Source organism: Aquarana catesbeiana, linkage group LG01 (assembly GCF_042186555.1).
Source record: "Aquarana catesbeiana isolate 2022-GZ linkage group LG01, ASM4218655v1, whole genome shotgun sequence".
Lineage (NCBI taxonomy): Eukaryota > Metazoa > Chordata > Amphibia > Anura > Ranidae > Aquarana > Aquarana catesbeiana.
The window spans coordinates 721686229-721830407 of NC_133324.1; the positions used below are offsets into that span (position 1 = coordinate 721686229).

The 144179-nt window shown below is 43.5% G+C and overlaps 1 protein-coding gene across 2 annotated transcripts; it reads left to right on the plus strand.

The window, feature by feature from the left end:
• The first annotated feature begins 7196 nt into the window (after positions 1-7196).
• Positions 7197-96711, plus strand: ZNF330 (zinc finger protein 330). Of its 2 annotated transcripts, none has more exons than XM_073604187.1 (10): positions 7197-7334; positions 20153-20286; positions 28785-28804; positions 28922-28992; positions 45119-45198; positions 62185-62311; positions 94591-94695; positions 95075-95121; positions 95214-95331; positions 96269-96711. In XM_073604187.1, exons 2-10 carry the CDS (start codon positions 20167-20169, stop codon positions 96547-96549), a joined length of 969 nt encoding a protein of 322 aa, XP_073460288.1. In that variant the 5' UTR covers positions 7197-7334; positions 20153-20166; the 3' UTR covers positions 96550-96711. The 2 variants fall into 2 exon arrangements, with proteins under 2 accessions (XP_073460288.1, XP_073460296.1); XM_073604195.1 differs by lacking the exon at positions 7197-7334 and adding an exon at positions 19039-19228.
• The last annotated feature ends 47468 nt before the right edge of the window (positions 96712-144179 follow it).

Consider the following 144179-nt stretch of genomic DNA (forward strand, 5'->3'; position numbering starts at 1 on the left):
AGATGGGTCTTCCAGCATGATAATGACCCAAAACATACCACCAAGACAACAAAGGAGTGGCTCAAGAAGAAGCACAGCAAAGGTCATGGAATGGCCTAGCCAGTCTCCAGACCGTAATCCTATAATTTTATGGAGGGAGTTAAAACTGCATTGCCAAGCGACAGCCAAGAAACCTTAAGGATTTAGAGAAGATCTTTAAAGAAGAGTGCACCAAAATCCCTCCTGAGATGTGTGCAAACCTGGTAACCAATTACAAGAAATGTCTTACCTTTGTGCTTGCCAACAAGGGTTTCTCCACCAAGTACTAAGTCATGTTTTGCTTGGGGATCAAATACTGAACTGCAACTCAATTTATAGCATTTGTATTATGTGTTTTTTTTCTAGATTTTTGGTTGATAGTCTGTCTCTATTATTAAAAATACACCTATAATAGAAATTATAGACCCTTAATTTCTTTGTAAGTGGGCAAATTTACAAAATCTGCAGGGGATCAAACATTTTTTCCCCCACTGTATGTAGGGGAAATCCCATCCATACTATAGAACTACGTACATTCTTGTTCTCTTTCCCTTGGGGCAGATATATGTCACAATCCCCTGAGCACAGGCTAGTCCCCAGTTCTGTGCCACTAACCTGGTTGGTCAAACCAGAATCCAATGATATTACAAGCACAGCCACAAAAGTTAGAGGAGGAGTGGGAACCTCTCATCCATTCAGGGCCAACAATCTGTTTGCAGCATTGTATCTAAAGTATATTATAACATTTGTAAAAGGTTGCTGTGAAAATTTGTAAAAGGTTGCTGTGAAAAATCATCTCCACGATTAAGCCTCGAGGGCGGGGCGAAACATGTTGGAGACATGGTCTGGATGAATTGAGCTGATGCTGCTTTAACCTGCTAACCACTCTGGCTGGTCGAGGTGTGCGGCAGCCGGGCTACCTTTTTCTATTTTTGCAGCATAGTGTGAAAGAGAACCTTCTAGATATAGATGAACAATCAACAAAACCAGTTCCTTGAGAATTTTCCTCTGTGTGTTCCCATTGGATGAAGTAAGGTCTTCCATTTGTTCTGGTTTAATTTATCCATAATGTAATGGATGGTGCCTGTTATTTGTTTTCATAGCTCAGGTATTCAGCTTCTGGTTGCATTGATCAAGTGTGGGAGGACAAATCTTTTATAGTTTTTTCTTTTTCTTCTTTTAGGCTGTTGGAGCCTTTGAGGGAGCTCCCCAGTCTGGAGAGTTTGGCAGGTGTTGACGCTTTGCAACTGCCTCCATTCACTTCTATTGAAACGCAAAACAATCGCACCTTAAACGCACTGTAAAGACACCTATGGCGTGATTATTTCCCATTTTAGCATTGTAAAAAAAATAAAACAAACAACACACAGGGCATTTGAGAAGTGTTGCCTGATGCGACATGAATGCCTGTACAACAGATCCTAAATGCTCATAACGTTATAGGTGTGTTAATGCACTTTTAGGCTGCTTTAGAATTTAATGCAAGTGTGAAAGATCCCTTACACAGAAATTGCCATGGTTTCGAATATCAGGACAGTGTATTTCTACTTTATAGCAATACATTTTTTTGCTAGGACAGCAACTCAGCACCGAAAAGTGACTGCTGACCTCAAATCAACCATAAAATAAAGGACAAACATGCCCCCAATAATAGGGAAAACAGTCACCAAAGGGGTTCATTACCTCAAGCTCGTAATAAGAAATAAAAGTTTCCAAACTGACCCTAATCTCTTCCTATGCGATTTGTCAACTTTCCCTACAACAGCTTCCAATTCATTGACACGATGGCTGCTCTGTGCAGCTCCCTTTTATAGTGAGGGGGCTAGCTTATCCAAAAGCTAATGACCATTCAAAGCCTGCTTGCTATACAGTAGTTTAAAGATCATGCATTGCATTATGTGGTCAGAAAATCTCCCCAGGATGGCAAATCTTGAACCCACAGGATTCACCGTGGACCTATGATAGCAAAAAACCTGACGCGCATTGCTACCAAAAGCTAATGTAAAAAGTTTTGTGTATTCTGAAAAGAAATGTTATTATTATTATTCACGATTTATATAGCACCAACAGTTTACACAGCGCTTTACAATGTGAAATTTTTCTGTGCTATAAATGAATGACGTACATAATAATAGAACCTCACATATTCAGATATTTCAGTATTTAATTAAGTTTATAACATGACTACACCCTACTGGAAATATGAAAATGAGTTTTCTTGGTAATTAAGCAGGCCATCCTAGAGAAGGATGATGTTTCTGCAATGAGCACCTTCATGGTTTAGTTGTGACAGTTTGGCGCCATCTCCTGGCTTTTTGTTTCACTTACAGGTAAAGTAAAGGCAAAATGCAAATAATAAAAAATGGAGGGAGAAAATTGTAGCTACTCAAATGCTAACCCGCTAGTTTTAAACGAGTGGTCTAGGTATTAGGTTCCCTTTACTGTAGGGACCCAAACTTAAGGTTTGCCTGACGAAGGGATCCCGTGTAACGAAACGTTGCTCTCTCTTGTTTGTGATGTGATCATACTTCAAAAAAATCAGTTTGAGCTCAATTTGAAGATCCGTGGTGTGCTGGCAAATATTTACACAAAATTAAAGTTTAACTCCATGTTTACCATAACTTTAATATACACGCGCTCATCAATGCCTGGGACGAGGCAGGGCTTGGTTCATGTGAAAGTCAGACATTATGGCGGCACCTCGGCTTAGAGATGAGCCGTGCCTTATGTGCAGAGTTCCCCTGTAAAAGGGATTGTACTGTGTTACTGCACACCTTTCTTGATGAATGTTGCATTTAGGAGGGACACTGCTGAGCCCATGCCCTCTCCACCAGTCCAGTGTACCTTTGCTACCTTACTTCCAGTGACAGAATGGGGTCCACCGAGAACTAGAGTGGACCTCATGCGTACTCTCACTCCTTCGTTCTTTTGTACCATGCTGCTAGGTACATAGGGTTTCTGTACCGCGGGTTCAGTCCCAGATATTTTTGGAGGAACTGATCGCTATGGAGGAAGCCAGATTACTGACCCCCTCAGTACCGGAAGACCTGTCACCTGTACCAGGTACGACGCTTCATGACTGGCTGCTATTCACTGCCCACCAGTTCATGATTACCTGTAGCAACTGTTCTCCAACTTCAACTTTCCAGCCCAGTTAACCCTTCACAGTGACCTTGCTTCATACACCATATGTGCTTTACAGGCCCAGTTCTTCTAATAACCCATGTGCCACCATGCAACCCTTGAATAGTTTCAGACCAGGCTTAAAACAGTTAACAGCTTTACAGAAAATTCAGCAACACAAGTCAACAGAACAGCACACATGAAACATAAAACGTTGCTTCTCTGGAAGGTATGAGCCTGGGCAGCCTGCATTAGTTAGTTCGGGTTGGCCCTAATTAACTAATGCAGGCTGCTCAGGCTCATACCTTCCAGAGAAGCAAAGACAGAGTAGAGGCTCCCATCATCTCATATAGAGCATGGTGGCCCCATCCCTTTTGATAGAAATGGAAATGATTACCCCCTTTTTGTTGGGACTTTAAATGGACCACCGACTCAAAAATAATGTGTAAAACGTTCTTTAATATAACATAGTTGCCAACATTGTAAAAAAAAAATGTGGGACACTTTTGTGGCTGTAGGCGGAGCTGTCCAATAATTAGGGGGCAGGGCATTCGTCAGCAGGCGTGGCCCATCAAAAAAAGACAAGTGCGGCGCGCGAAGCATGGGCGTGGTTTACGCGAAATTGTGGGCATGGCTTAAATGGGCGTGGCTCTAGAGGGTGTGGTTAGAGTCTGAAATGAATGAGGGATGGAGAGGGGGAGAGAGAGGGAAATGACGGGACAGCAGCCCCAGATCCTACACAATAGAAATATGTGTATTCTAGAAAGTTTAACAATCAGCAGATAAAGATACTCCAAACACCTGGTGTTAGCACTTCAATCATCCCGGCACCATGGTTGTTATGGTGTCAGAAGATTGAAGCGCATTATTTCTATTATTATATTGTAATATAAAATGAAATCATTCAACTCACCATAATGCAGAATCAGTGGGATCCCTGAGCGTGTCACCAGCCACGTCGCCTGCCAACAGCCGTCCGTCCTTGCTTCAGATGTCCGAGCAGAGTCCGTCCTTGCATCAGATGTCCCCAGCGGAGCCCCCCCTCACACCAGGAGTCCCCGGCGGACCCCCCCCTCACGCCAGGAGTCCCCGGCGGAGCTCCCCCTCACATCAGGTGTCCCCGGCGGAGCCCCCTCTCACACCAGGAGTCCCCGGCGGAGCTCCCCCTCACATCAGGAGTCCCCGGCGGAGCCCCCCCTCACAATCAGGAGTCCCCGGCGGAGCTCCCCCTCACATCAGGTGTCCCCGGCGGAGCCCCCCCTCACATCAGGAGTCCCCGGCGGAGCCCCCCCTCACATCAGGAGTCCCCGGCGGAGCCCCCCCTCACATCAGGAGTCCCCGGCGGAGCCCCCCCTCACATCAGGAGTCCCCGGCGGAGCCCCCCCTCACATCAGGAGTCCCCGGCGGAGCTCCCCCTCACATCAGGTGTCCCCGGCGGAGCCCCCCCTCACACCAGGAGTCCCCGGCGGAGCTCCCCCTCACATCAGGAGTCCCCGGCGGAGCCCCCCCTCACAATCAGGAGTCCCCGGCGGAGCTCCCCCTCACATCAGGTGTCCCCGGCGGAGCCCCCCCTCACATCAGGTGTCCCCGGCGGAGCCCCCCCTCACATCAGGAGTCCCCGGCGGAGCCCCCCCTCACATCAGGAGTCCCCGGCGGAGCCCCCCCTCACATCAGGAGTCCCCGGCGGAGCTCCCCCTCACATCAGGTGTCCCCGGCGGAGCCCCCCCTCACACCAGGAGTCCCCGGCGGAGCTCCCCCTCACATCAGGAGTCCCCGGCGGAGCCCCCCCTCACAATCAGGAGTCCCCGGCGGAGCTCCCCCTCACATCAGGTGTCCCCGGCGGAGCCCCCCCTCACATCAGGTGTCCCCGGCGGAGCCCCCCCTCACATCAGGAGTCCCCGGCGGAGCCCCCCCTCACATCAGGAGTCCCCGGCGGAGCCCCCCCTCACATCAGGAGTCCCCGGCGGAACCCCCCCTCACAATCAGGAGTCCCCGGCGGAGCTCCCCCTCACATCAGGAGTCCCCGGCGGAGCCCCCCCTCACATCAGGAGTCCCCGGCGGAGCCCCCCCTCACAATCAGGAGTCCCCGGCGGAGCTCCCCCTCACATCAGGAGTTCCCGGCGGAGCTCCCCCTCACATCAGGAGTCCCCGGCGGAGCCCCCCCTCACATCAGGAGTCCCCGGCGGAGCCCCCCCCTCACAATCAGGAGTCCCCGGCGGAGCTCCCCCTCACATCAGGTGTCCCCGGCGGAGCTCCCCCTCACATCAGGTGTCCCCGGCGGAGCCCCCCCTCACATCAGGTGTCCCCAGTGCCCCCCCCTCACATCAGGTGTCCCCAGTGCCCCCCCCTCACATCAGGTGTCCCCAGTGCCCCCCCACTCACATCAGGTGTCCCCAGTGCCCCCCCCTCACATCAGGTGTCCCCAGTGCCCCCCCCTCACATCAGGTGTCCCCAGTGCCCCCCCCTCACATCAGGTGTCCCCAGTGCCCCCCCCTACATCAGGTGTCTCTAGTGCCCCCCCCACTCACATCAGGTGTCCCCAGTGCCCCCCCCCACTCACATCAGGTGTCCCCAGTGCCCCCCCCACTCACCTCAGGTGTCCCACAGCGGTGCGCGCGCTCCCCCCCACCTAGAACCCCCTTTCCATATCAGACTGGCAGCGGGGCGGGGGGTAGGCGGGCCGAGGCGGAGCGGGGCGGGCCGAGGCGGAGCGGGGTGAGGCGGAGCGGGGCGGGCCGAGGCGGAGTGGGGCGGGCCGAGGCGGAGCGGGGCGAGGCGGGCCAAGGCGGAGCGGGGCAGGGGGTGGGCGGCGACGCAGAAGCTTCGTCTAGCCCCCCCCAGCCGTCTTCCTGAACTTCCACAAAATGGCGGCTGGTGGAGACAATGTCTCCGCCGGCCGCCGACCTCTAGCGGCGGTGGCGGATTCAAAAACGGGAACCGGATTTTTCGGGACATTTCCCGGGACACCACAAATCCGGGAATGAAGTCCAAGTCCCGGGAATGTCCCGGGAAATCCGGGACAGTTGGCAGCTATGATATAATAGATTAAAATACAAAAGATAACGTATATGATAAGGATGCACTACATGTGCTACATGAAACAAATCAACCATAATACGTAAAAGAGCATACAAAGTGAATGCCCAAACGACTGACGCGTTTCCGGTATAAAAGTGTTCCAATACCTTTCTCAGGGACCAGGGGTTCAGAGAGTTTAACATTAAAAATAAATTCCAATATGGTGATTCAATGTTAAAGGTGAGCATTAGGGACCAGTAAGTCCATATTGGCACTGCACGCCTTGCCACTCGTAGATATCATAGATATTAAGTACGTTCTCTGGGTGCATAACACTTGCACAATCTGTCGGGACGTGCTCATAATATTTACTCCCATTGGGTGGAACAGAACAGCTGGTTAGGAATATTGCTGTTGGGCTGAATAGCCCAGGGAAGGGACATACTGAAAGGAATGACAGAATGGAATGCCCATAGACTTTAACAGGGAGATGGAATGCCATTCCATTCTGTCATTCCTTTTAGTATGTCCCCCAGGGAACAATGTCCCAGTGATCCACCTCTCGTGAGACAAGTAGGTCCGTCAGGCCTGGGGTGTAGAGTCACTGGCATTCATCCTCTACTTTGGGGGATTTCCTATAACTTCCTGTTGTGTCTCTGAGACGGGAAGTGAAGGAAAATTTCCCCACACAGCAACAACAACCAGGAAGGGGTTTTAACCCTTCCCTACTCTATCAGACTCTAGAAAGAAATATTTTGTCTAAAGATACATTCTAAATAGTTTACAAATAAGTGTATACGTCTACAACTCCTATGTCTGAAAGATCTAATCCCTACCACATCACTCAGCAGCATAATCTCCGACAGCTCAGCGCTGCTTTGAGGAAACATCTCTATGGCTACTACACTGGAGACACTAAAACAAAGACAGTCTTTCCTCTAGTGCTTGCTGCTTGTCATTTGACTCGCTAGGAAGAACTAAGTTTAGCCTATCAGAGTTCTCTATATATACTTAGTGGGGCGGAGTAAACTGAGAGCGACCCAGCCATTGGCTGGCTATACTGAAGTAACGTGATGCGTGACCTAGGGATCTGTGCACAGGTGTCTGTCAGCAGTGTGCGGTGTGGCGTTTCCGGTTCGTGCTGGAGCTGACATTACTAGTACATAGGGCATCAGGTATGTCACGGCCGATAGTACCATATTGTGCGGTACAGGTTTTATTAGGTGCTACTAAAGCTTAGTAGAGTGCCACGTATACGAGTAGTGTTCGTCATTCTGCCTCATTCCCATGTCATAGACCCCTTCCCTGCAGCTGCCCACAGGCCTCCATTTCTAGGGACACTCACAAGTTTTCTACCTTTATCCCTGTACATGTATACTCCTAATCTCCAGTATACAGAATGCTCTCAGATATCCCTTTGCTATTTTATGGGGTTTCAGCTCTTAACACATATTTATTGTATATTTTATTAAGTAATTCTGGTTATTTTGTGTCACAGGACCCCTTTAAAGTGGTATTGTTCACTGTATGCTAAAGTTTGCACCCCTATTACAATGGCTTTTAGATTGACTAACAGCTATATATGGCAAGGGCCCGTCTGATCGGTTGCCAGTGGCAAGGGCCCGTCTGATCGGTTGCCAGTGGCAAGGGCCCGTCTGATCGGTTGCCAGTGGCAAGGGCCTGTCTGATCGGTTGCCAATGGCAAGGGCCCGTCTGATCGGTTGCCAATGGCAAGGGTACGTCCGATTGGTTGCCAGTGGCAAGGGCTCGTCCGATTGGGTATAGGTAGGTGCATGATCATTTAGCTGTTAAAGTAGAACTTAAACAAATGGCCCCTGCGCCCCACCTATAACTGGCCTTCACAGCGAGGAGCACATGGAAGGGCAAACGCTAGAGTTGCCACCTCATCCCTTTAAACCTGAATTAATTAATTACATGGTAATGAGGCTAATTAAATGCAGATAAGGCACCAAGTGAGTTTAATTACCATCTTAATCTGCCACAGAACCTGTGTAATTTAATATGTGTTCGGGTTTAAAGGGATGAGGTGGCAACCATAGCAAATGCATAAAAGACAAAAACAGAACATTCCATAGCTCAACTCGCCAACCAGTCTGCTGACCAACCAAATTAACCTGCCCAACAATCTGCATTAAAAACAGGGGTTTAGTTAGCATGCATAAGCTGCAAGGCTTCGGCTCAGCACGGCACCCTGTGTATTCTTGCAGTCCTAAACGCTACTGAATTTATGAGCGTCTCCACAGTGGGAGCACATGCATTAAATAGATAGATGAGGGGCAGGTGGGCCTGGAGGCAGCCCAATCCCCCTTAAAGGAACAGGAGCACACTGGACACCCAGCAAATAGCACTGTTGGACAGGTTAATTTGGTTGGTCAGCAGACTGGTTGGTGAGTTGAGCTTTTGAAAGTTCTGTTTTTGTCTTTTACCCACCTCAATACAGGGCACCCCCTTCCTGCCCAGGCCATTTTTCAGCTTTCAGCGCTGTCAGACTTTGAATGACAACTCCGCGGTCATGTTACACTGTAACCAAAAAAAACCCAAAGAATTTTAAGAAGAAAAAAAAAAGTTTTTCTTTAGTTTCTGTCAGTAAATTTTGTAAATAAGTAATCTTTCTCCTTCACTGATAGGCGCTGATGAGGCAGCACTGATTAGGTGGCACTGATGAGGAGGAACGAATATGCTGCACTTATGGGAATTGATAGGTGGCACAGATAGGCATCACTGATGGCCACTGATTGCTGGCACTTGTGGGCACTGATTGCTGGCACTAAATTGTTATCAGGGCACTCATGATCAATGCCCTGATTACATCTCTAGATGTCCTCTGTGAGGAGATGTCGCTGATCTGCTCTCCCCTCCTCACACTCTGTCAGTGTTTACATGTAACCGGCTGTAATTGGACACAGCCGATCACATGGTTAAAGAGCCGCGGCTCTTTACACAGATTGGGGTCACTCCATGTCCTAGCAACATGGCGTAGGGGGGCGCGCGTGCGAGAGTGGTACGTTCTGGGAGGCCGTCATATGACGTCCACCCAGAACGAGAGCTGCGTCACCCAGCCATCATTTGACGGTGGGTGGGCGGGCGGGAAGTGGTTAAAGTGGAACTTTAGTCAGAGAATTAAGTCCTGCTAGATCACTTCAGTCTGACCTCTTTTGCAGGTATAGCTATGTAAAACATTAAAAAAAATTAAATTAAAAATTAAAAAGTGTCTATGCTGTTTAAAATCTATACTGTCTCGCCCTGCTCTGCACATGCTCAGTTGCTCTCTTTTTTTTTTTTTTTTTTAAGGGACGGCTGAATTTGTAGAGGCCAAAATGCTGACAGCCTTAAAGTGGAGTGAAACCCTCCTATTCTTTACAGCAGGGGTAGGCAACCTTGGCACTCCAGCTGTGGTAAAACTACAAATCCCATCATGCCTCTGCCTCTAGGAGTCATGCCTGTGATTTTCAGGGTCTTGCAATGTCTCATGGGAATTGTAGTTGCAAAACAGCTGGATGGCCGAAGTTGGCTACCCCTGCTTTACAGCCAAGGAAGCTGCACATGTGATCAGTTATGACACTGGCCATTTGATGGTTTGACAGTTTGGTCGAGGAAACAAGCAGATGTGAGAGTTATTCCTAGCATTCCAGGAATATAACTGTTTTTTGAAATTGTTAAATTGATGGGTTTAGTTCCGCTTTTTGGTTTACTGCTGTTCAGGGGCTTTGGGCTTCAGCAAAATGGCAGCAAGAAGAAACAGGAGAAATGCTGGATGTAATTTACACCACACACTAATGTTGGTTATTATTAATGTATGTTCCTTGCTAAAAAAAAAATATTAATTTGTTATGGGTAAAGCTCAGCTTGAAAGTGAAACTAAAATCTAATATTTAAAAACTGTAAGGGGGTTATAGGATCACTCCTCCCCCCCCCCCCCCCTGCTAAACTGTTTTCCACAACAAGTGACCTGTGCTGGAGATATGGGGCCCACATAGGCACACTCCTGCACATCTTCTGGGAATGTCCTATCTAGGGGTCAACTGATATTGTTTTTTCGGGGCTGATACCGATTTTTCGGCTGCCTTTCAGGCCGCTAGCTGATATCATGTCCCAATATTCTATATATTTAAACTTCTTTTTTTTTTTACACTGTCCTTTTTTGAATGTTGTGTTTTTGTTTATTTTTTTAACACTTTTATTGCTGTCACAAGGAATGTAAACATCCCTTGCGTCAGTAATAGGTAGTGACAGGTACTCTTTATGGAGGAATCGGGGGTCTATAAGACCACAAGCCCCTCCTCTGCACTTGAAAGTATTCAGAATGTCAAGATCAGCGTTTTTTTTTTTTTTTTTTAAATACTTTCTATTTTTTAAAACTGACGCCTTTTAGGATGCCAGTAATCCAAAAATGTCATGACATCGCTTCCGGGTTACTAGATCCTCAGCTTTGTCAGGGTCTTTGACCAGCCGGCAGAAGTGCCAGCCGGTTGCTCGGGCCTCCCAGATGCAGGGGGGTACGTCCCCTCCTGCTGCTTGTAATAACAGCCGAGCAGCTGCTGAGACACATCAGTTCTTATTAAAAGAAAGCTGACTGTCCGCTCTAAAGAATGGTACCGGTGTGATGCCTGCATGAATCGCCCCAGGACAAACCCCTTGAAGCAATATTGGCAACATCGGTAAGTTTGTGACCGATGCTTCAAAAAAAGTGAATATTGGCCACCGATAATCGGTCAAACCCCTAGTCCTATCATACGCCCCTTTTGACAGCAAGTCCTGCACTTAATCCAATACTTCAGACTTCTCTCTTTTTCCACAATCCGGCAGCTGTCTTATTAAACCTGACCAGAAAATTTTATCATAAATCCCTGCTCAAGGAGAAGTCCAACCTGAGCTCGTTTGGCTGGACCTCTCCTATGGGTCACAGGAGTGCCGTTCGTTTTGCTCTCCTGTTACCCATTTTCAGCAGAGAGCAGGCTGAAGCTTGCTCTGTGCCGACATCACAGATATCAGTCCAGGCACCACGTTATCCCAGCAATAAAGTCTGGATCCACTACGTGCCTGGACTGACACCCCTCTCAGCGAGCCTGAGATGACTGTTCCTCCCCTCCACAGCTCAGCGCTCCAATGAGTGAGGAGGGAGAAAAGCAGAGAGCTGTGACCGACAATCTACAGCTCTCTGTTCACAGAGCTCTGAAAACCGAGTGATCAGTGGTGTTCGAGAGCTCGGTTCTCGGTGTAGAAGCGCCGGGGGACAGATGCAGCATGGGACTGATAAGTATGATTGGGGGAAAAAAAATCCTTTACTTCTCTTTTTAGCATTCACTAAATACTGCTAGAGCCTGTGTCTCTAACCTGTGGAAACAGCAGTCCCCCCACCTACTGTAGCACAACAGTTTGCCAGGGTGAACGATACACAATGCATGGAGCAACTTACCTCTGTCCTGCATCATAAAACTGGTAACATAAGACCAGGTGGTTCTACTCGGACCTATTTGGATTCTCTGTTGAATATCTCCATGCATATGTTCTATAGCTGCACGATTCTGGCTAAAATGAGAATCACGATTTTTTTTTTTTTTTTCTTAAAATAAAGATTTCGATTCTCGTGGCGTAACATCATCTTTCACAATATACAAAAAATTAGGCTAACTGTACTGTTTAGTTTTATTTTAATTAATTGAAGTGTAAAAGACCACTGCGCAAATACAATGACATAAAATATTGGAGCAATCGCCATTTTATTCTATGCTAAAATAAAATATATATGTTTGGGGGTTCCAAGTAATTTTCTAGTAAAAAATACAGATTTTAACTTTGTAAGAAACTAATCTACACAAGGAAGTTCATTCCTTTGATCTAAGAACAAAAAGTTACAATGTTTTTATAGTTATCTACTAGAGTGGACAATGTTGTGAAACACTTGGCAGGCTGCCCGTGGTGTTTTTTTTTTTTTTTTGTTTTTTGTTTTTTTTTTTGACAGCTGAGTGAGCAGAGAACTCTCTCTACACTTGTTACATGAATGAATCGAAAATTCTGCATACTGATTGTGAGGGGGGGGGGGGTTGAATCGAGATCATGATTTTTTAACGATTAATTGTGCAGCTCTAATACTTTCGTAGCCACATTTCTTTTTCGCATGGTGGGAAGTATCCCCCACCCTCAGCCCCCCTCTCTGGCTCTTTTCTACCCCACTTGTGTTGTTCCCTCTCCTGGTGGGAATCCCCCTGACTCTTTCCCTACCCTCCTTCCTAAGACAGTTCCTCATCCTCTCCTACTTTATATATTGACAAAATTGGTGTACACCAGCATAGTATATGTGACGACGGACCATCCTTTTTGAGTGATGTTGACTTAAAAACTTCCAGTTCAAGTTTCTCAACACGATGCAAGTTTACCTTAGACTTTTTGCTAATGTGCAATCGTGTATATCACTGCTGATTCCAGGATATAAAATATCCTTTTTAAAAGATGTTGAAAATACTGTGAGCAGGCAGGTCCTTCATTGCATCACAGATGATCAATGTCTTTTCTGCAACAAAATAAACCTACCTGTCTGCTCACAGGTTTTTGTAGTATGTACATGGAGCTGTGCATGCACGGTAGAGGATGCTGGTGAGGGATGTCAGGGGCATTGTTACACTTGGTAACATGTGGGGATTCTCTGCTTTGTGGCTAAGATCAAATGTAGTATCTGTCTTTGCAAACAGAACACTATTATTCTGGGGGGGGGGGGGGGTTTGGAATGCCTGCTGTAATAGAGTAAGTACCGTGGGAGGGAAACATTCCTCCTGGGTTAATTCGGGCTGGGTGCACCAAGCTTGTCCCGGTATAGGCTGGCAGGTGTTGTGTTGCCTGGTACTGTACAGCCTTTTCTTACCTGAACCCGATCGCTCCAGCGATGGGGACGAGCACAGCAGTTCCAGTCAGTGTCTTCGGTCCTCATTGGATAGATTGATAGGAGCTGCTGTCAGTCAAATCCAGTGTTACAGGGGGGTGTGGCCGGCCAGAGATGAAGATGGCCGCTTGATTGCTCAGCTCGTCAGCCAGGGGAACACCCTGAACAACACAGGCCGTCATACCATTGCAGTCCGGAGCCATCCTCGACTCAGACACACCGGAGACCATGGCAAGCACATCCAGAAAGAGATTACCGGAGTATATACCTAAAAAAAAAACTGACCGAATTCTCCTACAAGCCGGCGGAGCAGGTCAGTGTGTTTCAAGATGGCGCCGGCCCAGCCGCGCCGCGGGACTCCTAAACGGATCTCCTGGACGAAATCCCGGCAGATCCATCCGCCCCAGGCACCCCAGCATTGCCCCCTCACCCCCCGGAGTGTGACCCCCTACCTAACAGCCCCGCAAAGGCTAAAATGCGCCTCGATTCGCGGCCGCTGCCAGCACAAATTGAGGCCCAGGCTTTCAACCCCCTCCTCTGCAACCAGGCCTTACACACATCAATGGCATCCTTCCCTACCTCGGGACAACCAGTCCTTGATTCCACTCTAAAGGACATGCTGCTATCACTGCAGACATCCCTCATGTCAGATCTCTCCTCACTATTTACAAAAATATCCTCAGACATCCACTCACTGGATGATAGGGTGACATGTATTGAGAAAGGCATGAGTGAATGCACCACCACAGTGAATGAGGTCATAGAAATTTATGATGATTTGAGAGAGGAACAGAAGTGGATGCGCGCCAAACTGGCCGATTTGGAAGACAGGTCTCGCAGGAACAACGTTAAGTTGAGAGGTATTCCTGAATCCATGTTGCCTGCGGACCTACTTCGCTACGCGAAAGAAATGATGCATATCATTATCCCAGAAGCCGCTCCACGAGACATAATAGTGGACAGAATTCACAGAATTGCTAAACCGTCCCACCTTGCCACCTCAGTTCCCAGGGATGTTCTAATGAGAGTCCACTTCTTTCATATTAAAGAAAAACTCCTGCTGGGGGTTAAAAATAAGTTGCCATTGCCCGCTCCGTACACGGGAATACAATTCTTCCCGGACCTCTCAAAACACACGCTCCAACTAAGACGCCAGATGAATCCAGTCACCAAGGGGCTCCAAAATCACAAAATACCATACAAATGGAGATACCCAGAAACTCTCCTAATCACAAGAAATGGCCAATCCCACACCATAAGTGATCTTGAAAAAGAACTGAGACTCCTCCATACCTGGGGAATAACCCCCCCCCCCCCCGAGAAGTCCCCACAGCTCAGCGCTTCATTCCCATCTCGCAGACACCTGGACCACTACCGTAGATAAATGGCTCTTACTACCATCTCCAAAATGGGCCTAACTACACCATCTCAATTCCCCTGGAACCTGACGAATTGATTCCTTAAATTTTCTACTCCCCTCATTACTAACTGTTTTTACCCCCACCTAGAGGTTGAAGCGGTGTGTTACACCACCTCTATAAACCCTTTTACGGTTGCTCAGAGTTAGAGGTATCAACGGTTTGTTTATCCAGTATTAATAACATATGTGATTTATCATATTGCTCTATCCGCAGCACCATTAACCACCTTGCTGACAGGTCCTTAGACTTCCACTCCTCATCAACTTCATCTCTATCTCAGCACTTCCATACTTGAGAACACAGCGTCAAACTGTAAGTGTTATCTTACCCAACCCGCCAACCCTATTCCCACACGATGCCGATCACTATTCTTTCACTAAATGTCAATGGGCTGAATCACCCGGCTAAGAGACACTCATTATGGAAAACCGCCAAGGCTCTCCAAAGTGACATTCTCTGCGCTCAAGAGACCCACCTAATCCCAACGGAGTCACATCTTTGCAACAACCGCCAGTTTCCACACATCTTCCAAGCATTCCACTCTACCAAATCTAAAGGGGTCATGATAGCAATCAGATACTGTGGACTTCTAACAGTCTAATACATTACTGGACCCTGACGGTCGATATATCATTCTGACGTGTACCATCAACAGAGTACCATATACTCTTATTAATGTCTATGTCCCGAATACCCACCAAATGCAATTCCTACACAAAGTCATGTGGATCGCCAAAACAATTCAGAAAGGTCATCTGATAATATGTGGTGACCTCAACATGGCCCCTGACACCACCATGGATACCACATCAACAGCGAATAGGCAAGACTCGCCACTGAAAAAGTTCTTCTCATCACAAGATTTGTTCGATGTTTGGCGCTGCCACCATGGAGCTGAAAGAGACTTTACCTTTTATTCCACCAGGCACAATTCTTATTCAAGAATTGATCTATTTTTAACAGACAAATGGCTGTTACAGAAAATATGCAAATCTACGATACACACCACAACATGGTCAGACCATGCCCCAATCTCAATTTCGATAGAAGATTCCAATCTACAACGTAATACGTTTCTCTGGCGAGCTAACAATTATATACTCCAACACAAAAATTACTCACCAGAGATTTCAGATCAACTTACAGAATTTTTCTCTTTAAATAAAGGCTCAGTGTCTGACCCTGGAGTGGTGTGGAGCACACATAAAGCTAATATAAGAGGTTTCTTGATAAAACTAAGCTCTCTCCACAAAAAGAAGAGGACGCAGCGTATAGATGACTTAATATCCCAAATAGCAACCCTAGAACTACAACATAAAGCCAACCCTCAGACTCCACAAACTAACCAATTACTGTCCCTTAGGCAAGAACTGAAGACCCTGCTCCTTCACTGTTTTGAATTTCTCCAACGCAAACGGAAAGCTTCCTCATACGCCACCTCTAACAAGGCAGGGAAAAGACTAGCACAGAGACTCAAAGGCAGAAGGTCCAAAACCAAAATACACCAGATATTTCACCCCCACACAAAAATCCCTCAGACAAATCCACAAGACATAGCCAACGCATTTAGCGACTACTATAGCGACTTATACAACCTAAAACAAGTCCCCCCAGACCCCACAACCCTCCCCAGACGAGATTAACCAATTCCTTCAAACTATTAGCTTACCATCCCTGACTGCGCAACAATTAGACATTCTCAATTCCCCGTTCACAGAACAGGAAATCAAAACTTCTATTGACTCACTCCCCAATGGGAAGGCCCCAGGCCCTGATGGCCTCACGGGAATATTATAGGCAGTACTCCACACAACTAATCCCACATATCACGGAACTTTTCAATAACGCTGCCTCCTCTTCTACATTCGCTAATGAATTCCTAAATGCATTGATCATTACGATACCGAAGCCAGAGAAGGAGCCAAACATCCCACAAAATTTTCGCCCAATATCCCTGCTCAACCTCGATCTGAAGATTTATGCTAAAACTATTGCAACACGATTAATAGACATCATACCCACTCTCATACATAGAGATCAGACAGGGTTCACTAAGGGCAGACAGGCACCATATGCCACTAGAAGAATGATTAACGTGATACATCATGCTGAAACCAACGGAACGCCTTCTCTGCTCCTGTCTCTGGATGCAGAGAAGGCGTTCGATAGGGTGCACTGGACGTATCTTAACAGGGTGCTCCAGAAATTTGGCTTTGTGACCACATCCTTCGAGCCATTATGGCAATGTACACTACCCCTTCTGCCCAAGTTTTCATGGAAGGCATGATTTCCAAACCATTCCCCATTACAAATGGCACGCGCCAGGGATGCCCGCTCATTTTCAACTTGCTTATGGAACCTTTGGCACAACACATTCGTTCCAGTGCCGCGATATCTGGCTTTCAGATTGGCAACGTTTCCCACAAAATTAGTCTCTTTGTGGATGATGTCATCCTGATCCTCACTAACCCAATTTCCTCCCTGGCTGAGGTACTAAACGCATTTAAGCTGGCTTAGTAGCGTTTCGTATTATAAAGTAAACATGACCAAATTATTTATTCTTGACGTAAAACTCGATGCCACAACAAAAAAATCTACTCCAAATGCGCCACACCTTCGCATGGGCAGATAAAGACATTTCTTATCTAGGTATCCAACTGCCAAGATCAGTCAAACAACTTTACTCATCTAATTTTCTGCCACTCCTTCACAAAATCCAAATGGACACACAACAAATCACGAAACATGAACTCTCCTGGTCAGGTAGGCTAGCAGCATTCAAAATGACATGTCTTCCCCCAAATTTTGTACTTTTTTCGAACTATCTCCATACCTATACCCTCCTCCTTCCTTTTTTTTTTTTTTTTTTTTTTTTTTTTTAGTCCCTTCAAACAATCTTCAACAAGTTTCTTTGGAACGTCAAAAAACCCAGATGTGCCCATACAAAACTGATCAAACATAAATTGGTGGGAGGTACGGGATCCATAGACTTTGAGGACTACTATTTAGCGGCCTTACTTGCTCAGCTACTTGCATGGTTCCAACCCCTTCCGCAATCTCTATGGGCCCAAATTGAAATGAGCTCACTCATGCGTCCTAACTTAAAAAACTAGCTACTAAGTATCCCTCTAGGTTCCCTCATCTCATCCTACATCTCCCCGACCATGAAGGCTACAGTCCACGCTTAGAAAAAAAATGATCACCCTTTCTGACTATACTCCTTCAGTGGAGTGCTACATTATACCCTTAGAGACCCTTCACCACATGACACCAGATCTAAAGCTCTCCCAATGGACCCTCAAAGGGATCCAATCCCTACAACACCTTATACAGGGTAACAAACTAAAATCATTCTCCCAACTACAGGCAGAATATGACTTACCCTCCTCAGAACACTTCACGTTCTTGCGAATCCAACATTGTCTGGGGAAAATACCCCTCCCTCTCTACAGTATCCCCCCCAAAGACCTGGAATTATCTCACAAATACTATCCACAAAACCAAAGGCATATCCTACTTCTATAACCTTCTACACAAAAAAGCGACCTTTCTTAAAATGACTCCACATCATCTATGGGAATCAGATCTTACATGTACCTATTCTGACACACAATGGCTAGATGCTCTTAAGTCCATTTATAAGGCCACTAACTGCTCAACACTTTTGGAACTTGCTCAGAAAATATCTGTACGATGGTACCTGACACCAGACAAATTAGCATCCTTCAGCCCCCTAAATCCCAATACATGCTGCCGATGTAAAACTGCCAAAGGCGACATGCTCCACGTTTTCTGGACTTGTCCCCTCATCCAGAGATATTGGGATGATACATTTAAACTCATCTCCACCATCACCAAAGTCTCGATTTTCCCCCCCCCCCCCCCCCTCTCTCCAGACCTAGCACTGCTGAACCTCAGCATAGAAACCATACCCTACCCTCTGAGACACACAACAACCCATGTTCTCTTGGCCGCCAGGCTTAATATAACAAGACAATGGAAGTCCGACAAATCGTCAACTATAGCACAAATAATAGATCTAGTCTCACTTCACTTCAATTACGAGACAATCACGGCCGCCAGCAATGGTCAGGCCATGAAATCCCGCACACAATGGCAACCCTGGGCGAATTGGTCTAATGCTGCAACTGACACTTAAAATGTTATTCTCACATGTATACCTTTCTTGACCGAGCAATATGTTCATCCTACTCCAGTTATGTTCATCACAAAAGAAATTAAAACAATACCTACTGATGGAGGTAACTACCTGAACTCAACATGCATACATTGGGCTCTGTCTCCCCTTGTGGCATAAAAGTGCTCCCAATAGGGGTGCTGTGACGGGAGAGAGTGCCCTTAAATTATACCTTTACCTCCTCAATTGATATTTCTGACAAACTGTTGGTTGTTAATGAAGAGTTAATAAGTTACTCATGTTTCATATGTAATCACAATGTCGTTGCACGACGTACTATTTCTAAATTGTATCTTGTATTTACATGCTTAAAATCAATAAACTATTTTGAAAGAAATCCAGTGTTACAGGAGCTGGGGGACTGGGCAGAGCCCTGCTGTCTGTGTCAATGGATGCAGCTGCAGGACTCGGGAGCATGCCTGCAAGAGTGCCCCCATGGAATGCGGCTTTCCATGGGGGCACTCAATGAAGTGGAGGAGCTAGCAGCGCCGCTGGGGGACCCCAGAAAAGGAGGATCGGGGCCGCTCTGTGCAAAACCCTTGCACAGGACAGGTAAGTATAACATGTTTGTTTAAAAAAAAAAAAAAACCTTTTACTATAAGTTTAGGATTTTAGTTTTTACTTACATTTAATGCAAATTGTCCCTTGTGCTAGTGACGGTTTTTACAGTGGAAATCTGAAGTCCTCTTCCATACCCTACAGCTGTAATCTTCTTATGCTGTGGGGGTTAATACCACTGCTGGACCTGTGGCAGGCACTAATCAAGAGTGTTGCCTATGCTCGTCCTTTCTGCCTCCCCCCTCTTCCCTATTAATTGAATCTGTACTGTAGCTTCTATTGATAAAAGAGATCCATGAATTGAGATCGAACAGACAAATGAAAAGTTTGCTTCCTTCGTTCATAGAGCACTTTTCTTTCATAGAATCCTATAGTATACCTCTATTATAGCTTCTAGTACAATTGCCTGTTGAATCAGCTTAAATTAAAGTAATGGGTGGCACTGTCAGCACCACCTGGCTCCACAAAAATCGTATGAAAAGTCGAAAGGTGCCAGTGAAAACTGAATGCAGTCACTGTTCAGCTGACAATCAGATACAGTCACTGTTCAGGTATTCAGAAACCTGTGGGTGCTGTGGCTGTCCCAGTACAATAACTGGCAGGGGAAGTTCCTCAGTTGATCAAGAAATGTAAACATGTATGGCTATCTTTAGTGTTTGAGAAGCACTCTTTATTGAATTTCCTGTGTTTTGGGGACTGTTTTAGAAAATGATTAGATCATTTTTTTTATTTTATTTTTTCAGCTGATGAGTGGTGAGCCCTATGTTCTGTTTAAATTCAAAATATGAAGAAGACATCGCTTAAATGTTTAATGGCTACAGAAAAAAATGATACCCCCCCTTTTTTTTTTTTTTTTTTTTTATTTATTTGATTAGATTTTGGTCAATAAAATAACAGTAGCTTATTTTCTTTTGACAGACAGTGCTTAAAAAATGCCCAAAAAGAAGACCGGTGCCCGTAAGAAGGCAGAGAGTCGCAAAGAAAGGGAAAAACAGATGAAAGCTGCTCGAGGCACTGTAGACCTCGCCAAACACCCTTGTAATGCTTCTATGGTAAGTATTTGTGTTTATATGAGCTTATCATTAAAATAAAGACTGCATCAGCAACTTATACAACTGTTTTGTATTCTTATCAGTCATATAAAGCAACCTTATCATGACGCATCACCAAAAATCCCAATCCACCACCCTAGCTTCCTAAGCACCTTCTCGTGTTTTGTACTTTTACTGTCACTCCCTTACCACTCAGTTCATTACCACTGTGTGAAAATCCCTGCTAATGAAACATCACCTGCCTTTTTTTAATGCAATAAATCAACAATGAACAATGCTATTACGTTGAAGAGTGCCAAATACAGTTGTTAACAATACTAGGAAGTCTTGACAACGACCAGTGATTTTGAGGGCCTGATGACATGGATATTGCCCCGTACACACGATGAGATTATCGGACAAATGATCGTCCCTTTTTTTTATTGCATGCTAATCTCAGATCAAATCTGATGAGTTTACTAAAGTCACGAAAATTCCCACACGACAGAAATAAAAATCGGAAGTGATGTCATTTGTTGTAATGCATTTGTATTGCATTTTCGAACGATGGCTGTACTGATTAAATGAAAATTGTACGATCTGGCATCGTACAAAAAATTTTTCGTGCATGTCCAATAGAAAAATATTGGATGAACTGTCCTGATCGGCTCTCGAAAGCTCTGTATGAACGATCCAATTATCGTACGATCGCTTCGAAAGCGGTATTTTCTGTACGATTTTCTGATCGTGTGTACAGGGCTTAAGAGAGGGAAAGGAAGTTAGTATAGGCACTATAAAGTGCCAAAAATCGGGTGGGGTAGTACGTTTTCATTAAGACTGAAGCAGTGAATGTGAAGAAAATAGGGGCCTAATGTGGCTGTCAAAGTGTAGAAATGTCATCAGCACACCAAGGATTCCTCAAAAGGGTCCAAAGCTCTATTCAAATGGTCACACAGTACACATATGGCAATGTTTCGGAGCCACGCAGGGCCCCTTCATCAGGCAATTGGCTTTTCAGACACTTGAGTAAAAGAATTTAAGAAAATCTGCATGGATATCGTAACTGTCAGTGGTGGAACATGCAAAGATATACCATGGTTCCACTGACCTTCCCACCTGCAATATGATTATTGGCTTTCCTAGCACAATGTTCCTTAGCGAGGATAATAATAAATGTCCTCCCCTTTGAGAACCGCTTTGTGCAGCTGCCTTCTCTCAAAATCCTGGCTGTTGTCCCTACTGATGAGTCGTTCCCACGCTATCACGTACAGGCTGGAGGTTTTGTTGACAGAAATTTAGGCCCTCAGCTTCCAGATGAATATTGTTACCCTAAGGCTACATTCGCACCGGTGCGAATTGAAGCGCTGGCTCCTTCTGCAGCTCTCAGCGTTTGTTGCGGCCGCATTCACTATAATGACAGATTACCAGTGGCCGCAGCTGTTCCCTGCTTTTCTGCGCCTTGTGCGTGTCCAGCAGCGGTCGCCACGGGCAGTTTTCTTTTTTGTAGTCTGCTTGCCTCAGGGCGGCAGTTACAGCCTCTAACAGTGTGGTACCCTGTCTGCTACTGTGCATGCACAAGGACACCATTGTAGAAATAAATTAAATACCTTGCAGATGAGGAGTATTCCCTTTTTTTTTTTTTTTTTTTTTTTTTTTTTTCCCGACTGTTAAAGCATATGCACATTAGCTCACGGATTGCCACTCCAACAGAGGCTGTAAGCGATACATGGAGGTGGGTGGACTGCAGCAAGGTGAAGTCATGATCTGAGGCATGTACTTTTATAAAGTGTTTGATCTTTACCAAAAATGGCTTCATTCTATTACCACCTCCACATATACCCCATAGAAACTCAAACATAACAGCACTGTAATCCAGTGGTATTTTAAAGAATAATGACCTGTGTAATACATTTTATGAATTGATATTTATTTACAAAATACTGCAAAAATTTGTACCATAAGGTGAATGTATAAAACCATTAAAAGTGTGGGCAGTACAGTGAGTTTAGGACTTCTGCCTTGCAGCACTGAGGGTTAAATCCATGGCCAGGACACTATCTGCATGGAGTTTGTATGTACTCTCCATGCTTGTGTGGGCTTCCTCAGAGTACTCTGGTTTCCACCCACACTCCAGACATGCTGCTAGGTTAAAGGGGTTGTAAACCCTCCTTTTTTTTAATTAATTTTAAATAACAAACATGTCATACTTACCTCCACTCTGCAGTTAGTTTTGCACAGATTGGTCCTAAACCTCCTCTTCTGGGGTCCCACAGCGTCTCTGGTGGTTCCTCCCCCGCATCGAGTGTCCACGTTGGAGAAACGCTCTCCTTGGCGCGCTCCATTCACACAGAATGCAGGATACGGGGCCCCAACACCCAGCCAATGGCTGCGCTGCTATCAATCTATCCAGTCGGGACACGAGACACCAGCTACAGATGGTGTGCTCGTTTTCAGACGGAGGATGACAGCGTCCAGGTAAGTAAAACGGGGGGGCTGCAGCACTAGAATGCATTAAGGTAAAAAACCATGAGGGTTTACAACCCCTTTAATTGGCCCTAGTATGTGTGTGTGTGTGTATATATATATATATATATATATATATATATATATATATATATATGAGATGGGGAACTTAGATTGTAAATTTTGTGGTGCCATATAATAAATAAATGTCCAAAGAAAGCAATTTGATTCCTTGGTCTAGGAGGCAGTTATAGTTAATACAGTATCACTTTGTCCTCTGCGGTCAGCAGCATTAGTTCCCTTCCTCACGGGGTGGACTTCGCTAGGAGTCCGTCTGCTCAGCAGGGGTCAGTGGACCAATTCCCTGCTGAGCAGGCAGGTGGCTGATCCGTGTCCACTCCGCGCATGCAGAACAGACACAACCCGTGCTCTATAAAAGGACCGCCTGTGCCGTTATCCCATCTGGTCAGGAATGGATCCCCATCCATCTGTTTTTAGTGGCTCAGGTTAGATGTTGGCATAGAGGACAATGGAGGGTCCGATCAGGTCTGCTTGAAAAACTGACAGACGAATCTGATCGATCCACTCGTTTGAATGGGGCCTAAGGGCTTTTTCACATGAGCATAAATAAAACAATGCTTGCAGCATATTGTTTTGTATGGAGCTCTATGAAAGGCTATGGGCCCATTCAGGCAGCTGTACTGGGCAGTGTCGTGTTCCACTGTGCACAGTAATTTAAATAGAAATAGAAGCAACTATACCCAGGGCCATAATTTGGTCAGTCTTTAGCTCCCGTTTTTATAGTTCCAAATTGCATGACAAGTCACACCCCATTGCCGGCAATTAAACCGTTCATATTGCAGTGATTATGAAAAAGGATCCTGCACTATTTTTGCCGATTTCAAGTGTTATTTGCATTGACATCTGTGCATGAAATCGCACAGATGTCAGCATGCTGCACATGAAATCACACTGACCGCCGGCTTTGAAATCGCAATTTAAAACCCGCATTAAGTGTGAGCAGGGGCTCGACTTTGTACACATGTAAAGGTTCATGGTAATGTTAACGTAAGTACATGAATCCTGCTCAGGGCCAACATGTGCATTTTTAACAATGTATAGCCAGTGGTGTCGCTGCGTTTGATTACACACTGTTGACATTTACACATCAGCCCAGAATGAGTTATACGCAGCATATGTGCAGATTGACCTTAGCTTTCAGTCACTTAGAGTTGCTCGAGGTCATTTTGCTCATTTTGCTCATGCACCACTGCATACATGACTCATCCAAGGCCAATAAACGATAGATATCCATCTTCCTCAATAAATGCATATGCAGCGTCCCCAAGTGCAAAAATAATCCACGTTGTCACTAACAGTGCACCATCCCACCACCTCTGCAATGCACTTACCAGATAGATGAAATGTATAAGGAAATACACATCCAATCCATATATCACCCGATATTCATCAGACTCCAACAGCTCAGGTGCCGTGATCCTTTCTCTGCATATAAAGCTCGCACTATGGAGCCCACACTGAAAAAGGATATAGTGTAGTATTTTAGTACATGAAATAAGCAATCCAGGTGGAAAGTGTATAAAAATGCAATAAACTCCTTCCAGAGGTCGCCGATCTGACTCTGTGGCGTGACGTCAGCAAGTACAGGCCCCATCCAGCGCGTATCGTGCGGACATATGTCCTCAGAGGATCTGCCTACAGCTGACATCAATGTGTGTCCCTATAAATAGCCTGCTAGTGCGGGAAAGATGCGATATGGATGGGTGCCATTTGTTTTGCACTCCTGTGACTTGTTTTTAACGTAGGGTGATCTGAAGTCCGAACTCTTCTGGCGTCACTGGAATCAGTCCAGGCACCACGTCATCCCAACTTAGGAGGTCTGGATCTGCCAGGTGCCTGATGCAGTGGATGCATTTGTTTTTTTCTTTTTTAGATTTGTTCTCTCTTTTTTCACCTGGTGATCTGGCCAGTAACACACGTCCTGTATTAGAGTGTTCCCATTCTGGATAAAGGAGCATAGGGGCCACTTTGGACAGCAGCATTGTCCATCTGGGGTGGGGTGAGGGGAGTGTTATGCCCCGTACACACGGTCGGATTTTCCGACTGAAAATGTGTGATAGGACCTTGTTGTGGGAAATTCCGATCGTGTGTGGGCTCCATCACACATTTTCCATCGGATTTTCCGACACACAAAGTTTGAGAGCAGGATATAACATTTTCCGACAACAAAATCCGTTGTCGGAAATTCCGATCGTGTGTACACAAATCCGACGGACAAAGTGCCACGAATGCTTAGAATAAATAAAGAGATGAAAGCTATTGGCCACTGCCCCGTTTATAGTCCCGACTTACGTGTTTTACGTCACCGCGTTTAGAACGATCGGATTTTCCGACCACTTTGTGTGACCGTGTGTATGCAAGACAAGTTTGAGCCAACATCCGTCGGAAAAAATCCTAGGATTTTGTTGTCGGAATGTCCGAACAAAGTCCGACCGTGTGTACGGGGCATTAGATGTACTAGCAGATTTGGATACACTAACAAATTGAAGCTGAGCTCCAGCTCACACTAATACAGTTACAGCAACAGTTATTTTTCCTTTTGGGATAAAAGAAAAAAAGATTTTACATAAATACAGCAGGGAAAATAAGTATTAAACACATCACCATTTTTTTAGGTAAATATATTTCTAAAGGTGCTATTGACATGAAATTTTTGCCACATGCCGGTAACAATCCATGCAATCCATACATACAAAGAAATCAAAACAAATACTTTAAGAAATGAAGTTATGTGTAATAAAATTAAATGACACAGGGAAAAAGTATTATACATTTTAACTGAAATGTATTTAATACTTTGTACAAAATCCCTTGTTGGTAATGACAGCTTCAAGATGCCTCCTGTATGGAGAAATTAGTCGCATGCATAGCTCAGGTGTGATTTTTGACCCATTCTTCCACACAAACTGTCTTCAATTCTTGAAGGTTCCGTGGGCCTCTTCTATGAACTCTGATCTATAGTTCTTTCCACAGATTTTCTATTGTATTTAAGTCAGGTGATTGGCTGGGCCATTCTAGCAGCTTGATTTTCTTTCTTTGAAACCAATGGAAGGTTTCCTTGTGTTTTTATCAAGAATGTCTTGGTACGTTTTTCCATTCATTCTTCCTTCAATGATATGAATTTTGCCAGCACCATATGCTGAAAAAACAGCCGAGGTCGCCATGATGACAAGAAATTGCGTCCTGGTGCCTGGGCTGCTGGCTAAATGCTCCACGCACCCCGTGTTGGGCCCCCTCGCTATGTATTTCCGGCTCCACTTGCCCATCTGTGGGCTTGGGACCGGCATAGCAGTTGCTGCCGGGTCTTGTTGCTGACCCGACAGTGATGTTGGATGTCACTTCCGGGTCCCAGTTGACAGTTTTACTGGCCATCAAGGCCAGGAAAGAATTAATGTGCATTGCATTACATTAAGTGAAGCATAAGGGAGACATGCAGGGTCTTTTAGACCCTGCATATCTTATTAAAGAGAACCTGTCACCAAAATAATCATCACATAAAAAACAAAAAATTGTTAAACCCAAACACATAAAATTCCTGCCCAAATTCCCCCCATATACGCACGTACAAATGTAAACGCACGTGGCAGTGCATCTGCACCTGAAAATGTTGATTGCAATACACGTTGCATATCCCCACGCAACCCGGAATGAGAGCAATAATTCTAGCACCGAACCTGTTTCGTAACGCTAAACTGATGACCTATATGGGGCTTTTAAAGCGTTGCCTATGGAAAATATAGGGTGCTGAAGTTTGCTGCCATTTCACGGGCGCACGCAAATTTAAGGTTTGACATGTTGGGTATCTTTTTACTTGGTGCAACCTAAGCTTTTATAGTTTACCAAACAATTTTGAAATTGTATTGAGTTTTTGTGCTCCCTAAAATGAACCTTTTTAATGTGTTTTTTTACTGAAATTTTGTGTTTCTTAGACCTTTATCATGTGACATAAAAAATTGGAACTACCACTGTTTTGATCTCTAGGGTGTCTGCTTTCAGAAAATATATAATATTTGGGGGTTTTATGTAATCTTCAGGTCTAAAATAATTTTTTAAACGTGTGCAAAAGAAGCAAAAAACTGCTCACCTTCGGGAACACGTTACATGGTCCACCTGTAAGCTTTGTTCGTTAAAAAAAACCTGGCTCTTAATTTTTTGGGCTGGCTCCTAGATTTAATCAAAACACAAACAGTCAGCGCAAAAACTATTAAAAAAGCAAAGCTGCTGAACACTAAAGGCAAATATATAAGTCCTTTCACGTAATGCAATAAAAAATAAATAGTGCAGCGCTGAAAATACTAATCATTAAACGTCCATAAATGGAGAAACATAGAGAGTGTCAGCGGTGATGCAGGGTGCTTCATGCAAATCCACAGTGCTCTTAAGATCTGTGCTCCCCCTCTTGTCAGTCAAACCGCTCACCTTATTGCAGGGACCCCTGAACTAACAGGAAGGTCTCATAAGCGTTTACCACTAATTAGTGGTCAGGATGGTATCTTGACTGGAAAGACCGGTAACCTCTTCCTTTTTAGGGTTCAACAGTATTCATCCAAATAGGCATGAAATAAAATAAAGAAAAATACATAGTGCTCTCAGCGTAGCTAAAAAAACGAATCCTTTTATTAAAGACAGGTACTCACAAATATAGCACTATACCCAGTGCTGGGAGTTAAGGCACGTATTAGTTACAGATGACAAAGAATGATAAGGTGGCTGCAGCGACGTCTAAACCGGGATAAAACCAATCCGCACGCGTATCGTCCAGCAGGACTTCCTCAGCGGTCTTAGGGTCCCCTAGGTCTAGTCTGTAATTTATATGAACCCCCTTAATTTGATCATCTGTTGTTAATTAGCTCCCGAGCGGTGACCTTCCAATCAGAACGCACCGCTCAGGAATAGGAAGTGATGAGAGCTTAAATTCGTTTACAGGTTACCATAGTGATCGGCGTCATGATGACTCGACGCCGAATCACATGCCTTCCTGTATGGTACAGCCCCTCCCTCCGGAGTATGCTGGCAGGGTAGATTTAGCGTGGGTTCACACTGATGCGATGGATACCGCATGTGATTTGCACAGGAATCGCAGCACATTCCTGTGCGAATTACATTCTGTGTCTCTAGGGTGTGATTTAAGCCATGGATTTGTATGGCTCAAATCGCACCAAACTTGTACAGGACCCCCCTTTTTTTTTTTTTTTCCCCACACCAGTACCAGAATCGAATGGATTCTGCAGATCGCACTGTGGTATTTGGTTGCAGTGTGAAATCCACAGCGAATTTGCGCCACATCTAGTGTGAACCAAGGCTCAAAGCTGATTTGTCAAGCCCTACATTATAATACCCTGCTTAAAATGTATAGTAAAATCATGGCACTTTTATTTTTAAAAGTGGAGTTACAAAGATGCCTCAAATGTGTTTTTCTTTAAACTGACCTCAGGATGTCAGTGGTTTGCTATGGCTGGCTCTGCCATTGTTCTACCATTGCACTCTCATAAAGGAAAGCAAAGCACTTGATTAAAAAAAAATGCAGCTGTGGCATTTAGAAAAATAATAACGGTGGTCCATGGAGAAAGAACAAGTTATGTTTTCTAGACAGGCCGAATCGATCCAAGTTACCGTCGCCTTTTTTTTTTTTTTTTCCCCTTTAGGAAGCATCCATAATATATAATTGATGCTTTTGCAGTCGTCATACCTATTGCTCCCCTGACTGCTGTAATGTGTCATGGGTCCTTTGGGTACTTGTTATAAGCAGGTGTAAAAAGATATAACTCTGTGAGACTAGGAATAATTTACATTTCCTTCTACTGACAGGGGCATAGACTTGCCTGGTAAGCGTGTATGTTAGAGTACTATAATCTTCACCACGGGAGTCATTATTTTTTCTGGAACATAAAGTGCAGCTTAAGTAAACACTGTTGGGAAATTGTCATGTAAATACTTGTTTGTGTTCTGATGTACTTCTCTCTTTATTTTTATAGGAATGTGACAAATGCCAAAGGTAGGTTGTGTGTTTTTATTAGCCTTTTCTTTCCCGTTGCTGTTTTCCTAACAGCTTGTCGATGATCTGTTAAAGCTGGGTTATGTTTGTTTTTTTTTCTTTATGTGTCCAATGAAGGAGGCAGAAGAACCGTGCTTTCTGCTATTTCTGCAGTTCTGTACAGAAGTTGCCCATGTGTGCCCACTGCGGTAAGTGCTACATCAACATTCTACTGCTTGGTTTTAAGGAAATGGCTTAATAAATGACAGACACACAAATATTACTCTTCAGCTTATTTAAAGGGTCACTCCACTTTGGTGGGAAGAAAAAAGAATTAAAAAAATAATATGGCCTATACAATTGTAACACAAGTCATATTTTAATCGAATGTTATTGAAAATGACCTTTCCTTTTTAATCTGCAGCCACTATAATTTTCTACACAGTACAATGCAATATGACAACCTGGAGACATCCTGTACACAAATGGTGTACAGAATGTCCCTCAAATGATATTTCCTGCTTGTGTGATTGGCTTAAATATTTTCCCAGAAATCTGCACTAAGATGCAAATCAGATTTTGGGCATCCCCTGAAACAAACATGGAATTTTTGGTGAGTTACACCCAAAGGCAAATCGCTTCTAAAGGGATGCAGACCCTGCCACTTTTCTCACTCCTGCAAACTCAGCAGCTGATTGATAATTAAAGTATATCTAAAGCTTTTTTTTATTTTTTTTTATTTTGTTATTTTAAAATAAGAAACATATCTATACTTGCATGCTCTGTGCAATGCTTTTGCTCAGAGCAGCACCAATCCTCTTCTTCTGGAGTTCCCAGCCGACGCTCCAGGCCCCTACTCTTCGTCGGGTACCCCCACGGAAAGCCACTTTCCATGGGGGGCACCCATGTGGGTGCGCTCCCAAGTCCTGCTGCTGCATCCAGTGCCACAGACAGCGGGACTCGGGCCCCTATCCTGTGTCACAGGATTTGATTGACGGTAATGGGAGCCAATGGATCACGCTGCTATCAATCTGCCTAATGAGGAGAGACTCATGCACATCGTTGAATCAGATCGGGCTCGGTTAAAAATAAAAGGGGGTTTTTCACCTTAATGCATAGAGTGCATTAAGGTGAAAAACCTTAAGGCACATGTGTCAAACACCAGGCCCGTGGGCCCGCCAGGCCATTTCATGTGGCCCTCACACCTTTCCTGCAGCACCCCCCTTGTCTCCACCCCCACCTCTGTTTCAGCAGTCAGCAGCAAAGAGGAGGACAGAACTCCTCCATCAGATTCTGCGCTTCTCCATGCAGCCACAGCACCCCCTCGTCTCCACCTCCCCTGGTCTCAGCATTGATCATGCTCTGGCAGCTGACTTCAGCTCTCCTCCAGACCCTGCACTTTCTGGTTCCCAGCTCTACCCCCAGCTACTTCCTGGTGGCAGCAGCACAAGGTAAGGGGGGTGCACTGTCATATAAGGGATGGTGGTGGGGGGACAGGGCTTTTGTCATCTGATGTAAGGGGGAGTGGGGTGTTCTGGACATCTAGTCTTACAGATACAACCGGCCCTTTGAGAGCAACCATAATGCTGATGCGGCTCACAATGAAATTGAGTTTGATACCCCTGCCTTAAAGTGGTTGTAAAGGCAGAATGTTTTCCATCTTAATGCAGCCCCCCTCAGCCCTCTCTAATACCTGAGCCCCATCTCTATCCAGCGATGTGCACGAGTGCTTTGGCTGCCTGGGACTCCTGAGACAAAGCCCCTATGGGGGCACTCAACATGGGGGAGGGACGAGGGACCAGAGAAGAGGTGGATCCAGGCTGCTCTGTGCAAAACCATTTCACAGAGCAGGTAAGTATGACATGTTTGTTATTTAAAAAAAAAAAAAAAAAAAAGAACAGACTTTTGTATCACTTTAGAACCACTTTAAAGTCACTCCTATTCACTTTGCAAATGACACAAAGAGCTAATAACAAAAGGTAGAAATCTGCTACAAAGTTTAAAATTCTTGCATTGTACATAGATCACCCACAAAAGTGGAGTTGTTCTTCAATAAACATCTGCAGTCTGCTCATTTATTTTTTTTTATAGGGTGGTGTAGGGTTGGAACCCCTGTCAGTTTTTTTATTGTGGTCTGTGTCAGTTTGGGAGATTCATCCTCCTTGTTGGTCTCAATGACCTTTTTTACTTGGTCAGGAAGTGGTAGGAAATACAAAATGTCGAGCTGTCACCACAACATAAAGTAATGGGAGATCTTAGAAAGTGGATTATCCTTTTATGACTAACGGTGTCAGAGGAAATTTCCTCCATTCTTCTGGTTGTGTCTCAGAAACAGGAAAGCTTCTCAAAGGAGCTCAGTAAAAAGGAAATCTAAGGGATTTGAATTTTCCCCTGTTTTGGCTAGAGATGCAACTTAATGACTAAAAGTGAATACAGCCAGGGGTAGGTACTGCCTTTACTGAAGGCTTATAAGAAGCTGCATGTACTAAAGAAGCTTACATAGGGGGGCGTGGCCAAGATGGCGCTGACGCCTCGGGCCTACCACGGTTGTATAGGCTGAAGCCACGGCCTTTCCTGGCGGATCGCGCCACAGACCGGGAGCCCTTTTTCATGAACGGCTCTGCTGTGAGGTCCCATCGGCTGCCAGGGATCACAGCTGGGGGCGGGAGAGGCGATCCTGGACTGACCTTAGGCTGGGCTTGGGGCCTGAAGTCTCTTCCCCCCCCCCCCCTACGTTTTACTAGGCCGAGACCGCGGCCTTTCCTAGATAATCGGAGCCGTCAGACCGGCTGGAGGGGGGCTTGAACCCGTGGCCTGGAGGAAGTGACCCTGTAAAGGCTGAGGACAGCTGCCTGGGCAGTAGGGGAACTCCTGGACACCTCCACCCCTGACATCTCGCTTGTGGAGGAAGGTGGCTCGACTGAATATCACCTGCAAACCGGTGGAGGCCTGTGCTGGATGGATCCTGCTCTACACAATTCCAGGTGAGAGGGAGGACTGTTGAGGGGCCACACGCTGCACCATACCTATTGCCTAACTACCCCTGACCCAGCAGGGAGGCTCCCACGGCCAGTTATTGACCACTATCCGGATCTAGGCCCCAAACACCTGAATGAGGCGCAGGAACTCCAGCGCAAAATACAGTAAAGGGGGGGGCTGAGTACCACTGAAGACACCATTGCGGAACATGGAGCATCGCTCCGTACACTTCAAACCAAGGTAAAGGCCCTTGAATACAGAGCCGAAGACGCGGAAAATAGGAACCGGCGCAATAATCTTCGCATCGTTGGTTTGCCGGAGGGGGCGGAGGGGACTAATCCTACCTCCTTCATAGAGGGTCTGTTGCGTGACCTACCTGATGCCCGTTGGTCACCTTACTACACAGTTGAGAGGGCTCACCGCATCCCGCCTAGGCCGGGGCCTCCTGGATCCCCTCCCCGCACCTTCATTCTTCGTCTCCTCAACTTCAGAGACAGAGATGAAGTTCTCCGTGCCTCTTGAACTGTTGGGGACCTCAGATTCCAGAATACCAAGTTGATGTTCTTCCCCGACTATTCAGTCGAGACCCAGAAACTCAGGAAATCTTTTGACCAAGTTAAAGCGACTTTGCGATCACGCAACATTCGTTACAGTGTACTCTTCCCTGCTCGCCTGAGAGTCCAAGATGGCGAGACCGTTCGCTTCTTTACCACACCGAGAGAGGCCTCTGCCTGGCTGGACACGCTGCAACAGAATCGCTGATGGTCTTTCTGGTATGTGTTGCATGACCCTTTTCATTGGTTCCTCACCATAGTTTAGACCTATCACACGAACTACCACATGGATGACTTTATGTTGCACAGGTTATGCCCAGTTCAATCCGTGGTGTGTTTGTGGATTTGTGGGGGGAACACTGGTTATCCTTATCAGGGATATTTTAAGTTAGCGTCCCTACCAAAGAACTTGGTCAGGAGACTGTTGAGAGACTGTTGAGATATGAGGCTCGCCTCTTCCATGGACCTCCTGTTGCAGCCAGCGAGCTGAATAAGTTTGGGATTGAAACCTGCCTCAGTTTTGGGGGGTTGGGTGGGGTGGGTGGTGGGGAAAGTTCCCCTAACGGGGCTAGTTCCATTTACTTTAGATACTGGTATCCTTTATCTGTTTTTAGTTTGGTTTATTTGTTTTTGTTTGATGTTTGTACCAAAAAAATTAACTCATCAGCATTGCACTGTTTTCAGATGTGTCCGTTTTGGGTCCTGGGGTCCAGTCCAAGAGCCGTGATCTGCACTGATCCTAACATTATTATTATTTTTGGCAGACATGCCCTCCCTTAACATCATTTCCTGGAACACCAGGGGACTGAACTCTCCGGTCAAGCGTTCCCTGGTGTTCCAATTTATTAAAACTTATAACCCACATATATGTGTACTCCAAGAAACACACTTAACAGGACGTAGGGTTCTGGCCCTAAAAAAGCCTTGAGTGGGCCACCACTACCACTCTACACATTCCACTTTCTCTAGGGGTGTTACTATTCTGGTATTGAAGTCACTCCCCTTTCGGCTCTTGTATTTGGCCCTCGACCCTGATGGTCGCTATGTCATTCATGCCAAAATATACTCTTTAACGTGGACCATTGTGGGTTTGTATCTGCCTCCCCCGGCTTCCTTGGTGGTGCTTAACCAGATCACTAGCGAGATGGCCGACTTTGCATCTGACAATACTGTTATACTCGGTGATTTTAATCTGGACCCTGACCTGGATTTTGACAGGCTAACTCCTGCGGGTTATCATTGCTCTGGGTTGGCTGAGTGGGCAGATACTTATGGCTTGACTGATGTCTGGAGGTGGCGTCACCCCCAGACCAGGGCATACACATGCCACTCGGCCTCTCACAGAACGTTTTCTCGTATAGACTTGGTCTTTGCAGGGAGCCCGGTCCTCTCACAGGTCACTGACATACAAATACTCCCTAGGGGAATTTCCGATCACGCACCCTTGCTGTTGTCATTGGATCTCTCCCAAGGCCCAGTGGGGGGGTATGGAGGCTCTCCAGATTTTGGATCTCAGACACTGCAGTAGATACCCAATTTAGAACGGAATTGCTTGATTTCTGGGCAGTAAACGTGGACTCGGCAGACCCCACAGTAGTGTGGGACGCCTTTAAGGCCACAACACGGGGCCAGTACCAGACCATCATTGCCAGAGTCCGGTGAGAGCGTAGGGCAGACTTGACTAAGGCTGAGAGGGATGCGGGCAGTGCGGAGGCTCTTTTTGTTCGTACCCGAGACCCTGTGCACTATTCGCATCTACAACTTATGACGAAGGAGGTGGTGCGTCTTCGTACCTCTCTCACCCAGAAGAAAATGTTGGCTCAGTCTCAGCGGATTTTTGAGCAGGGAGAGAGGTCAGGCCGTCTGTTGGCCTGGCTCTCCAGGGAACAGGCAGGTGGGATGAGTATCTCATGTATTAAAGACCTGTCGGGACAGCTGATCCATACACCGGAGGGGATAAATGGCTGTTTTGCGGAATTCTATGACTCCCTCTACAGTTCGAGGGTAGACTATAGAAGAGAAGATCTAGTAGCATTAGATGATATTGATATCCCAACCCTTACAGCTACGTATCGTGATAGGCTCGACGCCCCAATTACGTCTTTGGAGATACTCCAGGCACTTAAATCCATGCAGACAGGGAAAACACCGGGTCCTGATGGCATCCCTGTGGAGTTTTACAAACAATACGCAACAGAACTAGTCAATAAATTACAGGACCTCTTTTCTGCATTGGGGCGTCTTGAAAAACTCCCAGATACAATGAGTGAAGCGATTATAGTGGTGATCCCTAAGCCAGGGAAGGACCCCACGCTATGCTCCTCGTATCGCCCCATATCCCTTCTAAATGTCGATGCAAAGGTACTGGCGAAAGTGTTGGCCAGTAGGCTTAATTTGGTCATTACTGCCCTCGTCCACAGGGATCAAACAGGCTTCATGCCCGGGAGGGGAACCGACATTAATATCAGACGCCTTTATACCCACATAGACAGAGTAGATGAGGCGACTAAAGGAATGGTGGCCTCACTCGACGCGGAGAAAGCTTTTGACTCCGTCGAGTGGGGTTACCTATGGGAGGTGCTCTCGCGATTCGGGTTTGGCCCGGGTTTTACGAAATGGCTCTGCATGTTATATCATGGCCCCTCAGCTAGAATACGTACCAACGGATGCCTATCGGGGAAGTTCAGATTGTTTCCTGGTACGCGACAGGGATGTCCTCTCTCTCCCCGGGTCTATTTGCTCTGGCGATGGAGCCCCTGGCTATATTGCTGAGGGATGATCCGGGTGTGAAGGGTCTCCAAGTAGGTCCAATTGAGGAGAAGGTGTCGTTGTATGCGGACGACGCTCTGCTCTATTTAGTGGATGCGTTGTCCTCTTTACGGACTGCACTGGATCTGATTAATCGATTCGGTGGGTACTCGGGGATTCGCATTAATTGGGACAAGTCGGTTCTTTTCCCGCTCCACCCCTCGACCCCCAGGGTGTCACACCCGCAGCTCAAATGGGTAGATGACTTCAAATATTTGGGGATCCAAGTTAGCGGCAAAGTCCAAGACTACATGGATAACAATTTGCGACCACTCATGACACAGCTTACGGCTAGATGTGCTGCTTGGCGCTCCCTTCCATTGACCCCTGTTAGCAGAGTCAATTTGCTAAAAATGATCTTTCTTCCCAAGTATCTCTACTTCTTCCGTAATACACCCATACACATCCCTAGGACTTTCTTCCGAAGATTGGAGAGTCTGATGATACACTTTGTCTGGGCTGGGAGGCCACCTAGGGTGGCCAAGCAGATTTTATATCTCCCACTTTCGGGAGGAGGATTGGCGCTACCGAATTTTCAAATCTACTACTGGGCAGCTGTTCTGGTCACGATTCGGTGGTGGTTCTCCCAGCCCATACAAAATCTGGCGGTTACTCTGGAGGCAGCTATTCTGGTTTCCTATGCGGACCAGAGCAATCTCCCGTTTCGTGGACTTAGAGCCAGTCCGTCCATGACAACGCTGATGCGAAGTACCGTGAAGGTATGGCAGGAGGCTAGGAAAATATATGGGAAGCCCAATCTCATCTCACCTCACATGCCCCTATGGGGTAACCCTATGCTCCCTCACTTTTACAGCATACCGGACCCCTCGCTCTGGGCAAATAAGGGACTCCTCACATTAAAACATATAGTCAAAGGTAGACTTTTATGTCCTTCCAAGCCCTAAAACAGTCCTTCGCTATCCCGCCCTCCTTTCAATTCAGGTACTGGCAGCTGAAACACGCCTTTTGAAGCTCCGTTCCCTGCCCCCCTCATTCTGGAACCGGATTCCATTGAATGGCTCTTGACTTCCAGTGTGATGGGGAAGCCCCTCTCAACATATCTGTACCTTACAGTGGAGTATGATGCCAAATTAACTAAAACCTGGGAAAAGTGGAGGGTTGATATTCCCTCTTTGAACGAGGAGGAGTGGAAGGAGTGTTTTAATCTCCTACATTCCTTCCATGATAGCTGCAAAGGATAGGTTTATACAATTTACGTTCCTACACAGAGCGTATTTCACCCCACAGAGACTGGCGTGCATTTACCATCAAAGAGATCCCAACTGTCAGAGGTAGGCAGGAGGAGGGTACTTTCTGGCACATGGTCTGGTCCTGTCCCAAACTTCGCCCCTTCTGGTCAACAGTGGCCTCCACATTGAGCAATGTCATAGGCTCACACTTGCCGGTGGATCCCCAGATACTACTGCTTAGTCATTTGGAGGAAGTGGAGGGAGATAGATAGATATAGTAAACTGTGTCTAACCTTTGCATTATACTATGCCAGGCGTGAGATCTTATTGCGATGGAAACTAGTGGAGCCTCCTACCCTGGCCTCATGGAGAAGGTCGGTGAATACGGCACTCCCCCTTTATAGACTGACGTATGAAAGTAGGCAATGCCCAGGAAAGTTTGATAAAATCTGGTCCTCTTGGGTGGACGCCTCCAGGGATCCTGAACCCCCATCCCCATAATCAAGATGTGAAACATATTGGAGGACATCCTACATCTCATGTCCATTTTTCTGATGCTCGTCCCCCCTCATCCCCTTCCTCTCCCTCGATTCTCCCCCCCCCCCCCCCGCCATCCCTACTAGCTTTGACTGTATATTGGTTACCTACTTTATACTACCTAAGAGTTTATAACGCTTTAATGCCATAAGGAGTATTGTTAGGTGAAACTTCTGACGTTTGCATGACTGGCATATCTGCTAAATAGTTGCTTTTGACTGAAAGTATATCTTGTTGTCATTTTTCTCATTGCATTGACTGTACTAATTTATTGTATTGTAATGCTGATTTGTTCAATAAAATCTTCTGTTAAAAAAAAAAAGAAGGTTACATAGTAGGTGAAATTAAAAAAAGAAACAAGTCCATCAAGTCCAACCTATGTGTGTGATTATATGTCAGTATTACCTTTTATGTCCCTGTATGTTGTGGTCGTTCAGGTGCTTATCTATCTAATAGTTTCTTTTTAAACTAACAATGCTCCCCGCTGAGACCCTACGTAGTTTAAGGTTAAACCTCTTTTCTTCTAATTTTAATGAGAGTCTTGTTAAACTCCCTATTGTGGGGTCATTAGTACGGTATTTGTAAATTGAAATCATATCCTCTCTCAAGCGTCTCTTCTCCAGAGAAAATAATTTCAGTGCTCGCAACCTTTCCTCATAATTGATATCCTCCAAATCCTTTATTAGCTTTGTTGCCCTTCTTTGTACTCGCTCCATTTCCAGTACATCCTCCTGAGGACTGGTGCCCAGAACTGGACAGCATACTCCAGGTGCGGCTGGACCAGAGTCTTGTAGAGTGGGAGAATTATCGTTTTATCACTGGAGTTAATCCCTTTTTTAATGCATGCCAATATTCTGTTTGCTTTGTTAGCAGTAGCTTGGCATTGCATGCTATTGCTGAACCTATCATCTACTAGGACCCCCAGGTCCTTTTCCATTCTAGATTCCCGTAGAGGTTCACCCCCCAGTGTATAGATTGCATTCATATTTTTGCCAACCAAATCCATTATTTTATATTTTTTCTACATTAAACCTCATTTGCCATGTAGGTGCCCACCCCATTTATTTTGTTCAGATCTTGCAAGGTTTCCACATCCTGCGGAGAAGTTATTTCCCTGCTTAGCTTCGTATCGTCCACAAATACAGAGATTGAACTGTTTACCCCATCCTCCATGTCGTTTACTCAATAAGATTGGTCCCAGCACAGAACCCTGGGAAACCCCACTACCCACCCCTGACCATTCCGAGTATTCCCCAATTATCACTACCCTCTGAACTCGCCCTTGTAGCCAGTTTTCAATCCATGTACTCGCCCTATGGCCCATGCCAAAGGACCTTACTTTGTACAGTAAACGTTTATGGGGAACTGTGTCAAATGCTTTTGCAAAATCCAGATACTCCACGTCTTCCTTTATCTAGATGGCAGCTCACCTCCCCATAGAAGGTTAATAGATTGGTTTGGCAAGAACGATTCTTCATGAATCCATGCTGATTACCGTTAATGATACCGTTTTCATTACTAAAATCTTGTATATTGTCCCTTATCTCCTCCAAGAGCTTGCATACTATTGATGTTAGGCTAACTGGTCTGTAATTCCCAGGGATGTATTTTGGGCCCTTTTTAAATATTGGTGCTACACTGGCTTTTCTGCAATCCGCTGGTACCATTCCAGTCAGTAGACTGTCAGTAAAAAATAGGAAAAATGGTCTGGCAATTACTTGACTAAGTTCCCTAAGTACCCTCGGGTACAAGCCATCCGGTCCCAGTGATTTATTAATGTTACATTTCCCAAGTCTGCATTCCCAAGGTGCATTCAGTGAACCCAGTGCATCCAGTTTGGGCAAAGGTTTGTATCACTGTTGTATCGCCATGCTTTGAAGCCAGATTATACCTTGAAGAAGTACCCCTCCTACCCACAGATGAAAAAAAGCTGACTAGATTCATGCATCTGCATTTTAGTACAGTGCGTTAAAAGAAATACTACTTCACCTTCAGCTCAATAATGAAAATGTACCTTTTGTGGGATTGAATGGCAACATTTGTAAAACGCACTGCAAAAAACTGCAGAGGTGTAGGTGTAGCCTTAAAGTACCACTCCACTTTTAGTGAAGTTGTTCTTCTAATTCATGTCTCCAATTCACTGATTGTAGCCCATTTGGGATAAGACTTCAATTCTGACCAAGCAATATTTCCACTGAGAATTTTCTGGCAAGCTCCTCTTTATACTATGCATGTGTGCCAAAGCCCCATTCGTTTCCATAGGTAATGTGTTCTGTCACCTTGTAACGGTCGGTCCCCCAAAATACAGCTTTCCCATAGGACCGAATAAAGCTGTGGAGCTTGCCAGGACCTTTTTCAGAGGAAACATTGCTGGATCTGAGATTAAAGAAAGTATTATACCAAGTGGGCTGTGCTCAGTGCGGTGGGTGGATTTATCAACAGACAACATCACTAAAAGTAATGATGTAAAGTTGTCTGTGTTCCATTAGGAGATATTTTCATACAGTGAGGGTGAAAAAGTATTTGATCCCCTGCTGATTTTGTACGTTTGCCCACTGACAAAGAAATGATCAGTCTATAATTTTAATGGTAGGTTTATTTTACCAGTGAGAGATAGAACAACAAAAAATCCAGAAAAACGCATTTCAAAAAAGTTATAAGTTGATTTGCATTTGAATGAGCGAAATAAATATTTGACCCCTTCACAAGACTTAGTACTTGGTGGCAAAACCCTTGTTGGCAATCACAGAGGTCAGACCTTTCTTGTAATTGGCCAACAGGTTTGCACACATCTCAGGAGGGATTTTGTCCCACCCCTCTTTGAGAGGATCTGCAAAGTCCATTAAGGCTGCTTTCACACTGGGGTGTCAGCGGTAAAGCGCCGCTATTTTTAGTGGCGCTTTACCGTCGTTTTTGCAGAGGCTTTCGGCTGCTAGCGGGGTACCTTTAACCTCCGCTAGCGGCCGAAAAAGGGTTAAAACGACTCACAAAGCACCGCTGCCTATTCATTTCAATGGGCAGGAGCAGTTTAGGAGCTGCTGCTTGCAGGAGTTTTTTTTTTAACGTCCTGCCAGCGCATCGCCGCAGTGTGAAAGCACTCAGGCTTTCACACTGAGACTGCAGGTGAGATGTTTTTCAGGCGCTATTTTTAGCCCAAAAGTGCCTGAAAAACGCCTCAGTGTGAAAGGGGTCTAAGGTTTCGAGGCTGACGTTTGGTAACTCGCACCTTCAGCTCCCTTTACATATTTTCTATAGGATTAGGGTCTGGAGACTGGCTAGGCCACTCCAGGACCTTAATGTGCTTCTTCTTAAACCACTCTTTTGTTGCCTTGGCCTTGTGTTTTGGGTCATTGTCATGCTGGAATTCCCATCCACGACCCATTTTCAATGCCCTGGCTGAGGGAAGGAGATTCCCACCCAAGATTTGACAGTAAATGGCGTCGTCGTCCCTTTGATGCGATGAAGTTGCCCTGTCCCCTTAGCAGAAAAACATCCCCAAAGCATAATGTTTCTACCTCCATGTTTGACAGTACGGCCCATCCATTAAGGGTGCACGGGCACCGCCTTCCCATTTCATGCGTCCAGCCCCTTTTCAGAATCACAGCGCGTGTCTGCTACCCGTTTCCCGATTGGCTGAAAGGACAGACGATCCTATCAGACACCTTATCAGTAGTAGGCAGATGGAGATGCATGGCAGAAGCTGCCGTGATCCACAGGAAGAGGAAGAAAGAAAGCTGCCACTTGCCGGACACGCTGCCCTCCTTCTTCCTAGATGGGGTAAGTGCAGGGCTTTGATGTCCCAACAACCATACTCCCGGGGGGGGGGGGGGTGCTGTTTGCTGCCCCCCCATAAAAGAAAAAAACACCAGCCGCCACTGGTGGGGATGGAGTTCTTGGAGTCATAGGCAGCATTCCTCCACCTCCAAACGCGATGAGTTGATGGCAAACGGCTCAATTTTGGTTTCATCTGACCACAACACTTTCACCCAGTTCTCCTCTAAATCATTCAGACGTTCATTATTAGCAACAGGCCTGTACATGTGCTTTCTTGAATAGGGGGACCTTGCAGGCGCTGCAGAATTTTAGTCCTTCGAAGCGTAGTGTGTTACCAATTGTTTTCTTGGTTATTATGGTCCCAGCTGCCTTGAGATAATTTACAAGATTCTCCCGTGTAGTTCTGGACTGATTGCTCACCGTTCTCATGATCATTGAAACTCCACGAGGTGAGGTCCTTTGTGTTTCTTCCACTTGCGAATAATCGCACAAACTGATGTCGCCCTCTCTCTAAGCTGCTTGGTGATGGTCTTGTATCTCAGTCACGGATCTGTGTTTGAATGGTACATGGAGCTGCAGCTCCGCTCGCTTGCCCCCACAGCAAGATGATTGCTGTGGGGGCACTCAGTGGGAGGGAAGGGCCAGAAGCACCAAAGAGGGACCCGAGAAGAGGAGGATCCGGGCTGCTCTGTGCAAAATCACTACACAGAGCAAGAAAGTATAACATGTTTGTTATTTTCGTGCAAAAATAAACAAAACTTTAGTACACTTTAACCCCTTGGTGCCAGCCATACGCAAATATGTGGCCTCTCGGTGCCTGGTCCTTAGCGCAGAGGGGCCGCATATTTGCGTTAATTGCTGCCTATGCACCTGTGCCAAGTGCGCTCCCAGGACAGTTACTGTGGACTAACCGAAAGCTTCTGTTCACTCGTTGCGATCGGGAGTTTTAGGACCATGTGACTGATCACGGCACCCCCGGTGTCCTAAATCTCTTAAAGGGCCTGGAGGCGCTGGTGCCAATAGGTTAAAGAAATTGGAAAATAAATATATGTGTGTGTGTATATATACAGTGGAGACGGAAAGTATTCAGACCCCCTTAAATTTTTCACTCTTTGTTATATTGCAGCCATTTGCTAAAATCATTTAAGTTCATTTTTTTTTCCTCATTAATGTACACACAGCACCCTATATTGACAGAAAAACACAGAATTGTTGACATTTTTGCAGATTTATTAAAAAAGAAAAACTGAAATATCACATGGTCCTAAGTATTCAGACCCTTTGCTCAGTATTTAGTAGAAGCATCCTTTTGATCTAATGCAGCCATGAAGATGCAACGTTGGTGGAACGTTGGTGGACAGCCACTTTTAGGTCTCTCCAGAGATGCTGAATTGGGTTTAAGTCAGGCTCTGGCTGGGCCATTCAAGAACAGTCACGGAGTTGTTGTGAAGCCACTCCTTCGTTATTTTAGCTGTGTGCTTAGAGTCATTGTCTTGTTGGAAGGTAAACCTTCGACCCAATCTGAGGTCCTGAGCACTCTGGAGAAGGTTTTCGTCCAGGATATCCCTGTACTTGGCCGCATGAATCTTTCCCTGGATTGCAACCAGTTGTCCTGTCCCTACAGCTGAAAAACACCCCCACAGCACGATGCTGCCACCACCATGCTTCACTGTTGGGACTGTATTGGACAGGTGATGAGCAGTGCCTGGTTTTCTCCACACATACCACTTAGAATTAAGGCCAAAAAGTTCTATCTTGGTTGCATCAGACCAGAGAATCTTATTTCTCACCATCTTGGAGTCCTTCAGGTGTTTTTTTTTTTTTTTTTTTTAGCAAACTCCATGCGGACTTTCATGTCTTGCACTGACGAGAGGCTTCTGTCGGGCCACTCTGCCATAAAGCCCTGACTGGTAGAGGGCTGCAGTGATGGTTGACTTTCTACCACTTTGTCCCATCTCCCGACTGCATCTCTGGAGATCAGCCACAGTGAACTTTGGGTTCTTCTTTACCTCTCTCACCAAGGCTCTTCTCCCACGATAGCTCAGTTTGGCCGGACAGCCAGCTGTAGGAAATGTTCTGGTCGTCCCCAACGTCTTCCATTTAAGGATTATGGAGGCCAGTGTGCTCTTGCCACAATTCTGTCTCTGAGCTCTTCAGGCAGTTCCTTTTTGACCTCATGATTCTCAAAAAAAAAAAAAAATTGAACTTAAATGATTTAAGCAAATGGCTGCAATATAACAAAGAGTGAAAAATTGAAGGGGGTCTGAATACTTTCTGTTCATATACATACATACATACATACATACATACATACATACATACATACATACATACATACATTATATATTTATATAATAAACCTTTTTTCACTTCTCACTGCATTGCAATAGTGATTTACAGGCATGGGGAGGTGGGGTGGTTCCTGTCCCCAGTGGGGATGGGATGGTCCTTGTCCCCAGGGGAGGTGGATAGGTCCCTGTCCCTAGGGGAGGTGGGGTGGGCTCACTCACTGTGACCATGGTGCAGGGTCAGGTTGATGTAGATTACGGCCAGCATAGTCTGGCTATGGCTATGGCTGTTGCAGTTTGTGAAAAAACATAGAGTGCTGCAGCTGGCTACCCTCCCCAACACTTGTTTATTGTTTCAGCTCCCTTCAGCAGCAGCACAGAGCGGATGATCAGCATGGGAGGCTGCATCTCCACTCCATGGGCTGTCTGAGGGAGATCTCCATGAACGGGCAGGGCTTTGAGACAAGCCTGTGGTGTCCCCTGTTGTTTTGTGAAGCCGGTTCTCATAGGCAGAACCAGAGTGCTGGAAGTTTGTCCAGCAGAAGTATGCACCGGAGGGCTCTGTGCCAAGGGAGGACACTGGACTGAGCGGCAATTTATGGGGCAGGACAGAGGGGCCAGCCGAGGATGTTGGTGGAGAATGTGACACTGAATAGCGGCTGCCTAATGCTGGTGCGTGCCCTGAGCGGAGCCGAGTGGTGCCTGGCAGTGCGCCCTGCTTGTTGCGACATGCGGGGCTGGTGACGCCCAGGTACGGGCTGCACCCCGACACCACTGGCCTTACTTGTGAGACACTTTACGTACGCTCGTGAGTATACGTAAAGTGAGTGTCCATAAAGCGGGACAAAAAATGACAACTTCAAAAACCTGCCATGCCTCTTACCAATAATGGGATACTATTCCTCCTACTGATAGGGGCACTACTCCTCCTACTGACCACCAACCCTGAGGCCATATTTATTCTTACTGATGCTGGGCCTGGGACATTTTCTGCCTCCACTGGCCACAATCTGGCTCTCCTAAGCTCTGAAGAACAATAAACTGGCCCTTTGTTTGAAAAGTTTGGAGACTTCTGACTTAGAGGCACTACTAATAGGAGGAAGGAGGTCCTGACTCCTGTTTATGTAGAGATTAGTCATACTTCATTTGCAATACTGTGTTCAGTTCTGGTGACCTCAATTTCAAAAAGATATTGATGAGAACAAATCCAGAGACAGACAACAAAAATGGTGAAAGGTCTAAAGGATAAAACATCAGGAGAGACTGCAGTAACTTATAGTGGTAGTAAACACCGCTTTGTCACTTTTACCTACAGGTAAGTTTATAATAAAGCTTACTTGTAGGTAAAATGAATATCTCCTAAATGTGCACCATTTAGAAGATATTCACATGTTTTACAGCTGGTGACATCATTGGTGCATGCGCACTGCGCTCTGAATTGAGGGCACACTGAATGTGCGGTATCCAGAGAGCTGTGCCGTGACCATGACTCCCATGCACGGGAGTGACGTCATCGCATCTTGGCCAGTCAAATGGCTAGAGCCCTCAAACCCAAAAGGAAGACCAAGTGAAGATGGAAGCCCTGACACCACGCCTGCTGGAGTGACCTGTTTAATGGGTACGTTTTTCATAATATACTAGCAGATTATGCCATTAACTTGCAGTGGTACCAGATTTTTTTTTTTTTTAGTTTTTATTGCAGGACTTAACTACCGCTTTAATATCTACAGTCTTGACTAAAAAAGGGAAATGGGGGACAGGATTGAAACCTTTTAAGTACATTAAGGGTGTGAATAAGGATCAGGAGAGTGATCTTATCAATATGAAACGAAAACCAAGAACACATGACCTCAATCTAGCAGTGGAAATGATCTAAAGTAAGCTTAGAAAGTATTCTTTTACTGAAAGAGTAGTTGATGCTTGGATTCAAGGCAGTGAGTCATTCAACAGTGAATTTAAACATGCTTTGGACAAATGCTCTGTATAATCAGACAAAAAGATTTAAAAAATATCAGAAAAGAGGAACTTGATGGACCACTTGGTCATTTTCTGCCTTTACGTTCTATATTTCTATACCAACAAATACATTTTCATTGTATCGGTGTATATGATGTTCTGTCTCAAATTAATTTGTTCATATCCATTAGCAAATTTTCAGTTGGCAGCTTTGGTAACAATAACAGTTATTTTGTTCATTTCTTACAGGAAAGACCAAATGTATGATGAAATCCTCAGACTGTGTAATTAGACATCCCAGTGTTTATAGCACTGGTATGGCGATGGTGGTAAGTGTCTGTGCTCACAAAACAAAATGCCCGTTATCAATTTATTAAAGTATTGCAACCGGACGCCAGTACAGGGGAAAAAAAAACTAGGAATAAAGAAGAAAAATAAGAATAAAAAAAAATGCCTCAAAAACACACTGGAATGCATCAGGGCTAGTTCACACCACAAAACTTTCTCCAGCCTCGTTCCCAATGCGTTTCTTCATGCGCATTTTTATGCATTCTGGTACCTTTTTGATGCATTCCAAAATGCCTCTTTTTTTTTTTTTTTTTTTTTTTCTTCCTATTTTATTTTCCTTCCTCTTCCTTTTTCAGTGTACTGGAGTCCGGTGCATTATTGATGCATGTACGTGTTTTCCGTTTTTTTTTTTTTTTTTGGAACGGAAACGCACTGGTGTGAACTATGCCATTGAAAACCATATATGAACAAAAAAGAAAAAAGGTAAAACCAGGTCCTACTGTATACACAACCTGGTGATAGGGAAAAATAATATATACCCTTTTATCACTTACCGAAGTCTGGTCTATAGCCAAAAACCAAAGCATACAATAGAAAAATAGACCCCTGTATGGCTACAGGAATCAAGAAAGTGGCTACTTAAGCAACAACAAGTCATCACCAGGGTATGTATATAAAATATATAAATGTATTTATTGCTTAATTAAAAAACTGCTTCAACACGCATAAAATGCATCAATATGCAAAGCGTAAGCTAATGCACATTATGTGCACCGCCAGGTGCTCTGAATGGGCACTACCTTGGTGGGCACTGCAATTTGTGAATACATACCAAACAAAAAGGAAAAAAAACACATAAACCTGAACAAACAAAAACGACAAGGGACATACATGTAGTACAACCACAACACAGACAGTCCGGACACCGGCTACCCACTCACAGTGAAGCAGAATGCAATCACCACCATTTTTACACCGCTACCACCATAGAGGTGGGCGAGGGGTGTGAAAGTCAAACCCCATGTACTGTATCCCAACAGGGATGTATTCCATGTCACTGTGAGGGGCCCCCCCAGGGATGGTATATATCTATTAATTGCGGTTGTGAACTGAGGCTCAGTTTGCATATATAGTGGGATAAATGGTGCTGTCACCAAAGTATGGCTAAATCAAATAGAACATCCCCAACCGGGAAACTCAAAAGGCTGTCACCAAAGTTCCACACAGGATACCGCATGCAGCGACTGATGGCTGTGATGGCCTCTTCGTCCGCTATATCATCTATTAGATCACATAAGGCAGTCCAATCCCACAACTAAGGCATCTGATTGTCAGTCAAATGACTTTAATGCAATGTGATATACGTCCTCCAAAAGGCATGAGAAGCCCTTAATACTGGCATAAATCGTGACCATAGACTCATGTGGGCAGATATCTGCAGGTGAGGTAGAAGGTGAGGGATAGAGAGTGTAATTGGAGTAGGGTTTACGTTACCACCTGACCGGTCAGCGTGGATGGATCACCGTATTCATGTCTTGATTCACATCACCGCACAACAGTGTTATGCTGGCTGCTTGCGTGTGATAGAGCTGTCTCCACTCATCGCCGTATGGCCATTAAGAGCGCGGAACTTGTGAAGTTAATCCGCCGTAGCCATAATAGAGCAGTGGAACCGGTGGAAGTGCTTGTCTCCTCTGTTTTCCCTGTCATCCGTCTCCTTCACCATCAATGGCTCTTAATGGCCAATGGAGACAGCTCCATCACACGCAAGCAGCCAGCATAACACTGATGTGCGGTGATGTGGATCAAGACATGAATACGGTGATCCATCCACGCTGACCGGTCAGGTGGTAACGTAAACCCTACTCCAATTACACTCTCTATCGCTCACCTTCTACCTCACCTGCAGATATCTGCCCACATGCGTCTTTTGTCACGATTTATGCCAGTATTAAGGGTACATCTAGTTAAGAACCGCATTATTTAAAATAACTGCAAATGGTTAAGACCATGAACCTCAGCTTGTTCAATTAAGCTTTGGCAATAAAACCTGGAAGCTGATTGGTTTTTATGCAGAAGTGAGCCTGATTTTGCGATCTCCAGCTTTAGTAAACAAACCCCACAGTACACTTGAAGTAGTCTTCTCTCTCCTTTTTTTTTTTTTTTTTTTTTTTCTTCTGTGCTTTTGCCAGGTGACCCTCCCTGGTGTCATCCCCGACAGGGAGAGCCACCGATCGCTCTCCCTGTTAGCGCAAAACGAGAAAAGCCATTTACCCGCACTTCCTGGTTAATGCGATGATTGGCTCTCCCTGTCGGGGGGGCGGGTTTCTTTGCTGATAATCAGCACATTGATTATCAGCACAGCCCCCATCAGATGTGCCCATCAGGTGCCAGTCTGTGCCCCATCAAGAACGCCTGTCAGTGCCAAACAGAGCCCCATCAGTAATGCCTGTCAGGGCCCTTCAGATGGCAATCAGTGCTGCCTGTCAGTAGCTCCTCATCGGTGCTGCCTATCCAGTGCCACCTATCAGTACCCATCGGTGCTGCATAGCAGTCTAGCCTATCGGTGCCCATCAATTCTACATATGAGTGCCTCCTCATCAGTGCCCATCAGTGAAGGAGAAAAGCAAATTTTTTTTTTCAAAAATTTCAAAAATTTTTTTATAATTTTATTTTTTTTGTCTGTTTTCAAGCTTCTTCAAACTTTTTTCATGCTCTTTTGCGTTTCTTTACTCACTTAGGCGTCTTTTCTGTTTGAAAGCTCCTCTCAAAAATGCGAGTTTAGTGCCTGAATGAGCATATGCCTGTAAACTCCCGAAAAAGTCATACTATAAAAGGGCACATTGGCTAACATGGAGGGGAGTTTCCAAGTAGAAAAAATAAGAGCTCAGAAGCCTGTAGGAGCCGTTCAGCCAAAATATTGGGGGGCAGCACCTTCAGAAAAAAGTGATCATCGTAAAAGTGTTTTGGCAACTGTAGAACTGCCAGGATAACTTTTACCTAAAAGCTGAATGCTGGCTGTAAAACTCCTATTTAAGCTTACAGCTACAGCAGCTTGTTTTAACCGCTTGAATACCAGGATGCTTATAAGCATACCTTGGTAAACAAGGGGTTAAATTAGACTTTAATAGCATACAATATTTACCACCTCAATAGTAACATGTTTCTCCTCTATCAAAAATCTAGTTTCCAAAAATAGGCAATTTTTGGGCGTGAAATGTACTGTATGTTGTTGTTGTTGTTGTTGTTGTTTTTTTGTTTGTTTTTTTTTTTTAGATTTTAATTTTGCTTAGGCACCCTATGGTTTATTTACTAAAGCTGGAGAGTGCAAAATCAGGCTTCTAACCTCAGCTTGTTTTCTTAAAGACTTTATTTAATGGTATGCAACAGATACAATAAAACGGTAGCTTTGCAAAACATACATTCGGATGAAGAAATATATGTTCAGCCAGTGCAGGGTACATCTAGTTAAGAACAGCATCATTTAAAATAACAGCAAATGGTTAAGACCATGAACCTTAGCTTGTTCAATTAAGCATTGGCAATAAAACCTGGAAGCTGATTGGTTTCTATGCAGAAGTGAGCCTGATTTTGCAATCTCCAGCTTTAGTAAACAAACCCCACAGTACACTTTAAGTAGTTTTCTCATTTTTTTTTTTTTTTCTCTTTTGCGCTTTCACCAGGTGACCACAAGATGGTGCAATAAGTACAATTTTTTTTTAAATTAATTTTAGGTAGTTCAAATACACTACGTGTGTAAAGAGCTTTGTATAAAGAAAACCTATCCTTTTTCATCCTTTACACACCGAATCTGTAATATATTTAATATGCAAGTATTTTAGGCACCCATCATTGTCAAAGTTAATGCAAAAACCCTCCCAAATAATTTTTCTTTCCTTTTTTTTTTTTTTTTACCACTTCAGCCCCGGAAGGATTTGCCCCCTTAATGACCAGGCCATTTTGCGATACAGCACTGCGTCGCTTTAACTGACAAATGCGCGGTCGTGCAACGTTGTACCCAAACAAAATTGATGTGTTCCCCCCCCCCCCCCCCAAATAGAGCTTTCTTTTGGTGGCATTTTATTTTATTTAATTTTTTTTTTTACTAGTAATGGCAGCGATCTGTGATTTTTAGCCGGACTGCGACATTGCAGAGGACACATCTGAAACTTTTGACACTTTTTTGGGAACATTGACATTTATACAGCGATCAGTGCTATAAAAATGCACTGATCACTGTGTAAATGTCACTGGCAGGGAAGTAATTAACACTAAGGGGCGATCAAAGGGTTAAGTGTGTTTCCTAGCTATGTTTCTAACTGTAGGGTGGTGGGACTGACTAGAGAAGGCGCCAGATCGTTGTTCCTACTTAGTAGGAACAGATGATCTGTCTCTTCTCCCCTGTCAGAACAGGGATTTATGTGTTCTGGCTCTTGTGGCCGGCGTCTATCACGCTCGCTGGCCACGCGCATCCAGTCCCCCGCCTTGCAGCGGGCACGCGCGCCTGCTATATGTCTTAAAGAAGCCGCCGTACATACACGGTGATTCGCGCAGGGCTTCCAACCTCCTGCCGTATATGTGTAAGAGACGGTCGGGAAGTGGTTAAATGATCACTGCGACCTCATGAAGCAGAGCAAATATGTTCGGGTTATACCGATACTGGTATCAGTGCCGATACTAAGCATTTGCACGAGTATCGGTACTCGTGCAAATGCCACGATACCCGAAACCGATACCTTCAGACGAGGCACTTTCAGCTGTCAGCAGAAATTTCCCGCTAACAGCTGAAAAGTAAAGAAAAAAATGCTGGCAATTATTGGATGCAACCTGTCTCTGCTGTGTGTCTTTAGATTTCATGCTGGTATTTATCATGTGTATTTAGTTTCTACTTGATACACTATATTACCAAAAGTATTGGACGCCTGCCTTTACACACACATGAACTCTAATGGAATCCCAGTCTTAGTCGGTAAGGTTCAATATTGAGTTGGCCCACCCTTTGCAGTTATAACAGCTTCAACTCTTTTGGGAAGGCCGTCCACAAGGTTTAGAAGTGTGTCTATGGGAATGTTTGACCATTCTTCCAGAAGCACATTTGTGAGGTCAGGCACTGATGTTGGATGAGAAGGCCTGGCTCACAGTCTCCGCTCTAATTCATCCCAAAGGTGTTCTGTCTGGTTGAGATCAGGACTCTGTGCAGGCCAGTCAAATTCATCCACCCCAAACTCACTCATCCATGTCTTTATGGACCTTACTTTGTGCACTGGTCCAAATCATTTGGTGGAGGGGGGATTATGGTGTGGATTTTTTTTTTTTTTATGGGGTTGGGCTTAGTTTCTTGGTGAACTTTTTTTGTTTTCTTAGGGAACTCTTAAGGCATTTGCATACCAAGACAGCTTCATGCTCCCAACTTTGTGGGAATGGTTTGGGGATGGCCCCTTCCTATTTCAACATGACTGCACACCAGTGCACAAAGCAAGGTCCATGAAGACATAGATGAGTGAGTTTGGGGTGGAGGAACTTGACTGGCCTGCAGAGTCCTGACCTCAGCCGGAGAGAACACGTTTGGGATGAATTAGAGTGGAGACTGTGAGCGAGGCCTTCTCGTCCAACATCAGTGCCTGACCTCACAAACGCGCTTCTAGGAGAATGGTCAAACATTCCCATAGACACTCCTAAACCTTGTGGACAGTCTTCCCAGAAGCGTTGAAGCTGTTACAGCTGCAAAGTGTGGGCCAACTCAATATTGAACCCTACGGACTAAGACTGCGATGCCATTAAAGTTCATGTGTGTAAAGGCGTCCCAATACTTTTGGTAATATCCGTATGGCGTCTTTATTTCTTTACTGGCCTGAATCCAGATCATTGCGTTCATTGTTTCCTGATATCCTAGGCCCTTTTCACATGGGCACTTTAAAATGGCAAAACCAGGTGACTGAGCCTGTCAAAACCAGTCGATGGTCACCTATACAGACCCACACACATTGCTGTGCTTCTCAGGGAGACAAAAACAATAAGGCTACTTTTCACACTGGGGCGGTGGGTGCGTCAGCGGTAAAATGCCGCTTTACCGTCAATTTTGCGGTGCTATTCAGCCGCTAGCGGGGCGCTTCCCCCCCCCCACTATCGCCCGAGAAAGGGTTAAAACCACCGCAAAGCGCTGCTGCAGCAGCGCTATGCTGGCGGTATAGCCACGCTGCCTCCTTGATTTCAATGGGCAGGAGCGGTGAAGGAGCGGTGTATACACTGCTCTTTCACCGCTCCAAAGATGCTGTTAGCAGGACTTTCTTTAGCGTCCTGCCAGCGCACCGCTCCAGTGTGAAAGCCCTCGCGACTTTAACACTGGAGAGACAGCAGCGGCTCTTTCAGGGCGCTTTGCAGGCGCTATTTTTAGCGATGTAGCGCCTGCAAAGCTCTCCCGTGTGAAAGGGGTCTAAGGCATATCTCGTTCAGTAGCAACACTGCCTGCCACCACACCCCTTAGAGGTTAATAGTGCTGCTCCACAACAGCATCATTGTAATAGTGCTGCTCCACAACAGCATCATTGTAATAGTGCTGCTCCACAACAGCATCCCTTCCCAATCACCTGCTGACATCGGTAGCCAGCAGCTATGCCCAAGTGAAGAGAGGCCTCAAAGGGATATTACACAGAGACATGTCACAAGAGGGTGCAATTATGCCTTATTCACCGATGAAATGTTTGTGAGACCTTCCTGCAGTGGCTTATGTGAAACGGATTTAATGAAAATTTATAGGAGTACTTTGGCCTCCCATTTAACCACTTAAGGACCGGGCCTATTTTTTACACTTGGTGTTCACAAGTTAAAATCTTTTTTTTTTTTTTTTGCTAGAAAATTACTTAGAACCCCCAAACATTATATATATATATATTTTTTTTTTTTTTCCAGACACCCTAGAGAATAAAATGGTGGTCGTTGCAATACTTTGTCACATTGTATTTGTGCAGCGATCTGACAAACGCAATTTTTTTGGGAAAAAAAAAAATACACATTTTTTAAAATTAAAAAATAATTAAACGGTAAAGTTAGCCCATTTTTTTTTTTTTTTATATTGTGAAAGATAATGTTATGCCGAGTAAATTAAAGAAAATAGTATAATCCCTCGCGCCACTAAGTGAACAAACAAATAAAATCAAATATAAGTGAATAGAATATACGTGAAAATTGCTGCTAGATCTTTAGTGTACACAGTGCACAAAAAAAGGGTATAAATGTAATAGTGATCAGCGCAACTTCCTATAATTGGATAACTTACACTGAAATGATTACTGTGACAAAATGCACAAAAATTATGATAACGATCGGTCAATTGCTGCGAAAGAAAGTCATTTTCAAACAATGTGCCAAAATTCCTGTGATCTACAATCTTGTGAAAAACAATTCTTGTAATGAATGATTCTTTTATATGTGATCTTCATGTGAACCTAATGCTCCCAGAGCTCTTACCACAATGAGGAATATAAACCGCCTTAACGATCTCCCTGGGACAGATCAAATCTCCATCTCTTGATCCCACAAGGACACTGTGGTTTCTGATAATGCTGGACACAGCTACAGGTTTTCCACCAGTGTCTCCGACTTTCCAGGCTCCCGATTATATGATGGTTCCAATGTTGTCGGATGTTATAAGGGGAAAAAAAAAGAAAAAGCCTCCCATAGAGTAAAAACGTTTAAGTAAACTAAATTTATTAAAGGCCAAAATGAACTCTTACATTTAAAGCAGTAAAAAACAGCAGTAATGGTGCAAACAATTCGTTGTAGACAGCATTAGACACCTCTTGCATCACTTCCTGGTTTGTTCAGTATATTCAGCCACTCCCTACGCGTTACATCACGGCACGTGACTTCATTAGGGTTCCCTGATGTTATAATTTTTATGCATCTTTTGATGGATTTTGTCACAGTAATCATTTTAGTGTATGTTATCCAATTCTAGGAAGTTGCGCTGATCACTATTACATTTTTACGCCGAGTATATTGACACCCAACATGTCATGCTTCAAAGTTGCGCCCGCTCGTGGAATGGCGACAAACTTTGACACTTAAAAATCTCCATATGTGAAGTTTAAAAATGTCTACAGTTTACCAGTTTTGAGTCGCAGAGTAGGTCTTTTGCTAAAATTATTGCTCTAGCTCTAACGATCATGGCGATACCTCAAATGTGTGGTTTGAACACCGTATTTACATATGCGGGCGCGACTTGCGTATGCATTCGCTTCTGCTCATGGTGGGACGGGCACTTAAAAAGTAAAATTAAGAATTTTTTTTTTTTTTTTTTTAATTTTTACACGGTCCCTTTAAAAAAAAAAAAAAAAAAAAAAGGATCACTTTTCTTCCTATTACAAGGAATGTAAACATTCCTTGTAATAGAAAAAAAGCATGACAGTGCCTCTAACCACTTCAGCCCCGGAAGGATTTACCCCCTTCCTGACCAGAGCATTTTTTGCGCTTTGGCACTGCATCGCTTTAGCTGACGATTGCACGTTCGTGCGACGTTGTACTCAAAAAATTGGCGTCCTTTTTTTTTCCCCACAAATAGAGCTTTCTTTTGGTGGTATTTGATCACCTCTGCGGTTTTTATTTTTTGCGCTATAAACAAAAAAAGAGCAGCAATTTTGGAAAAAAAGCAATATATTTTACTTTTTGCTATAATAAATATCCCCAAAAAATTTATAAAAAAAAACTAATTTCTTCCACAGTTTAGGCCGATTATATATTCTTCTACATATTTTTGGTAAAAAAATCGCAATAAGTGTATATTGATTGGTTTGCGCAAAGGTTATAGCGTCTACAAAATAGGGGATAGATTTATGGCATTTACATTAATTTTTTTTTTTTTACTAGTGATGGCGTTGATCTATTTTTTTTTTTTTTTTTTTTAATCTATTGTGATTGTGACGGATATATCGGACACTTTTGACACTATTTTGGGACCATTGACATTTATACAGCGATCAGAGCTAAAAATAGGCACTTGATACCGTATAAATGTCACTGGCAGGGAAGGGGTTAAACACTAGGGGGCGATCAAGGGGTTAAGTGTGTTCCCTGGATGTGTTCTAACTGTAGGGGGGAGGGGCTCACTACAACATGATCACTGCTCCTGATGACAAGAAGCAGTAGATCCCTGTCATGTTGCTAGGCAGTACAGGAAAATGCCTTGTTTACATGCGTCTCCCTGTTCTGCCTCTCCTCACCGCAATCGTGGGCCGCTGACGAACATCGAGCTTGCGAGACCCGCGGGCACGCGCACGGCCTTTTGCCTGTCCGTGCCATTCTGTCAGCGTAAATCGGCATGTGACAGTCGACATGTGGTTAATGTGAGATCTGGGGTAAAAAAAAAAAATTTCCCCTTTTAAGACCATTGGGTCTTCCTAAAGGAAGAAAAGACATATTTTCTGCAAAACAATCCTAATACTATATAGCAAAAGAGCTTCAGGTGTCTCTCCAAAAGCAATACAGTAATATCTATAAGCACTGTAAGAATGGGAGTAAGAAAACAGTAACAAACAAATGGACCCTGCCCCCACCTATAACTGGCCTTCACAGCAAGGAGCACATGGAAGGGCAATCACATGAAAGACAAAAACAGAACATTCCATAGCTCAACTTGCCAACCAGTCTGCCAACAGACCAAATTAACCTGTCCAACAGTCTGCGTTAAAAACAGGGGTTTAGTTAGCACGTATTTGCAAACACATGCATAAGCTGCAAGGCCTCTTCATGGCACCCTGTGTATACTTATGAGTAAGAAAACAGTATTTATATTAAAAAAAAAAACGTTTATTTGGCTGATGTCCCAAAGTAAGTGCTTAAATCCACCAGCTTAATAAAACCACTTGAAAAGCAAAAACATTTCAATAGATCTTCTGTAACAGAAAATCAACAAAAAATGCAGACACTACCCACTAGGATGGTAAAATACACAGACACTTCTTATTCAGGATACAATATATTATAGCAGCATAAATCCCCAGATTGAAACATGTAAATATATGTTAGGCCTCTTTCCCACGGACGATCCGTTCAGGTTCGCCAGTCAGTTTTTTAGGCGGACCTGAACGTACACTCCATAGACCTCTATGGAGCGTCAGATGTCAGTGGTGACATGTCCGCTGACATCCGACCCGCTCTGATCCGAAAAAGTGTGACGGAGGAAAAACCTAAATTTCCGTCCGTCTTCATCTGATCCCCCATAGGGGAGAGCAGCGCTCTGACAGGTCCGTCCCTGCACAATGTGCAGAGACAGACCTGTCATCTGCCTGCACAGCGGGGATTGACGGAGCGAGCAGAGCGGGCTCCGTACATGGACACGTCCGTGTGAAGGAGCCCTTAGAGGTGTAAAAATATTAACGGGAAAAAAAAAGTTTTTATAGTTTTTAAAAAAAATGGAAGTGAAAAAAAAAAAACAAATAAGGGAGAATTAGTTAGTTAAGGCTTATTAGCGTAAATAAGGGGGGAAACATTTAATAAAAAAAACAAAAAAATATTTTTTTCTTACCTGACAGGTTGCTTTAAACTGACTTCACCTGCAGTTGGAAGTTCATCCTTTCGTCTGTAGATGAAGAAACAGAAAGATACAATGTTTCTTTTTACCTTTCTGTTTCAACGCTGAGCAATGTTGTTAATAAACATTGCCTGCCTGCTTTTTTTTTTGACAGCTACAATTGCTGGACTTCATCAAAGTGGTTGTTAAGCCACTTGTATAAAAAGCTCACATCCCCTCTGTATTAGTACAATAAGTTCCCCTTTGTCTGTGATATATCATAAATATGCTTATCTGTACTGATAACACTGTCTTCCTGCGATCAGTTGCCTCCTCTCCTCTGCCCGGCTCACAGTTCCAGTGGGTGGGGCCGAACACTGCCGCTGACGTCAGCCGGGGGAGAGACAGAGCCGAGGAGTCACATGATCGCAGAAAGACGCTTCGCTATCAGTACAGATAAGCATATTTATGATGTAACACAGACACAGGGGAACTTATTGTTCTAATACAGGGGGGATGGGAGCATTTAATGTTAAGTATGAGAGTAGCAGAGGGGGGAGGGGGAGAGGATGTAGGAAAGGACACAGGAGACAGAGCAGCGCTGCAGCTGACGGAGGTACGTATGCTGACAACGGCTGCTCAGCAGCCCTGATATATCGTGGTCAGCGTACAGAGGGAAAGCATAGCCAGGCATGATCAGCCAGGTGATACAGGGGGCCATATGACACAGCACAAGGGCTGTGCTGTATAACATGTTTTAAGGGAACGGGACCTGTTTTTTTTTGGGGGGGGGGTAACAAATGTTTTTAACATTTCAGCTGTCAACAGGGAAACCCCACTGATAGCTGAATGAGTCATAAGTTGTTAACCACTTAACAACCAGCCCATAGCCAAATGAAGGCTACAGGGCGGTTGCATAACTTTGGGAGGGTGTACAGTGATGTCCTCCCAGAATTCCGCTCTTGCGCGCCCCCCGGGGCGAGCACCCGAGAACATCCGTGACCTCCGGGTCCAGAGGACCCGACGCATCACGGATCCCGGTAAATGGCCGCTAATCGCGGCCGTTTACCGTGTGATCGCTCCGTCAAATAACGGAGCGATCACATGTAAACAAACCCGCGTCATCCCATGACGTTGGTTCCTCTCCTCCCCTCTCTGTACCGATCGGTACACTGTGAGCGGAGAGGGGAGGGATCGGATGGCAGCAGTGCTGTGGGCTGGATGTGTAGTGCCCACAGCGCTGCTCTGTGACAACTGCCATCCATCCATCCATCCATCCATGCTCAGCCTTCCCTTAATGCTCTGCAATACCCTGCACTACTCTGGAATGCCTTGCAATACTGTGCAATACTCTGCAATACCCCACAATACTGTGCAATACCCCGAAATACTCTGCAATACCCCACAATACTATACAATACTCTGCCATACCCCGCCATACTCTGCCATACCCCGCCATACTCTGCCATGCTCGGCCTCTGTATGTGGCCAGGCTGTGGAAGTCTCACATATGTGGTGTCGCCGTACTCAGGAGGAGTAGGAGAATCTATTTTGGGTGTAATTTTTGGTATGTACATGCTATGTGTTAGAAATATTGTATAAATGGACAACTTTGTGTTAAAAAAAAAAAAAAAAAATGCGTTTTTAACCTCTTCCCGCCCGCCGGCCGTCATACGACATCCTTGACTTTGTGCAGGGATATCTGAATTATGGGTGCAGCTACAGGCATCATTGAGATATCAGCTTTTTCAGCCAGCGATTCCCTACACCATAAGAACGATCATAGCGGCTGTTCAACTGCTTGATCATTCTTACGGGAGGCGAGAGGGGACATCCCCCCCCTCCTGCCGCCCTCTGGTGCTTCTACCGACTCACCGCTACGATCAAAGCCAGGATCCTTTTTTTTCTTTTTTTTTTTTTTTCGGGCTTCCCAGCCTAGAGGTGAGATATGGGGTCTTATTGACCCCATATCTCACTGTAAAGAGGACCTGTCATGCCATATTCCTGTTACAAGGGATGTTTACATTCCTTGTAATAGGAATAAAAGTGATCACGTTTTTTTTTTTTTTTGGGAAAAAAGCATCAAACTAAAATAGTAAAATGAACAATAAAAAAAAAAATCATTTTTAAAGCGCCCCTGTTCCAGTGTGCTCGCATGCAGAAGCGAACGCATACGTAAGTCGCGCCCACATATGAAAACGGTGTTCAAACCACACGTGTGAGGTATCGCTGCGATCGGTAGAGCGAGAGCAATCATTTTGGCCCTAGACCTCCTCTGTAACTCAAAATACGTAACCAGTAAAAAATTTTAAAGCATCGCCTATGGGGATTTTTAAGTAGCGAAGTTTGGCACCATTCCACAAGCGTGTGCAATTTTGAAAGGTGACATGTTGGGTATCTATCTACTCGGCGTAACTTTATCTTTCACATTATGCAAAAACATTGGGCTAACTTTACTGTTTTGGTTTTTTGTTTTTTCCAAAATAAACACGTTAGAAAAATTGCTGCGCAAATACCGCGGGAGATATAGTTGCAATGACCGCCATTGTATTCTCTAGGGTCTTTGCTAAAAAAACATATCTAATGTTTTAGGGTTCTATGTAATTTTCTAGCAAAAAAATGATGATTTTTACATGTAGGAGAGAAATGTCAGAATTGGCCTGCGTGCTCCAGAACGCCTGAAGGTGCTCCCTGCATGTTGGGGTTTTTTTTTTTTTTTTTTGGCCACACTGTGTAAAAGTCTCACACATGTGGTATCGCCAGACTCGGGAGTAATAGCAGAATGTGTTTTGGGGTGTAATTTGTGGTATGCATATGCTGTGTGTGAGAAATAACCTGCTAATATGACAATTTTGTGAAAGGAAAAAAAAAAAACTTGATTTTGCAAAGAATAGTGGGAAAAAATGACAACTTCAAAAAACTCACCGTGCATCTTTCTAAATACCTTGGAATGTCTTCTTTCCAAAAAGGGGTCATTTGGGGGGTATTTTGTACTTTTCTGGCATGTTAGGGTCTCAAGAAATTAGATAGGCCGTCAGTACTTCAGGTGTGATCAATTTTCAGATATTGGCACCATAGCTTTTGGACTCTAGAACTTTCACTAAGACCAAATAATATCCACTGATTTGGGTTATTTTTACCAAAGATATGTAGCGGTATAAATTTTGGCCAAAATATATGAAGAAAAATTACTAATTTGCTAAATTTTATAACAGAAACAAAGAAAAATGCATTTTTTTATATTTTTTTCGGTCTTTTTTCTTTTTAACTTGCAAAAAATAAATAACCCAGCGGTGATTAAATACCACCAAAAGAAAGCTCTATTTGTGTGAAAAAAGGACAAAAATTTCATATAGATACAGTGTTGCATGACTGAGTAATTGTCATTCAAAATGTGAGAGCACCAAAAGCTGAAAATTGTTCTGGTTATTAAGGGGGTTTAAGTGCCCAGTGGTCAAGTGGTTAAGGACACGCAGACCCACTCCTTAACAACCGATAATTTATTATTATTTTTTACATTTTAGTTGTCAGTGGGGGAATCCCAAGACGGCTAAAAGAGTCGGTTCTGAAAGTATCGGTTTCAGGTATCTGTGCATTTACACGAGTACCAATACTCATGCAAATGCTTATTATTGGCACTGATACCGGGGATCACCCTAGGAAAAGACATCTACTCAAGGTTGAATACAGTGGGGCAAAAAAATATTTAGCCAGCCACCAATTGTGCAAGTTCTCCCACTTAAAAAGATGAGAGAGGCCTGTAATTGTCATCATAGGTGTACCTCAACTATGAGAGACAAAATGTGGAGACAAATCCAGACAATCACATTGTCTGATTTTTGAAAGAATTTATTTGCAAATTATGGTGGAAAATAAGTATTTGGTCACCTACAAAACAAGCAAGGTTTCTGGCTCTCACGGACCTGTATCTTTTTCTTTAAGAGGCTCCTTTTGTCCTCCACTCATTACCTGTATTAATGGCACCTGTTTGAACTTGTCAGTATAAAAGACACCTGTCCACAACCCCAAACGGTCACACTCCAAACTCCACTATGGTGAAGACCAAAGAATTGTCGAAGGACACCAGAAACAAAATTGTAGACCTGTCCCAGGCTGGGAAGGCTGAATCTGCAATAGGCAAGCAGCTTGGTGGAAGACATACAAGACTACTGATGATCTCCCTCGATCTGGGGCTCCACGCAAGATCTCACCCCGTGGGGTCAAAATGAGCACGAGAACGGTGAGCAGAAATCCCAGAACCACATGGGGGGGACCTAGTGAATGATCTGCAGAGAGCTGTGACCAACGTAACAAAGGCTACCATCAGTAACACACTACACCGCCAGGGACTCAGATCCTGCGGTGCCAGACGTGTCCCCCCTCTTAAGCCAGTACATGTCCGGGCCCGTCTGAGGTTTGCTAGAAACCATTTGGATGATCCAGAAGAGGATTGGGAGAATGTCATATGGTCAGATGAAACCAAAGTAGAACTGTTTGGTAGAAACACAAGTCATCGTGTTTGGAGGAGAGAGAATGCTGAGTTGCAACCAGAGAACACCATACCTACTGTGAAGCAGGGGGGTGGCAACATCATGCTTTGGGGCTGTTTCTCTGCAAAGGGAACAAGACGACTGATCCGTGTACATGAAAGAATGAATGGGGCCATGTATCGTGAGATTGAGTGCAAACCTCCTCCCATCAGCAAGGGCATTGAAGATGAAACGTGGCTGGGTCTTTCAGCATAAGAATGATCCCAAACACATCGCCTATGAAGGAGTGGCTTCGTAAGAAGCATTTCAAGGTCCTGGAGTGGCCGAGCCAGTCTCCAGATCTCAACCCCATAGAAAACCTTTAGAGGGAGTTGAAAGTCCATGTTGCCCAGCGACAGCCCCAAAACATCACTGCTCTATAGGAGATCTGCATGGAGGAATGAGCCAACATACCAGCAACAGTGTGTGACAACCTTGTGAAGACTTACAGAAAATGTTTCACCTCTGTCATTGCCAACAAAGGATATATAACAAAGTATTGAGATGAACTTTTGATATTGAGAAAATACTTATTTTCCACCATAATTTGCAAATAAATTCTTTCAAAAATCAGACAATGTGATTGTCTGGATTTGTTTCTACATTTTGTCTCTCATAGTTGAGGTATACCAATTACAGGCCTCTCATCTTTTTAAGTGGGAGAACTTGCACAATAGGTGGCTGACTAAATACTTTTTTGCCCCACTGTATATGAATCCATCAAATGTTGGATATGTCAAGTCCAGCCTCTAGGCTAGAGAAATGCCTTCTTGATAATATTGAAGGTCACTTAACACATTATGAATAATACAGAAACCTTTGGCTTCACTTTCCCTTGTTAAAAGCTTTATTCAAGGTGTCTCACACCTCCATTACAGCACCCCATGCTTCCTTGTGATCTCAACTTGGTTCTCACAGCCCTGCAGAAACCACCCTTTGAACTCATTAGGGAACTCCCCTTGGGCGATCTCTCCTGCAAAGTGGCCTTCTGGTGGCTATCACGTTCAACATGCTTTCTACCTAAGGTAGTATCAGCCTTCCACCTAAATGAAGACATGGTGCTGTCTTCTTTTGTGCCCTCTTCCTAAGCATCCCAAAGAAATTGCTCTCCATTGCCTTGATGAAGTTGGAGCTAAAGGGACACCTGCTTCAAAGTCCACTATTTACCTCCAGGGCCCTTTTATGTGCTCCCTCCACCACATCCGTAGGGGTTTCTTGGGCATTCTGACATCAAGTTTCTGTTGCTCACTTTTTGAACTAAAGATCAAGTTCAAAGGCCATTTGCAGATGCAGCCTTTGGCCACAAGATTCTTTCAGTTTTTCAGTGGCACTCTGAGTTTGGGTCCTTGTACCTTTGTTTATTTTTGGTACAGATCTTTTTGCCTTGCTGTTGCCCACCCCCCCTGATTTTATTGCATGGGGACATCATATCACCCCCCCCCCCTTCTCATATCCTGTGCTCTACGATTAAGATAAATGGAGTTTAAACTTACCCGTAAATTTCATATCTTGTAGTACAGTACAAGACATAGGCCCCCCTTGTTTTCTTTTGTGTTTCTCTGCATTGCTTGCTAACTCAATATATTAGGAATGATAAAGAGAAAAAAACAAAGAAAAAAAGCTATAAATTAGTTTATACTTTTTTCTCAGCAGAGCTCCAGAAAAGACATCCATTCTCCTGGCTTTTTTTTTTGCTTGCTTGCCAGTGTCCAATCCTCCTATAGGTGACAGTATAACCTAACTTCCTGTGTCCCTTAATGGACGAGAATGAAAGGGGTTTTTTTTGTTTACCTTTTATGAGGTATGGGCATCACTGTCATAAAGTAGCCTTTAGTTGTACTTTAAGTGGACTTGCTGATGTTGGCTAAATCAGTGTTTCAGGGGTAATATAAGCAGTTCAACTGATTGAATTAACTTTTTGCGTGTGCTTGCAATGTACAAGGTATGAGTAGAATTACATTCTAATGTTTCTCATGTTTCTCTTTTTCCAGGGTGCAATCTGTGATTTTTGTGAGGCCTGGGTGTGTCACGGCAGGAAGTGCCTAAGTGTCCATGCATGCAGCTGTCCCCTCACCTCTGCCGAATGTATTGAATGTGAAAGATCAGTCTGGGACCATGGTGTGTTACTACATTAAGATAATCATTGAATTATATAAAAGAAATGTATCAACAAGTCACTGTTTAGCATTTGAGAGTCAGATAGCATATCTGAATAGTTATGTGATATTTGGAAGCCCCTAATGTACAACATGAATAATTTATAATATGCTTATAGACAGTAGAGTTGCTTGCCTTGCATCTCTAAAGGTGAGCAGAATACATGGTTTATGAAATTGACTATATAGAAGCTTCAATCTCTCTCTCCTTTTTTTACTTGGCATCCACACTGGATGTTTGTTAGTAATAATATATTTATCAGGCTATATGTGATTTGAAGTATATGTAAAGGGGGGTACACACACACACACACACACACACACACACACACACACACACACACACACACACACGATAGACATCCATCCATATAGTTCAATCAATGTAAAAAATGAATAAATAAATAGCCTCTATAACCCCGATGGTCCCCACAGTTGGTCCAGAGGAAGGTAGAGAAAACCCCATTAAGCATGGTCCAATTTGCGGCATTGGTGAGAGAAGTTCTTTCCTGATCCCCCAAGGCCATCAGATATTGATTTTATCAACCATACCCAGTGTTATTACCTGTATATGTTAAATATGAGCTTCAGTTGTTTTTCTTACTACTGCGGGTCACTGGTGCCGCCATCTTTGTATATGTACTGCGCATGCTGTCCTGCACCAGACCCTGTGTTATAGGTTAGTATCTTCAGGTCATCGAACACTGGCAAATCTTTTGAGGAAATTCCCTCTGGGTGTCCTCCTATAATCCAACCCCTATCTATGAGTACTTACTCTTAGATAACTAGTTTATTATTTTACTTCAGATTCTTCAATCAGGTCTTTACTGTCTTCTAATACAACAATAGAAGCAGTGCATCAGAATCTGTGCAATCACAATAAAACCTTTGGGTGGACCTCGGCACTTGGTGCAACGCCACAGGGCGCTATAGAGGTCCATGGCTGTAGTGCATCCCTATGGAGCTTAGGCCTTGAAAAGCCCACATTGAAAGAAAAAGCCTGGATCCTATATAAGGATCAATGACTTGAACAGGTAAGACAGGGTTAGCCTGTTTTTCTGACCGTTGGGCTGCTTTCACACTGGAGGTGCTTTACAGGTGATATAGTGCTAAAAATAGCGCCTGTAAAGAGCCTCTCCTCTCACTTCAGTGTAAAAGCCCGAGTACTTTCACACTGGAGCGGTGCGCTTGCAGGAGGTAAAAAAAGTGCTGCAAGCAGCATCCTTGCAGCGCTGTAGGATCGATGTACACACTGCTTCTAAAGCGCCCCTGCCCATTGAAATCAGTGGGCAGTGGCGTTTTGCGGGCGGTTTTAACCCTTTTTTGGCCACTAACGAGGGTTAAAAGCTCCCCGCTGTCGGCTGGATAGCCGCTAGCGCTTTAGCGCCAGCGCCAAAGTAGCCTTACTGTAGTTCCACAGCAAATATGATACATAATAGGGTTTTTTTTCTAAAACTGGTGCAGCTGTGCACCGATACCAATAAGCATCTAACTTCAGCTTTAACATTTAAAACTACAAGCTGATTGGTTACTACGCACAGCTGCATCAGATTCTGTGTGCACAGTTTTAGTAAATCTCCCCCAATACCTCTATTACCTGCCTCACACAATTATGTATATCCTGAATAGTTTGCGTTATATATTCTAAAATTATCAGGAATCCAAAAATTTGTTTTGACACTTATTCACTTATATAGTGTTTTACTTTTGAATTTTAGCTCCAAGTTTGAAATCACTCTTAGCCTAGTCTTAAGAGATGACCAAGTGTTGCATCACATCTTTTGCATCCTAAGTACTGATCACTCACTGTGTCCATTTAAAAAAAAAAAGGAAGGGGACGATAAATTACTTAGAAAACGGGGGAAGAGCCCGGTAAATATCTTGAAAGCATGCCCCACAGCAGCCAGTGGGAGAGGGGAGGGGGGTGTGGTGCAGGGGAGCAGCACACAGGGGCCCAGGTGCTGCAGAAGGACCTGGATAGGAGGGTCAGTGGGGATGGCATATAAAAGAACCAATGCCGTACATTTTCCTCCTGCAGCTGCTGCGTGCTGGCAAAAGAGAGTAGCTGGCTTTCAGTGGCTACAGGAGAAAAATGGAAAGCATTGGTTACTCTATATGCCGCCTCTGCTGTTTCTCCTATCCAGTCAAACAATATGCAACTGGGAGAATTAGGCTGCAACCCCTGTAGATGCGCTTCTGCTTGCTGACATTGCTAGTGTATGCTGACTTGCCTTTGAATTACAGTTTAGCTGCTGCTAGAAGGTGGCACACTGCTTTTCTTCTATTGCTGCTTTAAAGCATTTGTGAGCAGTACAATATGTAGGTGGGGCTTTGTATGGGTGGGGCTTGTGTGGGTGGGGACACAGGGGGCCCCATAATCTCCTATTGCCCGGGGTCCCCATGAGTTGGCAGTCCACCCCTGCCCCCACCTTCTCTACCTAAGTCAGGACTTTATATGTCTTTAGAAGAAATAGACATTAAGGGGAATGAAGAGGACCCAGAAGAACCCACCCTATGTTTTGGCATTCACGCAAGATACTTGCCAGTGTTAATATGCCCACTTCAGCTGGGAGCAAAAGGCTTTGCGTTGTTGCAGTTGATTCTTCTCCTTGCCATTCCCACAGGCAAATGGATGAACACAAATAGGATGGCTCCACTCCCAAATTAGATGCAATAGAACATTTTATACTCCCTCAATAAATATTTTTCTATTGCATCTAATTTGGGAGTGCAGCTTTCCTATTTTTGTTAATCTATTTGCCTGCAGCAGTGACAGGGCGTGCACCCCATCTGATGCGTGTTCATTTTCAGCTCAGCAGTCTTCTGGAGCAGTTCTTTTATCTTGTCCTTGCCATTCCCCTTTTGGATACTAAAAAACTTGCCAAGTCTAAAAAGGCATTCCCCATTCATAAACAAATAGGATTGCCAATCTTTGATGATTGGGCCAATCCAGAAAAGATTTTTACCCCTCTGAGAATCCTTGCCGAGCTCTAACATGAAGAAAAAACGTTCACTAAACAGTGGTTTGTTTCCATAGTTAACCCTGTCATTTCAGATTTAATCACCTTGTTGTACCCATAGAAGATGTTCTTTCATTCAGCAAGTCTGCTGATGGGTTTGATATGTTCTTAAAGGCTCTTTTATTTGCAGGCCTAGCTCTGCAACCAGCTAGTGCTACATTTTCTATTTTTTTCAAACACCGCTAATTGGACTAGGGCAATAAACAACCAACACAATCCTGTACTCCAGGATTGTACCTTGGCTCTTTTCTGTTGATTCCCTAGAACAAGTCTTGACACACATTTCCAGACTGTCTCTGAATTCTGTTCACATGTGCAGAATCTTGTGGTTCAAAGCTTGGTTTGCCTCACACATATGCTCTTTGAATAAGGATGTCTCTTTTGTGGGGCACTTGACAAATTTATCAAAGATGTCACAGTAGGAAAGGTCCTTGTTCCAGAATCCCCTACTTCTACCACCTCCAAACGCAAAGCACCTAAACTCTCTAACCAGGCTTCCACTGCTAAGCCTAAATTTAGCCCTTCCTTTCAGCGAAAGACTTGGAACACAAAGTCTACCCTAAAAACCTCTACCCAATCAAGTCACAGATGTCCCAGACCTGTGGGTTTAATCAGTGGTTTCAAAGGAGTGCAAAATAGAGATCCAAACTCTACCTGCTCCCCGCTTTCTTCTTTCAAACCTACCAAAATATGCCTAAGGTCCATCAGATTTGCAGAGTGCCCTAAACCATCACTTGTCCTAGGGAGTAGTTGTTCCAGAACCTCTTGAGGACAGATTCAAATGATTTTTTTTTTTTCAAACTTTGGCTGACTTTGGCACCTAATATCCCTGGACCTAATAGCCCTAAACTAGTACCTTCAAGTTAAAAAGTTTTGTATGGAATCTGCAAGGTCCGTTTTTGCCTCTCTGAGACAAGACGAATAACTGTATTATAATATTCCCCATTATCCACCTCATCAGCGCTTTCCATGTTTCGCAATGTGAGAAACATTTCCAGTTTGTCATACTGCCATTTGGCCTATCCTCTGCTCCTTAGTGTATGCACAAAGGTAAATGCATCCCTTCTTGCCCTTTTATAGGCTTTCAAGTGACAGAGTATTTAGACAACCTTCTCCGAAGAATTTATCTGTATTCCAGTTACCGGCAAACACCTACAGGGCTATTTAGATACTTCAGGTTTTTAGTTGGGTAATCAATTTCCAAAAATCTGCTCTCAAACCTTCCCTTCGCCTAGAGTAGTTGGGTCTCATTTTAGAAGCAGTCCAAGCAAAGGTTTTTCTTCCAGAAAATAAACTAGTCTCTCCCAGAGCCTGCTTGGACCTTGAGAGCATAGAAACAGGCCTCATGATGACCTCCTTCGAGGCTGTTCCATTTGCGCCATTCCAAACAAGGCCCCTCCAACGCAACATCTTCCAACAGCAACATCTGGCAAGGAACAAAAATGGTCCCCCTTCTCAACCTGCATAGCCAAGCAAGCAATTCCCTAGCTTGATGGATTTACAACCCAGCCTTGTCAGTGGAGTAAGTTGTTTTTACCACACAACTGGATGGTGACAACAAAATATGCCAGTCTCTTATGCTGTGGAGGAGTGTTCCAATCTTTCAAAGTTCAAGGAAGTTACTTGAGGAAACCAAGCTCCCCATCAACACCTTGTAGTTCAGAGCAAAAAAATGGCTTTGCAACACTAGACCCCCTTTCATCAGGGCTGAATGTGATCAGGATGCAATCAAGCAATGCCATATCTGACTGACTGTTGCCTGCATCCCCAAGGGGGCACCAGGAGTCATGCAGCCTTTAGGAGCTCAAGTATGATCATCACATGTATGGAAAAACACTATCCAGTGATCCCTGCTGTCCACATCCCTGAAGTGGATAATTGGAAGGCAAATTATCTCAGTTGTCATCGCTCCCCCCCCCCCCCCCCATCTCCCGAACAGCCTCATTCTGATATGTTGGAGAATGGGGACTCTGGATGTGGATATCCTGACCTCCAGGTTTAACAGAAAGTTAATGCTGTTTGTGGCCAGGACCAAGGATCTTCTTGCACTAGCACCGGATGCACTGATAATTCCCTACACTCAGTTCAGGCTATCTAATAGTCAATCAGGCTAATTCTGTCTTAACTGTTCTACAAAATACAGCTGGAAAAGAAACCAGTGATTCTCATTGCACCAAAATGGCCCAGAAGAACCTGGTAAACAGACAAACTCAGACTTCTAGGAGACTACCCCTGGCCCCTCCTATACAGGTCAGATCTGTTCTCTCAGGGTCCCCTGTCCCATCTTTTCATTCTCGCATTCTGTCCTTCCTTCAGTCAGGGCTTGACCAGATTTTGGCCTTATGTACTCTTAAAGGACATGTTTCGTCCACTGTTTTTGAAAGTCTCTGGTTTCATTTTCTCTTGTAAAGACTTTTTTTTTTTTTTCTTTTTTTTTTTAATTCAAGATGTTTCTCGGAACAAACCCTTACAAAACCCTGTGGTCCCCGGCCATCTCTATGACCCTGGGAAGCTGGGAGCGACGCAGTGACGTCACTTCCAGCTCTGGTAGATGTAAACGCTGCCAGTTTTTTCCCTGCAAAGCAGGGATCAATTTTTTTTTCCTTGTGCTTTCCAGGGTAGATGAGATATCTGGGCTAAAGGTGAAAAAAAAAATAAAGGAACTGTGTAAAAAAAAAAAAAGTAAAGCGCCCTCGTGCTTGCACACAGAAGCTAATGCATACATAGGTTGCGCCCGCATATGTAAACGGTGTTATCACCACATGTGAGGTATCACCATGAATGTTAGAGTGAAAGCAATAGTTCTAGCACTAGTAACTAGTAACTGTAACTCTAAACTGGTAACCTGTAAACATTTTTACAGCATTGCCTATGGAGATTTTTAAGTACTGACGTTTGGTGCCATTCCACGAGTGTGCGCAATTTGAAAGCGTGACATGTTAGGTACCTCTATTTACTTGGCCTAACATCATCTTTTATATTTTACCAAACAGTTAGGTTATTGTGGGTTTTTTTTTTTTTTGTTTTTTTTTTTTTGCATTAGAATTCATTAAAGTGTATTTTTTCCAAAATTGGGTTTGCAAAAATTGCTGCGCAAATACTGTGTGACATAACGTGCACTGACTGCCATTTTATTCTCTAGGGTCTCTGCTTAAAAAAAAAAAAAAAAAAAAAGCGTGTGTGTGTGTGTGTGTGTGTGTGTGTGTGTGTGTGTGTGTGTGTGTGTATATTCTGAGTAATTTTCTAGCAAAACAATGATGATTTTTACATGTAGGAGAGAAATGCCAGCATTGACCTGGGCTGAAAGTGCTTAAAGCGGAGTGGAACTTCCGCTCATCTGATTCCTCCCCCCCCCCGGTGCCACAATTGGCACCTTTCAGGGAGGAGGGTGTGCAGATACCTGTATTAGACAGGTATCTGCACCCACTTCCGGGAATAGACTCCCACGGGAGTCACGCCCCCCCCGCTGTCTCCTGGGAAATACACAGGTCCCAGGAGATAGTGGGACCACTTAGTACGCGCAGCGCGACTCGCGCATGCGCAGTAGGGAACCGGGAAGTGAAGCCGCAACGCTTCACTTCCTTATTCCCTCACCGAGAATAGCGGCGGCAGCAGTCGAGAGCCGAGCTATTGCTCGGCTTTGGCTGCCGACATCGCTGGACTCCAGGACAGGTAAGTGTCCGTTTTATTAAAAGTCAGCAGCTGCAGTATTTGTAGCTGCTGGCTTTTAATAATTTTTTTTCAGGTGGATTCCCTCTTTAAAGTGAATAACTTTGCATCAGTTTCACTAAATGGACCGTGTATGTATTTATACATTTTTACAACTTTATCCACCTTTTCTCAAGGGAGAGTAATTTCAGTTCAGCCAATCCTTCCTCTTAGCCAAAGTCCTCCACGCCTCCTTTGAGTTTGGTTGCTCTTCTCTGCACTCTGCACCCAGTTCCCCAAATCTTCTTTTGTTTTTTGTTTTTTGTGAACTGGTGCCCAAAACTGAACTCCAAATTTAGTTGAGGTTTTACTAATGTTTTGTGAAGGGGCAAATGATGTCTCTTGTATTAACAGGTATAGGCTCCCATAGAAAGAACTCATTTTACTTTTGAATGTGTAGCTTGGCATTGCATGCTATTAAAAGAAAAGTATGGGGTTGCTAAAAAAAAAAAATTATATATATATATATATATATATATATATATATATATATATATATATATATATATATATATATATATATATATATATATATATATATATATATATATATATATATATATATATATATTATAAAATATATAAACATTCTCTCCCACAAAGGTGAGTACACCCCTCACATCTTTGTAAATATTTTATTATATTGTTTAATGTGACAACACTGAAGAAACTACACTTTGCTACAATGTATTGAGTGTGTACAGCTTGTATAACAGTCTAAATTTGCTGTCCCCTCAAAATAACTCAACACACAGACATTAATGTCTAAACTGATGGCAACAAAAGTGAGTACACCCCTAAGTGAATCTCCAAATTGGGCCCAATGTGTCAATATTTTGTGTGGCCATCATTATTTTCCAGCACTGCCTTAAACCTCTTGGGCATGGAGTTCAACAGAGCTTCACATGACATCACGGAGCTGGTGGATGTTAGAGACCTTGCGCTTCTCCACCTTCCATTTGAAGATGCCCCACAGATGCTCCAATAGGGTTTAGGTCTAGAGACATGTTTGGTCAGTCCATCACCTTTACCCCCCAGCTTCTTTAGCAAGGCAGTGGTCATCTTGGAGGTGTGTTTGGGGTCGTTATCATGTTGGAATACTGCCCTGCGGCCCAGTCTCCGATGGGAGGGGATCATGCTCTGCTTCGGTATGTCACAGTACATGTTGGCATTCATGGTTCTCTCAATGAACTGTAGCTGCCCAGGCAGCACTCATGCAGCCTCAGACCATGACACTCCCACCACCATTCTTGACTGTACCGACAGGCTGACCCTCGCCCCACCCCTTCAACTTCTGCCTCAATGTTGGCAGCACTCATATGTCTATTTCCCAAGGCTTGTTCTGAGTGGAACCTGTCCTGTTAAACCGCTGTATGGTCTTGGCCACGGTGCTGCAGCTCAGTTTCAGGGTCTTGGCAATCTTCTTATAGCCTAGGCCATCTTTATGTAGAGCAACAATTCTTTTTTTCAGATCCTCTGAGTTTTTTGCCATGAGGTGCCATGTTGAACTTTCCAGCGACCAGTATAAGAGAGTGAGAGCGATAACACCAAATTTAACACTTCTGCTCCCCATTCACACCTGAGACCCTGTAACACTAACGAGTCACATGACACCAGGGGGGGGGGGGGGGGCAGCTAATTGGACCCAATTTGGACATTTTCACTTAGGGGTGTACTCCCTTTTGTTGCCAGCGGTTTAGACATTAATGGCTTTGTGTTGAGTTATTTTGAGGGGACAACAAATTTACACTGTTATACAAGCTGTACACACGTTACTTTACATTGTGGGAAAGTGTCATTTCTTCAGTGTTGTCACATGAAAAGATATAATAAAATATTTACAAAAATGTGAGGGGTGTATATATATATATATATATAAATATATATATATATATATATATATATATATATATATATATATATAATATATATTGTGTGTGTGTGTATATATATTATAATATGAAATAATAATATCTGCACTATTCTATAAGATATAAATAAATAAAAGCAGCCAGCATAGTTTGTTGATAACCAAACACAAAAGTCCAAAATCTAAAAAATGCGGCGCTAAAAATGGTATCAAAATAGTGAGTCCAAAGTAGAAGGGAGGAATATTCCAGTCACCAGTTATAGTGCATATGTATGAAAGCACTCAGCACCACGTGATAAAGTGATCTGCTTACCAGAAGGCTAAAAATAATAGGCATGTGATAATAATCCCAGGCTCATCCTGCATTTCCGCCTTTACAATTCACCCTCAAGGCTTGAAATAGCGATGTCCAGATAATATTCTCCCTCAATGAACTTCTCCAGGAACTCCCATCAAATGCAAGGCTCTCAATATACTGATCAGCAGTGCTCAGTGATGGAAAATAAGCGACCAATAGTGAAGCCCGCAATAACAATTAAAACAGATTTATTGTAGTAACTTACATTTAGGGTTCAGGAACGCATGCATCAAAAGAAAACAATCAGCTGCAACGTTCAGCGTGCTGGTGTCAACCTGCCTGACATGTTTCATCGCAAACGGATGTATTCAGAGGCGTGGTTTTACTGACCCCAACACGCGCTATATATATATATATATATATATATATATATATATATATATATATATATATATATATATATATATATATATATACATATACATATACATACACACACACTATCAATAAAGTTTGATTGGGGAGGGGATAATCTCCCAACAAACAGCTAAATCTAATATAGACCGTCATCCATGTAATATGCTTTGCGCATGCGTACCCGGTGAGCGCGTCTCATTGGCCGTCTGGTGGTGTCTGGCGTGGGGGTGATGACCTCCACGTCACTCCGCACACACAGAGACCTCGGTGAGCCACTGCCATTACAGCGCATGCGCACCTAAAGAACTCATCCTATTGGCTCGCGGAGATGGCAACAACCAGCATAAGAGACGCATGTGCGTCTTCACGTTGAGCCAACAGGATGCAACGCTGGAACAAAGCCATACTCTACATCGGCGTTCCAGCGGCAAAAACAGGAAGTCTCTGTGGCACGAGTCAGCAGCAATGGAGCGCATTGCGGTCCAACAGCCCGGAACAAAGATTTAAATGGAGACTTGGCACCAGAGAAGGAAATTACTCCTAAATATAAAAGTTGCTAATATGATACAGCATATTGAAGAAATCTATAAAACAAAACGAACCAAAGCAAAATAAAAATACTTATAGGGAGGTTATGGGGGAAACCTTTCCCAAATAAAACAGTAGTCATATCCATAATAAATTAAAATTACATTATCGGAAAAAGGGTATTCCAGTGTAGACCTAGACACAGTCATTGAATATGTGTCCATTATGGATAGAACCATCATGTTGACAGGAAGGGATAGAACTGCAAATAATAATAACACTCATGAATTCTCTTTAATCACCACCTACTCACAGCAACATTATGAAATAAAAAAGATTATAAAAAACATTGGGCTGTGTTAATATCACCACAGGTGATATTTAGAGGGGTACCACCTCTGAAGCTACAGGTTGCTCCTAATGTTCTGGATGCACCAAACAGGGTATCTTTTATTTATTTATTTATTTTTTTCATAAATCGAAAGGCTTTTTTCCTTGTCGTAAATGCAAGGTATGCCATGTTAACAATAATAAAGATAGAAAAATCGGCCAGTTTAAGTCCCACACTACTGCAAGGGTTTATAATATAGACACCTTTATAACATATACATCTAAAAATGTAGTATACCTGTTAACTTGTCCATGCGGTCTGCACTATGTAGGCCGCACTATGAGAGCCATGAATGTGCGTGTCAAGGAACATTTAACCAACATCAAAAAAGGGTTCCCTAAACACACTGTGTCACGCCACTACTTGGAGTACCACAATAAGAATCCAGCTGGGACAACTATTACTGCTATTGATCAATTCACACCCCATTGGGGGGGGTAGCTTCACCAAGAGAGAGATCTCGCTGTTGGAGGCCCGCTGGATATATAATTTGAAATGTTATACCCCTTTTGGGTTGAATGTAGAGTGGGATGTTAATAGTTTTAGAAATAATAGTTAATTTTACACCCATCTGCATTTAATACCAAATTAATTATGGGTTACAATTATATCAACCTCATTTTCTCAAGTTGTCTTCCAGGACGGCACCCTGAGAGATGACTGGTCCTCCTGACAGGAAACACAATCAAGATAGAGGTTAAAAACCCCGCCCTCCCTGCACTCCTCAGTTTTTGATTGTGTTTCCCCACAGCGAAACAGTTTTTTTTTTTTTTTTTTTTTTTTTTTCTAATAGACCTAAGGCCGTGGGCTGGAAGTCTCCCCCTGGGCGCCAGACAGCAGGTTTTTGAGAAAGCCCCTGGGTCTGGTAGGGCTTGCCCTCCCCGGGGGGTTCTTTTCCCTATTTCTCAGGGGGGCGGTGAAGAGCTCCCCGTGAGAACTGGAGGACCCTGGGCACTGTGAGTCTCCAGAACTCCAGGGACCATGTTCCTGCTCCCCACTCTCCTTACCTGACTGAGTCAGGAGGCGAGTTTGCCGGCTGATCTGTCTTCCCCTAAGTGCAGGGGTGTGCTGGGCTCTCCTTGCCGCCTCAGCGCTGGCGGCTGTGTGTTTGTCGGCGCCATTTTGCGGTGGGTATTTCCAGGAGGAAATGACGTCACGGCGCTCCAGACGCTAGAGCGCTCTGACCCTGCAGACCTCGGCAAGATGGCGGCGGCGTCCGGAGCGCCATGAGACAGCACGCTGCACAAGGACTACAGGTACCAGCTTTCAAAAAGAGGTAGTTCCAAGCAGCAGAGGCAGCATTTTTGGGCAAAGAGCAGGCGTCCGCTGCTCGCTTGCTTGAAAGTGGAGCAAGAGGAGTCTACAGCCGTTTTGGAGGCCACTGGAGGTGAGTCTACCAGGCTGGAGGATATAAGGGAGGGGGTGGCCCCCTAGCCTTACCCTCACAAGGGATCTTTTGGTCAGTTATTTTTATTACTAGCTAAACGGGCTTCTTGTTTTGCAGACATAGAAACCCAGAGTGTTGCCAGTAGACCGAGACCCAAAAATCCTTCCCGATCCAAGAGATGTGGGTACTGCAATGACAAATTAGCAGCAGAACACACAAAGCCGTTTTGTTACAAATGCATACACAAGTTGTCGGGGAAGGAGACTTCAGAAGTTATGAGAGATTTTCTCTCAGTGCAATCTAAAATGCTGTCCACCCTTAAAGCTTTTCAGGCTAGCCTTAATACTAGGCAGGATAGCAGAGAGGGCTCTTCCTCCCAGGAAAGTGCTTCTACTAATATTAGACGGGTAAGCACCGTAACACAGAGACCGCCATCTTCTCAGGGTTCGGAGGAGGAGGTGGAAGACCCCTGTCGTAGTTTCCTTGAAGAAGGGGAAGATGCAGAGGATAGCCAGGAGGAAGAGGGACACTCCAGACCAGGCAGACATATCTTCTCTACAGATGATATAGAGGGCCTCCTAGGGGCTATTTATGCTTCTGAGGAGATCCAGGAGCCAGAGGCACCGATTTCTGTTCAGGATAGGATGTATCAGGGGTTGTCTAAAGCTCAGTCCAGGGTATTGCCTATCCACCAGTCTCTCAAAGACTTTGTTTTAAGAGAATGGAAAGAGCCAGAAAATAAACTTCAGAAGTTTAAGACCTGGAAACGCAGGTGTCCTTTTAAGGAAGAGGAACAGGAGAAGTTTTTTTAAACTTCCCAAACTTGACGCGTCCTTGGCGCAGGTGTCTAAACAATCTGACCTGTCTTTTGAAGACGCAGGTAACATTCGGGACCAAATGGACCGCAGGTCCGAAACCCTTTTACGTAGAGCCTGGGAGGCCAATGCGGCGACATTAAGGCTCCATTCACACTAGCGTGTTTTTTGATGCATTTTGCAGAAATGCATGGGAATTTTTTAACATGGGTTCCTATGGAACATGTTCACATCAATGCTTTTTTGTATCTCTGCGTTTTTGGAAAGGGTCGGGGACTTTTTTTCATGCAAAAAGCAGCGTTTTGCATGTAATGGATTTCAATGGCCAAGCATCAAAAACGCAAGTGCACCGTTTTTGCAGCGTTTTTGGTGCGTTTTTGGTGCGTTTTTGCCGTTTTTTTTATATATTTTTTTTTTTTATAATTTTTTTTTAAGACTGTAAAAAAAATGAAAAAAAAAAAAAAAAACGCAAAAACGCCGCAAAAACGCCGCAAAAGCGCTACAAAAACGCTGCTCAAAAATGTGCCAAGCATGAAAAAAAAACCTCCAAAAACGCTCAAAAGCAACATGCATAGGTGTGAATCGAGCCTTAGTCCAGCTTTAGCTTCAGCTTGTATAGCTAGAAATACGAATATGTGGCTTAATAAGCTGACAGATCATGTGGCAGGTACTTCCAAGTCCAAAGATCTTTTGGATTCACTGGAGGAAATTGGTAAGGCGGTAGCCTTTCTTGCGGATGCTGCAGTTGAGTCCGCGCGGACTTCGGCAAAGACGGCAGCACGTCTTAATTCAGCCAGAAGAGCCATATGGGTTAAGACCTGGGATGGGGACCACACCTCTAAAACAAGGTTATGTGGCCTACCTTTTGAGGGGTCACTCCTGTTTGGACCAAACCCTCTCCAGATCTACGGAGAAAGGAAAGACATTTCCCGTAAAGCCTAAAAAGGTTAAAAGATTTTTTCGAGGCCCCCAGGTCAACAACCGGTTTAAGGATCGTAAGAAAGGAAAGAAATGGGGTGTTGGAAAAGCCAAACAGAAAGGAGCTCTCCTTTTCTCCGGCCCAAAGGTCGCAGACAAGGAACCCAAGTGACGCCAGCACCAAGCTAGGGGGGAGGCTGGCACAATTTGTCCCTCAGTGGGAGCAGGTAGCCCAGAGCCCTCTGGTCCTTCAGTGGATAAGAGAGGGCTACGGGCTAGAATTTGCTTCCAGGCCTCCGCAGTCGCTTCTACCGACCTTCCTACCCAGAGAGAGGCCAAAGGCCATAGGCCTCATAGAAAGTGTTGGGCAGTTGGCGAATCAGAGAGTCATTCTCCCAGTACCGGCGGATCAGCAAGGACGGGGTTTTTATTCTCACGTCTTTGTAGTTCCCAAACCGTCTGGAAAATTCCGGTTAATCTTGAATCTAAAGAGATTAAACACTTTCCTGCGATACAAGAAGTTTCGCATGGAATCGGTGTACACGGTCAGAAAGCATTTGTTGAGGGAGGTTTTCATGGCCACCAAGACCTGAAGGATGCATATCTGCACGTTCCCATTCGGCCGGAACAGGAGGCATTCCTTTGGTTTGCTATTCGCACAGATCAGGGTACCCAGCACTGGCAGTTTCAGGCCCTACCCTTTGGGCTGGGGGCCAGCCCAAGAGTATTTACAAAGATCCTTGCAGAGGTCGTCTCCTACCTGCACCTTCAGGGGATCTCTCTGATACCTTTTATATAGACAACCTGTTTGTCTACAACCTTTCCAGGGAGTCCCTTCTCCTGGATCTGGACAAAGTTTATATCCACCTTGGAGTCCCTCGGATGGTTGATAAGTTGCAAAAAGTCCTCCCTGACTCCTTCTCAGACCAAGCTCTACCTGGGCCTGTGGGTGGACTCAGTGGGGCAAAAGCTGATCCTCCCACAAGAGAAAATAGAAGCACTGATTTCTTCAGTGTCTTCAATTCTGCGTCAGAAGGTAGTGCCCAGGAGAGTGATCATGAGGATTCTAGGTCTCACGACTTCATGTATTCCGGCAGTACCTTGGGCTCAGCTCCAATCCAGCAGAACTTCCTGCTATGCTCATGGAAGGGAAAGAAGGAATCCTTGGATATTCCGGTTGCCATCCCTCAAGAGGTAAGAAAGTCCTTACTTTGGTGGCTCAACCCTCAAAGGTTGGGGGCAGGTCATCTAGTCCCAGTTCCAGCCTGTCAGATTAACGACCGATGCGAGCTCGTGGGGATGGGGGGCCCATCTAGAAGAGCTCCAAGCTCAGGGTGTGTGGGACAGACTACAGAGAACTGCTTCTTCCAATTTCAGGGAGTTGCTAGCAGTCAGGGAAGTTCTAATAGCTTTTGAGAGCAGGATCAGGGGGAGAGAGGTTCAGATCCTCTCCGACAATTCTACGACAGTGGCTTTCCTGAACCGTCAGGGGGGGTACACGGTCGCTTTTACTAATGAGATTGGCGCAGGAGATTCTGGAATGGGCGGAACAAAGAATACCCTCGATCTCTGCGGTGCACATAAGGGAAGTTTTCAACATAAAAGCAGATTTCCTCAGTCGTCAGACAGTACAACAGGGGGAATGGGAATTGAATCCCGAGGTATTCTCCCTGGTCTGTCAACAGCTAGGCACACCGAAAATATGGACCTCTTTGCCCGCAGGGAAAACAGGAGAGTCAAAAGGTACTTTTCTCTCTGCAGAGAACAGGGGTCCGAGGGGGTGGACGCATTAGCTCAAGAATGGGATTTCAGTCTGGCCTATGCCTTTCCTCCCTTAGCCCTGATTCCGAGAATCCTTCAAAGACTGAGTCGGGCCAGGGGCAATTTAATCTTGATTGCCCCCTGGTGGCCCAAGAGGACCTGGTTTCCCACGTTGTGGAACTGGGCGGTATCCCCTCCGTTTCAGCTTCCAAAACGTCAGGATCTTCTGCTTCAAGGTCCTCTTTACCATCCGAATCCCGGTTTCTTCAGATTAACAGCCTGGCTGTTGAGAGGGAGAGCCTGCGCAACAAGGGGTGTTCAGAAAGAGTGATTGACACCCTGTTGCTGAGTAGAAAGCCTGTAACTAGACGTATTTATGCTAGGGTCTGGGGGGTCTTCTCCCGTTGGTGTGAAGCGAAAGGGGTCCCCCAGAAAGAGATTCCAGTAATCTTAGACTTCCTACAGCAGGGAGTAGACCGAGGCTTAGCAACCAAGACTCTTAGGGTTCAGGTGGCAGCTTTGTCTAGCTTTCTGGATATTAAATTAGCTCTAGATCCTTTGGTTAAGAGATTTTTGTCAGCTAAAGAGAGACTTTCCCCGGTACAAATGAAGGAATTTCCACTGTGGGATTTATCTCTAGTCTTGGAAGCCCTGACCAGGGCACCTTTTGAGCCGTTGGCTCAATCTTCAGTTAGATTGATTTCTTTTAAAACTGCCTTCCTTCTGGCTGTTACCACAGCCAGAAGAGTGGGCGACTTGCATGCTCTTTCTATGAAGGAGCCCTTTTTTTGCCTATTAGAGGACAGAGTCATTCTTAGACAGGACCCTTTGTACCTTCCTAAGGTGGCTTCGTGCTTCCACAGATCGCAGGAGATTATTTTACCCTCCTTCTGTCTCAATCCACAGAATGAGAAGGAAAGGGCCTTCCATACGTTAGATGTCAGGAGATGTCTGTTGCTTTACCTGGAAAAATTAAGAGAGTTCAGAAAATCTCAGCATCTGTTGGTCAGTTTTTGTGGCGCTCGAAGAGGCGAACAGGCCTCTAGAACGACTATTGCTAGATGGATTAGACAGGCTATTGCCATAGCTTACGAGCAATCAGGTCAGACGGTCCCAACTAATCTTAAGGCTCACTCTACAAGGTCTCTGGCATCCTCTTGGGCAGAAAGAGCCGGAGCATCGGTAGATCAAATTTGTAAAGCAGCAATTTGGTCAAGTCAGAACACGTTCCTGAAACATTACAGAGTGGAACTTCTGTCACCCCAGGACCTGGCCTTCGGCAGAATGGTCCTGCAGGCTGTTGTCCCGCCCTAAGGTAGGCCTGGGCTACTTGCTCTTCTCTCAGGGTGCCGTCCTGGAAGACGACTTGAGAAAATGACCAGTTACACTTACCGGTAACGGTGTTTCTGGGAAGTCTTCCAGGACGGCAGGCCTACTTCCCACCCGGTTTGTATTATTATATAATGGTACATTGGAGGTGTTTTTGTTTCACTTTCATGCACTGGTGTGGGTCAATACTTTTGCACAACTGAGGAGTGCAGGGAGGGGCGGGGTTTTTAACCTCTATCTTGATTGTGTTTCCTGCCAGGAGGACCAGTCATCTCTCAGGGTGCCATCCTGGAAGACTTCCCAGAAACACCGTTACCGGTAAGTGTAACTGGTCATTTTTTGAGCTTTTGTTTATGTCCCTTATATATGTATTACAACATTGAATAGTCTTTCTGGCATTTTTCATTGGTTTTAATATTTTTAATCATTATTTTTTATTTATATTGTATATTATTATGTCTACTGTTTTATTTGGGAAAGGTTTCCTCCATAACCTCCCTATAAGTATTTTTATTTTGCTTTGGTTCATTTTGTTTTATATATTTTTTCAATATGTTGTATCATATTAGCAACTTTTATATTTAGGAGTAATTTCCTTCTCTGGTGCCAAGTCTCCATTTAAATCTTTGTTCCGGGCTGTTGGACCGCAATGCGCTCCATTGCCGCTGACTTATGCCACAGAGACTTCCTGTTTTTGCTGTTGGAACGCGGATGTAGAATACGGCTGCGTTCCTGCGTTGCATTCTGTTGGCTCGACATGAAGATGCACCTGCGTCTCTTATGCTGGTTGTTGCCGTCTCCGTGAGCCAATGGGATGACTTCTTTAGGTGCGCATGCGCCATAATGGCAGTGGCTCGCCGAGGTCTCTGTGTGTGCGGAGTGACGTGGAGGTCATCACCCCCACGCTAGACACCACCAGACGGCCAATGAGACGCGCTCACCAGGTACGCATGCGCAAAGCATATTACATGGATGACGGTCTATATTAGATTTAGCTGTTGGAGATTATCCCCTCCCCAATCAATCTTTATTGATATTCTTCTTGTGTGTGTATATATATGTGTGTGTGTGTATATGTATGTGTGTGTGTATATATGTATACATACACACACATATACACACACATATATGTATATGACCCCAACACGATATATATATATATATATATATATATATATATATATATATATATATATATATATATATATAGCGCGTGTTGGGGTCAGTAAAACCACGCCTCTGAAGACATCCGTTTGCGATGAAACATGTCAGGCAGGTTGACACCAGCACGCTGAACGCTGCAGCTGATTGTTTTCTTTTGATGCATGCGTTCCTGAACCCTAAATGTAAGTTACTACAATAAATCTGTTTTAATTGTTATTGCGGGCTTCACTATTGGTCGCTTATTTCCCTTCATTGAGCACTGCTGATCAGTATATTGAGAGCCTTGCATTTGATGTGCGTTCCTGGAGAAATTAATTGAGGGAGAATATTATCTGGACATCGCTATTTCAAGCCTTGAGGGTGAATTGTAAAGGTGGAAATGCAGGATGAGCCTGGGACTATTATCACATGCCTATTATTTTTAGCCTTCTGGTAAGTAGATCACTTTATCACGTGGTGCTGAGTGCTTTCATACATATGCACTATAGCTGGTGACTGGAATATTCCTCACTTCTACTTTGAACTCACTATTTTGATACCATTTTTAGCGCCGCATTTTTTAGATTTTGAAAAATATATATTCCCCTAGGTGGGTGAAGCATCGATCTGATGCTGCATATGTCCCCTTCTGCTTCTAAGACTGAGAACTGGGCCGCTGATCGCTCAGTTGTCAGCATTCAGTGAGCAGAGAGCCGGTGTGCTGAGACGCTGAGCCAGCTGCCAGTCCAGGCATCTGGGTGGATCCTGACTTTACCTGACCTGCAGCGGCTGAGTGATGTCAGCTGCAAACGGATCACAGGAGGGCAGAGCGAACTGCGCTCCTGTGATTCATAGTAAATGTAGGGCCAACCTCCCCTTTAAGTTTATGATCTACCAGAACACTCAGAATGCATAACTATGTATTTGTTTCTGAATAGTTGTATTACTTTTATATTGCTTTATTTTCACCATACAGGCTTTTAAAGCAGATGTTCATTTTTTTCTTTGCTGGCATTCGATTTACTCCACAGCTGTCTACATTTAAAACTTTAACAATGACTTTGGAATGTGTGGTGTAAACATGTCATTTAATGTTTTTTCTCGTTTCCATGCAATAGGATAAATACCAGGCAAGTACAGCTGAGAACATATTGGTGAAAAAGAACCAGCTACATTTTTCTCTGAAATAACTTGAAACGCTTTAGCTTCTATGACTGATGGATCTGGTAGGAAAGGCCAGGCAGAGTAAGGCTCTCATGATGAGAGCTCCCAACAGCCTTTTAGTTGTACTAACCTCTTTGCACTCGAAGGTTATGGTGTGGCGTAGGTGGGGGTAGAATGGAGGAATATTTCTACTGAAACAAGAAATATCTGCACAAGTGCCAAATCATACTTGGACCCCTTTCACACTGGGGCTTTTTTTTTTTTTTTCTTTTTAGGCGTTTTATCGCTAAAAATAGTGCCTCTCATGCCTCCCCAGTGAAAAGCCTGAGTGCTTTCACACTGGGGCGGTGCGCTTGCAGGATGGGAAAAAAAGTCCTGCAAGCAGCATCTTTGGCGCAGTGCAGGAGCGGTGTATAAACTGCCCCGCCATTAAAATTAATTGGCAGCGCTAACGAAGCGCCTGTAAAGCGCTTTGGCAGCACAGCAACACGGGTGCTTTTAACCCTTCGGCCACTAGCGAGGGTTAAAAGCGGACAGGTTCCACTCACATTGGAACCTGCCCCAGTGTGAAAGTAGCCTTACTGAAGATGTGTTCCTTATGCTGATTTTTAAGTTTTTAATTTTGACTAAACGTTGGCTTTAAAGTAGAACTATAGGCAAAAGCGAATGAAAAAAGATGATCAACATAGCCACAAATAATGGGTATTTAAAATGGCTAATTAAAAAATGCCAAAGCTCAGATGCTGGACACAAACTCTCAAAAATGCGCATACAAACACTCGAAAATATGCCCTGAAAAATCGCTCAAAGCCGTGACACTTGGTGGGTGTGAATGCAGCCTAACCCAGGCTCACACGTCTCCCCCAGATCTAATTATGCCAGAATCTAGCGTTAGGGAGTGCATATGTGCAAGTCTTGTATCCAGATGGGTCAGCAAACCTTCCAGCCTGGGTTTGTACCGCATTCCTGTGCACATCACATGCGATATCTGTGCGGTGTGATTTGAGTGTGATTTTGAATGGCTTGATTCGCATCCGCACCAAAATGGTGCAGGACCTTTTTTGTTTTCCTGCACCTGAATCACATCGCATGAGTGTTTCTACCCATACGATGCGATTCAGGCAATTGTGCTGCGTTTTGCGGCCTATTTCGTGTGTTGTTAATTTAACATTGACGCCTGCAGCAGATAACTTTTTTTTTTTTTTTTTTATTACCACTTCAGCGAAAGTCACTAGAGGGCTAAATCAGATTAACGTTCATTTAACTGACGCCTTCACCAGTTCACATCATTGTGGTATACACTTTCCCCTTCTGATTTTGTATTTTTCTTAGTTAATTTTGGTGTACGGCACACAAGCCCAAAACATACAGTTTTACAAAAATTATTTAAATTGATAACTAGTAAGCACCCTCATGGCTAAGTAAAAAAAAAAAAAAAAAAAAAAAAAACCCCAATTACATTAATTTTCAACCTTTTTTCTCCCCCCCTCTATTCCCCAACCCTCCCCACCCCTATCATCCACCTCTCTCCCTCCCTCCCATAGCCCACCCGAAATCACCCTCCTCCCCCAAATAGTAGGGATACCCGGGGTATCTTGAATCCAACTAGTGTTTTCCTATTCTATTTCCGCATTCACATCAGTGCAGTTTATCGTCTAACTTCCTCTAGATTTTTAAGGGGGAACACCAAGCCAGTCTAGCCATGGGCTCCATATCTTTACGAATTTGCCAAGGCTGCCCCTTCTAATATATGTAGTCTTTTCTGCCCACACCAGTTTATTCATTGCTTCGACCCAGTCTTCCGGAGTTGGGGGTATAGCAGAAAGCCAGGACTGAGCTATCCTCTTCCTAGCTTGATAGAGGCATCTCCACACTGCGATGCTAGTACTGGTAGTCCCTATATTTTCACTTATCAGGCCAAGGATACATACCCTGGCCTCCAATACTAGTTTAATTTTCCATCTAGTTTCTATGATCTTGATTATCTCTCTCCAGTACCTTGCTAGTTTTGGACATCTCCACATCATGTGGATAAGATCTCCTGTATCCAAGCACCTGGGGCATTTATCATCAAACCTACTACCAAATTTATGTAATCTTTTTGGGGTGTAATAGGCTCTATGTAGTAAAAGAAGGTGCGAGGCCTGTTGCGATGGAGAAACAGACACCAACGGGCAGTACTCCAATATCTTTGCCCACTGGTGATCTGTAATCTCCCCCACATCTATCTCCCACCCTGCCCTGACTCTCATAGACGACTGAGGAATAAGTAGCTTTTCAACCAGCTGCCCATATGTCTTTGCTATCAGGCCCTTGGCGCTATTTGTTTTGGCAATGCTTTCAAGGAGAGAAACCTTGCACCACACGGGTAGGCAATTCCTGAATTGACTATCCAAGGCGTGTCTAACCTGTAGGTAATAGTAGAATGTTTTTTGGGGGATCCCATATTCAGTTCTGAGCTCAATAAAGGACTTTAACATGTTGTCGTCTCCATATAGTTGAGACAACCTACTAATTCCCCTAAGTTCCCAGAACCTATTTTTCCCCAGGGTCATTAGTTCCTGCAAAAATTTATTTTGCCATATAGGTGAAAATTCGGTGAACCCTCTATAATCCATAATCTGTTTAGTCAACTGCCAAACTTTGTTTACTAGCCTACTTGTTGGAGGCCCGTCCTGTAATGACCCGGCCTCCAGTGCCTCTATCAGAGTCTTGTGTGGGCAATTTTGTAGCATGATTTCTCCGCTAGTGTCTTTCCAACCCCTGGTCTCACATCCCCTTATATGTTGCAGCTGGGCAGCCAGGAAGTAGTTGTATGGTTGGGGGACTGCCAGTCCCCCCTCCCTGGTAGGGCGCTGTAATGTCTGCAAGCTGATCCTTGCCTGCCCTTTCCTCCAGATTAGTTCTCTGAACAAGGTATTAATTTTTAGAAACCATTTCTTCCCAATCCAGACTGGGGAATTGTGGAGTACGTGCAAAAGCTGTGGTAACCATATCATTTTAATTAGGTTAATTCTACCTGCCATTGATAGGGGTAATTTTCCCCAGATATCGCTTTTTTTTTTTAATTTTTCCAGCAGAGGGGCCAAGTTATCATCAATGTAGTGATGAGGGTCACTAGATACCGTTATTCCCAGATACCTCATTTTCTCGGCCATTTTTAGCCGAGGCGTACAGCCAATTGGGACACTGACAGTTGAATTTATGGGTAGAAGCGTAGACTTACCCCAATTTACTACCAATCCTGATAGGTTACCAAACCTTTCCACCAGCTGCATCGCTTTTTCTAATGATGGGCCAGTGTCTCCCAAGAATAATAGCACGTCGTCTGCGAACAACGCTATCCTATCCTCCCCATTGCTTCTCTTAAACCCCTGCACTCCAGTTGCTGTTCTAATTACTTCCGCTAACGGTTCCATAGCCAGGGCAAACAACAGGGGTGACAATGGACACCCCTGTCTTGTCCCTCTCTCAAGAGGCATCCATTCAGAGAATTTGTTGTTTATCTTTACTCTAGCTCTTGGGTGAGAGTATAGAATTTCCACCCATCTTATAAACGTAGGGCCGAACCCAAATCTCTCCAATACCCACCAGAGGTAGTCCCACTCCATACTATCGAACGCCTTGGCAATATCCAAAGATAGTATCGCCCTAGAGGCGTTTTCCTCTGTTGGAGATTGGAGACATAAATACGTCCGTCTAATGTTTACGCTAACAGACCTATTCGGAATAAATCCCGACTGGTCTGGGTGTACCAAGCCCGAGATACATTTATTTAGTCTAGTTGCCATTATTTTGGCTAGGATTTTTACATCGGAGCAGAGCAATGAAATTGGCCTGTATGATGATACATCGAGGTGATCTTTCCCCTCTTTTGGTATCAGTATTATTTTGGCCTTTAACATCGAGGAGGGCATCCTTCCCTCTATAATTGCCCAATTCAATGTTTTCAAGAGAGGTAAGAGCAGTACTGCCCCAAAGTGTTTATAGATTTCCAATGGCAGTCCATCCGGGCCTGGAGATTTTTGGTTAGGCATATCTGCTACTGCTTGTTTTAATTCTTCAAGGGTTATGGGGGATTCTAGACCAGCCCTATCTGATTCTGAGAGAGTCGGCAGTTTAGCATTCACTAGGAAGCTTTCCGCTACCTTTTGTTCTAGCCTACCCTGTGACTTATATAAATCCTTGTAGTAGTTAAAAAATGCTTCCTTGACTTCCTGGGGGTCAAATGAATTTTCTCCATTAGGAGTCCTAATCATAGGTAGTGATGGTGAGGAGGTGTTGGTGTTAACCAACATTGCCAACGTTCGGCCCACTCTCTCCCCCTCTCCAAAATACCTCTGTTTCTGGAACAGTCTTTTGTTCTCGGCCTTCCTAGTTGTGTCCATCCTATATTCCTGTTGCTTTTTTAGCCATAGCGCCTGGTTCTCCGGATTTGGGTCCTTAATATACTGCCTCTCCAGATTTGACGCCTCATCTCTAATTTGCTCGCTATTCGCTTTTGATTGTTTCTTGGTCCGTGCTACCTGTTGTATAAGCACCCCCCTCAAGAATGCTTTTAGGGAATCCCAGACCACCCCCTCCGACGCTGTGCCCTGGTTTTTTTCGATGAACTCCTCTATTTTCCCAGAGATATCTTCTGTTCCGCCCATAATCTCCAGCCAAGCCGGATTTAACACCCAAGCCCTATGGGTGTATCTGGCGTGTAGCTTTATCTTCAGCGTTAGAGGTGAGTGGTCCGAGATCCCTCTCTGCTGATATTCTATCTTGGCCACGAGGGATTGCGCCCCCCCGTTGCCAATCGCTAGATCAATCCTAGAGAGTGTGTGGTGCGACTCTGAGAAACAAGAGTACCGCCGAGCCCCTGGATTTCGGGCTCTCCAAAGGTCGCACCACCCAACCTCCTCCAGAAACTGGGCCAGCCGCCCCCCAGACACTCCTATCGACCTAGGCCTAGGGGGAAACCTGTCCAGGCAGCCGTCGAGGACCATATTGAAGTCTCCCACTATTATAGTCGGGACATCAGCTTTATCCTCCACATACTCCAATAATTGATATAGGATTTCCAACTTGGAAGGCGGAGGAATATACAAGTTAGCTATTAGCTAAGTGGGTAGCCCTCTATAAGGCAGTACAAAAACACATAACAGCCTAGTGTATCAATCTTAACATCTTTACAAAAAAACGTTATACCTTTTTTTGATTAAAATACTAACCCCCCTTGAATAAGACGAGTATACTGAGTGGAACTGGGCCTGGAGTTTCCTATTTCTGGTAAGTGGTGTAGTCTCATTGGTCAGGTGGGTCTCTTGGCTCTTGGTAAGTGGTAACTTGGCTGCTGTGCGATTGCAATGCAGTGCGGGAAACAGACAGGATTTGCTACATTTCCCGCATTACATAAGTGAACCAGGGCTCAGGGCCTTATTCAACCGCACAAAATGGTTTGCTATTTGCTAGGTTTTACCTGCATTTCAAAAGAAAATGGCGCAAGGTCCTAGCAGAAACTGCCACATGGGTGTTGCCTTTATGATTCGTGGAAAAGGTCTCAGGGTCTTCTAAACCTTTTCGTGGCCTGATTTTTTTTTTTTTTTTTTTTTTTTTTTTAATCGGCCTTTCCCCAGAAGAGACCAGTTTGACAAGATTTGACTAAAACCCATGATCTGTTGTCCCAGTTAGTTGAATAGTAGTCTATACAAGGCAGAATATGGCAAGTTTTTTTCTAAAATCCCTCCAGGTTTTTTTACTACTTGTTAGAGGTTTTTAATTGTCCATTGAGAAAGTGAAAGAGTTAAGACTATGTACAGACTTGTAAGCAATTCTTCTTGCTGGCTTTTAGCTTGAACCCGGTGAGGTAAAACATTATAAATTGCTGGCTAAGTATATAGTGCAGGTGGAAAAAGAACAAACACTATAGATGTCTTCCAGTGCAATGTTTTCTTTAACAGTGAATGATTGTTTTGTGAATTGTCTTGTTCTTCAGGTGCTAGTCAGCTTTTTTACCGTTCTGACATAAAATGTTCCAGCAGGACAGAAAAAAAGCAATTATACAGAAAAGAACAGAAGTATTTTCCTTGGCTTCTGGAGAGAATGGGTTTCCTTTTTACAGTTTTAATTTTCATCTGTGGTTAATATTTTGAAGAGTTACTGTCAAACAATTAACAGTTGATCAAGATAAAGTCAGTATTTTGCTGCAACACTTCAACCTGTGCATGGCAAGATCAGCATTTTCTGTATATAGTACTATTTCCTCAATCAGTGCTGTAAGAAACATTACATGCCATGCATCTGTTCTGATCTTAGCACATTATAAAATTATCACCATAAACAACTGTCATTTTTTACAGTAAATAGTGTTTTCACGTTTTTGTTCATCCGTTTTTGCATCTTAATGCTGCTGATCTCTGTACATGCACACCCTCCAGTGTCAGTTGCACATCATTGCTCGGGATTTCTGATAGTGATAATATTGGACCATGCCTGCACAAGGTATGTTGGCATGGCCTCTTGTAGTGTCCACCAGGGGCGCATGTTAGAGTGACAATGCAAGTACACAATTGAGAAAGAGTTGTCACCTCACAACAGAAGTGTCTAAACAAGGACCATCTTGAATGGATCACCAGGTTTTCGTTTAATGATAGATACATATTTAAAAATATTAAGAATGGACTCGAGGAGGATTAGCTTGTCTGGATTTCTATCTATACTACCTGGCAGCTATGCTTACCCTTGCCCACAATTGGTTGATCTCAGATGACTCAAATTCTTTGGTTGCCCTGCAGGACACTCGCCTGGGTTCCTATGAGGCTCTTCGTAACCTTTTGTATAGAGGAGCACAGACTCCCTTTTACCTTAAATTATACATGATAGCGGTGGTAAAATCCTGGATTCAGATATTGCCCAAAAGACCGTCCCGGTCTACTCCTAGTACACCCCATATGCCTCTTTGGTTCAATACCAATCTTCCTGAATTTCATTCTATCCCTGATGCATCTTTGTGACCCTCTAGGGGAGTGAAGTGTTTGTGCCATATTTGTGAGGGTGGTGCTCCTTAGACCTTTTGATGTCTTGAAGCTCCAGTTCAATCTCCCTAACTCCTTTTTTTTTTTTTTTTTTTTTTTTTTTTTTTTTCTTTTGGTTCCTGCAACTCCATCACGCCTATAGGGTACAGTTTGGTGACTCCTCTCTCACTTTAGAACCGTGTGATATGCAAATATATATAATTATGCTTTACAGCCCTCGATTCACCACGGACTGGAGAGGTTACATACCTCTTGGATGGACCACATGCTGTGCTCCTGCCCATGTATTCATAATTTCTGGGAGTCGGTTCTAGAATTCATTTTTACCCTGACCATCATATGAGTTCCATGCCAGGTTGATGTTTGGATTTTGGGCCTAGTAGAGTCCTTGGCTTATTCCAGGGTGATTAGGACCTTGCTGAGTCTCTTATTTTATGCCAGGAAGTCAATAGTGCTTAAAGAGGAAGTAAACCCTGATGGGTGTTGCTTCCTCTTTGTTTCCCTGTATAGGTAAAGCATAATGGGCTACTGTGCATTGCATAGCAGCCAATTATGTGACACATTACCTGCAGGAGAAGCCCGCAATGTCCCTGTCTTCCTCGCTAGTATCGAGCATCCATTCTTCACCCCTCTTCCTTCCGGGTCCGCGAACGTTGGCTCTGTGACTGGCCAGAGTCCCGTGACATCACTCCCTTAACGGCATGACCCGAGCTAGAAACGGCACAGCGTGCCCTTTCCAACTCCGGGGCATGCGCAGAAGAAATCGCCCTATGGCGATTTGCAAATATCTGACAGAAAATGTACCTTTACTCACATAGTTCCTCTACTGCGGCAGACTCTGTCTCTCTCTGCTAGACTGGCCATCCTCCTGCTGGGTTGAACGAAAAGAGACTTATGTGTACTAGGCATAAATCAGGCTTTGCTATATTGCATAGGGCACAGGGAGCTGACTGAGAAGACTACAGGGCTGACCTCACCAGAGTTTTTCTGCTCCTTCGCTATTTAGTCACAGGCTAAGCAGTCCTTCACCAACCTACCTGTACTGCTTTCATTAAAGTAGAGAAAAGTTAGATCAGACATTGGGTTTTGCTGTCTAGAAGATGTGTCTAAAACAGACTTGCAGATTTTTTTAGAAATATGACAGTTCACACGTACCTCATTTGTGAATTTCATGGTTTGCCTACACATTCATCATTAAAGCAGACCTACACTGCATTGAGCAGCACAAGCCAAAAACACTAATTCGTTATATTTTTTAGTTTAGTTTAGAGTTTGTATATATTAAGCAAACTCCCCCATCCATCCATGTCTCTCCATGCTTTATTTTGCTGAAAAATCACTTTGAAAAACGCCCCTCTAGCATTTCTGGCTGCAGCCATCTTAAGTAAGGGCAAATACTAAAATTTGGAATCCATCTACCTTTAGCTCAGGCACACATGGTGTGCTTTGCTGATAAAGCCCCTCCTCCCCTCCTGAAGTCTTCTGGGATGTATGACATAATTTGCCTAGGCCTGGAAACCAGAAAGTAACTGAAGAAATGTACAAAAAAATAAAACAAGTCAATATCATATCTATTTACTAATATTCACAGCAATCAACATTACAAAACTGTAATGTTGATTTGAGAGAGTATAGTTACACATTCAAGTTTAGTTTATTAGCAAATTAACTGCTTTGAAAGCTTAAAGCTGAACTCCCAAAGAAATTTAAAAACTACCCTTGCACTGCAAAGAGTTTTTTTTTTTTTTTTTTTCCCCAGGAGAAAATTTTAAAATGATTTTACTTGCATCATCCAACGCTCCTCCAGGCTTTCTCCTTGGTGCTCTGTCCAGTGGTCGCACTTTGATATCATCATAAACAATGCAGGATCATCAGTTCTGTACTGTAAGTGAAGACACTGACCCACCAACAAACCAGGGTGTCGGCTGGGCATAGGGTTAAAGTGGATGTAAACCTGAATTTTTTTTTTTTTATTATCATACTGTAGAGTATAGGATTTCCTATAATTTGAGCCCAGTCTTGCCACAAAGTGTTAATCCATCTCTGAGCAATCCTCTTTTATTGTTCAGTGAGAAAAATCTTGACAAACTGAGAAAAACTTTGTCAAATCCTCCCCCTTGCTGTGAGTGACAGGTGATTTACATCTCGTGCACTAGCCTAAGACACAGGCATTATTTTTTAATTCCCTCCACTCCTTTCTTCAGCAGCTCTGCAAGGATTGGCTGTTTCACACCTCAGCATGATTTGGCATGCTGAAGTCATGTGGTTACTTTCCTGTCTTTTCACTGGATGTTAGAGATCATAGCAGAAGTTCAGTGTAAGAAATACACAGGAGAAAATGCATATTGACAAGGGGAGTATAGAGGTGGGCGGGGAGTCTACTGACATCACGACTCCACCCACCGAGCTTCAGACAACAGACCCACCCACAGGATCTGCAGTTTTTCGGGTCTCATAACAGACAGAGGGGAGACATTTGACAGGTAAGGATACATGCAGGAGGCATGTATATCCTTATAGATAACCCCTATGGCAGTAGTTTAGAAAGGATGACATTGGGTTTACATCCACTTTAAGGTAACAAATAACACTTTTTAATACTCCCCTGTTTGCTGTCAATCTGCAGCTGCCTATAGCCAATACACAGATGAATAAAGCATTTCCCCACTGTGTGTAACATCCACATGCCAACTTTATACCCCTGCCACACCACAACTCCCCCCCCCCCCCCCCCCCTCCCCACTAAGCAGTAGTACCTAGATTATTTCTGTGTACTATTGGTTGTTACCAGCTGCACCAACTTTATATACCAGCTTATGTATGTTTGACTGCTTGAGGGGGACACTAGGCTGGGGTTTACTTAATGGTTTTTGTTTTTTGAGATGTCACATGGGCTTCTTGAGCCTTTGATCGTACTGGTTTGTTTTTTTGTTTTGTTTTTTTTTTGTATTGGCAAATCTAAAAAAAAATATATAATTAAAAAAAAAAAAAAAAAATTTTTGGAAGGCTGTGTTTTCATTTACAAAAGTGTTAGTGTTTACACTTCTATATAACTTCTATATATTAAAAAAAAAAAGAAAGAAAAAAGATAATCCCCTCTATAGCTGACTTGGCCAAGAAGGAGAAAACTCTGCACAAGGAGCAAATCCGTCTCTGCTGGATGCACATGTGCTGACAGGGAACATGCTGATAGGAGGGATAATGTTAACAGTATGCCACGGTTTCTGCTTTATTTTCCAATACATGAATGGGTGGGGGAGTGGCTTACAATGTGACTCTGCATTTTGGAATAAGCTGTGACCCTGACAGTGGCAGTCGCAGACCTGTATGTCTTGTCTAGTTGGGGTGGTGGCTGCCCAGAATTACAGATCTTTTCACAGGTAAAATGTTTCCCATGTATGTTTATTTAGCCGCTTTCCTGTGACTCTTTGCTTTGCTCATGCAAGCAGATGCACATACAGTACTTACTTTTATTTTGCTCTTCTGATGCCTCATACAGCCTCCGCAAATAAAGATTAGAAGCCCTGTGTAAGCTCCATTTTGCAACTTGTAGCTTAAACATGGCTAAGGACCATTTACCCTGCCCCATGTGCGCTATCCTATCGCATTGGAGGAAAGGGAATAATTTGCATACTTTCCAATATATAAATGTGCTCGCTACGTCTCTGGCTTCTTGATGGCCATGCAGATTTAATATAGTAAACGGAGGTCAGAATTCAGCCGGGGATGGAGGCATTTTAGTACCCCTGTTTTGTCTTTCGTGAACAGAGCACAGGTTTACTTTAGGGCCATGTAAGCACTTGCTCTGGATACTTCGCTAAGCATTTCTTTGTATTGAACTACAATTTTTTACAGATCCTGCTTTAAATCATTATTGGTAAATAATACAAAGCTATTTTCACATATTTCTACATGTTCTCAGTCTTACCTGCCTTGTCAGTTTGTGTCATTTTTAAAGCTGAACTCCAGAAAACTAAAAGGTTCTTCCTTCTATTGGGGCTACACCTGCATTGTAAGAATTAACTGCTTGTTTATACCATAGGGTACAGTACATTCACACCAGCCGCTGCGTTACAACATAGTGGCTGGTGTGTGGTGCATCGCACTGTTTACTTTTTTAAAACTAACTTTATTGAAATGTCAGTGACATTTCATTACGTTCTATTGGCCGCCGCACTGTACAAGGCGAATTGAACCGGCCAGGTAAGAGACGAGACATTTTGACTTTTCTTGTGGTGGGACTGCACCGGTAGTTTTATTTGCCCCTGTAGCCTCTTCTACCCTGTGCTCTGTTGTTCTGTCCTCTTTTACAGAGACTGATGCAGGGACTCTGTCCCTGCATTGAAAGTGAGGATGCTGAAGGACAGCCAACTACTGGAGTTGAAGGGAGCACTGTTTGCCAGCAGAATGGAAGATCAGATAAAAAAAATCTGAGGACAGCAGGAATGAGTCATTGGTTTTTTAGAGACCATTGAGTGCCACCACCTTAAAGTGATATTAAAGTGTTTGTTAACCCTTATATATATGACTGTGCCAGCCCCTCTATTAGAGGCTGGCATAGCACACTATGTCAGTGGTTTTAAAAACGAGTGTTCTAAATAACGAATTTCAGCTGTCACGTGACCAGCCTGAAGACAGCTCAAATTCGATATTTAGAACTCTCGCTTTTTAAATCTACTTACATAGTGTGCTATGCCAACCTCTAAGGGTCTGGCTATGAAAGTTTTACCTTTTTTTTTTTTTGTTTGTTTTGTTTTTGTTTTAAGAATAACGGGGCAGAGACAGACAGAGAGGAAGATGACAGGCAGGAAGGAGGGGGTGAGGGAGAGAGAGGAGAGCAGAGGGGACAGATATGTATGACAGAGAGACGTACCCTGACCACGGTGGTCAGGGCTGAGCAGCCCTGATTTTCTTGGTCAGTGCAGAGAGGGCATATAGGAAGTGGCAGATTCAGGGAGGAGTTTTTTTTTTATTTTTTTATTTTTTTTACAGTTTAGAGTTGGGCAGATTAACCACTTCAGTACAGGGCATTTATACACCTTCCTGCCAAGATCAATTTTCAGCTTTCAGCGCTGTCACAGTTTGAATGACAATTGCGCAGTCATCCAACACTGTACCCAAACATTTTGTTCCCACAAATAGAGCTTTCTTTTGGTGGTATTTGATCACCTCTGCGGTTTTTATTTTTTGCTAAACAAATAAAAAAACACCTAAAATTTTGAAAAAAATAAAAGTTTTTCTTTTGTTTCTGTTAAAAAAAAGTTGTAAATAAGTAAGTTTTCTCTTTCACTGATGGGCACTGATAAGGCGGCACTGATGAGGTGGCACTGGTAGGCGGCACTGATGGGTGGCACTGATATGCAGCACTGATCGGCATTGATAGGCGCTCATGAGTGGCACTGGTGGGCAACCCTGAAGGTTTTTATCTTAATGCATAGAATGCATTAAAGGAGTTATAAAGGCAAAAGGTTTTTCTTATCTTAATGCATTTTATGCATTAAGATAAAAAACCTTTTGTGTGTAGCAGGTCCCCCAGCACCCCTAATGTTTACTCTGAGCCCCTTCTCTATATAGCGATGTCCACAATTCCCTCGGCCATCCAGGACTCTCCTCCTGATTGGCTGGGGCAGAGCTGTGGCACCATTGGCTTTCGTGGCTGTCAATCAAAGTCAACCAATCGGGAGAGAGGGGGCGGGGCCAGGTTGTGGCTTTGTGTCTTAAGGGATACGCGGAGCTCTGACTCAGCTTGGGTGCCCCCATAGCAAGCTGCTGGTCTATGGGGGCACTCGTCGGGAGGGAAGAGCCAGGAGCACCTGAGAAGAGGAGTATCCGGGCTACTCTGTGCATATCCACTGCAACAGAGGAGGCAAGTATAAAATGTTTATTTTTTTTTTAAAAGCGAGACTTTACAATCACTCAAGATCAAAAAAAAAAACATTCTACCTTTAACAACCATTAACTCATCCTTGCTCTTGACAGTGGGGATGAGTCACTGGTTGTTAGGACACCGATGGGTGCCAGCTCCTTAACAACCAATGACTCATTCCTGCTGGCTACCAGCAGGGATGAGTCAAAATGCAGTAGTATCAAAAACACCAAAACCAAATCAAGTCACACTATATTCGTACTGAAAATCCAATCAAATTGCAGCTGTACTAGTGTGAAACTACCTTTTTAAAATGAAGGCTTATTTTAAAATGGTTTTTGGTGTGAAAACTTTTTATTTATTTATTTATTTTTTGTACAACAATGCTAGCCAGTTGCCAAGAAATGCAGACTGGCAGCAATAAGAATGATCACATGTGGCCGTGCCTGCTTTCTTCCCTGAAACACCCTGCCCTCAGGTATTCAAAAGGCTTTCAGAGTGCAGACACAAACCTGCATTGATTGATTTTAAACAGCTTAAGCTTTGTAATAGTAAATGTCTATTGGCACTTCTGCTTTCTAAATCTTTCTAATCTTCTGTTATACAGGTGGCAGGATATTCAGTTGCTCTTTCTGTTACAACTTCCTGTGTGAAGATGACCAGTTTGAACACCAGGCAAGCTGCCAAGTCCTGGAGGCAGAAACCTTTAAATGTAAGTCATTGGGAAATAGCTTAAAGCCCAATCGTAGTTGAAGAAAAACAATATGCAAATCATATTGGAATACTCTATCATAAGAGTCAGTTTATTCTCTATGTAACCCTGCCACAGCAGAAAAGTCCTGTGGGGTTTTTAGTCTTCATTTTGTTATTGTTTTTTTTACTGAAATTAATGCTGTGCTTGACTAATGTGCAGATCTGGACTAAGCGGTTTGGTTCGGTGTGTCCTATCACACTTAGTGGTTGGGGGACATCTGACAGGTGTTCATAATGCCTGCCAGTTATCTCTTTCCAACCTCTTTATGCATGTAGCCTAGATTAAACAGTTTGGATTGTTTTGTGGTTTGTTGACAACATTTTATTTTTTTAAACAGGTGCCTCCTGCAATCGATTAGGTCAACATTCATGCCTGCGCTGCAAGGTAATTATCACTAATATTGACAAAAAATGAGTACAGGCTGACAGTAGGAAGCACCTTCATGACCTTTCACTCTTTTCACTTTGTTTGGGCAGGCATGTTTCTGTGATGATCATGCTCGTAGCAAAGTGTTTAAGACTGAGAAAGGCAAGGAGCCCCCCTGCCCGAAGTGCGGCCATGAAACGCAGCAAACAAAGGATCTCAGCATGTCTAGTAAGTGCTTTTCTCTTTTTTTTTGTTTTGCACTCCACCTAGCTTGTTCAAAAAACATATTTTGGTCTCTAATATGCTTTAACAGTCCCTTATGAGGAAAGTGCATACCATTTATTACACTAATTCAGTTAGCCATCTTTCAGTTTTGCTAAACCTTTTTTAAAAAAAGGATATTTTATGACGCATGCAGTAAAAGCCATTCTATTTCATGGAGTTTGAACTATAAATAAACGGATGCATAGCTTGGTTAAGTGCAGAATGTACAGTAGTAATCTTGTTTATTTCATTGAGCTTTCACTGAAAGTAAACAGATGTATAGTTATGCTAAGAGTCAGCAATCACAGTAAAAAGCCTGTATATTTTGATTGAGCTTGCACTGGAAGTTTTGGATGTACAGCTAGGCTGAGGGCATAAAATTACAGTAATAAGCCTGTGTAGCTTAAGGAGCTTGCACTGAAAATTAGTGAATGTGTAGGTGGGCTTGAAGTACAATAGTAAGTGTGTATAGTTGATTGAGCTTGCACTAGAAATTGGCAGATGTGTAGGTAGGCAAAGGGCAGGAAGTATTAGCAATGAGACAGCATAGTTCATAGAACCTGCTTCAGAAATTAGCGGATCTGTAAGTGGTGGAGGGCAGGCAGTACAGTAGTAAGCTTGTATAGTTCATAATGCTTGAAGTGAAAATTAGAAGATGTATAGATAGGTGGTGGTCAGGAAGTACAGTAGTAAGCCTGTATAGCTCGTTAAGATTACTCTGGAATTTAATGGATTTGTAGGTAGGTGAGGGCAGAAGATACAATTATAAGCCTCCTATATTTAATGGAGCTTGCTTGCCTGTGGAAACTAGTGGCAGTATAGTCAGACCTAGGGACACAGAGTGCACTTCTAAGCCGTTCTCTTTTTTTTTTTTTTTTTTTTTTTTTTTTTTTATTTGTAGCACGAACACTCAAGTTTGGCAGGCAGAGTGGAGCAGATGACGATGAAAATGGAGCTTCTGGTTATGACAATTATTGGAAGAATCTGGCATCTGGTGCTACCAGTACATACGATGACGATTATGAGGAGGAAGAGGATGAGGATGATGATGATGATGAGGAGGAGGGTGATGAGGAAGGAGAAAAGGATTCTGATACAGAGGCCACAGACCTATTTGGCCACTTGAACTTAGGAAGAACATATGCCAGTGGCTATGCCCACTATGAAGAGTCTCGTGACTGAGTTATCTAAATATTGTGCACTATAATGAGAATGTGGTAACTTTACTGCTTTCCAAGTTACCTTTGAATGAAGCAGCAGTGCCTCATGTATGTGTATGATTAAAATAGGCCCAAACCCTAATTGACATATAAATTAGTTTAATAAAGCACTGGGTAGTATAAACTGCTGCTGTGAATTATTTTTATAAAATGCAACTTTTACCTTTTTTGTTTCATCCGTTTTTGTAACTTGGTGTAGTTCTCCCCCAGACTTTTTTCAGGCACTTCCTGTCTACGTGCACTCGCTACAGCATTCGCTACAAATCAATGCTTTGGACTGGCTTAGACCATGGGCCACGCCTGCACAATGTGTTGACATTGTACTCTCCATCAGGGGCACATATGACATGGTGACAATGCATAACCACAGTTGGAGGAAAACTGTCAACCCATAACTTTAAATATCTGAACAAGGACCTCCATGGCAGGATCACCAGGTATTACTTTAATGAAAGCTTCAGATTAGAAAACAAAACTGGACACAACTTTTGGAATTTTATTAACAAATCAAAGCGTATTTAGATTTTAGGGATTGAGTTTGGATCTTCTTTAATATTCATTAGCCAGAAATATAATTATTCTTTTTATTAGGATCATAGAGGAAAATTATTTAAGTGGGTTAAACTCTAGTGCTAAGATATTTAGTGTATAGCAATTCTTATCCCTTCATGTGTGAAGTGGCATACAAATTTGGTGTCATAAGTAAAAGAACAATCTTCTTTTCACTACAACAGGGGAAAATCTGTACAAATCGGGAGATTAAAATTCAACTAGAATCAAAATGTGTGTGTTCTTGTTTTAGGTACAGAATTATTGACTCAATAGGGTCACATGCAGACATTTTAAGTTTTCCCAGCTCATGTCAAAGTTACAAAAAGGCTGGTGTTGGTCTTTATGGCAGATGTTTAAATAGTATCCCTTCAGGAAACATTCATAGACTCACAGTGGCTAAGGGGTTAGTGCTTCTACCTGGCAGCACTAAGGTTGTCTGAATCCCAACCACCGCTTTACCTGCCATGAATTTGCATGGGTTTCCTCCTGGTACACTGGTTCCTTCCCACACTCCAAAGACATGCTGGTTGGGTATGTATGAATGTGTGTTAGAAACCTTCGATTGTAAGCTCTCTAAGGGCAGGGACTGATGTGAATGTACTGTATGTATGTATGTATGTGTGTGTGTCTAAAAGCACTGCATAAATTGACGGTGCTATATAAATACCCGTAATAGATAAATAAAAATGTTTGATTAACTGATTCTGGGTCAAAAATTACCCAGGGTGTTAGGTGTGGTTGCATAATGACTGTATTTTGTTTTGTAAGATGTAATTGTATGACTGCATCCATTGTTCTGTACGCAGTCCAATTCAGCTTAGTTGCTAAACATCCAACTCTGATTTGGTTCAATTTGTTAAAGATCCGAAGACCACAAAGCTTCAGTATCACTCACGTTATAAGAAGACTTGTCTTTTTCTGGCACTCTTGCTGAAGAGGAAGGTGTCCTTGAACAGTCGTGGGCCACCTCTTACTTATGATGACCTCATATCGGCATCCTTTTAGAGCTACACATTATTTTAAGTCTTAGTTAATGGTGTTCTTATTAATAATAAAAAAGAAGAAAGAAAGCTACAAGTGCAATATTCAACCAGATTCAAAGTATATTTCATAGTTCTAAACAAAGGGTCTTTTTAAACATAGGGGACTTTAAGGAGTCCAGACTGTGGCCAATACAGAGAGAGCAGAGATAGACGGGACTAAAGGTGGGCCAGCATCCCTGTGTACATGAAACAGAGAACGGAGTCCCCCTTATGGGATTTTAAAGGCCCTAGTGGTGATATAACACCTGCAAGCAAAAATGCATGTTCTATATAAAAATTGAAATTTATTATACTATAAAGGATTTAAAAAAATACATGACATACAAATACTTGCTGCGAAAAGTGTGGCTAATACAATTACATGACAACATGACAGAACGACTAGATGTTGTAAGGGTCCTGAGACACCGCAATATAGAATGCAGGCTTCACACCCAGCGCGTTTCAGAAATTACTTCCTTCTTCAGGGGTGTATCAAAATAAACCATTTGGGTATCCTTAGATAGAGCCCCGATTATGGTGAGTGGTTCTCTGGTGCATGGGTTACCCCTGGTTAAGATCCGGCTGTTATTACATTTCTAAATTTATGTGGCTAATATGCTGATATTTTTTTTACATGTAAGTCTGTCCTTGGACTTGGTTTCCAAAAAAATAGACAAATGCAATTTTGTGTATGCCTTGATACGCTGTATTTGTTTAAACTTTATCTATTTGCATTTATAGTACGAATGCCTGCATCTTTTGATACACTGCCGAAGAAGGAAGTAATTTCTGAAACGCCTGGGGGGGGGGGGGGGTAAGCATTCTATATTGCGGTGTGTCAGGACCCTTACCACAACTAGTCATTATGTCATGTTGTCATGTAATTGTATTAGCCACGCTTTTCGCAGCAAGTATTTTTATGTCATGTGTTTTTTTTAAATCCTTTATAGTATAATACATTTCTATTTTTTTTATATAATACGCATTTTTGCTTGTAGGTGTTATATCACCAATAGGGCCTTTAAAATCCCATAAGGGGGAACCCTGTTCTCTGTAGACTGTGGCCCATGGGATTAAAAAATTTCCTGGCTTCAGTGGAAATAAACATTTCCCTTGGCTCAGTGGTGAGTGCCCCATTGCTCTGTCGGATGAATAATGCCCTGTTATTAGTGTTGGTGAGAAGAAAAGTGCCCCATTGTTTGGTGTTGGTGGGAGGAACAGTGCCCCATTGCTCTGTCAGATGAATAATGCCCTGTTATTAGTGTTGGTGAGAAGAAAAGTGCCCCATTGTTTGGTGTTGGTGGGAGGAACAGTGCCCCCATCATTGGTGTCAGTAGAAGGAATATTTCAGTAGGGTGGAATTGTGGCCTATCGTTGGTGTTGGGTTAGGAATAGTGGCCCATCGTTGGTGTTGGGTTAGGAATAGTGGCCCATTGGTGTGAGAGGGAGGAATGGTGCCCCAAGAGTTGGTAAAAGGCAGCTTTTGGGGACCAGTATTCTAAACTGCTGAAGGATAAAAGAACGGTTTACACAGTATAACCGCCTATAATTGTTAAATAAGCCCCATGATGATTATTTTAATATGTACCTGCAATTGAAAAAGAGTTTAAGACAGAAAATGTCTTCCCCGGTCCTCTTTTAAAAAGTAAAGTGGAAAACAGGCATCAGATGCAGACAACAGCATTCTACTGCTTCTGTTAGGCACCATTGGGATTCTACAGTGAAGCCTTTTGACTACAAATGCTTACACCAACAGCTCCTATAGAGGGATACCAAACTAACGCCACCATTATACTGTATGGAAGCCACATATGAATGTCTGATAGTAAATTGGATTCACTTGCCCAATGCAATAAAATGTATTAAAAACCAAAATAAAAATTACCGTACCCCCATTGCCCTGCACACACCCACAAAATGCAAATGTTCTCCCAGGGTGCACACATGTATGCAAACCACGATTGCACCACACATATGAGGTATTGCCACGAATGTTGAAGTGAGAATAATAATTCTAGTGCTAGAGCTCACTGTTAACTTTAAACTGATAAGCAGTAAAGGCTTTTAAAGATTTGCCTATGGAGATTTTTGGGTGCCATTGTTTTTCGCAATATCACGGACGCACACAATTTTAAGACTCGATGCAACACTATCCTTTATATTTGACCAAAAATTGGGTATTGTGTTTGTGTGCACTAAAATTAATTTTATTATATATTTTTTCCTGAAAATATGCATTTGTTGAACAGATGGTTTGAGATGCTACAGAGGGCTTTAAAATGGCTTTAAAATGGTGTCAATGATTTGTCTTTGGCTTGATGTAGTGTTGCATGGCCAAATCTTGCTTATGCTTGGACACCTTTACTCTTGTAAATAACTGTTAATAAAACAACAACCTTAGACCTGAAAAATAAGATTCTAAATACTTACATTTCCCACTGCCTGCACTGCCAGAACGCTTCTCTGTTCACAAAAAATCCTGAAGTCTGCAGGGAAGCCAACAATTTTTGGAAAGAACCACTGAACACCGCAGTGGTCACAGGAGATTGCTATTCCTAGAAGTGTCTGTTTTCCAACGAAATTCTGAGGAGGTTTTTTCATGAATAAAGCAATTTGGTGGCAGAGGCAATAGGAAATTCAGTCTCTTACAGGCAAGTCATGCTGAAGCTTTTTGTTTTAATGACAGCGTTGCTTTAACTGTTAACTCCAAGAATGTTCACTAGTACTATGGTGCTTATATACTGTATATCATAACATAGCACCAGTAATACCATGTATAACATCAGGTTTACTCTGAAATATATAGTACAGTGGTCTCCAAACTGCGACCCTTTACTTGCTTTTATCCGGCCCTTGGGGCACCATTCCATCCACTGACACCAACGATGGGGCACTATTCTTCCCACTGACACCATCAAAAGGGCACAATTCTTCCTACTGACACCATCAAAAGGGCACAATTCCTCCTACTGACACCATCAAAAGGGCACGATTCCTCCTACTGACACCAACGATGGTGCACAATTCCTTCTACTGACGCCAACAATGAGGCACTATTCCTCCCACTGACACCAACGATGAGGCATAATTTCTACATTTTCTACTCCTCCTGGCCCTAGTCCGGTCCCCCTAAAACCTGAAGGACCATAACCTGGCTCTTTGTTTAGAAAGTTTGGATAGCCCTGATATTGTAAGAGGAGCTGCTGCAATTCACATCATCTTTCTTGACTCTTTGTAAAAAAACAAAAAAAAACAAAGGAGTTGTCTGCTGGGGTACCTTTTAAAGGATAACTTTACTTTTGTAGGGGGAAAAAATAGCAGATAAAAAATAATAATAATATAACATATACAATTGTGACACAAGTCATATTGTAATTGGATGTTAATAAAAATGACCTTTCCTTTTTCAATCTGCGGTGCTGTCATTTTCTGTAAAATGCAATATAGCTACCTGGAGGCGTTCTGTACACAGATGGTGTACAGAACACCCCCTAAAAATATTTCCTGCTTGTGTGATTGGCTCACTGATTTTGCCAGCAGTCTACACACAGATACAAGTCAGATTTTGGGCATTCTCCTGCAACACCACTGTAATTTTTGTGTTATTTTGTGTTATTTTTTAGATACTCCCAAAGAGAAATTGCATCTAAAGATATGCAGACCCTGCCTCTTTCCTCATTATAGCCTTGCCAGTGCAGCAGCTGATTAATTATACAATCACTCCCATTCACATTAATTTTGCACACGGTCACAGGCAAACAACTATTTCTTCAGATTAACAAAAGGTAGGAGTCTGCAACAAAGTTTGTTAAAATACTTACAATGTACATAGATCACCCAGAGGGAAATGTTTTGTTGAGAAAAAAGTGTAGTTACTCTTTAACCACTTATCAGCAGGAACCGTGTGCTGAAACTGCAGTATGTAGTTGTACTAAGGTGCGTCTTCTACTTGTTTTATGATTAAAATTCCCTGGGATTAAGGCTGGGTTCACACTGCTGCAGTGCGAATTTACCGCAAATTTACCGCGATTTTACCGCGATTTTACCGCGAATTTCAGGAGTTGGATATAGCTGCGATTGATAGTCTAGCCAATGGAATCATAATGTAAAAAAAAAAAGGGTCTTAACTTCCTGTGTACTTCCTGGTTTTTGTGGAGAGTAGTGTGGTGGAATTCGCACATATGTGAACCAATCAATGCGATTCAAGAACGATTTACATTGATGTCTATGGAGACTAAATTCGCAACGCAGTAAACTCGCACAGGACCTTTTTTTCACGCAGGTTATATTCGCAACGCGTCGATGTGAACGGCACTAATGTTAATCTATGTAATTTAAATGACTTGCGAATTTGAGCGATCGCAACGGCTCAAATTCGCAATAGAATTCGCAGCAGTGTGAACCTAGCCTAAATGAGGGGGGAAAAAAATGAAAGTATAATGTCAGATTGTAAACTTGAAGCCCAGTATTTTACAAATATCATATGCTATTTTACAAATATCATATTATGTGTTTTAGACAAACAGAACTTTGACCTTTAGAAGTTTATTGCTGCTTTTTTTTTTTTCTAGGTTAGATAAGCATGTTTGTGTGGCGGGAGATTGTTGTTTTGCTAGCAAGTGATATTATATAGTCCACTCTGTTAAGAAATTTCTTGGCCTGCAGCACAAAGGCTCAGTTTGAATTTCTTGAGAAACTTGGAGCTGTGATAGCATCATATTTCATTGCAAAGAACAATGTTTCTGATGTGAAGGGTTATGACTGTATTTAGATTGGATCAATAAAATAATGGTTATCCAGCTAATAGAATTACTTTTCTTTTTTCACACTACTGGTGTCAAGTACCTTTTAACACTCTGTCACTTCTAATTTCTCTTCTAAATGCCCACTTAAATGACACAGCAGGGATATATTCAACTAGTAGCATAAGAAACAGAAGATGGAAATGTACGTCTCTGATTTATACAAAACAATACTGAGCTTCCACCGTTGAAGTCTGAAAGAAAGGTAAGTTTACAGGTGAATTTTAAATGTCATTTTAGATGGCAGTCAATTTCCAAAAAGCAGTCGCTAAGTGACCTTTGTTATACGTCAGTTTGCATCAGCCAAACCTTTATAATGTATCTATGAAGGGGAGAGGGAGAGGCAAAACCTGTGGGCCCTGGCTGCCTTGAGGACAACCAGAGGGGTCATCTAGAAAAACACACAAGGAAGGGTCTATAAACATACGAACGACGGATTAGTCTAATCTCTATAGGCACTTTTAGGATGCATTCACACCTGCGAATGCACCCTGCCTCTGATTAGCTGGGAAAACCCAAGCAGGGGTTCCCATGATTGGCTGCGAGAAACAGCCACATTGAAAGTAATGGGATGCTATCAATTCCTGCAACTAATCGCAAGAAATCGCGCATACAGGAATTGCATGCCCTTCCACCCTGCAATCTTCTGGGACACATCACAGTTCCCAAAAGATTGCCCGGCTATGCAGGACAGCGCAGTGAGACATGCGCACCCGGCTGTGAAGCTGCAAGCTGTCACAGCCGGATGCCCACAGTAGTATTGCCAGCGCTGTGGATAGGCGGGGGAGAGAATGGAGGGTTTGGGTGGCCACGTCGCTGGATTGTGGGACAGGTGAGTGTCTTTTTATTAAAAGTCAGAAGATGCACTTTTTTTTGTAGCTGCTGACTTCTAATAAACAAAAAATTGACTGGAACTCCGCTTTGAATTAAAAATAACCTCACTCCCTAAAAAGTGCAGTAATCCGGTGCACTACAAGGTACAGACATTCACACACACACGGCTGCTGGGAGGTCAAAAGGGAAAGAATCCACAGATGACAAACAGCCCCGTGAAGTTCCCTGTACTGTCTCTGTGCTGACCAGTGGCGGCTGGTGCTCAAAATTTTTTGCGGGGGCGCAAACAAACTGAAAAATACTGAACCTCCCCCGTCAAACGCAGCCACCTGTGCCCGTCAAACGCAGCCACCTGTGCCCGTCAAACGCAGCCACCTGTGCCCATCAAACGCAGCCACCTGTGCCCAAACGCAACCACTTGTGCCCAAACGCAGCCACCTGTGCCCGCCAAACTCAGCCACCTGTGCCCAAACTCAGCCACCTGTGCCCAAACTCGGCCACCTGTGCCCAAACGCAGCCACTTGTGCCCGCCAAACTCAGCCACCTGTGCCAAAACTCAGCCACTTGTGCCCAAACTCAGCCACTTGTGCCCAAACTCAGCCACTTGTGCCAAAACGCAGCCACCTGTGCGCAAACTCAGCCACTTGTGCCCAAACGCAGCCACTTGTGCCCGCCAAACGCAGCCACCTGTGCCCAAACTCAGCCACTTGTGCCCAAACGCAGCCACTTGTGCCCGCCAAACTCAGCCACCTGTGCCCAAATGCAGCCACCTGTGCCCAAACTCGTCCACTTGTGCCCAAACGCAGCCACTTGTGCCCGCCAAACTCAGCCACCTGTGCCCAAACTCAGCCACTTGTGCCCAAACGCAGCCACTTGTGCCCGCCAAACTCAGCCACCTGTGCCAAAACGCAGCCACCTGTGCCCAAACGCAGCCACCTGTGCCCAAACGCAGCCACTTGTGCCCGCCAAACTCAGCCACCTGTGCCCAAACGCAGCCACCTGTGCCCAAACTCAGCCACCTGTGCCCATTAAATGCAGCCATCACTGACCCCCCACAATTTCTTTCTTTTAATAAATATATTACAATGGATGGTGTGCCCCCGCTGTATGTGCTTTTAAAAAACGATGTCACTTCATACCAAATTTCGCCGGTCCCGCCCGCTGACTATAGTTATCGTATCAGAAGAGAGGCAGGCGGGACTGAGAAATCCCCGCTGACGTCAGGACTCAGGAGACAGAAGCGGAGAGCGGAGAGGGGCGGGCCGGGCCGGGAGTCACATGATCGTATACCGGCGAAGTTCGGTATGAAGTGACATTGTTTTTTAAAAAGCACATACAGCGGGGGCACAGCATCAATTGTAACACATTTATTAAAATAAAGACGTTTTAAAAATTTGCTCGAGCGCTTTCCTGGGAGGGGCGGGGCTACTAATGACGTCACCGAACATCGATTTTCGGGTTTTTATGCATCGATGCCGCATCGGGGACACCCGAATCGCGATGCATCGATGCAACGATTAATTTCAGCACCCCTAGTATTTGATCACTATTGGGTTTTTTATTTTTTGCAATATAAATGAAAAAAAGCTGACAATTTAAAAAAAAAAAAAATATTTTTTACCTTCTTCTATAAAACATATCCAATAAAAAAAAATGCAAAATGTTATTTCATACATTTTGGCCAAATTATTATAATTTTTTTTAATGCTACTAATGGAGGTGATCAGTGACTTATAATAGGAGTGCGATAGTGCAGCGGAAATCTGACAGAACAGACGCTGGGGGGGGGGGGGTGTACTGACTACCAGTGACATTAATACAGTGATCAGTGATAATATTATACACTAGCATTGTATTAATGACACTGACGATCAAGGGGTTAAATGTGTGCCTAACTATGTGTGTAAAGTGTGCTGCTTTTACTAATAGCTCACGAAGTTTCTCATCCCTGCTCTCTCTGGACAGAGCTCTGTGTTAATTCTCAATGCATAACTGTGGACTGTGAATGGGTACAGCCGATCAGCAGGTCCCAGCCAGGATCTGCTGACAGGCTCCTGCTGTGCATAATCCAAGTGGGTGCTGGTCGGGGGGGCGTGCATGCGCACACCCTAAACTCGAAAGTTGGCGATGTTTGGGTAGGTCCCCTTGCCTACACCAGTCGCCCGTCAGTAGTACAAGTAAAAAGTGGTTAACTGTTTTACTGCCAAAAGATTTGTTATTTTTGCCAGCTTTTGAAGTGGTTAAAATAAGCTTGCAGCTGTGAGCATGTTTCTATTTCTAGCAGCATGCTAAAGGCAAATTTGTAAAGGTGATCTGGGCAGAGGTAGGGCTGCCTGATCACTTTTAGGCTTCATGTACACTAGCAGCTCCTAAACTTGAGTTTGGGAGCTTTTGGCATTTTTTTGCCAAAGCGCTTACGCTCAACTCCATAAAAGCCTACTGTATGTGTCCATGTACACATAGACTTTTAGGATTGTTTAGGAGCTGCTGCGGTTAGGGAAGGTTCAACCTTCCTCTCCTGAATGCGTAAGAATCGCGCTGAGGGTAGGAACGTTTTGACTGCCAGCTACAAATCGCGGCACGATTTTGCCACGTTCTGCGTTTTCCCACGGCCATCGGTCAAACTAGGCTGTGTGTGTGTACATAACTAAATGTACACCATGATTCTGCGCTACCAGAAGGGACAAATGAGCAGCTAACACAACCAGCAAGTGTAATCAATATCAGAAACCAAAATAAGTGTAGCGCTTTTAAAGAAAAGTCAGATGTAAAGTCTATGGACTGACAGTTCAAAATACATATATCCAAAGGCAAGATATCCTTGGGAAAAAATTATTTTCTCAAAATCCCCTGGAATAGATCTCTTCAAGGGTGTAAACCATCTGGAGAGAAAGCCCACACACCACCACTGAAAGTGAAAAGGCTTACCGGACTCGATGGACTCTGTGGGTGGCCCAGGAGGGCAACGTTGATGAAGTGGCTTCCACGAAGCTGTGTTCCTTGGATGATAACGAACCCGAAAATATGAGGCAAAACAAACGTGGATCGTATCCCTCGGACCAGCGTTGGAACCAATGATGACAGCAGCAAGTGAAGGGAAAGAAGGAATGGCCAAATAGTGTAAATCCGTATAAAGAATTTATTAAAAATAATATACACTCACATGAAAAGATGTCTAAAAACAGCGCTGTAAAGAAGTGATGACAGTGGGGTCCTACCCGACGCGTTTCGTCTGCATAGACGTCTTTGGTTTCTGTGTGTGTGTACATGAAGTCTCACAAAGCCAGGTAAACGGTGGATCAAGACTCCTGATGTCTGCCTAAAGAGTGCCTGTCAATTGTCCAATGCTGTCACGTTATTTTTTTAAATTTCTCCGGATGCAAAGTGTTAAAGCAATTTTCCATAAAACCTGCAATTAAATATAAAAATATTCAGATGTATTTTTTTCACCTGTTTTAGGCTTGATGTCTTGCACAACATCAATTTATTTAACAAAGGGAAGTACAACTTAGTTTAAAGACACATACATCCCATCTTGCTAGGTGAGTGAATTTTCAATTTTCAAGGACAATAATAAATATTGCATCAATGTTGTCTCGTAACTATAAGAAGTCCAGAGATGTGCAAACAATGATGACGTGCACAGCTTACCCTCCTGCTAACACTAACCTATACTGTGTTTTAGATGTGCCCTTGTGACTAGTGACTACTTTTTTTTTTTACATTACTGCTATCGTTAGACCTTATCCATGAAGACCTAGTTATTCTATAGCTATATCAAAATGATAAAAAGTACCTTTCACTGACAGTTGGAATTAGTTTGTCAGTAAAAAAAAGGTTATTGCAATGACTTGTAGACTATGACATTTTTTGAATAGCGGATACTTTTAACAATTTGTACTAGAGCTTCTGTATAGCATATGTTAATTCTATTAAAATGTGTGGGTTGCTAGTGTAAAGCTATTTAGCACCAGAATAATGATTACTATGCCCGGGCACAGAACACCACCTAGAGACTATTACAAGGAGCTGATTACAAGGAGATTTGGTACCATTTTTAATTAACCTTTTAAAAATGCATGTAACCATTTTTTAAACAACCTAATATAGGTGGTAGGGTCAGACACTTTTCATTCTGTATTAAAACTGCAACCTGTATTATATTAAGTTTCCTTTCTAAACTGCACTAGGAAAAGATTACATCTATTTGTCCTGATTACTAAGGAAAACTGTAGGGTGGTTATAGTAAATGTTCTAAATTCTAAACTATACTGTTGATTGTGCTATGTAACACCGTATTACAAGACAGGTGCTGGATTTTATAAAATGCACATAATTCAACATTCTTTTTGTTTTCTGCCCCTGTTCCTATAAGGCAGCAATAGGACAGACTGTTTTTGTTGTATTCTTAATACAACAGTTACTTCCCATTCTCCTAGAACTTGTCGTGGTGGTGTGGAAGGAGGATGGGACTTATTGGGAAGGGGTGTAGAGGGGCTACAGTGCCTTGAAAAAGTATTCATACCCCATTGGAATTTTCCAAATTTTGTCATGTTACAAGCAAAAATTTAAATTATAGTATTTTTTGGGGATCTTATGTGATAGACCAACACAAAGTGGCACATAATTGTGAAGTGGAAGGAAAATGATAAATGGTTCTCAGTGTTTTTTTTTTTTGTTTGTTTTTTTTTTTTTTATAAATAACTGAAAAGTGTGGTGTGCATTTGTATTTAGCCCCCTGAGTCTATACTTTGTAGAACCACCGTTTGCTGCAATTACAGATGCAAGTCTTTCTGGGTATGTCTCTACCAGCTTTGCATATCTAGAGAGTGAAATTTGTGCCCATTCTTCTTTGCAAAATACCTCAAGCTTTGTCAGATTGGATGGAGAGCGTCTGTGAACAGTAGTTTCTCAATTGGATTTAGGTCTGGACTTTGACTGGGCCATTCTAACACATGAATATGCTTTGATCTAAACCATTCCATTGTACCTCTGGCTGCATGTTAAGGGTCATCGTCCTACTGGAAGGTGAATCTCCGCCCCAGTCTCAAGTCTTGCAGACTCTAACAGGTTTTCTTCTAAGATAGTCCTGTATTTGGCTCCATTCATCTTCCCATCAACTCTGACCAGCTTCCCTGTCCCTGCTGAAGAAAATCATCCCCACAACATGATGCTGCCACCACCATGTTTCACGCTGGGGAGAGTGTGTTTAGGGTGATGTGCAGTGTTAGTTTTTCGCCACACATAGCATTTTGCTCTTAGGCCAAAAAGTTCCATTTTGGTCTCATCTGAGCAGAGCACCTTCATCCACATGTTTGCTGTGTCCCCCACGTGGCTTCTCGCAAACTGCAAACAGGACTTCTTATGGCTTTCTTTCAACAATGGATTTCTTCTTGCCACTCTTTCATAAAGGCCAGTTTTTTGGAGTGCACAACTAATAGTTGTCCTATGGACAGATTCTCCCACCTGAGCTGTGGATCTCTGCAGCTCCTCCAGAGTTACCATGGGCCTCTTTGCTGCTTCTCTGATTAATGCTCTTCTTGCCTGGCCTGTCCGTTTATGTGTACAGCCATGTCTTGGTAGGTTTTCAGTTGTGCTATACTCTTTCCATTTTCAGATGATGGATTGAACAGTGCTCTGTGAGATGTTCAAAGCTTGGCATATTGTTTTTATAACTTAACCCTGCATTAAACTTCTCCAACTTTATCCCTGACCTGTCTGGTGTGTTCCTTGGCCTTCATGATGCTGTTTGTTCACTTAGCTTCTCTAACAAACCACCTGAGGGCTTCACAGAACAGCTGTATTCATACAGAGATTAAATTACACACAGGTGGACTTTATTTACCAATTAGCAAACAAGATATTTGGGGGGCACACCCTCTCATTAAAGCTGGTGCAGCCATAAGACCATACAATAGAAGAACATTTTACAGTGCACACATGCAAAAAAACATTCACCCCCAGCAAGGCTAGTTTAAAAACACCTAAACATTTTCAAAAATGCATTATCAAAAATATGGGGATTTGGTCACACCATATTGCTATATTTTTGATAATGTATTTTTGAAAATGTTTTTAGGTGTTTTTAAACTAGCCTTGCTGGAGGTGAATGTTTTTTTGCATGTGTGTGCTGTAAAATTTTCTTCTGCTGTATGGTCTTATGGCTGCACCAGCTTTAATGAGAGGGTGTGCCCCCCAAATATCTTGTTTGTTCATTGTATGGATTCTGACCAAATCCTTTTGGGATAGGAGCACCCCACTCCCTCATTAAGTACCTCTCATTAGTGTCCACTTGTGTCATAGGTGGAGTCCTCAAGAATCTCCCATTTAGAAGCGTGTAGCTCTCATGGTTCAGAGAAGCAGGATCTCCGGCCGCACCTGGAGCATGCTGTCCAGTTCTGGGCACCAGTCCTCAGGAAGGATGTGCTGGAAATGGAGCGAGTACAAAGAAGGGCAACAAAGCTAATAAAGGGGCTGGAAGATATTAGTTATGAAGAAAGGTTGCAAGCACTGAACTTATTCTCTCTGGAGAAGAGACACTTGAGTGGGGATAAATAGGGATAAAACTTTTTGGCGGAAGGGAGTTTAACAAGACACGTGGCCACTCATTAAAATTAGAAGAAAAGAGGTTTAACCTTAAACTACATAGAGGGTTCTTTACTGTAAGAGCGGCAAGAATGTGGAATACCCTTCCACAGGCGGTGGTCTCAGTGGGGGGCAACTATTAGATAAGCACCTGAACGACCGCAACATACAGGGATATACAATGTAATACTGACATATAGGGGGTCATTTACTATAACGCCAGGAAGTACTGGGCACTATGGCAAATAATAGCGCCCATTTTAGCCAAATGAAAACAAAACCGGCGAATTTGCGCATGAAAATCAGCGATATAAGCGGGGAACAACCGTTTGTAAATTCTAAATTGCCGCTAATTAGCGCTTCTGCGTATATACAAATGCCAATTCTTATCAAGTTGTTATATAGCACTGTAGCCATGATCCATGTATGTGAAAGAAACATTTTTATCAGAGATGTGCTCTAGTTCCCGTGCATCTATTGATTTATATTGCAATTAGTATTCCTAGTTTTTTTTTTTTTCCTTCTTTTGCTAAGAAATGCAGTTCTGAATGATTATTACATAGTAATGTCTGCTATTCTGTAAAGTTACATGTATTAATCATTTAGGTTACCTATTTGTTGTATGTTGTTTTTTTTCATGTTTTTGATGTATTATTTATTAATTTAGTTGACTATAAAGCAGTAATTATTTATGTTCATTCTTTAATAACACTACACTATTATGCAGGTCTTGTATTTAACACACTGGCTTAGTGGTCTGCTTGGATATCTCCACACCACTCATGGTATGAGTTCAAACAACAGTCAACCTACCATCCACCAGCTGTGTTTATTTTTTCAGTGCACAAGTGAATTAAAATAAACAAACAAAAATGTAAACTGCCCTTTAGCTAGTGTGTGGTGTTTGGAATGTCACATCATAATATAATTGAATACTTACATACCATTGCATGCATTTAAAGAGTTAATACAATAAAATCATTCACATTAAAGTGCATTGGCTATTTGGCAATCACCTATTTTCAGTGTGTGTATGTGTATATATATATATATATATATATATATATATATATATATATATATATATATATTTGTGTTGCTTTGGCTAATTGGCTAACTGGCATTCTCCTTTTCCCACCAATGCAATCTTTTAGGATTTTTCTGTGGGATTTGAACCCATGAGTCTTTCAATACCTGAATGTTTGAAGGTAGAGGTGCTAACTGCTAGCCTATTGGGCTGAGCACAATTATATATACAAAATACTTTTACTAGTGTTTGATGTGTTATATACTATACAATAAAGTTTATCAAATGTAAATTGATTGTTAGCTAGTGTGTGGTGTTTGGAGATTCACACCATAATATCAGTGAATACTTACATACCATTGCAAGCATTTGAAGAGTTAATACAATAAACTCAACCACATTAAAGTGTATTGGCTTCTTGGCATTCACTGTATGCTGCTTTGGCTAATTGGCTAACTGGCTAACAGTAATTCTCCTTTTCTCCACCAATAGTAATCTTTTAGGATTCTTCTGTGGGGTTTGAACCCATGAGTCTTTCAATACCTGAATTTTTGAAGGTAGAGGTGCTAACTGCTAGCCTATTGGGCTGAGCACAATTATATATACAAAATACTTTGACTAGTGTTTGATGGTTTCTATACCATACAATAAAGTTTATCAAATGTAAACTGCTTGTTAGCTAGTGTATGGTGTTTTGGAGATTCACACCATAATATTAGTGAAGACTTATTTATTTTTATTTAAGGTACTTCTATAGTGCCGTCAATTTACGCAGTGCTTTACATATACATTATACACTCACATGGGCCCCTACCCTCAAGGAGTTTACAATCTAAGGTCCCTAACTCACATTCATATACTAGGGCCAATTTTAGACAGAAGCCAATTAACCTACCAGCATGTCTTTGGAGTGTGGGAGGAAACCGGAGTACCCGGAGGAAACCCACGCAGGCACAGGGAGAACATGCAAACTCCAGGCAGGTAGTGTTGTGGTGTGGTTGGGAATCGAACCAGCGACCCTTTTTACTGCTAGGTAGGGATAAGCCGAACACCCCCCTGTTCGGTTCGCACCAGAACATGTGAACAGGAAAAAAGTTTGTTCGAACACGCGAACACCATTAAAGTCTATGGGGGTCATTTACTATAGCGCCAGGAAGTACTGGGCACTATGGCAAATAATAGCTCCCATTTTAGCCAAATAAAATTTCAACAGGCGAATGTGCGAATGAAAAATTTGCGCTATTAGGGAGAAACACATGTTAGTAAATTCTAAGCTGGCGCTAATTAGCGCTTCTGCGTATATGCAAATGCCAATTCCTACCAAGTTGTTATATAGTACTGCACTGTAACCATGATCCATGTATGTGAAAGAAACATTTTTATGTGAGATGTGCTCTACCTCGTGTGCATCTATTGATGTATGTTGCAATTAGTTTTCCTAGTTTTTTCCTTCTTTTGCTAACTAATGCAGTTATGAATGATTATTACAAAGTAATGTCTGCTATTCTGTAAAGTTACATGTATTAAACATTTAGGTTACCTATTTGTTGTATGTTGTTTTTTATTTTTTAATTTAGCTGACTATAAAGTGGTAATTATTTATATTAATTCTTTAATCATACTATACTATTATGCAGGTCTCGTACTTAGCACAATGGCTTAGTAATCTGCTCAGATGTCTCCACAGCACTCACGGTACAAGTTCAAATACCAGCCAACCTACCATCCCCTAGCTGTGTTTATTTTTTCAGTGCGCAAGCGAATTAAAATAAACAAACAAAAAAATTTAATCTGCCCATTGGTTAGTGTGTGGTGTTTGGAACTTCACACCATAATAGTATTGAATACTTGCATATCATTGCATGCATTTGAAGAGTTAATATAATAGAATCAGCCAAATTTAAAGTGCATTGGCTAATTGGCATTCACCTATTTTCAGCATATGCTGCGTTGGCTAATTGGCTAATAGTCATTTGCTTTTTTTCACCAATTCGATCTTTTAGTATTTCTCTGTGGGATTTGAACCCATGAGTTCTTCAAGGTAGAAGTGCTGACCGCTAGCCTATTGTGTGTAGCACAGTCATACATAGAAAATACATTCACTAGTGTTTGATGTTTCTTCTCCCCGAGCTGTCTCTCCTGCTGCCACCATCTTCTCTCGCTGATGTGTTCTTCAGCACAGCCGGTTACCCATTAATAAAAAAAAAGCTGCTTTTCTTGTGACGGTCTTCTGTGGCCATCCGATAATGTCACCCGGAGAGTCCGCTCAATGGCTATGTAAGAGACGCCACACAGCGGGTGACAACACAGCGGAGGAAGACCGCCATGGAAGAAGAGCAGCTTTTTTTTTTATCAGCGGGTAACCAGTGGTGTGGAAGAACACAGCAGATGGAGAAGATGGCGGCGGCAGGAGAGACAGCTCTGAGAGAATACAGCTCGGGGAGAAGATGGAGGAGGGAGAGACAGCGTCTGGAGAATATGGCTCAGGGAAGAAGACAGCTCGGAGCTACTTTACAATAAAGGACTTGTCAAAAACCGGCTATTGATTTTTTTTACATTTCACTGCTTTTTTTGGTGAATGGGTAGGGGTAAAATGTACCCCATACCTATTCACATAGGGGGCAGGATCTGGGAGCCCCCTTGTTAAAGGGGGCTTCCAGATTCTGATAAACCCCCTGCCTGCAGACGAACAACCACCGACCAGGGTTGTCGGGAAGAGGCCCTTGTCCCCATCAACATGGAGAAAATGTGCTTTGGGGCATGTGGCCTGGTAAGGTTCAGAAGGGGAGGGTGCTCACTCGTCCCCCCCCATCCTGACCTCCAGGCTGCATGTTAGGATAAGGGTCTGGTATGGATTTTGGGGGGCCCCACATCAAATTTATTTTATATTTTGGTGTGGGGTTCCCTTAAAGTCCATACCGAAGGGCCTGGTATGTACTGGGGGGACCCTACGACATTTTTTTCCTTGAATTTTGGAATTCCATACCATAATATTATTGAATAAGTACATACCATTGCATGCATTTGAAGAGTTAAAATATGGAATAAAGCAAGTTGATGTGCTTTGGCTAATTACGCTTCTGAGTACAATGCACACTTCCAGGAGGTGATGCTGTCAGTGGGATTTGAATTCATGGCTTGAACTTTTGGGGGCAGCAGGGTTTATCGCTATGCTACAGAGCTGAGCACATACCTACAGAGAAAATACATTTACGAATGTTTGATTCTATACAATTATGTTTTGCATTTCAGGCATTAATATTATAGTAACAACCATGCTCGTGCCGATGTGGCATTGGCTAATAGGCATTCGCCTCTTTTCAGCATATGCTGCTGAGTACAATGCAAGCTTTCAGTAGGTGATACCATCTGTGTGATTTTCAGCCATTTGAGCACAATTATATTGAGAACATACATTTACTAGTGTTTGATGGTGGGACTATTTTATATTCTAGGTATAAAATAGTATTCAGCACAGTGACTTAGGCACCTTTCACACTTGTGCGACCTGAAAGTTGCGAGATTTTAATGCGACTTTAAGCAATGCCTGTGTGATCTTGAGGTCTATGGACGCAGGAGTCGCAGGGAAAGGCACGCAACTTTCCCACGATTTTGCATCAGCAATTTTGCCGCAATTCCAGGGAATGCCTGTGTAAACTTGAGGTCTATGGACCTCAACTCGCATCAAAGTCAGACCAAAGTAGTACAGGGACTACGTTGAAGTCAGTGTTACTTGAAGTCGCACAGATATGAATGGTACACATTGAAAATCATGGGGTATGACTTGTCATGCGACTCTGATGTCCAAAGTTGCACAAGTGTGACTCAGCCCGACTTTGTCAGCGATTTCAGAGACATCAGTGCACTTTCCTGCACAGATGTCTAGTGAAATCACATAGGTCCCAACTGTTCTCCTTTAAGAAGGTGTCCTATGCCTACCTACTGTTGCTAATAGGTGTCCCTTATACCCATCTCAAAAAGTTGGGAGGTAAGAAATCGCCCCCTGAAGTCGCCCAAAGTAATGCAGGAACTACTTTTGGGAATCGTTGTGGCGTCGCACCAATTTGGACAGTTCCATTGCCATCAATAGGCGCCGATGTGGCCTACAATTTGACATGTCAATTCAGACCTCTGTGAACATGGGTGAAGTTTCATAGATATTAGAGCTGCACGGTTCTGGCCAAAATGAGAATCACAATTTTTTTGCTTAGAATAAAAAAATCATGATTCTCGCAGCGTAAAATCTTTCACATTATCCCACAAAAAATTGGGCTAACTTTTCTTTTTTTTTTTTTTTTTTCATTAAAGTAATTTTTTCCAAAAAAAATTGCATTTGAAAGGCGCAAATACAGTGTGACATAAAATATTGTAACAACCACCATTTTATTCTCTAGGGTCTCTACAAAAAAAAATATATATATATAATGTTGGGGGGTTTTAAGTAATTTTCTAGCAAAAAAAAAAAAATGATTTTAACCTGAAACCAACATGTCAGAAAAAGGTTTAGTGTTTAAGTTTTTAAACTTTCCTCACTTACACAGAAGTCTATTTCATTGACAAATTGTTACAAGGTTTCTAGTTAAGTTCACTGATAAAGAATGTTCTAATTCTTGGCAGACTTCCCTGTTTTTCTATTCCTTTCTTTTGACAGCTGTGGCTTCAGAAGAGCAGAGAGAGTTCTTTGCATCGTGAAACGCTTTTTTCAAGATCGCAAAGGGGAAAAAAATCACGATGACGATTAATCGTGCAGCTCTAATAAATATGAATGGAAATCATGGGGGACAACTTTTCATGTGACTCTGAGGTCCAAAGCTGCATGAAAAGTCACCCAAGTGTGAAAGTAACCTAATGCGATTAATTGATAACACCTTTGAATAAGGCCCCATTTGCACTTGTGCGACCTTAAAATTGCACAGCTTTGTCATGACTTGAAGCAATGTCTGTGTAATCTTGTGGTGTATGGACCTCAAATCGCATCAAAGTCAAACCAAGGTAGTGCAGGGATGAATTTGCCCCACTTTCAGGATGCACAAGCGAAAATAGGGCCAAATTCAAAGGTGTTATCCTTGAATCTCATTCACACTGCTGCGACCTGAAAGTCACACTATTTTGCTGCCACTTTGCCGCTGCAACTTGGCCCCAACTTCTGGGAATGCCGGTGTAATATTGTACCCGATATACCTCAAGTCACACCAAAGTAGTACAGGGACTACTTTGAAGTTGGTGCGACTTAAAGTAGCACAGATATGAATGGTTATCATTGAGAATCATGGGGTACAACTTGTCATGCAACTCAGAGGTCCAAATTTGCTGGAAAATTCGCCCAGCTGTGAAACAAGTCATATATATTTTAATAAAAGGAGCTCTCGTTTATACTTGCATAGTCCTTACTGATTTACATCAGCAGAACAAATGCAGGAAGTGATGTGTGGTGATGCCAAACAAATCAATTAACCCCACCCACACCAAATCTAATTACGACATCCACCCCCGCATTGATTAAGTACAAGTACATATCCTACACTTACCTGGCCAATGAGCAGCACCTCCTCTTTGCTAAAGAGACCTCACCATGTCCACCTAGATGGAGATCCTGACCAGCACAGGAACTTCCGGGTGCATACAATGACTAATTTCCAGGTCAGAAGGTGAAATCACACTTTTGATTGCAGCTGCGAATATTTGATCTCAACCATGATTAGTATTTTTTATTTTCAGATATGCAAATCTGTATTTCTACATATATTTGAAGGTAAACTTAAGGGAGTTTGATAAAAAATGGTGTCCCTGCGTTAGCAGCAGGTGAATTACAAAGACAAAAGGCCCAGTTTGAGCCCTAGTTCACACTGACAGCGGGAGGAAAACGTTCAGCTGAACTCCCACAATTTCATTCCTGCATGTCAGTCCCGACTGTGGGGGCAACATCAGTGCAGGTTTCTGCACCAATATCAATACAAATCGCACCAATTAGAACAGTGCAATTGCCACAGATTTGACATGTCAAATCACACCAATGTGAACCAGAGCTGACACATTAAAACACTGCCTATCCACCAGCTGAATTCATTACCTGCAATTCTCCACAGCTGGTATATAAAGATTCCACCTTTATCATTAACTTGCAGTTGTGCAGAAGCGTAGGTTTACATTGGAGCGATTGGTCATGCGATTTGAGAGATCAAATCGCATGACTATTGACAATGGCACTGTTCCAATCGATGCAACATTTTTTTTTGTGGCGCCGCACCAATTTGCTAGAGTAGTTCCTGCACTACTTTTGCCAATTTCAGGTACGACTTCAATAGACATTTGTGTATGAAGCCACCTGAAATCACGCTGACCTTGCTACTTTGAAATCGTGCTACTTCAAGTGAAGTAGCGCAATTTCAAAGTAGCATCAATGTGAACCAGGGCAAAGAGATTAGCTTTTTGGTGCACAAATACATATTGAAATAAAATATAAGAGATATTGCACTTTCCCAAAAACCACCACCCTTAAAAACTAAAGAGAAAGAAAAGTAGAAGAAGAAAAAAAAAAAACACAACAAAAGCTCAATAATGTACTTTTATTTTATCAGCAGAAAAAAAATAAATTTACATTCATTTACTAGCTTCAAAAAAATTTGGACAGGATATATGGTGCTACATTTAGCAATGGAATTTTAAGGGCCCTTCTCATAGGAGCTTACAATCTAAAATTAGACAAAACCTTAGAGTGGACACAGCTTTAATTTCAGTGTATAGCAGGCAACACATCACATTATTATCTGCAAGATTATAGAAACATACTTAACAGTCATTCTTACAAAGCATTCCCACATAATATTACAAAAGACTTATTCAAAACACCCACCACCAGCCCACAATCCACACATCCACACATACATACATTGGTAACCATGTTCTGCTGGAAGCTGCATTTCGGTGTACACGATTAAACAACGAGATCAAAAAGAGTAGGTCAGCAGATGCTTCCAAATGATGTTTGCATGATCAGACAGGAACAACACATGCACAACATTGACAGCATGGCCACATAAACCCACTTTTGATTGAAAAAATGCACAAGAATTTCATCAAATCTCCCAATTTTATTCCTTCTCCCACCACAAATCACAGCAAAAAAACTGACCTTCTCAGGCCAAACAAACCCCCCTACCGCAGGCCTTTATATAAGAGAGGTTGTATTGTTAGCACACTGACACACCCAATAGAAGTACACGCCCACCAGTATTTTTCAATCTGTCTCTTCATGCATGTCTAAAGTGATTGCACCTGATGAGCAGGAACACATAATACTATTTGCAACTGTGTTAGCTTAGGCTAAGTGCATCAAATCTCCAACTACAGGACAAAGATCAAAGTCCATTTACATCCACATAAACAAAGCAACAGTTTTCTAAGTATATGTACCCATGCAGTGTAAACCCTAAAATTTGATATGTCCAAGTCCCTGAGCATGATTAGTGCTAATAAACATTAACCTCGGTCCCTGGCTGCAATGAGCTTCCAATATAAAGTCCAAAATTAACTTTCTTACATTAGAACCTATTTCGACAGGAGACAAATAATATGCCAACATGTCTTTGGATTGTGGTGAGAAACCCACACAGGGAGAACATATAAACTTCAACACAAGCATTAGCATGTTGGGGAATTGAACTAACATCCCAGGTGCTGCTAGACAGAACTGCTACCCACTTAGCCACCAGGCAGCCCCACACATGTTTTCTGCATCTCTGTGGTGTGAACCAGTCCTAAGTCCATAGCCATGCTCAGTGTCACAAGCAATATACAATATATTGGCCTAAGTATTGGGATGCCTGCCTTTAAATGCACATTAACTGTAATGGCATCCCAGTATTAGTATTGGGTTCAAAACTCATTTGGCCCACCCTTTGCAGCTATAACAGCTTCAACTCTTCTTGTCCACAAGGTTTAGGAGTGTGTCCATGGGAATGTTTGACCATTCTTCCAAGTGCATTTGTGAGGTCAGGCACTGATGTTGGATGAGAAGGCCTGACCTACAGTCTCCTCTCTAATTCATCCCCAAGGTGTTCTGTTGTGTTGAGGTCAGGACTCTGTGCAGGCCAGTCAAGTTCCACCACCACAAAATCACTCATCCATGTCTTTATGGACCTTTCTTTGTGCACTGGTCCAAATGATTTGGTGCAGGGGGATTATGGTGCGGGGTTGTTTTTCAGGGGTTGGGCTTGGCCTCTTAGTTCCAGTTAAGGGAACTCTTAAGGTGTCAGCATACCAAGACATTTTGGACAATTTCATGCTCCCAACTTTGTGGGAACAGTTTGGGGAAAGCCCCTTCCTGTTCCAACATGACTGCACACCAGTACACAAAGCAAGGTCCCTAAAGACATGGATGAGCAAGTTTGGGGTGGAGAAACTTGACTGGCCTGCACAGAGTCCTGGCCTCAACCCAATAGAACACCCTTTGGCTGAATTAGAGTAGAGACTGCGAGCCAGGCCTTCTCATCCAACATCAGTGCTTGGCCTCACAAATGCACTTCTGGAAGAATGATCAAACATTCCCATAGGCACACTAAACCTTGTGGACAGCCTTTCCAGAAGCTGTTTTAGCTGCAAAGGGTGGGACAAATCAAATTTTAACCCTACGGACTAAGACTGGGCTGCCATTAATGTTCATGTGTGTGTAAAGGCAGGCGTCCCAATACTTTTGGCTAAATAGTGCATTTGGAAAAGACTTACAATGGAGGTGGAACCCTCCTACACATAACTACTACATTTAGACATAGTTATAGGACCTGGGAGATGAGTCAACTTCTCTACATGAAGTAACATGGTTGGGATTTGAACCCAGACCCTCAGAAATACTAAGCAGAAGTTCTAACCTCTAAGCCACAGAGCTGCCACATGTGAGACCCTCTTACACATAACTATACATAAATACTGCATGTCTATGGACATACAGGTGATGGAATTACATTACTCAAGAGTTTTTCTTCTTGATTTATTCTGTGATATTTGGTGTTTTTTTGTGGGTCCGAGTAGAACATTACCCTCAAATTTTTGGGAATTACATTTTGATTTCTGATGTTGGTACACATATCACATTTTTTGGGCTCAAATTATGAATATTTGGAAATAATAAAAAGCACAAAAAATTGTGATTCATTTTAAATTTGCATCAGCAATGGTATTGTTTGTGGATTATAAAGACACCTGTATGAGTTTGGGGCAAAGATTGTTGTGAGAGTAACAAGTGAAAGTGACAGAGAAAAATATATTTTACCAAAACATCAAAACATTCCACATTGTAGCATTATTAAAAATCAAAATATTTTAAGTAGAAGCAACAATGTTGCAAAGGAAAATTTATTTCACAGAAAGATACATTTCATCTCAACATTAAAAGTTTTTTTTTTGTGAAAGTTAGAATTGTTCCATTAGAATCAATGACTGAAACTTCATTTGGACTAAAATAGAGCAGATTTTAACTTCCAAAAAATGCTCTCTAATTAGCTCTCATTTTGGTATTTACTATAGCTCCGGGTAAAAAAGACACGAGTTAAAATGAGAGCTATTTTCAGGTCTGAGTATGCTCAGTTGTGTTGGCACCTAGTTGTCCAAAACGGGGAATTTTTCACTTTTCAGACTTTTAAAGATATTTCAGTGTAGAAATCACTTTTGCACACAGTTTAAAAACAGATTATCTTTAAATAATATACCGCATATTTCAGTACCATTTAGGCAATTATATCATGCTCTAAACATTATTTCCAGTGCAATTCTCTAGGTTTTAGCAGAGTAAGGGTTTGGGCGCTATTTAGTTTCAGGGAGCTATAGTAAATTCGATTTTGGGAGAATTTTCTCACCAGCGCTATAGTGAATTAGTCTAAATTGCAGCGAATTAGCGCTAATTTGCGCGAATTAGCGTCGTGGCGCTATAGTAAATGACTCCCATAATCACACACATAGGTTGGACTTGATGGACTTGTGTCTTTTTTCAACCTCCCCTACTATGTAACTATGTTTGTAAAAAAAAAAAAATTGAAAACCATTAATCATTTTCCTTCCACTTCACAATTATGTGCCACTTTGTGTTAGTCTAACACCTAAAATCCCAATAAAATACATTTATGTTTTTGGTTGTAACATGACAAAATGTGGAAAATTTCAAGGGGTATGAATACTTTTTCAAGGCACTGCATGTATAGTACTGACTTGCAGGACACCTAATTCTGAGTTGAAAGACCGAATACTTTTATGAAGTAAATGTGAAAATTCGCTAAAACCTTTTATATCTTATCTTGTTGCTTGTTGAGGACAGGTCCAGTAACTTTCAATCATCATTTTTTTCCTTACAGAATTTTTACTTGTATTTGTAAAACTCTTTGATTTAAAAACAAAAAAGAAAAATCCCTTGCAGTAGGAACCCCACTTTGCAAGGGTTAAACACTTCTTAGCTCTAGGGGTAGAGGAAAAGGTGTAATCCCTCGCTTTGGCAGGCTTTTGGCGCCCACCTTTGTTCCAAATTGTGGGTGGGTCCTCACCGCCTTCAATGTACAGTGCAGGACTTGTACATATTCATGACTTTTTGGGTTATGATGCCACTTTCAAGTGAATGGACACTGGCAAAAAAGGAAGGTATTCCCCACGGACATAACCCCTCCAAGCTCAGATAAGCCTCTGTTTTTAGCTAGTGTCCTCAGGTAATGGATGTGCCTAGAGATGTCTCTCTGAAGGTTTCCCTTTTATGGCCTATTCTGAACACCCCTGCTGGGGAAAGGAAAGCACTTAATTTGAATCAGTTGCCTATGGACCTGAGGCCAAGAGTGATGACTATACCTGGACCCCACATGCAAGAGCAGGGACGGCCTGTAATGGATTATGCAGGCAGTAATCTCCAGGGTCCTCAGTATCTGGTGCCTTTGTTGGCAGGGAGCCCTACAGCTCCAGGGCAGTGATCCCCCTTTGAATTTCTGGCCCTACAGTGCCGATTGGCGAGTGCCCCTCTGGTGGAATATGTGACAGTTTCTCTTGTGTTCTCTGGTATATTTTGGGCAGGGCAGGCTGGTAACTGAGTAGAGCCGGTGGTATTCAAAGGGGGTGAATTGCTTGTGTCTACACGTGTGGGTGTCATTTTTCAGTTTGCTTGGCATTGAAACACATGCGTCGGCAGCACCCAGGCAGCTACAGCACGGAATCTGCTTCACAAGTCCAGCAACAATCTGGAACAACTGCAGTACATCTACAGTGCAGTGTCAGTGCTCTGTGCAATTTTTGAGAACAGCAGGAACCATAGGCTCCTGCTGCTGTCAGTCAAATCCTATAAGGGGGTGTGGCTGAGCCACGCTGTGTATGTGTCTATGGGCAGCTTGCTGGAGAAGAGAGATAGAGGCGGCAGGGCACCAAAAAAGAAAAGGTAAGTCACTGCTCTGTGCAAGAATGTTGCAGGTGAGTATAACATGTTTTTTTCTTTAACAAAGATTTAGTAAACTGTGTTGCTAACTTAAACTCCAGATTTTGTGTTACTTTAAATAGTTAATTTGGGCCAAGCTGGCTCAAACAAACTATTTTCATTACTAAGAAATGCAGCTGCTGTCAGCACTTTATAAACTGTATCTAGCATCAACAGCATACAGTGCATAGCACTGTGTTCTGGCAGTGGTATGGGGACTTTGCATCTGCTGTTAGAACAAAAGCAAAGCCTTGTATTTTTCCCAGTGAATATAAAGCTTCCTCTGGCTGAGCTGGGGAGGCAGACAGATGATGTCACAATCTCTACCCCAGCCAATTAGAGGCCTTGTATTCATTCAGAAAATAAACAACTTCATGTGAATTACTAAGCATCACTCAGCCCAACTCGATTTTGTTCTGGGAACAGGACAGGAAGTCCCCCTACCGCTGCCTAAACACAGCACTGCATACTGTATGCTACATACAGTTTAAACAATGGTGACAACAGCTGCAGCAATTGGCAAAGGAAACAGTTTGGCACATCAAATTATTTAAAGACACATTAGACATGGCATTAGGCTCTACGTTATTAAAGATGCAAGCTTTGCAGATGGCGTAGATCCTTTCTTCAGGAGACACCTCTACTAGCATATCACCAATTACCCAATCTAACACAGCTTATGGCCAGCCTTGGGTGCGGCTGACTACCACTACTACTTCTTTTGAGGGATCAAGGATTTCCCTGGGAACCGAGTTGAGGCTTAAAAAATGAAATCACTACTAGAATTGCATGTGCATACAATTTCTGTGCATTTCCATTAAAGTCTATGTGGCCAAAATCATCCTGAAATTGCAACAAAGTAGTGCAGAAACCTTTTCCAAAATGAGTCTGTGCTGAGTCACAGCTAAATGGGGCACTGCCCCCCCACCCCCCCCAACCATCTAGTCCCCATGTGGATTGAGACAAGGGCCTTTTCCCCACAACCCTGGCCAGTGGTTTGGGGGGGTGGGGGTGGGGGGGTCTTTGGGCAGGGCTCTTATCAGAATCTGGGCATGTGGCCTGGTATGGTTCAGGAGCCCCTTTCCTGGCCTGCCAGGCTGCATGCTCAGATAAGGGTCTGGTATTGATTTTGGGGGGACGCTACTATCTAATTCAGAAGAATTGGATACATCCGAATCTCCGATTAACCAAAAATTTGCCCTTATTTATATTTGGACCGAAACTAACTGCACATGTCTATGGTTTTCAGTTCTATTAGCAGGTTAGATCATCCCCCTATACAGCCTACTAATTATCATAGCTGTGCCTGTAGACATTTTTAAATTTTTGGTTTTGCATATAGTGGAGAACTTTCATTACTAATATATATATATATATATATATATATATATATATATCACAGTGGGGACGGAAAGTATTCCGACCCCCTTAAATTTTTCACTCTTTGTTATATTGCAGCCATTTGCTAAAATCATTTAAGTTCAATTGTTGACATTTTTGCAGATTTATCAACTGCTTGCCGACCACCGGCTGTCATATGACGGCCAGGCGGCGCGGCTCTCGTTGCAGGAGGGCATCATATGACGGCTTCCCATTTAAACAGGGAATGCGCGCGATTGTGCGCACGCATCCCTGTTCCTTTGGTGGCGGCGTGTCACGGAGACACTGCTCGCCACCGGGGGGGTGAACAGCCATTGGACGTGGCTGTTTACCACGTGATCGGCCATGATGAAGTCACGGCCGATCACAGATGGTTCCAGCCCAATGTGCATGGCGCATGCGCACATCGGTGGCGGCGTGGTTCCTGGGAACACTGCTAGTCACTGCTGCCGGTAAACAGCCATTGGCCGGCTGTTTACCCACGTGATCGGCTGTGATCCTTTCACAGCCGATCACTAAATGTAAACACAGAGCTGTGACTAGCTGTTACCAGTTCTTCTCTCCTCACACACCATTTCCAGTGTGAGGAGAGAAGAGCCAGAAGCAGTGAGTTACCGATCTGTGTTCTCTAGTGTCTGCACCAACAACACACCTGTCCCATCGCCCCCCAATTGTCATCTGTCACCCAACAATCACCCAATAAAGTGCACCTGTCACATAAGACTGCCATCAGTGACCGTCAGCGGTGCACCTGTCAACCATCACCCATCAGTGACCGTCAGCCATTACCCGTCACCCATCAGTGACCGTCAGCCATCACCCATCAGTGACTATCAGCCATCACCCGTTACCCATCAGTGACCGTCAGCCATCACCCATCAGTGACTATCAGCCATCACCCATCAGTGACCGCCAGCCGTCACCCATCAGTGACCGTCACCCATCACCTGTCACCCATCAGTGACCGTCAGCCATCACCTGTCCCCCATCAGTGACTGCCAGCCATCACCCGTCACCCATCAGTGACTGTCAGCCATCACCTGTCACCCACCATTGACTGCCAGCCATCACCCATCAGTGACCGCCAGTCATCACCCATCAGTGACTGTGGCCCGTCACTGTCCGTGCCTGTCACCCATCAGTGACCATCGCCTGTCACACCGTCATCACCTATCAGTGAACTTCACCTGCCACTCATCGCACAGCCCATCAGTGACCGTCACCTGCCACCTGTCACACAGCCATCAGCGTCATGTCCAAAAGAGTATACAACAGTGAGGAGGCGTTCCAGATCCTCTCCATTACTGATGAGAGCAACGGGGAGTTCTCATCAGATTCCAATTCTGATTCCGAATCAAATTCAGCATTTGAACCGAATAGTGAATCGGTAAATGATTCGGAGGAAGAATGGGTCCCTCCTAAAAGGGCACGGCACTCTGGAAACCAGGATTATATTCCCAGGCCCAGTACCAGCGCTGCCACCAGCAATAGGCCCCAAGAACAAATTCCCAGACCCAGTACCAGAGCTGCCGCCAGTGTTAGGCCCCCGGAACAAATGCCCAGTACCAGCGCTGCCGCCGGCAATAGGCCCCAGAAACAAATGCCCAGACCCAGTACCAGTGCTGCCACATCACACCTGAGTACCAGCACAGGAAATTCCAATCCAACTACTAGAGTGTCACGTCCCCCAAGAGCCAGGGCCTCTACATTCATGCCAGATGGTCTTGCCAACCCAACATGGCTGCCTTCCAACTCGGCATCACCAATTATTCCCCCTTTCACAGCACAGCCAGGTGTGCAGACCAACACCCAAAATTTCCCAGAGATTGATTTCTTTCATATGTTTTTGCCCGACACTATGCTGCAATCTATTATGGACCAGACAAATTTATATGCCCAGCAGTATATTGCCAACAACCCCCAATCATCCTATGCCCATCCATTTGAGTGGAGAGATCTGAATTTGGAGGAGTTCAAATTGTTTATGGGCCTCTGCCTAAACATGGGGATTACAAACAAAAAATGAAGGACATGCCTATTGGTCCACCAACCCTATCCACAACATACCCATTTATTCTGCCGTAAAGTCCAGGTCCCGATACAAGATGATAATGCGCTTTCTTCACTTCAGCGACAACACCCAGTGCCCTCCCTACAATCATCCAAATTACGACAAGTTATATAAGATTCACCCACTGATAAATTTCTTTTCCCAACAATTTGCAGAACTCTATGTCCCCGATCAGAATATATGTGTCGCTGAGTCCCTAGTACCCTTTTCAGGCATAAAGCAATATATTCCTAACAAAAGGGCCAGATACAGAGTAAAAATTATACAAGCTCTGTGAGAGAGCCACGGGATATCTGTATGCATTCCGCATATATGAAGGAAGAGATTCCCAGCTCCAGCCCCTGGAATGCCCGGCCTACATGGGCACAACTGGAAAGATTGTATGGGACCTGGAATACCCACTTCTGAACAAAGGATATCACATATACCTTGACAACTTCTACGCCAGCCTTTTCAAACACTTATACATTGCAAAAACCCTGGCCTGTGGAACCTCCAGAAAAAATAGGAAGGGCTTCCCACAATCTCTAGCGAAGGGGGGAAAGAGCATCATTGAGATGCAACAAAGTGTTGGCCTTGAGGTGGAAGGATAAAAGGGACGTGCACATGATGTTCACCATCCATGACGACACTACAATTGAGGTACAAAGAAGATGAGGTCCCATTGAAAAGCCAACATGTGTCCAAGATTATAATCTCTACATGGGGGGTGGATTTCAATGATCAAATGATTCAACCCTATTTGTCAATAAGGAGCTCCCGATTCTGGTACAAGAAGGTAGCAATTTATCTCATCCATTTGGCCATTTTTAATTCCTACATAGTCTACACCAAATCCATGGAAAGCCCCGCCCCCTTCCTAAAATTCATAGAAGAAGTTGTCACGTTCTCCATCTATCACCAAAGACCCCTTCCAGAAGACCTTCGCTCTGAGGCTGTTTGCCGACATCATGAGCACCGCTTCCCCTTCAGCATTTCACCATCTGAAGCAGGCCGAAGACGGCAAAAAAAATGTTGCGTGTGCACCAAAAGAGGATTTCGAAAATATACCAGCTACCATTGTCCCCAGTGTCCCTCCTAACCTGGCCTTTGCATTGGTGAATGCTTCCAACTTTATCATACATCCCTAAAATATTAGCCCATATTTTTAACCATTTCCCCATTTTTATCATCTGCTGACCATTTTCCATTCTTCCCCAAATAACCATGCCACTGCCTTCCATGTGAACTGACCCTGGTCTGTTTTGTGACTATGCCTCTGCCTACAGTTTGGACTGCTTCCACGTGAACTGACCCTGACCTGTTTTATTAACTACACTACTGCCTACCGCTTGGACTGCTTGCACGTGAACTGACCCTGGCCTGTTTTATGGACTATGCATTTACCTACCACTTGGACTAATCTGTTGCCCTGCTACTGTAGTACACAGGGGTCTCACATATGTGAGGGGCTCCAGAATTGTTTTTCCGGATGGAGAAAACAATTTTTTTTGTTTTCTCCGGGTTTCATAATTTCCAGATTAGGGTCTGAAGTCCGGAGGCTTCATAGAGATTTGGGTGGGTCAAAGCCTCTACCCCTGTGCACAGGTCTTACCTGATTGCGGCCCTCAGCTGACTTACTGCCACCATGCCTCTGCTGACTTACTGCCACCATGTCTCTGCCTGCCGCATGAACGGACCACACCGCTACCTGGACTATGCAAATAATTAGCTGTAGCAAGAGGCAGTATGTTTATGAAGGGCTGTGGAGCGGTACAATAATAAGTGTCTGCAGGTAACAGTGTACCAGGACCAATATTATGGCTGTGCTGGCTGTCTCTGCCTGGACAATTTCTATGGACTGTGCTGTGCTGACAATATCCTTGTGCTGACTATAGACAATATTCCTGCCTGCTGCCTGGATAATTACTATTGCTGTCCCTAAGCACATCCCTGCCTGCTGCCTGGACCAGTGCTCTCTTCTGTGGATACTACTAAAAGCACAAGTAATGCTTTTTTTTACCCTTTCTGCAATAGAATTTATTTTGGATTTTAATTCTTGGTATGTACATGCTATCTGTTATAAATATGAATGGTTTTCAAAAATGATAGGTTGCCAGGAAATTATATATGTCATTTATGCTCCTAGAACGCCTGATGGTACTAATTGGATGTTGGGCCTCTGTATGTAGCCAGGCTGTGTAAAAGTCTCACACATGTGGTATCGCCATACTCAGGAGGAGTAGCAGAATGTATTTTGGGGTGTCATCATTGCTATGTACATGCTATGTGTTGGAAATATCTGATAAATGGACAAATTTGTGTAAAAAAAAAAAAAAAAAAATTTTGTTTTTTTCCACATTTTCCAAAAACTTCTGGAAAAAAAAATGAACCGTTCAAAAGATTCATTATGCCTCATAGATTATACGTTGGGGTGTTTCCTTTCCAAAATGGGGTAATTTTGTGGGCAATTCCATTGTTCTGGTGTTCCAGGGCCTTCAAAAGTGTAATAGGTGGTTTGAGAAATGAGATGTTATTTATGCTCGTAGAACGCCTGAAGATGCTACTTCAATGTTGGGCCTTTGTATGTGGCCAGGCTGTGTAAAAGTCTCACAAGTGGTATCACCATACTCAGGAGGAGTAGAAGAATGTATTTTGGGGTGTCATCTTTGCTATGTACATGCTATGTGTTGGAAATATCTGATAAATGGACAACTTTGTGTAAAAAAAAAAAAAAAAAATGTTTTCATTTTTTTCCACATTTTCCAAAAACTTCTGGAAAAAAATGAACCGTTCAAAGGACTCATCATGCCTCATAGATTATACGTTGGGGTGTTTGCTTTCCAAAATGGGGTCATTTTGGGGCAATTCCATTGTCCTGGTGCTCCAGGTCCTTCAAAAGTGTAATAGGTGGTTGAAAAATGAGATGTGTCATTTATGCTTGTAGAACGCCTGAACATGCTACTTCAATGTTGGGCCTTTTTTATCTGGCCAGGCTGTGTAAAAGTTCCACATATGTGCTATCGCCATACTCGGGAAGAGTAGCAGAATGTATTTTGGGGTGTAATTTGTTGTATGCATATGCTCAGAGAGAAATAACCTGTTAATATGACAATTTTGTAAAAAAAAAAAATCTTCATTTTGCAAAGAATTGTGGGAAAAAATTACAGCTTAAAAAAATTCACCATGCTACTTATTTAATACCTTGGAATGTCTACTTTCTAAAAAGGGGTAATTTAGGGGGTATTTGTACTTTCCTGACTTGTTAGTGTCCCAAGAAATTAAATAGGCCGTCAGTACAGCAGTTGTGATCAGATGTGATCAATTTTCAGTGATTGGCACCATAGTTTGTAGACTCTATAACTTTCACAAAGACCAAATAATTTATACTGATTTTGGTTATTTTTACCAAAGAGATGTAGCAGTATAAATTTTGGCCAAAATTAATGAAGAAAAATTATTTTATGACAGAAACAAAGAAAAGGGCATTTTTTCACAAAATTTCCGATCTTTTTTATTTATAGCACAAAAAATAAAAAACCCACTAGTGATTAAATACCACCAAAAGAAAGCTCTATTTGTGTGAAAAAAAGGATGCAAATTTCATATGGGTACAGTGTTACATGACTGAGTAATTGTCATTCAAAGTGTGAGAGCGCTGAAAGCTGAAAATTGATCTGGGCAGGAAGGGGGGGTAAGTGCACTGTATTGAAGTGGTTAAAGAAAAACTGAAATATCACATGGTCCTAAGTATTCAGAACCTTTGCTGTGACACTCATATATTTAACTCAGGTGCTGTCCATTTCTTCTGATCATCCTTGAGATAGTTCTACACCTTCATTTGAGTCCAGCTGTGTTTGACTATACTGATTGGACTTGATTAGGAAAGCCACACACCTTTCTATAAAAGACCTTATAGCTCACAGTGCATGTCAGAGCAAATGAGAATCATGAGGTCAAAGAAACTGCCTGAAGAGCTCAGAGACAGAATTGTGGCAAGGCACAGATCTGGCCAAGGTTACAAAAAAATTCTGCTGCACTTAAGGTTCCTAAGAGCACAGTGGCCACCACAATCCTTAAATGGAAGACATTTGGGAAGACCAGAACCCTTCCTAGAGCTGGCCGTCCGGCCAAACTGAGCTATCAGGGGAGAAGAGCCTTGGGAGGTAAAGAAGAACCCAAAGATCACTGTGGCTGAGCTCCAGCGATGCAGTTAGGAGATGGGAGAAAGTTGTAGAAAGTCAACCATCACTGCAGCCCTTCACCAGTCAGGGCTTTATGGCAGAGTAGCCCGACGGAAGCCTCTCCTCAGTGCAAGAAACATGAAAGCCTGCAAAAAACACCTGAAGGACTCCAAGATGGTGAGAAATAAGATTCTCTGGTCTGATGAGACCAAGATAGAACTTTTTGGCCTTAATTCTAAGCGGTATGTGTGGAGAAAACCAGGCACTGCTCATCACCTGTCCAATACAGTCCCAACAGTGAAGCATGGTGGTGGCAGAATCATGCTGTGGGGGTGTTTTTCAGCTGCAGGGACAGGACGACTGGTTGCAATCGAGGGAAAGATTAATGCGGCCAAGTACAGGGATATCCTGGACGAAACCCTTCTCCAGAGTGCTCAGGACCTCAGACTGGGCCGAAGGTTTACCATTCAACAAGACAATGACCCTAAGCACACAGCTAAAATAACGAAGGAGTGGCTTCACAACAACTCTGTGACTGTTCTTGAATGGCCCAGCCAGAGCCCTGACTTAAACCCAATTGAGCATCTCTGGAGAGACCTAAAAATGGCTGTCCACCAACGTTTACCATCCAACCTGACAGAACTGGAAAGGATCTGCGAGGAGGAATGGCAGAGGCTCCCCAAATCCAGGTGTGAAAAACTTGTTGCATCTTTCCCAAAAAGACTCATGGCTGTATTAGATCAAAAGGGTGCTTCTACTAAATACTGAGCAAAGGGTCTGAATACTTAGGAACATGTGATATTTCAGTTTTTCTTTTTTAATAAATCTGCAAAGATGTCAACAATATATATCTATCTATATATATATATAGATAGATATATATAGATATATCTATCTATCTATATATATATAGATATATATATATATATATAGATATAGATATATAGATCTATATTTATATATATATTATACTTTTTTTTGCTGCGTGTGTCCTGTTGAAGACATTTCCCCTCACTTTCTGTCCCAGTGAAACAACTGGAAATGATAGGAAACCTCTTCAAAGTGAAGGAAAATCTCCTTCTATAAAGTTGTCCCATTGGAATAGGAAGATTTCTCCAAAATTTGTTTCTCTTTTTGTTTATTGAAGGACACACTGATCTCTAATCATTGAGTTATAGTGCCACTTCAGGAGGACACTAGGCACAAAAACAAAGCACAGCTTCGGGGCAGGCCTTGATGGTGGCCCAACTCCCAACTTGCTCGAGGCAGCTTCGTTTTTAGCCTAGTGTCAATGAGTAATAACCTTAGCTCCCTGCTGGGAATCTTGGTTCTCTTTTCTTTTGCAGGGATTTATTGTTTTTGTTATTTTTCCTTCTGTCTGCATGACCTTTAATCAACAGGTGAGTGCATTCAGATCCCTAGCTATGTGTGGGTTTCGCTGAAACTGCCCTTTTCTGGACATGAGGGCAGCCTGTGAGTGTTCTTCAGGTTTTGCTGTGAGATTTTTCCTCGCTTTCTATCCCAGTGAAACAACTGGAAATGATAGGATGTCTCTCCAACGTGAGGGAAAATCTCCTCTTATAAAGTTGTCCCATTGGAAGATTTCTCCAAAACCCTTTCCCTGTAACTGTATTTTCCAAACTCATGAACACCAGCCAACATTATCTTTGTGTTGCCTTGCTTAGAAACATACAGTACATGAAATAAAGATTATAGCTTTTGAACAGTAACATTTAAAATCCAGAAAATTGTTATTTGCCGTCTATTGCTATCATTTTTACAAAATAAAAATCTTTAGTAGAATGGGAGCTTCTCTAGCTGTGGTATTCGATAATTACATGGGTCTTCATGCATGTTCCACTCTCCATTTACAATCATCAATTCAACCCCCACTGTTGTTTCAAAAAAGTGTTTACACTTGTATTTCATTCTGTTGAAACAATTTAACCCATTTTAATTATGTCTTGAAGTGTTCCCTCTCTTATTCATTCCTCCTTAGGATGAATTTTCCCCAGCAAGGAGCAGGCACCCAGCTGGTAAATGAAAGTCTCAGCTGCTTCTGAAATAAAGTTGTATTCTGCAAATTCCCTTTAGATTAAGGCCATCTGTTATTAGGAGACAAATGGAAATGAAGCTTTGTACACCAGGTGCACCAGGCACCTGCTGGATAGAAAATGAGCATAATTTATACTGCCAGGTTACATCTTAAGGGAGCAACTGCAGTTTTTAGAAGTCAAGCATACAGCCATCTGCAAACAGATTCTGCTAATGAGAGTACAGGTTGGTGGTAATGATTGCTGGGTGTATGTCTTAAACATCTGTTGTAGAGTTTATTTTGTTGGGGTGCCTTGCTCCACACAGAACTAATCCCGGCTTTGAGGATTAATGACATTTGTCTTTTATTCAGCCTATAAGGTCTTGTGAGGCCTACCATCAACATTTTAAACAAAGTGTGCAGAATATAGTAAATGAGAGAGCCTCCTCCTGATACCTTGACTGATACCTTGCTCAAATCACATAGTCCTGCAAAGTGATGTATGTATTCATCTTTAGCCTGCCTGTGGAACCTGCTGTATATTCTAAAACTTTGTTACATATGTAAGCTTCCTACTTGCACTGTATTTTTTTTAAGATATCTGGGGAATTCAAAGAAACATTTGCAAAACTTTCCTGGTGATAATTTCCTTGTAAAACTGCCTGCACCTTATTCAGGCAAGCATTTGTGCCAGTTTTGGTAACAATGCCAACACATGCAACAATTTCAGGTAGTTCTTACTATGGAAATTTTAAGAACTTGTTGATTTGACTACAGCAGATTCTAAAGCTGGCCATACACCATACAATTTTCTTATTCAATTTTCTTTAGATTTACCTTCAACTATGTAGTGCAAGCGCCTGGCTGATTGCATACAAATTGAAAGTGTTTAGGTTTTACCTCATATTATATGGTTTTGGTAAATCTAAAGGAAAGTTGTACAAGAAAATTGTATAATGTATGGCCAGCCTTAGAATTTAGAATCTAATTAAAATCGTTTTCCTTAGAATCTAAAGCTGGCCATACACCTATAGATTATCTGCAGATTTTCTATGGTTAGATGGAAAAAGTGGGAGATTCCTCCATCCACACAGTTTAGCGAACATGGAGAAATCTGTTGCACTTTTTCCATCTAACCATAGAAAATCTGCGGATAATCTATAGGTGTATGGCCAGCTTTAGAATTACTGCCAGTTTGCAGATTTGAAAATGGCGGTAACTAAAACCAGCTCTAATCTGACTTACAGAGAGACACCAGTGCTTAGAGTGGGTCATAAATGTGACTTCTTCCCAAACAGGACTATATCTTCAGCCCCATTTAGCTGTCCGCCGAGAGATTCCCCGGCTGAAAGCTAAATGTAAACAATGGAGTTGGGATGCTGGTGATGTCATTACCCAAATGTGCCAATGGCTGATGGGGAACTAATTTCCATTGCCATAGCACCTGTTGTATAAGTGCATCCTGGTGGAAAACAGAGACTAGTTCCCCCATCAAGTCTGCCTTGCTTTTGATTGACAGTACATGGCAGTGGGCTAATTCCATAGCCACAGTTATGTCATTCAAAAGCAAGGTGGACTTGATGGGCAATCTGTCTCTCAGTTTCCCATTAGGCTCCATCCACTCCACTACAACACTCCTCACTAAGGATGAGCTCAAGGGTGTTCGCAAACAGCACGTGCAGAGCCCGTCAGGAAGTCAGCACTGCAGAGCGCTAATCACAAGCAGTGAGACGTTGTCCTGATGCGCGGCTGCAGAGATCGGGAAATGTCTCACTGCTTGTGATTAGCGCTCCCAGTGCCGACTTCCTGGTGGACTCTGCACGTGCTGTTTGCGAACACGTCTGAGCTCATCCTTACTCCTCACACATGCACCTGGCTGTGGGTCTAGTGCAGTAGATGGGGAAGGAGTGCCCAGTATTGTGCTGGATTCCAACAACACCTACTCCCAACATCTACTACACCCTTTATGAATTCCCCATGATGTGTTTCAAATGTTCCAAATGGTAAGGGCCCATACACATCAATGTGTGCATACTTCTGGCACATCAGTGTGCATTTTGGTGTGTTTACCCATTCATGTTCAAAGTGGCCTCAACTGTGTGCCTCATTTTTTTTTTTGTTCAGGGCACCATATGCATACTAATATGTGTTTTGTGGTGTGCTGAGAGACAGGTGTGTTTGTTTACTCCACATATACTGTATGTGTTGGGAGCTTTTGAAAATGAATAGGCATGTACAAGAACATGGATACACAGCACGCACACACAATAGGTAAAATAAGTAATGAACACATCACCATTTTTCTAGGTAAATACATTTCTAAAGGTGCTATTGACATTAGAGATGGGCCGAGGGACCCCCTGTTCGGTTCGTACCATAGCTTTCGAAGATCGCAAATGTTCTGAACCGAACAACGAACCCTATTGAAGTCTATGGGACTCAAATCGAAAAATTCAAAAGTGCCCATTTTGAAGGCTTATATGCAAGTAATTGGGCGTACAATGGTTAAGGGGGTCCGGGTACTGCCCTGGAGGACATGTATCAATTAAAAAAAAGTTTGTAAAAACATCATTTTTAAATGAGCAGTGATTTACTGATGCTTAAAGTGAAACCCAAAAAAATGAGAAATAAAAGTGAAAATTTCCTTTAAATATAGTGCCCGGGGAGACCCCATAGGCTGTCTGTAATGTGGAACATCTGTACCGTGTATAGAACATGCTGCTGCAATAATGACATTTATAAAGCTAAAAAAATTACATTTTCCATTCAAGCTTTATTTTATAAACAATGGCTTGGAGAGCCAAGTCTGTATGATGAGGCCACAATTTTGTGCACTCAGAACAAGATTAGAGATTTTTTGGATAAATTCTGGTGTCTGTTTCACGGACTTTGGATAGAAGTAACAGGTGCAAAAAAATTGGACTTTGGATGGCAGAGGTGCCTTTAATCAAGAGTAACCTTATAGAGGTACTCTTGATTAAGGCTGGGTTCACACTGGTGCGACACGACAGCCGTCCTACTTTGGATCCGACTTTGCCCTGCGACATGAAGCCGGCATGTGTCCGACTTTCAATGAACGGGGATCCGACTTGGATCCCCGCCAATGCCGGCACTGTGTTTGGTATGAATCTTTAGGGGGGAACTCCGCGCCAAATTTTAAATAAAAAACCGGCATGGGTTCCCCCTCCAGAGGCATACCAGGCCCTTGGGTCTGGTATGGACCTTGAGGGGAACCCCCTACGCCGAAAAAACGGCGTGGGGGGTCGCCCCCAATCCATACCAGACCCTTATCCGAGCACGCAGCCCGGCCGGACAGGAATGGGGGTGGGGACGAGCGAGCGCCCCCCCCCCCTCCTGAACCGTACCAGGCCGCATGCCCTCAACATGGGGGGTGGTGCCTTGGGGGAGGGGGGCGCGCTGCGGCCCCCCCACCCCAAAGCACCTTGTCCCCATGTCGATGAGGACAAGGGCCTCTTCCCGACAACCCTGGCCGTTGGTTGTCGGGGTCTGCGGGCGGGGGGCTTATCGGAATCCGGGAGCCCCCTTTAATAAGGGAGCCCCCAGATCCCGGCCCCCCACCCTATGTGAATGAGTATGGGGTACAGCGTACCCCTACCCATTCACCTAGGAAAAAAGTGTCAATTTAAAAAAAAAACACTACACAGATTTTTAAAGCATTTTATTAGACAGCTCCGGGGGTCTTCTTCCGACTTCGGGGGTCTCTCCGGTTCTTCTCCACGCTCTCCGGATCTTCTGCCGGGCTCCTCCGCTCTCTTCTGCTCTTTTGCCGCTCTTTTGCTAAAGCGGAGGAGCCCGGTCTTCAATCTTCTGCCTTCTGCCTTCTGCCTTCTGCCTTCTGCCTTCTGCCTTCTGCCTTCTGCCCTCTTCTCCTGATGTTGACACGACGCTCTCCGGGGCTAGAATGCTCTCTGTGCGCTCTGCTCTGACTTATATAGGCGGTGACCCCGCCCCCTTATGCCGTCACAGTCCCTGGGCATGCTGGGACTGTGACGTTTTAGGGGGCGTGGTCATCGGGTGATGACCACGCCCCCTAAAACGTCACAGTCCCAGCATGCCCAGGGACTGTGACGGCATAAGGGGGCGGGGTCACCGCCTATATAAGTCAGAGCAGAGCGCACAGAGAGCATTCTAGCCCCGGAGAGCGTCGTGTCAACATCAGGAGAAGAGGGCAGAAGGCAGAAGGCAGAAGGCAGAAGGCAGAAGGCAGAAGGCAGAAGATTGAAGATTGAAGACCAGGCTCCTCCGCTTTAGCAAAAGAGCGGCAAAAGAGCAGAAGAGAGCGGAGGAGCCCGGCAGAAGATCCGGAGAGCGTGGAGAAGAACCGGAGAGACCCCCGAAGTCGGAAGAAGACCCCCGGAGCTGTCTAATAAAATGCTTTAAAAATCTGTGTAGTGTTTTTTTTTTAAATTGACACTTTTTTCCTAGGTGAATGGGTAGGGGTACGCTGTACCCCATACTCATTCACATAGGGTGGGGGGCCGGGATCTGGGGGCTCCCTTATTAAAGGGGGCTCCCGGATTCCGATAAGCCCCCCGCCCGCAGACCCCGACAACCAACGGCCAGGGTTGTCGGGAAGAGGCCCTTGTCCTCATCAACATGGGGACAAGGTGCTTTGGGGTGGGGGGCCGCAGCGCGCCCCCTCCCCCAAAGCACCAACCCCCCATGTTGAGGGCATGCGGCCTGGTACGGCTCAGGAGGGGGGGGGGCGCTCGCTCGTCCCCACCCCCATTCCTGTCCGGCCGGGCTGCGTGCTCGGATAAGGGTCTGGTATGGATTGGGGGGGACCCCCACGCCGTTTTTATCGGCGTAGGGGGTTCCCCTCAAGGTCCATACCAGACCCAAGGGCCTGGTATGCTCTTGGAGGGGGAACCCATGCCGGTTTTTTATTTAAAATTTGGCGCGGAGTTCCCCCTCAAGAACATCTGAGCACAAGTCGCGTGCCAAAGTCGGATCATGCAAGACGGCAATCCGACTTTGATCCGACTTCAATGATAGTCAATAGACTGAAGTAGGATCAAAGTCGGACCAAAGTAGTACAGGGAGCATTTCTAAAGTCGGAACGACTTGTGTCGGACCAGTTAGGACGGCTCCCATAGGGAAACATTAAATTTCACACGTCATGCGACATGAGCTCCCAATGTCGGAGCGTTTGTCGGACCAGTGTGAACCCAGCCTAAAGCAACAATTGGCCTTGCTGTCAAAAATTGAAATAATATGCACCTGTCAAACAGGTGTGGAAAAATTGGTCTTTGGATGTCGGTGGTGCATTCACACAGTAACCCTATAGAGGTACTCTTGAGGAAAGCAAGAATTGGCCTTGCTGTCAAAAATTTAAATCATATGTACCTGTCAAACAGGTGCAAAATAATTGGTCCTTGGGTGTTAATTGTGCCCATGAAACCTACACCAAAAATTTTCTTCCAGATGAAATCAACACCCACAAAGCTAGGCAGCCTAGACAGTCTTTCAGAGATTCAAGATACAGCAGAAAGCACTTAATCAGTGACATCGGCATCAGGTGCTTGATAGCTGCTGCTAATCCAGGACTGATTCATTTTGATAAATGTCAGCCAGTCCACGGAATCTGTGGACAGACGCGCACTCTTATCTGTCACACAACCTCTGGCAGCACTGAATGCCCGTTCGGTCAGTGGTCTATTCTCATAACCCAGTGGATCGTCAGCTGGAAAGCTCTCCATGCTTGTTTTCACCCCTAGATATTCTCCCACCATATAATGCAGAGGCTGCAGATGGGATGTGGAAGCTGACAGCCCTGGGCACCGAGGACTCTGCTTTAGCAGATCAGCCAACCCTGGGTACCTATTTAAGAAATGCTACACCATCAAATTGAGGACATGTGCCAGGCATGGCACATGTGTCATTCTTCCCTGTCTAGAGCGGAAGTTTGTGCTTTACACATGATGGTAGAGCGCTGGGATTGCCTTACTTGAAAAGAAATGGCGACTGGGAACCTGCCATTGTGGTACAGCACATTCTGCAAATTCACAGGAGACAGAATCCACCAGACAGAAGGCAGGAGTTGAAAAGCCAGCAGCTTTGACAAGCTTGAATTTAGAAGCTGGGAATGTGGGTGGCAGTGACTGTATTTTTTTTTTCCGCTGCAACCGATGGGGCAGAGAAATTTTCCTGCTATAGTCTACAGCTAGTGGTGTGCTACTAGCAGATGTGCTGCAAGGACCTGGGACACCCTGCGCTATACCATCTTCCCTGTCAGTGGAGGCTGCTGAGAGGTTATGAGGTATAGCGGGGGGTAGACTGAAAAGGTTAGGAGAAGCAGAATTGCGTCCCTTTTGTGTGGCTTTCAAGTGCTCTTGCCAACAGGCTGAGTGGTGGGAGGTTAAATGCCTTCTCAATAATGTGGTACCCAAATGGCTGGTGTTTTTGCCTACACTTGATGTGCTTAATTAAGGCAAAGATTGCAACAATGCGATCGGCTGCACATGTGCCAAACAAGGCCCAAACAGCTGAGCTGTGGGAAGTGGGTCGGGAGATAACAGCTCCACAATCTGGTGGAATAGGGTGGCTGCTCTCTACACTTTCATGATGGCTGCCTCATTGGGGTTGTGCTTCACTCTCACTTTCTTCCTCGGAAATGTCCACTAATGCACGGAAATATACTGCAGGAAACATGCAGTAACGCACTGAAATATAATGCAGGAAACATGCAGTAAAGCACTGAAATATGCTGCATTAAACGTGGACTAACGCACTGAAATATACTTCAGGAAATGTGCAGTAATGCACTGAAATATATTGCGTTAAACGTGCAGTAACGCACTGAATATACTGCGTTAAACGTGCAGTAACACATTGAAATATACTGCGTTAAACGTGCAGTAACGCAATGAAAGATACTGCTTTAAATGTGCACTAAGGCACTGAAATATATTGCGTTAAACGTGCACTAAGGCACTGAAATATACTGCATTAAACGTGCGTTAAACGTGCAGTAACACATTGAAATATACTGCGTTAAACGTGCAGTAACGCAATGAAAGATACTGCATTAAATGTGCACTAAGGCACTGAAATATATTGCGTTAAACGTGCACTAAGGCACTGAAACATACTGCATTAAACATGCATGAATGCACTGAAATATACTGCAGAAAATGTGCAGTACCGCATTGAAATATACTGCGTTAAATGTGCAGTAGCGCAATGAAATATACTGCATTAAACATGCACTAACGCAATGAAATATACTGCGTTAAACATGCACTAATGCACTGAAATATACTGCAGGAAACCTGCAGTAACGCACTGAAATATATTGCATTAAACATGCACTAATGCACTGAAATATACTGTGTTAAACTTGCGCTAATGCACGGAAATATACTACCGGTAACATCCACTAATGCACTGAAATATACTGCAGTAACACACTGAAGTATACTGCGATAAAGTGCACTAACACACTGAAACATACTGCAGGAAACGTCCACTGATGCACTGAAATATACTGAAGGAAACATGCTCTGACAAAATAAACTAACACTAAAGTAAAAATGAATGGTCAAACTACAGTCACACTGCACTATCACTAGATTCACACTAAACTGATATTCTACCCTGACAATTGAATCACTGTAGCACACAAACTCGCTAGTAGCACTGAACAGTGCCCTGTTCTATCTCTCTCCACGCCTATATCATACTGCATATGGCTGCTATGGGAGGAATGTTTTTATAGTGTGGGGTGTCACTAAGAGCAATGAGCCATTATTGGGCACAGTCATCATTACTTTCATTGCTTCAGCCAATCAGGGCTTCCAATGCACTGTGCGGTGGTGCAGTGAATTGTGGTCGTTCGGCGGGCCGAACAACCGGTCGAACGCCCTGATAATTCGGGTATTCGTCGAACGAACGAACAGCCAATGTTCAGCCCAGACTCATGCTCAGGCTGAACCATTTGCCCAACCCTAATTTACACGACTATTTCACCACATGTCGGTAACAACCCATGCAGTCCATACGTACAAAGAAACCAAACCAAAACAAATACGTTTAGAAATTAAGTTATGTATAATAAAATGGAATGACACAGGGTAAAAGTATTGAACACATTTGAACACATAAAGAAAAGGAGGTGCAAAAGGGCATGGAAAGCCAAGACATCAGCTGATTCACGTCACCAATAACTGGCCACGACCAAGCACTCCTTGCAAGATTTCTGGCAGAGGAGTGAAAAGAATTATCAGAAGAGTTACCAAGAGCAAAGGACCACTTGTGGAGAGCTTCAGAAGGACCTGGAATTAGCAGGTATAATTGTTTCAAAGAAAACAATAAATAATGCACTCAACTGTCATGGCATGTATGCACGCACACCTCCTTCGCTGAAGAAAAAGCATGTTGAAGTTCGTATAAAGTTTGCTGTCAACATTTAGACAAGCCTGTAAAATATTGGGAGAATGTAGTCTGGTCAGATGAGACCAAAATTGAACTCTGTGGATGCCATAATACACACCATGTTTGGAGGTCAGATGGCACTGCACATCACCCCAAAAACACCATACCGACAGTAAAATTTGGAGGTGGGAACATCTTGGTGTGGGGCTGTTTTTCACCATACGGTACTGGCAAACTTAATTTAATTGAAGGATGAATGGAAAAATGCACTAAGACATTTTTTATAAAAATTAAGCCGGTAAAATGGCCCAGCCAATCACCTGACTTGAATCCAATAGATTCAAGTTTCATAGAAGAGGCCCACAGGACCTTCAAGATTTGAAGACTGTTTATGTGGAAGAATGGACCAAAATCACACCTGAGCAATGCATGCAACTAGTTTCTCCATACAGGAGGCATCTTGAAGCTGTCATTGCCAACAAAGGATTTTGTACAAAGTATTAAATACATTTAAGTTAGCATGTTCAATACTTTTTCCTTGTGCCATTCCATTGTATTACACATAACTTCATTTCTGAACCTATTTGTTTTGGTTTCTTTGTATGTATGGATTGCATGGTTTGATATCGACATGTGATGAAAATTTCATGTCAATAGCACTGAAGAAATATATTTACCTAGAAAAATGACGATATTGTCAATATTTATTTTACCCGCTGTAGGTGAGAATCTGCCACAAAACAGCTTAATTCATTCTACAGCTATGGGCTGGGTGCTGAAGCTTTTATCCTAGGGTTATGCCGCATACACACCATCGGAATTTCGTCCCGCAAAAGACTGATGAGAGTTTTTCATCGGAAAATGCGACTGTGTGTATGCTCCATCGGTCTTTTGCTGGCGGAATTCCAGCCAGCAAAAGATTGAGAGCATGCTCTCAATTTTTCGGTCAGGAAAAGTTCCTATTTGAAAATGCGGTCGTCTGTGGCAATTCCGATGTGCAAAATTCCTACGCATGCTCGGAAACAATTCGACGCATGCTCGGAAGCATTGAACTTTTTTTTCTCGGCTCGTCGTAGTGTTGTACATCACTGTGTTCTTGACGATCGTAATTTCAGCAAACTTTTGCGTGACCGTGTGAATGCAAGGCAAACTTGAGCGGCATCCCTTCGGAAAAGCCGTCATATCTTTTTCGGATGAGACATCCGATCGCGTGTACGCGGCATTAGTCCCAGTGCCTGCAATCCAAAGGCAGCATACTATAAAACGAATAAACAGTAAATAACCCAGTGGCATTTTAAAAGTAAAACTGTCAGGAGAGAAATATGTGGCTGCAATTTGCTGACTCCTTCTAAAATATTCTGGTTACCTGGCTGTTGCGCTGATCCATTGGCTTCAATACCTCCTAAGACTTAATTGTAAGTTATTGGAATAATTTTGTTAATAAATGCTAATTACCAGTAGGTTCCAACCTTCCCCAGGAAACGCTTACTGTATATCATTTACATAGACCTGTCAGATAAATTCACATGAAGCCATAGCCTAGGGCACATTTGCATTATGAGATCACATTAGTATTGTAATTAGAAGTACCTCTTTTTGTCATTTTGTGTTATGTATAAAAAATTGTATCTACAGACTATATTAAGATAGCATGGTCTCTAGCAAACAGAAGAATTACAGGTGTTTAAAGTGGTTGTAAACCATTACATTTACCCAGTAAAGTGACTGGTTTCAGGTGATACACAGGGATAAAACAAATACGCCTACATAAGCTGTACCTGTTAAAATGTATTTCTTCTCCTTTTCTACAAACGTTCACGGTGCAGAATTTATACAGCTTATCTGAGCTTTCAGAAAGCAGGGGGCGGGGAGCTAAAGTTACATTTTGCAGAGCTCAGTGAGAGCTGGTTGGAGGGAAGGGACACCCCCCTCCTTCACACAGCACACAGGAACAGAGGCTGTCAATCATAGGGTGTGTGCTGGAGCTCCCTCCCATCACCTTTTTATGTCTAGGTGTCAGGAAAACCACTGGACTTTGCATTTGATTTTTACACTAAATAATCACATAGATTTGATTATTTGTTTATGTTGATACAGTATATGGACTGAGATTTATTCACTGTATTGTTTGTGAATTATATTGGCGCTGCACTTTTCTTATATTTATGATGTTATATGTTTTGGGTATACTACTTATATGAGAAAGCCGCCTCAAATTTTAGTTATTATTTTCACAGCGCAGAAAGTTATATTTTTTATTACTTTGCTTCAGAGAGCTTGGACCAGTGACATCACCGGCTGCTGCTTGCTAGATTACCTTCTAAACGGTGCAGGTTTAGGAGATATTTATTTAACCTACAGGAAGCTTTAATGTAGGTAAAAATAAAAAAAAAGTTTACTGCCACTTTAAGCTGCAAAGGCAGTGGTTTTGCATGCTGTGACCACAATACTTTGCATCGTGGTGCAGCACAAAGTGTCTGCCCTGTCACGTTCAGTTCTTTAAGAGGTTAATACAGGCGGTTTAGAAGGCAACATAACACCTTCTCACCGCCTGGAAAATGCCCTCTGAAAAGCAATCCACCATGTGTAAGGGAGCTTCTGATTGGTTGTGTGTTGGCGCCAAGAGGTACAAGTCCCTACCTCGCTTCTTCTTGATGGAACAACAATCTACCTGCTTGTATCCCTCTACCTCCACCATATTGTGCCAAACGCCATGCCATAGGCCTTCCACAACATCAATGGCCATTAGTCTTTATAGTCAAAAGAAAGGAATGTCCACACAAATAGTACAGTTTCCACACCTCATTGACGTTCCTTCAGAAGATGGCAGTAACCAGTCACATAACATACAATCTGGAGTCACTTGACATTGCTTTGTCAATCACATATTGTGGACGACCCACAGCAGTCATTATGTGAAAGTTGCATACAGTGCATTACCCTTAAACTATCTTCCCTTTGCACTGTCTCTTTCCTTCGCAGGGCCATTAATACTCACTGAGAGGGCTCTGACTTGCCATAGGCTCTGTGCATACAGCTCACAAATCCCTGCATGTTGTTCAAGAGACAGGATCGCTGCTGCACCTCTGGTATCTGTACACTTCTCCCAGGTTCTCCAGGGAAATAGAACTCACTTAAGAGAACACTTGGCCTGGCCTGAAAGACCTTATGCAACCCACTCTAGCCTCCATCAACCATAAGAGACAGGAAGACTACAGCCAACTTCTCTGTGTTTAACACTACCTCGCCCTGTCCACCAGCCCTATCCAGGGCATCTGCCCAGCTGA

What these genes read in the sequence shown, in the direction of transcription:
- ZNF330 (XM_073604187.1), top strand. Translation starts at nt 20,167, where the DNA reads ATGCCCAAAAAGAAGACCGGTGCCCGTAAGAAGGCAGAGAGTCGCAAA. An exon ending in AAGATCAGTCTGGGACCATG is followed by an intron (nt 62,312 to 94,590) that starts GTGTGTTACTAC and finishes TCTGTTATACAG; the next exon opens with GTGGCAGGATATTCAGTTGC. An exon ending in GGAGGCAGAAACCTTTAAAT is followed by an intron (nt 94,696 to 95,074) that starts GTAAGTCATTGG and finishes TTTTTTAAACAG; the next exon opens with GTGCCTCCTGCAATCGATTA.